The 125,975-nt window shown below is 39.4% G+C and overlaps 2 protein-coding genes across 10 annotated transcripts; one reads left to right on the top strand and one right to left on the bottom strand.

The window, feature by feature from the left end:
• Nucleotides 1-786: 786 nt before the first annotated feature.
• Nucleotides 787-36,119, bottom strand: CMPK1 (cytidine/uridine monophosphate kinase 1). Its single transcript, XM_047872694.1, has 6 exons — nt 35,850-36,119; nt 9,622-9,768; nt 5,529-5,681; nt 4,212-4,288; nt 3,873-3,969; nt 787-3,125 (listed from the first exon to the last, which is right to left on the bottom strand). Exons 1-6 carry the CDS (start codon nt 36,018-36,020, stop codon nt 3,084-3,086), a joined length of 687 nt encoding a protein of 228 aa, XP_047728650.1. The 5' UTR covers nt 36,021-36,119; the 3' UTR covers nt 787-3,083.
• Nucleotides 36,120-49,585: 13,466 nt separating this feature from the next.
• On the top strand, nt 49,586-114,435 carry STIL (STIL centriolar assembly protein). Of its 9 annotated transcripts, XM_047873325.1 has the most exons (20): nt 49,586-49,741; nt 49,935-50,059; nt 50,150-50,279; nt 52,366-52,452; nt 56,715-56,822; nt 59,174-59,286; nt 59,604-59,791; nt 61,150-61,397; nt 64,191-64,274; nt 65,578-65,664; nt 68,967-69,117; nt 72,252-72,361; nt 76,631-76,745; nt 78,969-79,907; nt 85,200-85,365; nt 88,500-88,731; nt 91,154-91,225; nt 102,030-102,240; nt 103,935-104,185; nt 112,940-114,435. In XM_047873325.1, the coding sequence occupies exons 4-20, from the start codon at nt 52,409-52,411 to the stop codon at nt 113,724-113,726; spliced, it is 3,906 nt and encodes a 1,301-aa protein (XP_047729281.1). In that variant the 5' UTR covers nt 49,586-49,741; nt 49,935-50,059; nt 50,150-50,279; nt 52,366-52,408; the 3' UTR covers nt 113,727-114,435. The 9 variants fall into 9 exon arrangements, with proteins under 9 accessions (XP_047729281.1, XP_047729280.1, XP_047729283.1 ...); XM_047873324.1 differs by lacking the exon at nt 50,150-50,279; XM_047873327.1 differs by lacking the exon at nt 50,150-50,279 and having other exon boundaries at nt 76,631-76,733.
• Nucleotides 114,436-125,975: the final 11,540 nt, after the last annotated feature.

Consider the following 125,975-nt stretch of genomic DNA (forward strand, 5'->3'; position numbering starts at 1 on the left):
TTCAAAGGAAAGCAAACCTGGATCCAAGAGAATACTTAAACTGGGGTCAGGGGTGAGGAAATAAAGGGATAGGTGATTAGGACCATTTTTACCTTTTTCTTTGGTACACAACAAATGAGCTTACTTTCTTCATTAAAAGAAAAATGCTTAGGATTAAGGAGTACTTAATTTAGTTGAAACATGCAGGCAGGCTAGGGAGAAGTGAAATAAGCTATATGATAATGATCATTACCCATCAAAAGACATGTGAAGGTCTACCCACATCAGGATGTTAGTTTCAGATAGAAAACTCTTGGAAGGCAGAGTATGTGTTTGTAGCACCTACAGCTTGTGCCATTATTATGAGTTTGAAGAAGGACCAAACCTCCAGGGGAAAAAAAAAGCTGACCTACTCTGGCCAATACTTTGAGTCACTATTATCTCCAGAGTGTCAGGCAACTACTTAATTACATGACAAAGACACAAGCCCCCCAAGGCATTTTGAGACATTGCCTTGAGGCATCTTGAGACATAGCCTGATGCCAATTTCCCCCTCAAAGAGACAAGCAATTGCTGCTGTAGGTAGGTAATGAAATAGGCTATACTTGTGCCTCCATCCAGATTACTTCTTGAAGGAATGGGATAAAGTCATGCTTTCTACTTAATTCAAGATGTGCAAACATAATAACAGAGCAGAAAATTCTCCTGGATCCTGAACTCTGCTTTTGCTGTAAACCCACATGTTAAATACAGGGATATTTCTCAGTCTTCAATATGCTTGAGAGAATGGAAATCTGAAACAGCAAACGCCATAGCACAAAATTTATTAGGATTATTTACCAAGTAATTTCATATACATCCAACATCAGGAAATGTCAGTTAATTAAAAAAAAAAGAAAGAAAGAAAAGCAAAAAAAAAAGCAAAGCTTCCACTAAGGTCTTTCAAAACAGTGAAAACCTCCTTGGTGACTTTAACAAACGGAATGACTAAACTAATGAAGTCCGATGTATCTCAGTCAAATCCTAAACACAATATTGCCAACATGTTTTTCTACTCAAAAGCAAACTAGCAAAGGCTCATAATTTCGTAATTACGATGTTTCTTGATTTGTGTTCTCAAATGCCACAAAAGGCTGTGTGATGAAAGGAAGCGAAGTGCCTCGTCTCAGCAGTCTTCTTAAAAACCTCACGTTTGCTTCCCAAAATCAGTATAAACATTTAGATTCCCCCATCTGATGAATTTCTTCACTTATTTGAGCAGGAATGCTCTCAAAACCTTATAGTCTTTACTCTTGCTTCATACTGCAGCTTTTTGATTAAACCACCAGCAAAATCCCTCTGTATCTGCTGAACTAAATCACCAGACAAGAATTTGTTGTAGTCTCTTCCAGGAAACCAAGATAATCTCAATACAAATTTTGGTGGCTAATATGATCCATCCCTTATATTTTGTTTCCTAATGGCAAGTATGTTGAAAAATATATCATTAATAAGTGAATTTCATAACACACATAGAAATAAATGAACCTATTATAATGTAAGAACATCCACAAGTTGTCCTCACTATTCCCAATGACTTTATACTTCTAATTTTTCTTCTTCTTTTTTAAGTAAACTCTATGCCCAATGTGGGGCTTGAACTCAAACCATGAGATCAAAAATCACATACTTTACACCACTGAGTCAGCCAGGTGCTCCTATTCCCAATGACTTTAAATATAAAATCTAATTAAACAAAAACAAAATTCCTTACCCTATTTAACCCTGTATACCAAACAGTATAAGTGCTAAAAATGAGAAACATTTTAATAAATCTCACATTAAGAACCTTGGAAATAACTCTTCATTAGTAATGGCAGAAAAAGATAAGAAAGGGGAACACAAATTTCTCAGAGATTTTTTAAAGGAAGAATGGATTTAAGGGAAAATTCCTTTGGACTCGATAGCCTTTTTAAAATAGCCTTTTTAAAATTCTGTACCTTTCAATGCTTCAACATGATGCCAAAAAATAATTTACTAAATAAAAGTAGCCAGGAAGGAAATCAAACATTTATAAGATATATTTATTATTTTTCTGACCAAAGTGCAATGATTTTTAAATGTCCTTAAATAACTGAAAAAAAAAGTATTCAAGAAAATAAACACAAATGGGAAATTTAACCATTAGATTTTTTTTTTACTTCATACCAACCCTATATTTAATCTAGAAAACAAATAAAAACAAAAAACAAAAAACTCTGAATGAAATGTTATTAAAATGCTAACCAAATCATTTTACCATAAACCCAGTACATGCATTTCAAGGTTCCCCTGCTAGGAATTTTGTTAAGATCAGTTTAATCATTAATAATAATAACACTATATAATAGAGCACAGGAACACATGTCATTTGATGTGATCCTGCCCCTTACCCTCAGATTTATGTCAGAATAAAGCTGACAATTCTCCCAGGCTCTGAACCCCCAGCGACCCCATCCCAATCCCTGGAAGCAAAGAAGATGCCTTGTCATACAACTTTGTATAAGTTGTAATAAAACAAAGCCTTAAGTTTTCTTATCTTTCTGTAGGAAATGGTCAGTTATTTGATAAATACTAAAACACTTCTAGGAATTCATTTTATGAGTTTGTTTACCAAACACATTTTGCAAGAACTGACTACACAAAAAGTTCCTTTGGAATTTGGTCCACAAATTCGCTTAACAGGTTGGAAATGTAAAACCTACAAGAAAACAAGGAAGTAGGGAATCCCTAATCTTAACATGTTGTAATTACTAAAGGGATATACACACAGACTACAGAGTTTTGCTCACAGAAGGCACAAACTATAAAAGGGATATGCTTTTTGAGGAAAAACAAAGAACTAGCTGATATCCTTCTTTGTTTTGTGAGCACCATAGCTAAGATGAAGTTAGACCCGAATTCACTGTCTACTCCTGTAACCAGAAAAATTGAAGATAAAAAATTTAATTTGTCTTACTACATACTTTCCAGCCATTCATTGAGATGTAATTATGAAAGATTAAAATTGCCTTAAAAAGGGGTTGTAATAGCAGCTATCAAAGCAATATTCAAGCATGATTTCAAGGATGCTTTCAGGTTTAGAGTTAGCCTTCTTTGTCAAAAATCTTCACAACTTCATCAAAAACCTGTAAAGGACAAAGAGTAGTAATTTAAAAAGGAAGTATTATTAAAATACTATATGGCTAAGTTCCTGTTTAGAAGTCCATTTTTTTATTAATTTTCAAGATGTATCATTTAAAAAAATACATTAATTCCTTGGTTTCATCTATTTTCCTTTGGACCTCTCCCCAGCTCGTGCTTTGTCTGTCCGTCTGTCTCTCTCTCTCAAAAATAAAAAAAAACATTTAAAAAATAAAAAAATAAAGAGAGAGAGAGAGAGAGACACTAGAAAAGAGCTGCTAGGCACTGAGGGCTTGCACGGCAGTTTAGAGATCAGGATTTTTACAGAGTGGGAGGGAAGGGCTGGGCGCGGAAGCCCTGCGCCCCTGGGGCTCTGTGCTCTGTGACTAAGAGATGGAAGCTGCCTGGGGCCCTTGCTCTAGAGGACTCGCCATTCACATTAGAGATTTTAAAAGATGAATATGGTCCAAATCACAGTTCTCAAAATGCCAATTTTCTAGTGCTTGAGAAAAGAGGTTTGGAATTAATAAACCACCCACTTCTTATGAAGAACAAGTCTGAAGTTGTAAAATCTATTTTAGACTCTATTCAAAAAAGGAGAAAAAAAATCTCATTTTTCACTTAGTTTCCCAGGTCTTGAAAAGCAAACAAACTAATCTGTCATACTTCTTTTTCTCCTGCCTACCTACCCCTTGTCCCCCAAATCACATTTTTACTGGACTTTTCTTTTAAGTCAAGCTAGGGATACTCACTTCATCAACAGACTTAGAGGCATCTATTTTCTTGACTTTCCCCATTTCTTCATATAAGTCAATAATTGGCTTTGTTGACTGAAGATAGGTCTGAATTCTGCAAAAGCAGCACATATTGCAAGGTTCTAAGTATCCACCCGCTCTCCCCCACGTTATGGAACAGCTCAGAGCACAACCCAGACCCAACCCAACCGACTCCCTTACCATCTCCTTAGACCACACACTACATATTTAAGCATGCCAGTTTCTTTTTCTGGACCAAAATGAAGCAGGTATTTAATCTGTGACTCAAGTTCCAAAACGAGCCCAAGGTGGTGATGTGTAAAGTCTGCAAAGTACCTCTTTTCCAAGCTCTCTCTGTTGTCATCACTTCTACCACTACTCTTTCCCCTCTCAAGACACCGTTCAATACAGATCTAAAAAGAGAAATAGTACAAAAAAAAAAAAAAAGATGTGAATTTCACATTTGCCATTCTTTTAACCTGAATGAGAACAAAGTTTGAAGAGATCACAAAAAAACCCTACATTAAAACTAATTTGTCTAATTCATTAATCAACATGCAAAGTCCTTTTAAACTTAAACATGTGGTTCAATTTATATAAACTAGGTTAAATAAGCACAGAGCATAATAAGAATTCATTCATGACTCAGTTTTTCCTGTGTACTTTTTTTTAAACCGCAATAAAAAGAAGATCTGTATGTGTATGCTTCCATCCAGGATATATTATTAACTTATTAGGTATGAATTACATGCCTCAAACTTTGTTCCATTTTGCTTACTTTTTGATAATTCCATAAATATCCAAATATTTAAGAGTCAACATATTTGCATTTGAATAAAGTATCCCTTGTTAATCGTGAATAAACATTCCTTAGTTATAATGCTGTGGTAACATTCTAAAGTCAACTTTGAAGAATAAGTGAAAACATATTTTTGGGGGTTGGAAAAAGAGAGTTACATTTTAAAACAACTCAAAGGCTGCAGCAAGCCTCTCCACCAGAGGCACATTTGCAATTCAGCCCAAGAATAGCCAACTTCCTTCAAGGCAGTTCTTTAGATTCTTATTCTTCCAGGCTGTTGGCATTAATTTAATGAAGTTCTACTGCAGCTGTCAAACAGTCAGGCCTTTTAATTAAATGACTCTGAGAAATTTGGTTATTCAAAGGTATGTCTGGGTATGTTATTAGAAGTCCCAGAAAGAAAAAGAACGCTTTCCTGCTTTTTGCAAGATCATTTCACTCTTAGAAGACAAATCAAGCTATCTTGTATGTTTCTTTAAAAATAGAAAGTTTTCCCAACTTCCCAAAAATGTTGCCCTAACGTCCTAAGGCAAGATACTCTCTGATAAGAGTGCATACCTACGAGGTAACACTGCAGTTTCATTACCTAACATTATTGTAAAAGTCAATTCTTAAAACAAACACAGTACTGCTATTTTGAAAATAAAGCAAATTTTAGGTCCACAAGGTTGCTGATGCCAAATAGTTTCTAATAGTCCAACAGCAATACAGTGCTGTTCCATCCAACCAATTTACCAGTTCAAAGCAATACTGCTGCTGATATAAAAATATAAGTAAAAAATTACTTTGTTTTTCTCTAATAGTTGACCATCAGTTGGTTAAACCCCATGTGGGCAGATGAAGGTCTTCATTACCTCATTATTACAGTCAAAAAACAGAACAAAAGACACTTCTGCCTTCCCATCCATGGTCTTATTCCAACCTTGAAGGTTGTCTTGATTTCTTGGAAACCCATCAATCAAGAATTTATTCTTCTGAGCATTGGCAGCCATTGTCTGATCCATTTCCTAAAAGAAAAGGAAGATTTAGGTTCAATAAAACATTAACAAAATACAACTTCTTAAGGAAGGGGGGGATATATGAGTGTTTGCTTTGTTATTATTATTCTTCAAATCATGAGTAGAGTGGAGGGTGCATGGGGAAAAAAAACAACAACAAGACTTAAAGGAGATGATCAGGCAGGGCCCCTGGGTGGCTCAGTCGGTGAAGCGTCCGACTTTGGCTCCAGTCATAATCTGGCAGTTCATGAGTTTGAGCCCTGCATTGGGCTCTGTGCTGACAGCTCGGATTCTGTGTCTCCCTCACTCTCTGCCCCTTCCCCACTTGCATTCTTTCTCTCAAAAATAAATAAACATTAAAAAAATTTTGGAAGCGGGGGGTGGCGCCTGGGTGGCTCTGTCAGCTAAGCATCCGATTTCAGCTCAGGTCATGATCTCACAGCTTGTGGGTTCGAGCCCCACATCGGGCTCTGTGCTGACAGCTCAGAGCCTGGAGTGTGCTTTGCATTGTGTCTCCCTCTCTCTCTGACCTTCCCCCGCTCACGCTGTCTCTCTCTCTCTCTCTCTCTCTCTCAAAAATAAATGAAGTGTTAAAAAAATTTTCTTTAATTTTTTTAGGTTATAAATTAAAATTAAAAAAAAAAAAAAAAAAAGATGATCCAGTGTAGTAACACGGTCACCTCAAGTTGGTGGAGTTATGGTATATACCCCTTCCCCATTTATACATATTAATAGACATACACAGTTTCTTTTTCATGCAGTTTCTGAATTTTCTACAGTAAGCATATATTACTTTCACATATAGATTCACAAAGTTATAAACAGCAAAAAGAAAATAGGCATTAACCAGTATCTTTGCTCTAGCCACCAGAGACCCTATTCCTTCCTCTCCTCTCTCCCAAGTCATTTTTGCTGTGCTAAGAAGAATGCTACTTCTTGAGGTATTAAGATTCTCTGCAATAATTCAAGTCCAATTGCAAAAAATCCTTGGACAAATATAAAGAGATTGCCAGCATTAATTATTAGCATAAAGTTAATAGTTTTTTCAACTAAAGCTAATTAAGCTACCCAAAACACAGGTAGCAGAGGAAAGAACAGACTCAAGAAAGATAGCAAGAGCAGCACGTTTCACCATCCTGTGCCAGTGTGAATTTGGGCACAATGTGACAATATGTGACAGGAGATGCAGATCTCTAGTCTCCAAATCCTCACCACTGCCAGCCCCCATTGGGTACACACTGACACATGACTTTGACCAACTCCAGAGCAGCCTCTATTCCAGACACCAACATCTAGTCCCCTCAGTGCTCAAACTGTTTCCTAGTTCTTCAAAAAGAGCGAGGGCTGTCAGGCCCCCTAATTCCTTTCTTTGTCTGAGGGTTGGCTTTGTCCCATCATCTAGCTTTTCCAATATTCTCCAATAATACAAAACTATCACAGAATGTTTTTGGGCCCCTGCTATAGCATTTCTACCCCAATTATGGTAGTGGAAGATACCTGAAGAGGTGCATCAATATTCCACCATCACATACATTTACTCGAGGCCTATAACCAGGGAACATGAAGAGCAAAGTCATGGCTCCTGGGGGCTCATAGTTCAGCAGGTAACAAATATGTGTAAGTAAATGTGCTAAGTCCTATGATGAGGTATGAAAGGATGCTATGATAAAACAAAGAAATTAAGCACAAACTACCTGGGAAACTGCTAGAGAGAGCTTTACCAGGGAGGTGGCCATGGAGTCCTAAATAATGAAGTGGCAAGCAGACAGGGATCAAGGTACTCCAAAGAGTGTAAACTGGATAGATAAAGGCTCAGAAATGAGAAAGCATAACAGCTTTGCTGAATCTGAAGTAAGCTGAGACAGTTGAATATTAGGACACATGTAGAGAGTAGTGGGAGATAGGACTAGAAAGTAGGTAGGGGCAAGATTAATGAAGAACTTATTATGTCACACTAAGGAACTGGTTTTTATCCTGGAAGCAACAGAGGACCACTAAGGAATTTTAAGCAGAAGAATATGCTTACATCACCTTCTGGAAAAAAATCACCTTGACTGTACCGTGAAGGACGAGCTAGAAGGGGACAAGCATGGATTAAAGGCAAAAGACTCATGAGGAGGCTCCAATAATGGTCCAGGTAAGAAAAAGAGGATCTGAACTAAGGTGACAGTAGTAATACAGAAAACAGACTAAGTCAAAGAGGGTTAAGAGGAAGATAATCGGGGTGCCTGGATGGCTCAGTCAGTTAAGCATCTGACTCTTGGTTTCGGCTCAAGTCATGATTACGGTTCATGAGTTCAAGCCCCGCTTCAGGCCCTGCACTGATGGTGCAGCATGGAGCCTGTTTGGGATTCTGTATCTCCCTATCTCAGCTCCTTCACCACTTGCACTCTCTCTTGCTCTCTCAAAATAAATAAATAAACTTAAAAAAAGGAAAGTCACTGGAAGATCTGCTCACTGAATGGATTTGGGAAAGTGAAGAAGAGGTGGAAAATACAGGATGGCCCCAGGTTTCTGGCTTGGACAGCTGCACAGATGGCAGAACCATTGACCAGGACAAGAAATAAAAGGTGATCACATTCTAGAGGTTATGCTGATAACGCTGAGATACTTGTCAAATATTCAGATGGATGTCTAGTAGTCAGAAATATAGGTCTGGAGTTCAGAAAAAAAAGATGTGTGCCAGCGCTGTAGGTTTTAGCATTTATTAGCACAGTGAAAGCCTTGGGCATGGCTAAAACCATCCATCACGAAATATATAAAAGGAGAGGAGAACCAAGGATAAAACCCTGAGAAGCATCATGGTTTAGAAACTTGCAGAAGATGAGCTATCAAAGGAAACATAAGAAACAACAGCCACTGAAGTAGGAAAGAATAAAAAAAAATGGTATCACAGAGAACAAAGAAGGTTTGAGAAGATATGAATAGAGTTAACTGCTGTGAGAAAAATGACGACAAATATCCCCTAGATTTGATAAGGAAGAACATTGGTAACAACAGCAAGAATCGTTTCAATGAAGATGGAAATAGTACCTGATTCCAAAGGGTTGAAAAGCAGGAAGTAAAAAAGTGAAAAATGCAGACCACTTTTTCACAGTGCTTAGTGATAAAGTGGAGAAAAAGGCATTAAATCCAGAGAATAGGGGAGGATACACTCTGGAGTGGAAGCAGGTTACTCCCATCTCTGAAACAAAAGGTAAGAATGTGTGTAAATGAGCCACTACTCCTCATCCTCAAGGTTCTGTGGTTCTGTCCTGGTGCTCAGATACCTCTTTTCCATTGGGCTTCAACTATTTCTTACTGTTCTCACTCTTGCATTTCTCCTTCACTATTTCTTATATATGAAAAAACCTGTTAATAAATAGTCTTAGAAATATATAGTGGAGAGTTACCATGTAAATCCAAGATCTCTGTTTTTAAGATGGGACATATTATAATTTCATAGCTATTAATCTTGGCATTTCACACCGAAGATGGTGACACATTCACCAGAAAAGGAAACATCGAAATTGAGAGACCGGTAACAATGAGAGGGTCATGGGAAGCAGGAAAAAAAGGAAGGGGGAGAATGAAGGAAGGAAGAAAGAAGGCTTACAAGAAAACAGAAAAGGGAAAGGACGTGGGGAAGGAAGAAGAGGAGGGGAAGGAAAAAAGGAAGAAGACAGAAATGGAAGTGAGACAATTTCTGCACGTTGGGGAAGGATCAAGTACACACATATGGATGTTAAGTCATCCATAAGTCAGCTGTAGCTGATCCTAGTTCTAGGCAGAGAATGCTTGCTACTGTCCAATTTCTTCCCAGGTGAAAAGTAGAATTTCTCAAACACCGTGACCACCTACCACAAGCAAGAAATTTAGTACTCTCATTTTTTTTTCATTACTCAAAGGAAAGGTAGATTTACTTTCTCATTTCCTTGCTGGTTTGAACTGGTTGGCATTCACTCCTTACCCTCTTTAACAAACTGATGGTTATCTCAACTGGCACAATCTTTCCATCTTTAATGTACTTTTCAATGAGTTCACCATACTGTGAATCTGGGTTCTTCCTTTCATCACGAAGGAGTTCTCCTGCAGAAAGGTGTGTGTAGCCATATTTCTGAAAGGAACAACACATAGGGAAAAAAATTAGAATATATTCAACCCAATGATAGGACTATCAATTTTTTTCCTTCATGTTAATTTCTATATTCTAATTTTTCTACAATAAATAAGCTTTGCTTGTACATTAAACAAATAATTGTTAAAAATTTAAAGAGATTTCATACAATCAAATTTGCTTAAAAAATACTCTTAACCTGGTAGGGCATGGTGGCTACAATGTTCACACACCACAAAATCATCCAGGAATTTGTGTAACTATTCAAGGCATTAACATTTCATTATAATCCCTCACAAAACACAAAGTTTAAATGTCATTAATAATGTTCAAAAATGCATAACAAAAACCTATAGAATTCAAGGCAAAAAAAATAAAAATAAAAAATCCTACCAGTGTTGGCTGTATCCACCTTCTACAAAATCTCTACTTCCATTCCTTAAACTCAACACACCTAAACTGAACTCATCAGGATTTACACTAACCCCATTCTTCTGGTCTGTTCCCTTTCTCAGTAAATAGCACAAGTCCTACCTCCTACACAAAATTAGCTTCGAGAGTGGTCACATTAATCAAATAGAGCCTTCTCTACCTATCACTGTATCACTGTCTCTCTACCTAGACCAGTACCTTCCTTACCTTTCTTCAAAGTCCACTGCCTCTTCCTCCTCTAGTTGCAACTAGAGGTCTCATCTGTAAATTGGGAATACACATAGCTATTTTATAAGTTATGGCTAAATAAGATAATGTATATACATTGCCTACCAAAAAGCCTACACATAGCAGGGGATAAAAGTCACCAATTACTTCAATGCTATTATGAAGATACTTATCTTAAATAAGCTAGAAGCATTTTTTATATTATATATACACCATTTTATATGTGTGTACATAAACACCCACACATGCATATGTACTCATTTTGATGGTTTTTATAGAAAGACCAATCAAGAGGCTTAACTGAGGTAATAGCTATGAATAGCCAACGAAAAATCAGTAGTATAATTATGACTGTGATGATCATTATTATGTAGGACTTACAAATGATACACTAGGTGCAGGGTACAGGGTAGTAGTTGAATTAAGTCATATAAAATGCTACAGTATTGTGGGCGCCTGGGCGGTTCAGTCAGTTAAGTGTCCGACTCTTGGTTTCGGCTCAGGTCAGGTCATGACCTCACAGTTCATGAGTTCAAGCCCCGCATCAGGCTTCAGGCTCTGCCCTAACAGCACGGAGACTGCCTGGGATTCTCTCTCTGCCCCTCCTCTGCTCTGTCTCTCAAAATAAATACACAAAAAAAACAAAAAACAACAACAAAAAAGCTACAGTATTGCTCTGCCATTTCCCCATGACTGGAATGAGAAAACAATGCTGATCTAAGAGACCATTCTGAATAATGAAAAGCTTCTTCCCCTACATGAACATATACATTCCCTTTTATTAAATCAAAAGAACTATAGAATCTTTTTTAGTTTTTATTTATTTATTTTGAGAGAGAGAGAGAGACCATGTGAGTGGAAGGAGGGGCAGAGAGAGGAGGAGAGAGAATCCCAAGCAGGCTCCACAGTCAGCGCAGAGCCCAACACGGAGCTCCATCCAACAAACCCATGAGATCATAACCTGAGCAGAAATCAAGAGTCAGATGCTTACTGGGCCACCCAGGTACCCCTAAAATCTATTTTTACAACGTTTTTACTCTCAAATATCAGGGCATTCAGAACTATATTCAATTTTTGGTTACAAAAATCATCTCTCCCCAAATTCTTAAGACTCCCTAAATGAGACTTTATCTCATGCATACTTAAGTGTGCAATAAACGTTTAAGATCTTAAATTTATCTTTAATTCCAACATTAAGATTTGAGGAAGCCTACAATCCCACCTCCTACTTTTAAAGTACAATGTTTCAGGGCACCTAGGTGATTCAGTTGGTTAAGGTCTGACTTCAGCTCAGGTCATGATCTCGCTGGGTTTGTGAGTTCGAGCCCCGTGTCGGGCTCTGTGCTAACACCTCAGAGCCTGGAGCCTCCTTCAGATTCTGTGTCTCCTCCTCTCTCTGCCCCTCCCATGCTCATGCTCTGTCTCTATCTCTCAATAATAAATAAATGCTAAAAAAATAAAAAATAAAGTACAATGTTTCAATTGCACTCATAAAAACTCTCTCAATTACCCAGGTTATGGTGAGTCTTCTTTTTTTGGATTACAGAAGCCTTACATTCTTTACCCCTTTTCTATTTCCAAACATCGTTGGCTAAACTTACTCTTGCCGAACTAGTTCTAAGCTAGCAGTAAGGTAGTCAGCAAAGGAAAACAAACTCTAAATAGTTTATTTGCTGACTAAAATTGGGCATAAAGTTGGAGGAGAATAAACAAAACCGCAGCGTCACTCATGTCTCTTAGTCACACAGTCCCTACCATTAGAATTATCAAAAGTGTATTTAGTTGTTATAATAGGGTTTAAAGAAAAAAAAACCCTCCCATCGTTTACAGAAAATGGAAATACAAAATGTTTAATTATTTAAACTGTTATTTTAAAATTATTTCCACACACCATTTTTAAATGCCTACTTTGATCACCAAGCATAAGCAAACTTCTGAAAATGGGTGTTGTAGAAAAGGCCTTATAAAAAAAATGAGGCGTGACCCACTTTCCCACTCACTATTACAATTTTCAAAAAGCAGTTTGCAACTAGTGTCCATAAAATTTAATAGCAGTCCCATTTCCTACAGTTTACTTTGTTTTCTGCTTGGAAGTCTATGCTTGCTGGATGTTCTCATCTGGTCTAGAGATTATAGCATATGGTAATATTGAATAAATGCAGAGACAAACAGTACTAAACAATGGCAAATGCTTAGTGAAACACAAACCACACAGATCGCTCTGTACAGATTGCCTCTGCTGCATGAACAACATACATTTAGAAGCCCAGCTAGCAATTTAGAAATTAGTATATACAGTGTTTATTTCCTGACACTGGAGCACTCAAATTTGCAAGCTCTATATTGCATTAAAGTAGGTTTTGGCATATCACTTTTTTAAAAGAGAAACTAGTTGTAAACTGAAGTATACAAATGATATTTAAAAAAAAAAAAATCACACACAGTTGGTCAAAAAGAGAGAAAACAACCTTATCTGCAAAGTCTAAGGAAACAAGGAATTCAAATTAGAACGATGTCAAATCTATACATGTGTCTTCCTACTGTTCATTCACATTCCATCTTTAAAAATCCTCTATTTACCACTTTTTTATATTTTTCTTAAGGATTTTGCTGAAGCTTTCCTCTTACCACAGAGTTTCTACAACAAAAAGCAACTATCACTTACACACTAGCTATTATGGTATTTTAATAACAACTAGACTTTAAAGAGCATGTTTTTAAAGCATTCTGTTGTCATTAAGTAGTCACTGATGCCAATTCTGAGGAAAGCAAGAATGGCTTTTTCTCAGGCTTAACCAAAACTCTTTCACATTCTCTGAATTTCCTAGCAATTAAAACCTAGTGGGTCACTACTGCAGTCTTAAGAACAACATTCAAAACCACAGCAGGTTATAAATACTATAAACTACAATAAATACAATTACAAGCTACTATTCAACTAAAAATAGTTTTCTAGTGACAAATATATAAACTCAATTCATTTAGAGTAACGGTCTAAATTTTTTACTTTCATTTTCTCCTTTAAGAAACTGAAAACTCAATAAATTTTTATAAACCATATACTAAGACTTGGAAGGAGGGAAAAAAAAGCACCATGTTCTCAATAAGGACAGAATGGCACTCTGTGTAATTATAACTAGGTGAAGGTTGACAATTTATGGTATCAAATCTCCAATCATCTTGATGGACTTCTCTCCCTTCTTAGCAATCATCTTTCCTTCTTTCTAAATTTAGGTAATGTGGTGTTATGTGAACAAAGACAACGATAAAAACAATAAAAAAACAAAACCACAACGAAAAAAAGAGTTCAAGGTAAAAATGATGCATAAATGGCAAGTCCTTGGAAGCAAGAAGAGATCCAGATGCCAGACACCTCCTCCTGTTAGTGTGGCAATTAGAAAGTACCACAGACTGTGACTGAGCCTCACAAGAGAGGGAACATAGCACATATATTAGCTACAAATATACATATATGGATATATATATGGATATATATACATATACATATATATACATATATATACATATACATATATATCTTTTTAATTTTTTTAATATTTTTAATTTTTTTTAATATTTATTTTTGAGAAACAGAGTGAGACAAAGTGTGAGCAGGGGAGGGGCAGGGGAGGGGCAGGCTCCAGGCTCCAAGCAAGCAGTCAGCACTGTGAGATCATGACCTGAGTCGAAGTCGGACGCTCAACGGACTGAGCCACCCAGGTGCCCTGCTACAAATATATTTTTAATGCAACTGTGTGAGTTAAAATTACTGGGTATCCTTTAAATAGTGGATGCATCTTTAAAGCATTTAAGACTAAGTTTACTTTGCATTCCTTATAAGATTAGTGACCCTTAAAATCTAAATTTTGGTTCTGTACTGTCAACAATGTACCTTCAGCAGCACACCCAGAAATGCTACAAGGACTATCCCAAGCCATCCAGACTCACTAGTCTGGTGCCTGCTGCAAACAATAGCTTTAGAGCCTACAGCCTCCCAGCAACACTTTATGTAAGGCTCTCATTTATTTCAAAGGCATTTCCAATAGAACTTTTTCCAATTACTCTAAATGAGATGTCTGATAAGGACCTTCCAAGAACAGAATCTGCCAGTCTTGGGGAACTTACTTTACTTGGAATGTAAAAACTGCTGCACAGTGCCCAGATGCTTAAAACTGGTCAAACGTTTAAGGTTCCTTCCAGTTTTACCTATAGAGGGTTAGAGAAAAGGTCTTTCCTATAATCACCATTAAAGAAAGGTTAGCATTAAAAGAAAGGAAAAAAAACAACTGTTCAGTGCAAGAAACGCTGAGCGTAATAGTTGATTTAAATTGCTAGTAGATTTCCAATCTCATTTTTAGTCTGCCCTTGCTGTATTTCCAAATGCATGAATTGCACTTCACCATGCCTATTTAATTGCAAATCTACATATTAACTATAAACTACAGAAATTATAAACTGAGCTAAATCTTTTCTTAAACAAAAAGCTTTAGCAGACAGATTTTAAATTAACATGAAGCATACTTCTTTTTCTAATTAAAGAATGATATTTTAAAAGCTTGTACCCTGAAAAGAGGGATATAATCCATTCAACTGCACACAAATACAACACTATTCGTTTTCCTCAATGTTTTGCTCTTCCTAGAAGACAACCTTAATTCAGGCAATACTTGGAACTTAATTTAAATCCATAAATATGTATTGAGTGCCTATGAAGTGCCAGGCAATGTGCTGATTTCAGGGGAAGTAAACAGGATGCAATAGTGACTTGTACATTAAAGTGACTTGAGCTGTACGATTAACTAGTAAGACAATTCTTCATCTTGCATAGCTTTTCCTAAGGAATTCAGTCTTTACCAGCACTGTCTGCTGGGGGAAGAAGTTGATTCTTCAGAGGCAGTGCAAGAAGACAGAACAATAAACAAAACTCAGAGCAAAGGTGAGTTAGAAGCCACCCAATACTGTTTCCCCATTTCTGTAAGCCTGCATATTCCTCTAACAGTTTCCAAAAATCCTCAGATAACTGAGGATTTGGGTACCTGACTTATATACCAAATGGTCCCTATAGCAACTGTGAATTGGAATTTTCACACTCCAATTTCATTCCAGTTGGTCATTTCCAGTATTTTTCTTTTAATTCATCTCATTCATTCTGAATCAATCTGTCTTCCCTACATTAGAAGGGCATGGAAAATGGTCAAAGATGGAGACCAGGCCCAGAAACCTCATGGGATTCCAGGAGCTCAGGGGCAGTAATTTGAAAACTTCCAACATTAATGGATAGGTACAGATGTCTTGTTAATCTTAGAAAACACTCTCTGGGGGCGCCTGGGTGGCTCAGTCGGTTGGGCATACAACTTCGGCCCAGGTCATGATCTCACGGTTCGTGAGTTCGAGCCCCGCATCAGGCTCTGGGCTGACAGCTTAGAGCCTGGAGCCCACTTTGGATTCTGTGTCTCCCTCTGTCTGCCCCTCCGCTGCTTGCACTCTGTCTCCCACATTGTCTCAAAAATAAACCTTAAGAAGAAAAATTAAAAAAAAAAAAAAAAAGAAAACACTCTCTGAGCTTATTAACTGAATGATCAATTCTTATAGTCACTGTAGAGCCTACAAGCTACACACTCATATCACTAAAACCCAAATATTGTTGCAGGTGGCCTAAGAGCCTAGAGTTCAATTAATTCATTTCCTGTGAGAACACTTGGAGGACATAAATGAAACCACTTACATGAAGCCCTTGCCTCTCTATTTCACCTTAGGAAAGAGAGTTTTTAAAATATTAAGCAGGCCTAATTGTATTTCTTATTTTTAAAAAATAAATAACATTAAAATCAGAATATCATTTACCTGGGGAATACCAAAAGTAATAAAGCCACCCTAAGAGATACTTGAGAATGCGATTTGTAAAAAGACTCAAAATAACCACAACATTTTGGGGCACCTGAGTGCTCATGGTTAAGCGTCCAACTTCAGCTCAGGTCATGATCTCATGGCTCATGAGTTTGAGCCCCACGTTGGGCTCTGTGCTGACAGCTCAGAGCCTGGAGCCTGCTTCAGATTCTGTCTCTCTCTCTCTCTCTCTCTCTCTCTCTCTCTCTCTCCTCCTCCTCCTCCCCGGCTGACACTCTGTGTCTCTCTCTCTCAAAAATAAATAAAAAACATTATGGGGCACCTGAGTGGCTCAGTCGGTTAAGCATCTGACTTCAGCTCAGGTCATGATCTTGCAATTTGAGAGTTCGAGCCCTGCATCGGGCTCTGTGTTGACAGCTCAGAGCCTAGAGCCAGCTCCAGATTCTGTGCCTCCCTCTCTCTCTGCTCCTCTCCACCTTGCACTCTGTCTCTCACTCTCTCAAAAGTAAATAAACATTAAAAAATTAAAAATAAATAAATAAGTAACATTAAAAAAAGTTTTTAAATAACCACATTTTAATAGCTCAGGTTCTCCTTAAGGGTTAGAATTTATCTGGATTTACGAATCAACTTGAGTAAAATGTGCAAAGGATAACAAACTCTGAATTCAATAATATATGCAAACATAGCATTTGAGCATCTGCAAAATTACCATACTAATGGCAAAATGGAGCTACAGAAATACAGAATCCAGCAACAACCACAAGAAAAGAACCTTGCATGAAGTCATGTACTCAGAACACCGAACTGAAAGTTAAGGGATCAAGTCTTAAAATTAAACGCTCACAACCCTGTGTGACACTGGAAAATTTATGTAACCTTAGAGCTCAGTTTCTTCATCTGTAAAACAGAATTATTATTTACATTACCAGAAATAATACCTACACTACACTATCAGCTGCAGCATAGTATCATTAGCTATTACAACTAGAGGTGTCTCCTAAAGAACATACTCCTAAAAACATTGCTAGATGCAAGACCTACTATGAGAGCGCAAACTCCCAGATCCCATTCCAGTTATTCCAAAGTCCACAATAATCAGTGGCTACCCTAACAAATTACACACCAACAAAGGAAAAGTACTACCAAACTGGCTCAACAGCATACGAAATGTACACAGGAAAGGAACAAAAGCAATAATAACAACTAAGTATAGAACAAGTATAGTATGATAAATGACAGTCCAATCCACTATGCAAATAGCCTCAAATACAGAGTCTCCAACAAATGGCAACAGTGATATATTTGAATACATTTAAAAATTTATGAGAACCAACAAGAATTTATCTTGCTTACTATCTTCTTATAAACAAACAGATCAATTTCAAACCCACTAGCAATGACTAATTAGAAAATAGACATTTTAAAAAAGATCCTATTCAAAACAGCAATAGAAACATAAATTTAGGATTAAGCCTACAACTAACGTGTAAAAATTATATAAAGAAATTAGAAACCCTTGAAACTATTATTATTAAAAGATGGTATGGGGCGCTGCCTTGCTGGCTCAGCCAGAAGCAAAGAGCATGTGACCCTTGATCTTGGGGTTGTGAGTTTGAGCCTCATGTTGGGCAAAAAACTGACTTAAAAAAATAAATCTTTTTAATAAATAAATAAACAAGGCATTCTTTGCTTCTGTGTTCCTGAACAAAAAGATGCAATACTGTTAAGTATTTTAAAATTCCACAAATTAATCTATGAATTTATTGCAACCTCAATCAAAATTCAACTGGAATTGATTTTTTAATGAAACCTAATGAACGGATTCTCAAGTTTATCAGAGTAAATGTGAGAAGAGAATGGCCAAAACTGAAAATAATTTTAACAACTACAAGTGGGACTTGTCCCACCACGTGGCATAAAATATTATAAAACTACAGTAATTAAAACAGTATACTAGTATAAAAATAGGCAAAGAGAACAATGAAAGTGAACAGTCCAGAAACAGAGCCAAGTAAGTATAAATGGGTATTCAATAAATGACAGACTTAGCATCTAAAATTCAAGGAATGGGGGCGCCTGGCTGGCTCAGTTGGTACAGTGTGCAACTCTTGATCTTGGGGCTGTGAGTTTGAGCCCCATATTGGCATAGAGTAAAACTCAACACAGAAAAGAACTATTTGATAAATGATACTTGTGCAACTAGGTACCCTGGGAAAAAATTAAATTAGATACCCACATCATACCATATGCAAAATTAAAACAACACAAGCAAAAAAACTCTATGACAGTACTGGAGGAAAATAATCCTGAGAGAAAAAGGCATTCTAAAACAAGAACCAAGTCAGTTAAGGTTTATGTTTGACAACATAAATAATAAACACTTAATGAACAAAGAAAAATATCATAAATATAATCAAATAACAGGCTAGAGCATGGAAGAAAATGTTTTCACCATACAAAGGTGACAGGGTAACATACACTGTACATAAAGAGATATACTCAGGCACCTGGGTGGCTCAGTCAGTTAAGCATCTGAATCTTGATTTCGGCTCAGGTCATGATCTCATGGATTGTGAGATTGAACCCCAAGTCAGGGAGTCCTGACAGCGTGGAGCCTGCTTGGGATTCTCTCTCTCCCTCTCTTTCTCTGCCCCTCCCTAACTCGCGCACATGCACACATGTGTCTCTCTCAAGATAAATAAATAAACTTTAAAAAATCACACTAACAAATAAAGAAAAAAATACAGGAATGGGCAAAGGATAAGAATAAACAATTCACAGAAAAGAAGAAAAGAACAGATGTTCAACCTCACTGGTAATCACGAAAATTTAAATTAAAACAATGTGATTCATTTTCCACCCATCAGATTGGTTAAAATAAAAAGGCTGTTATATCTGGCTTTTGCAAGAATGGAGGTGGGGGTGGGGAGGAACCATACTTTGCAGAAGTGTAAACTAGTTCAGCCTTTTTTGAGAGCAATTTAGCAGAATCTATCAAAATTTAAGTCTGCATACCCTCTGGTCCATTTCTAGGAGTTGTGCTACTGAAATAGTTGTACATGTACACAAAGACATTACATAAATGAATGTTCACATAAGCATCATCTGTAAACAGAAAATCAAAATGTTCACCAATATATGAATATACCACTAAATATACCACTGTATATATTATGAATGAAGTAGAGCTATCTGTAAGTTCTGATATGGAAAGCTATCCAAGATACACTGTTAGGGAAAAAAATGCAAGTCAAAAACAATAGGCAATGTGTGTGCACGTATGTGCACATGCATTGTATCTGTGTATAGATACATCAAAAAAGGAAAAGAAAGGCACGCACAAAAAAATTGATGTGATTACATAATCTGAGGTTAAGGAGAACTTTCACTTTTACTTTACGTACTTTCAAATGTTTGACTCTTTTATAATGTACATATATATGTATAAACTTTTTAAAGTTTTAATTTAATATACATATACATATGCTTTTACATAAAGCATATATACTAACCACCCATTTCTAAATGGCAAATATCACAAAGAAAAATTCATAACTTAAATGTTTATTAATATAAAATCCTAACAAAACAGCAAAATGAAATTCAAAGTAGCCTCACATTAAAGATAAAAATCCCTATGTTAAAAAAAAAATCTAATTTCAAGAAAAAAGAGAAACAGGACTTGTGCAATCAAAAACTTACTTAAAATTTAAAACTAAATCATTGTAGAGAATAGCAAAAATCAATTCAAATGTTTGAACAAAAATTTCCCTGGAAAGGGACCCATTTCTTAAACAAAGGAGAAACAAAAGTATAATATAGCAACACAAAAACATACTGCATGGGCATGAAGTCAAGAGTTATAGGAGACAGAAAACAGTCCAGTTTTATAGCCTAGAAACAGATGGAAATTTAGAGACAACACTCAGTTAAGAATCCAAAAAGCACATCAGCAAAGGTTTAAAAGGAAACATTTTAATGAAGCCCTACTCTAGACACTAGGGTTCAAAACTATAAGCAAGTTGTTCTGGGAAGGACACCTTCATGGCAAAGACAACATACTCACACTACTTCTAGTCTCCAGGGCACTTTCAGACTGTTATTGTGCCAAGCAATATCTCTCAATTGATTCCTTATACATAATTAATCTTGCTTAGACAACAAAGAACCATCTTCATTTTGATATACCAATCTGTGTTAATAGAAGAAAGTGCAAGCAAAACCACTATTAGGCTTGAAAAGGTAGTGCATGTTTTTAAAATTCGGGGGTATAAAGTTCAGTTTATTACATTTTGCTCAATATTAAATTAAAGTCAGCAAAACAAATGAATAAACAAAGCAAAAGAAGAATCTGATCTCCAGATACAGAGAATAAACTGATGACTGCCAAAGGGAAGGAGGATGGGCAAAATGGGTAAAGGGAAGTAGGAGACACAGGCTTCCAGTTATGGAACAAATAAGTTATGAGAATAAAAGATAAAGCATAGGGAACATAGTCAATAATATTGTAATAGCACTGAATAGTGACAGATGGTGGCTATACTTGTGGTGAGCATAGCATAACCTATAGATGCTGAATCACTATGCTGGACACCTGAAACTAATGTAACATCATTGTGCACCAACAATCAATCAATTAATCAATAAAAGTCAGTCTAAGAATATACTTTTTTTAGTTTATTTAAGACAAAGAGAGGGCGCACGTGCACAGGCGGGAGTGGGGCAGACAGAGAGAGAGAGAGAATCCCAAGCAGGCTCCGCACTATCAGTGCTCAAACTCAAGAACCCTGAGATCATGACATGAGCCGAAATCAAGAGTCAGACACTTAACCGACTGAGCCACCCAGGCACCCCTAAGAATACACATTTTTTATGGCATAGCCATCAAATCTTAGCCCAGCCTGGAATTTAATGCTGGCCACAGATACCTGTATCCATTTTATAATATAGAGCAGAATATAAAAGACCCTCCGTTCTTGATCAGAGACTAACTTCTTCATAGAAGGGGAACAGTAGTAAGCCTATGGGAAATTTTATGGCAAATTTTCTTTCCTGCCATCACTATACAACAGGAAGAAAGCTGGAAACCATTCTATAGAATGAGCAACTTCTCTCACCCACCCCACTAGTCTGACTTAACTTGGACACAATCATGCCTAGAATCAGTCAAGGAAGTAATAACAATCTGTTATTCCCACTCTTCTTTTCCATCTACTACTATCCCTTCTTCTCCTTCATCCCCAACTCTCAGTCCCAGGTACAAGACATACACTTACCAGTTATCTTCTTTTTTAGTTCTTAACTTACTTATCAGTCTTTTGATCTCTGCATCATAGGCAATAGAAAGCAGACTGTATGTTCTAATGTGCAGGGTGTAAGGCCTCATCAAAATTAAGAACTACTGTGCTTCCAAGGATACAATCAAGAAAATTAAAAGACAACCCATAGGATGGGAGAAATATCTGCAAATTATTTATCTGGGTAAGGGATTTCTATCTAAAATGCATAAGCAACTTTATAACTCAATAATAAAAAGATGGGGCACCTGGGTGGCTCAGCTGGCTGAGCACCCGACTCTTGATTTGGGCACTGGTTGTGATCCCAGGGCCGTGGTATCAAGCCCCATGATGAGCATGGAGCCAGCTTAAGATTCTCTCTCCCTCTCTCTGCCCCTACCTGCACCTTAAATGCACACTCTCTTTCTCTCTCTCAAAATAATAAAATAAACTTTTCAGGTGCCTGGATGGCTCAGTTGGTTTAGTTTCCAACTGGTGATTTTGGCTCAGGTCATGATCCCGGGGTCGTGGGACTGAGCCCCAAGTCAGGCTCTGCTCCGGGTGTGCAGCCTGCTTGGGATTCATTCTCTCTCTCTCTCTCCCCCTCTCTCTGCCCCTCTCCCCTGCTCATGCTCTCTCTTTCTAAAAAAAAAAAAAAAAAAAAAAAAAAAAAAAAAAAAAAAATTCAATAAATAAATAAACTTAAAAAAAATAAAATTAACTAAAAATGGGTCAAGGACTTGAATAGACATTTCTCCAAAAATATACAAATAACCAAAAAGTCCATGAAAGATGCCCACGTTAGTCATTAGGGAAATGCAAATCAAAACCACAATGAGATACCACTTCACACCAGTAGGATAGTTATAATTAAACAAACAAAAAATGATTAAGTGTTGCTAAGGGTATAAAGAAACTAGAACCCTTATACATTGCTAATGGGAATATAAAATGGTACAGCCACTGGGGAAAACAGTTTGGCAGTTCCTCAACAAGTTAAACAGAATTATCATATGACCCAGCAATTACACTCCTAACTATATGCCCAAAAAAACTAAAAACAGAGACTCAAACAGATGTTTGTATGCCAATGTTCACTGCAGCATTATTCACAAGGACCAAAAGTCGGAAGCAGCCCTTGTCCCACAATAGCTAAATGGATAAATAAAATATGACATATACATACTATGAAACATTAGCATAAAAAGGAATAAAATTCTGACACATGCTAATATGGACGAACCTTGAAAACATTACAATAAGTGAAAAAGCCAGACACAAAATGACAAATAATATGATTCCTCTTGTATGAAGAACCTAAAATAGGGAAATTCATAAAGGGAGGAGAAAGCAGATTAGAGGTAAAGGGAGGAATGGGGAATTACGACTAAGTGGTACAATATCTGTTCGGTGTATCAAAAAAGTTTTAGAAAAGTGATGACGGCTCCATGACATTGAAAATGCAATTAATGCCACTCAATTATACATTTTAAATGGCTAAAACGAGAAATTTTAGTTTATATTTTACCACAATTAAAAAAAATTAACAGGGGCGCCTGGGTGGCTCAGTCGGTTAAGCGTCCGACTTCGGCTCAGGTCATGATCTCACTCACGGTCTATGAGTTCGAGCCCCGCGTCGGGCTCTGTGCTGACAGCTCAGAGCCTGGAACCTGTTTCAGATTCTGTGTCTCCCTCTCTCTCTCTGCCCCTCCCCTGTTCATGCTCTGTCTCCCTCTGTCTCAAAAATAAATAAACATCAAAAAAAAATTTTTTTTTAAATTAACAATGTAATTACCAAAACCATTGAATTATACACTTTAAATGGGTGAATTGTTTGGTATGTAAATTATATCTCAATGAAGTTATTTTTTAAAAAACACAGAATTTCTGAAAAATCACAAAATTTCCAAAACAGGGAATTAATTAATTATGTAATGTATCTAATCTATACAGTATGATATAATTATATAGGTTATATGGTAAAAGTACATTCATTAAGATGGAAATATGTTTGTGATATGACAAGTGAAATGCCGGTTTCCAGATAGCATGAGGCTACTTAAAAAAAAAAAAAAAAAGTCTGGAAGAATACGCCCCAAAATATTGATTGATGGTAGCTTTCTCTGGATGGTAAGATTACTGGTAATTTTTATACTCTTCTTTTTATATACCTGTATTTTCTAAATTTTGTGTAATGTGTCTATACTACTTGTATAATAAAAAATTATCCAGAAAAAAAAAGGTAATCAAAATAAAAAGTGTGCTCATCCTTAATAAGACAGTTAAAGTATATATACAGTATTAGCTTACAATACTTAACCCATCATTTGGACATTTGCTCCATTTGGCAACTAGTATCCTATTTTGAATATAAACAGCATTTATGCTGTAAACTTCCTTAAATCTATGTGCCCTTTCTAGGGTTTTTCAATGTAAGCTAACTCTAAATATTTTCTCTAAGTACAAAAATAGTTCATATTCAATAGACTCTAAAATACCATACCAGATTTCCTAAAATCTATAAACTGATTAGTATTATCATTCCCTATGTTAGAGTAAACAATGAGAATATAATGCTTCCCCAAACCTTTTATCCAAATTACTCTTCGATCTCTTTCCTAAACATCTTTTTTAAAATAATGTTACCATTTACACATTGTCATGTACTGTGCTAAATACTGTAGAAGCATCATTTCATCTTTGTAACAACCCAGTTAAGTTGGCATTATCATCGTTTTACAAATGAAGATACAGAATCAGAAAAGTTAGCGAATGTAGCTATAGGTGGTAGGCTGAGATTCAAACTAACACCTGACCTCAAAGTCTACATTCTTTCTAATAGTATGCTAGAGTGTAAGAAAGTTAGTCCTAATATCCCATTTCTTACGTATTTTTAATTTTAAAAATGCATACAAAATTCTATTTCAGAAAGCTATTCTTTTTCCCAACTTCACACATTCTTTGTTACCAGTCTGAAGCTCTATGTAAACATGAAATCCAGCAGGAATTTATTAAATACAATTCCTTGGTGCTCACATTCATAAAGCACAGAATAGCAAAGAAGGTATACATATTTGTAGTCACTGGATAATTTGTCTCTGATTGTACTATACTGGATTACATGCTAACACTGAAGTCTCAGGATACAGGTTTTAGGGTTGGCAACTGCCTACTTCTACACTCCTCCTTTCACAGGAGGGAAAACTGAGATAAACAGACTTGCCAGTTAGTGGAGAGGAAACTGGCACTTGAACCCAAGTCTATCAATCCACAGTGGGCATCTGAAGCAATTCCTAGGTGACAGACACGGAGACAGTCTTTTGCCTTGAAGGTACTTACAGCCTTTAAATAACAGAATCTGCTGGCAGAAATTAAAAAGGAAACTCAAAGTTGATGTACTTTATAATTTTGTTGTATCCTAGCACGGAGATGAGATCAGAACTTCATCCATACCAAACAGCCAGGCATGTCTGACCTACCATCCAGCCAGGTTCTAACCATCTTTCCTTCATTCTTGTCTTTATGATCCCACTACCACTCTGACACCATTACCGTTTCCACTCTCCACTTGCCTCACCCAATAATCACTAAGTGGCAGATACAATTTTCCACTATTTAAAAACCTAAATTAGCTAATAAGTCAGTTCCCAATCACATAATCCAAACATCTGGGCTGTCTCTTTACTCCCTGTAGACACCAAGAAAATATTAATTCATGTTATTATCTACCTAAATCATACATAATTATAAAGGTAAGTCTTGTAGGGTAAACTAATGGCATACACCCATGACAAACACACTAGGGAAGTTCCAAACAGAAAGTGGGCAGGGAAGCAGTATTTTGTATAGCCCCAAGTTAAGCATATTTGTTTGTTGATACAACATATGTTCTAATGATGAATAAAACCAACTCATGGGTCTTCTGGAGAAGACTGATGGAAACCAGGCATGGAACATGATTCATGGGACCCAGTCCCTCAAAATGAAAGTTTCTGACAATGGTAGGTAACAACTGGTGCTTTTCCCTTTACCAAAGTAATGTTTTGTTAGATTTACCAGGCAGCATAAAAAATGTCAGCAAACAGTATGTACAATCACACCTGTTCTCTATTAAATTCTAAGTGCTCTTATCACATGTTTAGTCTGTAAAAATGTTCTTGATTTGCCAGGTTAAAGCAATAGAAATGTCAGAGTAAATACATTTTCATAGGCAACTGGGCTAAAAGTATTAGCTTTAAGGTTAACAAGAGTCAGTGTGATCAGGCCAACATGACACAAAGAATGAGACAGTTATCCCCCATCTCCACCCTTTCTTACCTGATCTAAAACTCCCACTACTAGGGGCATGTGGGTGGCTCAGTCAGTTAAGCGTCTGACTTCGGCTCAGGTCTTGATCTCATGGTTCCTGAGTTCGAACCGCATGGGGCTCTGTGCTGACAGCTCAGAGCCTGGAGCCTGCTTCACATTCTGTGTCTCCCTCTCTCTCTGGCCCTCCCCCACTCACTCTCTCTCTCTCTCTCTCTCTCTCTCTCACCCAAATAAATAAACGTTAAAAAATTAAAAATAAATAAATAAAACTCCCACTACTGGAGCAACTTCTCTGAAACTCTCTGAATTTAAATTCAGAAGGATAACTGTTGAAATTGTGACTGAGAGGTCTTCGGGGACTACAGTCCTCTCCCCATTGGTGTCTTAACTGAAACGTGGTGTTTAGATTAACCCATTATTGTCACTGACACTTTAACCCAAAGGGTACATACACATCAAGCAGACTTTAAAAGAGTAAGGATAAGGGAAAGAGATGCTTTGAGTTAAGACTTAGGTAGAGGAATCTAATTTTTGTGGGGGTGGACTATATACATACATTCAGAGAAATCCCCCCTACATAGAAAACCCATGTAGTTGGATATATGTATATGTGCGTGTACATACACATATACATATATCCAACTAGTTGGGTATACATATAATACATTTATATATATACACACCCATATATGTATATATATGCAACTACATGGGTATATAAACGTATATATGTATATATATTCTTTTATTTTTAAGATTTTATTTTTAAGTAATCTCTATACCCAACATGCGCCTCAAATTCATAACCCTGAGATCAAGAGCCCATGCTCCACCAATTAAGCCAGCCAAACATCCCAAATGGAGTATTTTTTAATAACATTTTTCCTTTATTTTCTTAAATAATCTCTACACCCAACATGGGGCTCGAACTCACGACCTCAAGGTCAAGAGTTGCATCCTCTACCAACTGAGCCAGCCAAGCAACATTCATATATTCTTTTTTTAATGTTTATTTATTTTTGAGAGAGAGAGAGAAAGAGCATGACCAGAAGAGGGGCAGAGAGAGAAGGAGACACAGAATCCAAAGCAGGCTCCAGGCTCTGAGCTGTCAGCCCAAAGTCCCACGCAGGGCTCGAACTCATGAGCCTCAAGATCATGACCTGAGCCAAAGTCAGACACTTAACCAAGACTAAGCCACCCAGACGCCCCACAAATTCTTTCTTTTTTTTTAATTTTTTTTTTTTCAACGTTTATTTATTTTTGGGACAGAGAGAGACAGAGCATGAACGGGGGAGGGGCAGAGAGAGAGGGAGACACAGAATCGGAAACAGGCTCCAGGCTCTGAGCCATCAGCCCAGAGCCCGACGCGGGGCTCGAACTCCCGGACCGCGAGATCGTGACCTGGCCGAAGTCGGACGCTTAACCGACTGCGCCACCCAGGCGCCCCCCCCACAAATTCTTTCTTAATGCATAACTGAGCTGGCAGAAAATTAAAGGAGTAACTCAGATTTAGAAAAATCAAGAAAGCACAAATCCAGAGTGAGTGAGTGAGTGCTGGAGTTGTGTCTGCCAGACACAATGGGATTTAAAGGCCCACAAACTGGTGAACAGAGAAAGAGACTGAGGCCTAAATAGGACTGGAGATCAGATCAAAGAGCTCCATGTAAAGAATGTCCTAAAGGATGACACCCTCAGTGGCTGAACTAGAAAAGAGAACCCACTATGCAGAGAAAACAGCAAAATTTCCTAACCATAAGCTCATATAAAGAAACTTTTAAAGGATATACTTTAAAAAGGAAAATTATCTCTGAAGGAAGTTCTGAGGTACAACAATAATTGGTGAATAGAGAAGCTGGTATACATGTGAGTTATTCTACACAAACATTACATCATTGCTATAAAATGTTAACAAGTCATTTGTAGGGATTAAAAAAATCAATATACAATTTGAATCCTGGAAAACAGAAGAGGATGGAAAATAGAGTTATGTATTCTAAGGTGTTTCTATTGTTTAGAGGGAGGAGAGTAAAAATATTAATCAATATTAGACTTAAGTTAAATAACATGTATGCCTAAAGTTTCTAGGGCAAACACTAAAAACAGACTGTATAGCTACAAAAGTAGGAGGGAATAAATGGGGCAGGAGGCAGGATCTCAATCAAGTTCAAGAAAGTAGATGGGGGGAGGCGGACAGGTAAAATTAACACATAAAAAGATGATAGTACAAACAGCTAACATTTATATATGATTTACCATGTGCCAGGCACTGCTCTAAGAACTTTACATATATTAGCTCATTACCTCCACAACACCCCTATGAGGTAGACACTATGTATCATTATTCCCATTTTACAGATGAGGAAATTTAAGCATAGAGAGATTAAATGACTTGGCTGAGGTCACACACACAGTAGGTGTTAGGTGAAAATCAAACCTGGGCAGTCTGACTCTAGAACCTAAGTGCTACATACTTCATAGGTATGACACTTTGATATATATTTTTTTAATGTTTATCTATTTTTGAGAAAGACAGAAACAGAGACACAGACACACACACACACACACACACACACACACACACACACACACACACACGGAGACACACGGAGACAGTGCCAGCACTAGCAGGGGAGAGGCAGAAAGAGAGGGAGACACAGAATCCAAAGCAGGCTTCAGACTCTGAGCTGTCAGCACAGAGCCCGATGCAGGGCTGGATCTTAGGAACCTTGAGATCATCACTTTGATACTTATTCATATCCTTTCAATTAAATTTTTCTTCAGTCTAAATGACTCAGAATGCCTCCCAAAATGTTGCTACTTACACTGCTCAAGACATTTGCTTCATTGACTATTTATGGATACAGAATAGGCAAAGAGGGAGGGGTGCTAACATATATGAAGTAAATATGTATTAGGCAGTCTGCCAGACATTACACAGGTTCTTTTGATTAATCTCCACAATCACCCTGAAAAGTAGATTAACATCCCATTTTTCAGTGGAAGAAACTTTTTAAAAAGCCAAAAATTTAAGTAACTCACCAAGGGGCAGGAACCCAGGTCTGAATGGCTTCAAGATTTACTTACATGTTCAATTTGTGCCAGATGTTGTGCTGGGCACTAAAGATATGAGAGTAAATCAGAAAGTCAGGGCTCTCACCCTTATGGAGTTTAATGGTCTAATGGGGGAGTCTGTGGGATTCCTGGACCCAATTCTAACTTAAGGAGTAGGTTCCCTTACACAACAAACAACACAGCAGAGTGTTCTCAATTCTCAAGTATGGCACTATCTACCCAGAGAATTGTCATCTTCCACAAGTTAAAGAGTCAGTCCGAGGCGGTTGCCCCCCAACCACCACTTCAGACACCAGCTGCAGTCAAAGGTATTGCCTGTACTTCTGACCAACTGACTATAAATTAGAGGGCCCACGGTCCCCTCTTTGGGCTTGGTTAATTTGCTAGAATAACTCACAAAACTCAGAGAAACACTTTACTTACTAGATCATCAGTTCACTGTAGAGGGAGCAACTCAGGAACAGCCAGAGAGATGCAGCACAAGGGCATAGAGCTTCCCTGCCCTCTCCAGGTGAATGTCTCCCCCTGGATCTCCACATGTTCACCAACCCAGAAGCTCTCTAAAACCAGACCTTGGGGTTTTTTTGGAAGCCTCTTGCATAGCCATGTTTGATTAAATCACTGGTGACTGGCAAGTGATTAAACATCCAGGCTCACTCCTCTCCCTGGAGGGGAGAGGGAGGGGCGAGACTGAACGTTCCAGCCCTCTGATGACTTGGTTGGTTTTCCTGGCAACCAGCTCCAGCCCTTAGGTGGGGTCCAAAAGTCACTTCATTAACACAACAAGAAACATTTCTGTAATGCTCAACACTTAGGAAATTCCAAGGGTTTGTGGGAGCCATGAGTCAGGAACTACAGACCACAAATTGTTAGAAAATACCTGAGTATTGTTCAGATCTAATTACTTAACAAATACAACTATTAGATATTTCTTTTGGACCAGGTTAGGTTTGAAAAAATTACTGAGACACTAAGGGCACCATGAACTGAGGACATCTGGGAATCTCTGTATAAGCTAAGATCTGAAGGATAAGCAGGCATTTCAAACACCTTGCAGGAGGAGTAAAAGACCAGGTCCCCACTGTTTAAAACATTACAATAACAGTTAAGGTAAAACTAAAAGATAAACAATTTTAAAACAATTTAATGTTAAACTTTAATATCTGCAAAAGTTTTTCATATCTTTTCTCATAAAATTCTGTTAGTGTGTGTCTATCTCCACTAAATTGAAAGCCCCTAGAAGCCTGTATCCCCATAGACAGAACACACAGTCTACATTCAGGAAATGTATTCTGGGTCAGTCTCATATAGGTTTACTCTCCTTAGGCTTTTCTCAAAAATGAAACCTCAAATTACCTTATTCAAGGGCTTTAAGTACTCTCTACTCCTCCACATCTCCTAGCTGCTTCTTTCCGATGGCCCTTCAGAATTGAGTTCAGAATGGAAACCAATTTGACAATAAATTTCAAAAAAAAAAAAAAAAGAAATGAGTTCAGAGCTATCACCTCTCCTGGGAAGACTTCCCTGACCCACTGGGAAGTCACTGGACTGAAATTGAAATGTCCCTTATTTAATGGTATATTTAGTTTATTTCTATCATAGGACTTACCACTCTATTCTGTAGTAGTCACCAATTAACTTCCTTGACTCCACTCTAAACTGTAAACTTCCCTCAACAGCAGGATCTAAGCCTTATTCATTTCAGCAACAGAGTACCTACCTCTCAAAAAAAACACAAAAAAACAAAAAACTGTTTTTGGAATGAATGACAAGGGACATTTTTCAAATTATGTCTTTTCTTCTTTATGGACATCTTGAAAAAAATAAGGAATTTACTCAGAAAAACTTTAGAAAGGAGATTTACAAATTTGCAAAAATTAAATTGATAACTATCCAGTGGTAATAAAGAATCATACACTGCTAATGGAATTGTAATAACTATGTTTTTGAAAAGAATTCTGATAATGAATTATCAATTAAAATTAAAAATGCATATATCCTCTGACTCAGCAATCCTTTTAGGGACCTAACTTACAAAAATAATAGTATCCATATGCAATGTTATATTTACAAGGAAGTTTGTTTTTGCTGTTGTTTTTACAAGGAAGTTTTCTGAAGTACTGTTTGCAATAGTAAAACAATTCCTGCAGACTATCCTGAATGTCCATCAGTAGGGGAATGGTACAATTATGCTATAGAACATGTATTTTACGGAATATTCTACAGCTACTAGTAAGAATGGGTTAAATCTATATGTAAAGACCTGAAAGGTATGTAAAGACCTGAAATGTATCCATGATACATTCAGCAGAAAATACAAAAATCCCATCTAGAGGTAAAAAACATATATTGGCATTTTTATTTCTAAGAATATTGAGAGAGATGGGGAAGCAGTTAATACTAGACAGCTAATATGAGTGACATCAGAATTAGAGGAGATTTAACTCTTCCCATCCAAGTAAGTATTGTTTTTATAACTGAAAACCAAAGCAGGAGGAAAAAAGGAAGTTTTGAAAAGTAATGACAGTAATAACTCAATATATTCTCCCCTCCTCCAAGTTCTTATTAAAAAAAAAAAAATTCTAAGTTACAACCACCTTTAATAAAAAGGTGGTACTTCAGAAGAGTCAAGAATACTGTGGACTATGTCTTTTATAGATAATTTAAACTTTCTTTAAAAAAAAAACAGAAAAACAAAAAACCTATCTCTTACGCTACCCTATCCCACCAAAAGGAGAGAAAGGCCTATTCTTAAACAAGCTTAATGTCCAGTGGATCATCCTATCATCATTCTTCTATGAGAGGTAATCTTTGGGGATTTGGAATTAGGAGCTTGGATATTTTACAATACTCAGCAGATTTTCACAACCATACCATTTATTCACTGACAGTAAGCAGAAGTGTTACATAAGATATATTTATATGACAGGGTTAGGTCTCACTCAAGCACTTCTGACCTGAAATTGGGAGAGCTAACTGCTACTTGGGCGCCCCCTAAAGACCAAATTCTTAAAACTTTTTACATCTTAGGACAAATTAGTGTCCTCTAAAACAGATTCAAAAAACATTCCCCCCGCCCCCCACCAAATACTTATTAAGCCCTTACTAAGTGCCAAGCACAATGTTCCACACTGGAAACACAAAGATAAATAAAATCGACTTTCTGATTTCTACATGTTTAAATTTAATACCGTCCATACAAAGTATAAGTTCCCCCATACAGGTCAGGAGAAAGTTATAAAACAGAAAATGATAAGAATCCTTTTAGGGTACTAGAGAAAGCAATTTGGCATGGAGATAAGCTTTAGCATAATTTGTTTATGTAAGCAAAATGTCCACCACCTTTAAAAGAGAGGTTAAAATATCCCTTCTGGCTAACACATGCAAAATTGGGGTTATTTTGAAAGACAAATTTAGGTTATGGCATCATAATTTTTCTTGGGTCAAAGCAATATAAGTAAAGCTTAATTTTAAAAATTAAAAAAGGAGAAGTATCCCTGAAAGGATTGCATGATTTAGAAAACAGCCAATTTTCAAAAACAAATAGAGTACAAGAGGACACAGAGTTAGAAACAATTAGAAAATCAAACAGGGGTGCCTGGATGGCTCAGTCAGTTAAGTGTCAGCACAACACAAAACCTGCTTGGGATTCTCTCTCTCTCCCTGCCCCTCCCCTTCTCACACATGCTCGCTCTCTCGCTCTCTCTCTCTCTCTCTCTCTCTCAAAAATAAATAAACTTAAATAAAAAACAAACAAATAAATAAATAAAACTGACGAAGACCAGTACAAATAAATGGGCAAAGTCAACCCCTAAATCTCCCTCAGATCATTCCTTCTCAGTTCAGAACACTTTCAGATGATACTGTATCAGATTTGCCTTTTCTTCCCTCAAGGTCTGGGAGCATAAGTAGTAGAGATAGAATTCACCTCAAGGAAGGAAGGAAGGAAGTTTGGAAAAAAGGAAGGAAAGAAGAGAAGAAAGGAAGAGGGGGAGGAAAGGAGGTAGAAAAGAAAGAGACAGGTAATAAATAAATTATACATACATACATACATATATACCAGCTTCCCTCCAGTTACAGCCTTGATCACTAATTGTGATGCCCCAGGACACTGGAGGGCCAGATATTCTGATTCTGCAGCCAGACCTAAAAAGGTACTTCTGGCAGCCTGAGTTGGAAATCAACATAATTACTCACCCCCTCAAACTGTATTTCAGCCACATTTCAGGTACCCTGTGAACTAAATTAGCACTGGCATCACAGATAGAGAATTTAACCTTGACTTGTATAATCTTTCCTTACAGAAAAAACTTAGTCCCCAAAATTACAATTGTTTAGGTTTCAGCTTATGTTTGCCTATGAAATAAAATATTGGGTCAAAATACAAAAGACAAAGAGGAAAAGAAAAGCCCTCTGCCTTAATTGCTCATTAGACATTCCATTGTTTAATTTAGTCAGCTAGGAGACAGCAATTGCTAAATTATAAACTATTTGGAATTTGCAGAAATCAGCTTAATTGTTAACGGCAACTGGAATCAATGGCAACTATTTTCATGAAAGAAGATGACAGTTTAAAACAATTTAAGGTCATATAATTGCCAAAATATTAAAAAATAATATATTATGAAACATTTAATTATGGAAATTTATAGTTGATAATTAATAGGTTTAAAATATTATTAGCCATTACTGAACAGAGTAAAGAATAAATACCAGTTACAGAATGTGTAGATTATTTTTAAAACAGTGGAGTAATTTGACTATTATTAGCTTGGATGTGGATGTTTAAAGCCACGTTATGATTCAGAAACAAAATATTTAAACGCATTCAAATACAGCAGCCGTAAGCCAATTTTTAAAGTAATACTATTTCAAAGTAAAAATAACCAATCTCATAAATTACAAACAGGAAGTCAAAATGTAGAAAAAAATTATTTGCATCTATGTGTGCCAGATATTTTACCTCATTTAATATCTGGAAATACCATACCAGATATGTATTATTCCTCTCTCTTCACAAAGGAGGGCCAGCCAAAAGTAACAACTTCCGGGGGGGGGGGGGGGAGGGGGGAGGGGGGGACACCTGGCTGCTGACTCAGTTGGTAAAGCAGACAGAGCAGGCAACTCCTGATCTCTGGGTTGTGAGAGTTCGAGTTCCGAGTGGGGTGTAGACAGTACTTAAAAATCTTGAAAGAGAAGAGAAGAAATAGTAAATGACAAAGGGTTTGAAACCATATGTGTCTGGTTCTGAAGTCTTTTCTCCTTCCCCTATCATGCTATATACACGTAAGAATCATTTCATATATTTAAAAAACAAAAAACCCAAACCCGAAATCATCCAATCCCCACTAGTCTTAAAAAGTTAAAACAACCAACAAAAATAGGGAGGGAGCACTTAGGTGGCTCAGTCCATTAAGCATGGGACAGGATTTCAGCTCAGGTCATGATTTCATGATTTGTGGGATCAGGCCCTGCCTGAGGCTCTGTGCTCACAGCACCAAAACTGCTTGGAAGTCTCTCTCTGCCCCTCCCCCACTCACGTGTTTTCTCTCCCTCTCAAAAAAAAAATCTTAAAAAAAAAAGGAGAAAATATGTTTTTGGTTGAAATAGTTCCACCTTTATTTCTAAAAATGATCAATAATTATAAAGACAGCTGTAAAACATAATGAAGTAGATGTTACCATTCGATCTTCTTTAGAGATGTTCTTTAGAGAATAAAATATAGGACAGGAGTGGATTGTATGAACACAGAGGAGAGAAGTGAACGCCCAAAGCTAACATAAGCCATATTCTGGAAAAGAGGAGGGAAATATTTTAGAAGTTCTGGGTCAAAACTTTTGTGGTCACCGAGTTTCACAGGGACTGTTTGGGTGTTTTACAGCTCTGCCGGTCGTCTCTTGTTTCTAGATACCCTCTGTTTTTCTTCACTCCCAACATCATTCCCCAGATTCTTCAATAAGCCTTACCCTCACAGTGTCACTAACCACGTTATCTATTCGAAAATTAACAGAACTGAACCGATAACCTTAACACGCCGTGAAGCAACAACAAAAAGAGTAACAGAATTTTAGAGTTGGGAGGTATTTTACATTGGGTTTAAATCTGGGTGCACAGCCTCCTATGGTCTAGGGCGCAACTGAGACTCGGAGAGAGGAAGTGACTTGGCCAAGGACAAAGCCTGAGTTGGCAGCGAGACCAGACGTTGAAGCTTGAACTCAGACTCGGCTCCTCGGCTTTTCCGACCACACGAATCTGGGCTGAGCCTCAGAGCCGGTACTGCCATTGACAGAGCGGGAAAGTGCTCCGGGCAGATCACAGATTATTACCTCAAACAACACCCTGTCCCCCGAGGTTCCTTTCCAGGGTTAAGACCACGGTAAGGTTAGTTGAGATGTTGGCGTTTCTAGAGGGCTTGCGGGAAGGGGCCAAGTAGACAAACCGGTCTCCCTTCCACACAGCTGCGAGCGCACACCGCCTCTAACCTAAATCCACGCTCCCGCTGCCTTCACCCACCCCATAACCGGTGACACACTGAACTCGGCGCGCCGGAGGTCCCCGAAGGCTGATCCTCCCGGATCCCCTCCCAGCCCACTCTCCGGATGAAACTGGTCCCCAAAACGTTAAGGAGAGAGGGGTGCAGGAACAAAGCGACCCCAAGCGGTCCCCCTCCCTTCTGGGCACCCCCCCCCCCGCGGCGAGGGGACGTGGACTACGAGTCCCGACAGGCAGCGCACCGCAGAACCCTCGATCACCGCCACGCGGACGACGCGATGGTCGCCGGGACTAGTAGTCCGCTGAGTCCGCGGCTGCGGGGGGGCGGGGGGGGGGAAGGCGCGCGGACCGCCCGACGCTGCGGGACAAGCCGACCCGGCGTCCGGTCAAGCCCAGGGAGCGCGCTAGCTACCCGGGCCTCACCTCGACGATGCGGGCGCACTGGGTCCCCTTGCCGGCCCCGGGACCGCCGAGGACGAACACGACCAGCGGTTTCATGAGGCGGTGAGGCCAGAGGAAAAGCGGCCGGCAGGTCAGCAGCGGGAAGCTAAGGCCCACGACGTGCAGCAGCCTCCGGCCGCAGCGACTCAGCATACACCGCGTCTCAGCCGCGTCTTGGCCGTCTTGGTCGCTGAGGGAGCTGACAGCGGCCGGGCCGGCGGCGGCGGCGCGGGGCGGGGCGGGGGGAAGGGGGCGGGCCGAGTCGGCGCCCGCCGCGGCCCCGCCGCCGTGGCTGCCGAGGCGTCCGCGCCGCGGCCGGAAGGGGCGGTGCCTCTGCTGCGTTCTAGGCGGCTGCGCTCCGGCGCCGCCCGTGCGGGCCCGCGCCCCTACTAGTCCCCGCCCCTCAGCCGGCTCATTCTTCCCTCCGCAGGCAGTTCGTCCAGGGCGCAGGTCCCCATCGCGCGCCTTGTCTGACAGGCCTGTGCTGGAGTGTGCGACGCGACACACGACAGAGAAAACCTATTGTCTGTTTGCGAGGAGTTTAAGCTGCAGTGGGGAGGCAGCCGACCTGAACAAGCCAAGGGAAGAATAGATAGATGACAGAAAAGAAGGGAGAAAGAAATAGCGATACAGGCTTTGAAGGAAAAAAGCGGAAGAATAACAAAGGATGGATACAATTTGGAGGCGGTGGTCAGGTAACATTTAAGGCAAGACATAGGGCATAGGAAAGAGCGAAAGCAGGTAAAGACTGGGATAGGTCCCACAAGAAGAAGAACATGTGCAAAAAACCCTAAAATGGCTTGTGTTGGAAAAAGCCAGAGAGACCTGAGTTGTAGGAATGAGGCACAGGATGGAAAGTGGGGGGGTCAGGCCCAGGCAGGTCGTTCAGGCCCTTTGGTTATGGAAAGGAGTTGGGGTTACATTCTAACTGCAGTAGGAAGCCCTTTAACTGTAACTCCAGTTCTCGCCTGCCTGCGTGAGAGAAAAACCTTAAGGGAGAAGAAAAGGCGTCCAAGGAATGAACCACATGTGGCGATTTAAATTAATTATATTAAAAACAAAATTCAGTTTTTCGTTCACACTAAATTTCAAGTGCTCAAAGGTCACATGGGGTAGTGGCAATTGAATTGGACAGTGAACATACAGAATGTAGCCACTACAAAAGGTTCTAGGGGTGCCTGGGTGGCTCAGTCTGTCAAATGCCTGACTCTTGATTTCAGTTCAGGTCACGATCTCACAGTTGGTGAGTTGGAGCGCTTCATCCGGCTCTGCGCCAACAATGTGGAGCCTGCTTGGGATTCTCTCCCTCGCGGTCTCTGCCCTCCTTTGTTCTCTCTCTGTCTCTCTCTCTCTCTCTCTCTCTCTCTCTCTCTCTCTCCTCTGTCTCTCCAAAGTAAATAAGGGGCACGTGGGTGCCTCTGTTGGTTGAGTGCCCGACTTCAGACTTCGGCTCAGTTCATGATCTCACATTTTGTGAGTTCGAGCCCCACACCGGACTCACTGCCGTCACCTCTCTCTCTCTTTGCCACCCCCTCAAAAAATTAAATGAAACATTTAAATATATAATAGGGACGCCTGGGGGCTCAGTTGGTTAAGCATCCGACTTTGGCTCAGGTCATGCATGGTTCATGAGTTCAAGCCCCATATCGGGCTCTGTGTTGACAGCTCAGAATCTGGAACCTGCTTCAGATTCTGTGTCTCCCTCTTCCTCTGCCCCTCCCCTGCTCGTGCTCTGGCTCTCTCAAAAATAAATAAACATTTTAAAAAATTAAAATAAATAAACTTTAAAAGAAAAAAAGGTTCTATTGGGCAGTGCTATACTAGACCTTGTATTTAAGTTCCTGGGAATGGTTTGATAGAAAGGGAGAGAGGTAACCCCTTGAGAAGAAAAATCAGATGGGTTCCAAGGGGCACATGGAGGGCCTTAGATGTCTTAGAAGATCTTAAGAAACAAACACATAAATTGGCAATAGGAATTGCAAGAAGGGCACAGTTTCAGGAAAGTTTGAAGGTAGGAAGAGTTCCTGTCTGAAAATTTTATTTTCTCAGTAAAGAAAAGGCAACATTAGATGAAGGTAAAGATTTTGAAGTAGGATGTTTGAGGAGAGAAGATATGAAATAGACACTTTTTTGAGAATGGAAAAGTTGGTTTTCTAAAGAAAACCAATCAGTATGACTTCTGAGCGATATTAAAAGCTCACTTGGGGGGCGCCTGGGTGGCGCAGTCGGTTAAGCGTCCGACTTCAGCCAGGTCACGATCTCGCGGTCCGTGAGTTCGAGCCCCGCGTCAGGCTCTGGGCTGATGGCTCGGAGCCTGGAGCCTGTTTCCGATTCTGTGTCTCCCTCTCTCTCTGCCCCTCCCCGGTTCATGCTCTGTCTCTCTCTGTCCCAAAAATAAATAAATGTTGAAAAAAAAAAAAAAAAAATTTAAAAAAAGCTCACTTGGTATTTGAGATCATGGATTTTATTATTTTTTTAAGTTTATTTATTTTTGAGAGAGAGACACACACACAGAGCATGAGTGGGGAGGGGCAGCGTGAGAGGGAGACGCAGAATCTGAAGCAGGCTCCAGGCTCTGAGCTGTCAGCACAGAGCCTGATGTAGGGCTCAAACCCACAAGCCGTGAGATCATGACCTGAGCTGAAGTCAGATGCTTAACAGACTGAGCCACCCAGAGGCCCTGGTTTATTTATTTATTTATTTATTTTGAAAAAGAGACAGAGAGAAAGAGAGAGCATCCCAAGCAGGCTCCGCACTGTTGGTGCGGAGCCTGACACGGGGCTCGAAACCCACAAACCGTGAGATCCCGACCTGAGCAGAAACTGAGAGTCAGGCACTCAACTGACTGAGCCACCCAGGCGCCCCGAGATCATGGATTTTTTTTTTTTTTAATTTTTTTTTAATTCCATTCATAGTCCAAGATAGATCAATGAGATTTTTTTTTTTTAATTTTTTTTTTTTCAACGTTTATTTTATTTTTGGGACAGAGAGAGACAGAGCATGAACAGGGGAGGGGCAGAGAGAGAGGGAGACACAGAATCGGAAACAGGCTCCAGGCTCTGAGCCATCAGCCCAGAGCCCGACGCGGGGCTCGAACTCACGGACCGCGAGATCGTGACCTGGCTGAAGTCGGACGCTTAACCGACTGCGCCACCCAGGCGCCCCAGATCATGGATTTTAAATCATTGAAGGTGTTTGTTCAGGTGCAGGCAGAGAGAAGACAGATTCTTGAGGTCATCCAGGGTTGGATTTTTGCCAAGCAAGTACAACAGAGGGAGAGAGGACCAAGATGGTATTTTCAAGAGAATGTTTGTGATGATGTATATGGAATCAAAAACATACAGAAAGCCAATTATGGCATATTAGGGCTGCTAGTGGGGACGTGGAGGGGAGTGAGGAGGGGGCCAAGGCATTAGAAGCACTGATGTTGAAGAATGGCTGCAGCGGGGTACTTGAGCAAGTGAACAGGCAGTACAGATGCTGGTGGTCTGAGTGGGATATTTGGAATTGGCCAAGTTGATATTTGGATTGGAAATTGTAAGTTTTTGATGATGTTGAAATCCAGGATGAGCCCAAACAAGGTGAGACCATGAGAATGGAAGGCTGAAGCAGAAAGCATGCCCTGTGGTTAGAACTGGGTGGCCAAAGTGTTAGATTTGTCATCCAAGCAGTCTGCATGAATTAGCATTAGAGTAAACAGAGAAACTATGAAAGAGGAACTAAGTTGTTGAAGACAGAATGACCAGAGGGTTGGAAAATGATAGCAAACAGGAGGGAAAGAAGGTGGTATAGCCTCTGTTTGGCTGCCCCCCAGCCTCTTTCCTCTCTACTGCTCCTTTCCTCTTCCCTCACCCAGTATTTCCAGCCTCTTCCCCATCTCATTCTACCTTCACTCCCTCCTCTCTCACCTTTTTTTTTCAACTTATTCCTATCTCTCTTCCCCTTCTTTCCCCATTTCTAATTTCCTACCATTCTCCCCAATTATTTCTGTTTTTCTGTCCTTCTCCCCACTCTGTTCTTTTTCTTTTGCTCTCTGATCCCATCTCCTTTTGGTTCCTACTTCCTTCTTTGCCATGATTTCTTTTTTTTTAATTTTTAATTTTATTATTATTATTTTTTACATTTACATCCAAATTATTTAGCATATAGTGCAACACTGATTTCAGGAGTAGATTCCTTAGTGCCCTTTACCCATTTAGCCCATCCCCCCTCCCACACCCCCTCCCATAACCCTCAGTTTGTTCTCCATATTTAAGAGTCTCTTATGTTTTGTCCCCCTCCTTGTTTTTATATTATTTTTGTTTCCCTTCCCTTATGTTCATCTGTTTGGTCTCTTAAAGTCCTCATATGAGTGAAGTCATATGATTTTTGGCTTTTTCTGACTGACTAATTTCACTTAGCATAATACCCTCCAGTTCCATCCACGTAGTTGCAAATGGCAAGATTTCATTCTTTTTGATTGCCGAGTAATACTCCAGTGTGTGTGTGTATATATATATATATATATATATATATACCACATCTTCTTTACCCATTCATCCATCGATGGACGTTTGGGCTCTTTCCATACTTTGGCGATTGTTGATAGTGCTGCTATAAACATTGGGTGCATGTGTCCTTCGAAACAGCACACCTGTATCCCTTGGATAAATACCTGGTAATGCAATTGCTGGGTCATAGGGTAGTTCTATTTTTAGTTTTTTGAGGAACCTCCATACTGTTTTCCAGAGTGGCTGCACCAGCTTGCATTCCCACCTTGCCATCATTTCTACCTTTTCCTTCCCACCATGGAAGAGGGAATGGGATATCTCAGATTATCGCAGCTAAAGAAACGTTATGATTAATAGCTTACTCATATGCCTTCACAATATTCCTTTTTTTGTTTGTTTGAGCCCCTCCACCCCCTGGGGAAGAGGAGCTAGGAGATAAGTCTGCTGAAAATAAGAACACTTGGTCATAATACTGAGAGTAGGAGTACAAAAAGGGCCATACTGTAAGCAAATGTGCCTTCTTTTCCTTGGTGCGTGTTCTCTTAAGTGTCTTTTCTGTATCTCTCCTGGCAATTAAAGTTGAAAGATGTTCAAGATATGGGGTCTGTGGGAAAGGGATTAGGAAGCTATTCACAAGCTTTTAGTGAAGGCGTTAGGCCATAGACAAAAAAGTAGCCTTTCTTGATTCCAAGAGAGAGTCCACCAGAATAAGGAATCCACACAGGAGTTTGGGTCCAAAATGTCATTGAATACCTATATATAGCAAGATGTGGTGACTTTTCTCTCTAAGTCGCCCTGGAGAACTATAACCACCATAGATTGAGTACTTATTGTCTTGTACCTTGCCCAGTTCTTTGTGCCAACCATGCAAGGCAACTAAGGAAAATACTGGTGTGGAAATAAATAAAAAAGTGAAACCCATATACCTATCTCTGCCAAAGGTTTTCCAGGGAATTATTTTCAGGAAGAACAAGCCTAGGCCGAAGAACAATTTCTTATTTGTTGGCACTTTAGGCCTGTTCTGGTTATCTATTGCTACATAACAAACCTACCCCAAAACTTAATGGCTCACAACATAAAATGCTTAGTGTGGGAACCCCGCCCTCTCTTCTCCCTTTCCCCCTTTCCCCCACATCGTCGACCTGGAGTGTTCAGTGTGAGTAGTGCTATGAGTAGAAAGAGGACAAACATGGAGGAGTTTTTCCAAACATGGATGTTACCACACCAGGAAGTCCCATGGAGCCAAGCCAAGGATTCATAAAAGACACCTTGCTACTCTAACAATTTAACATTTAACCCTTCTACTTGTTCACTGTGAAAGGTCTAACTCTTAGCACCTTGGTCCTAATTTGTCCCCAAAGAAATCTTTTTTTTTTTTTTTTTTTTTTAGCCTTAGATCAGTGTTCCCACTCCTTGGAGGTGGCAGAGAAAAGAATGAATTCCACCTACATGCAAACAACCAGATATTCAATGAAAATATGCCTTAGTAATTATATACTGAATAAAAGGATGTCACCCAGTAGAGGGTCATTTCCTAGCTAAACACATAGATTGAACTCATAGATTAAATAAATTTGATGAATATCTATTGAATATCCACTAAGTACCAGGCATTTGACTTACATTGCCTATTTTTTGGATGATATTCAAACTTTCAATAATCAGTACAATCAGGATATCTGTAGGTATTTTTGTGCCAAGATTGCTCTGCTAGGCATCAGCCCTCTAATTGCTGGATCATGGGGAGGTCCTTGGTGTTCCAGGAGAAGGATGGAGGGCTCTCAAAGTGCTCAAGGGAGTAGTTATATACCAACTCATATGAAAATAATGCACTATTTTAACCACCAATACGGTCTTACCAGTTGTGTGTTGGTTACATATCAGCCTTGCCTTGTAGAATCATCATAATGCTGTGACATTAACACTCATTTTGCAGCTGGAGAAACAGCCAGGAAGTGGAAGTAGTTTGTTCAAGACCACGTAAGAAGTAGATAGCAAAGTTAAATACAAACTCCATGTGGATGGCTTTAAATCTGCATTCTTTCTATACAGTAGAAACCCCTTTATAAGATAAAAAGTTCCATACTCATAAAATCCCTTCCAACTTAGTTCTCATTACAGATGAGAAGACTGATCTCAGAAAAATGTATAATAAGAGGTGTCCTCAAAACTAATTCCAACCCATATGTGTTTATTTATCAAGTACATTAGGTCTTTTGGGCATATATTCAGTGCATGCCTACTATTTCCAGGGTATGGCTATGTTCTAGGGAATTCTATAGGATCTTAAGAAATAGAGTCTTGTCACCATATATCTGTCCTATTTATCATAATTGCCCTTTAGAGAGAAATCATCTATTCCCATACTTTTGTTTTCCCATTCTTGACCATGCCTCTTTGCTGGTACGTACCATTCATTTTTCAGGATTCCCCTCAGACTTTATTTCCTCCAGGAAGCTCTCCAAATTCCCAAGACTGGGTTGGGTGCCCCACTTTTGTGCTTCTACACACACCACCACCAGCAGCACCCATACACACCTATTCCTTCCCTCCTTTACTTCTGTTGTAGTATATTGTGTATCTCCATACTAGATTTAAAACTCCTGGAAGGAGGGGCACCTGGGTGGCTCAGTCAGTTAAGCGTCTGACTTTGGCTCAGGTCATGATCTCACAGTCTGTGAGTTTGAGCCCTACATCAGGCTCTGTGCTGGCAGCTTGGAGCCTGCTTCAGATTCTGTGTTCCCTCTCTCTGTCCCTCCCCCACTCATGCTCTCTCTCTCTAAAAAAAATAAACATTAAAAAAAAAAAAAAAAACTCCTGGAAGGAAGAGACCATGTCTGATTACTCTTTGTGCAGCATGACAACCTGCTCTTTTTACCATATGATTCACTCTCTTAAGGGTACTACTCCGAGGTCCTTGGAACATTTTGACTAATTTGGTTGCTGCCACTCAAGTTCTACTTGTGATGGCCTTTGGCAGCTACTTCCCTGTAATTCCAAAAACACCTTTCTTGCCTATATGTAGGAACTGGTTTGTAGGATCAGGTTGGGTAATGAAACGAAGACCTGGTGTGTGGAGGCATAGAAGGGTGAATGACAGGCCATATGTTTTGCATTCAGGCCTTCATTGCCACCTATTATATTGTAATCTATTTCCTGGCTGACACTTAGTGTGTTACATAACCCGATGCTTCATGGAGTTTCTAAAATGAAGATTCCTGTTACTTAGATTTGCATTTTTTGCAGATATGCTTCTTGCTGTAATGCTTTCTCAAAGGACCTTTTTATCAAAGATTCTGAGAACATTAGTTAAAGGAAATATGGCCTTTAAAAAGCTGATGTGTCAAACCTAACAACAGACAGTATGCCTAACCTCTCAGGAGTGTGTCAGCTGAGCTCAGTCAGGTCTATACTGTAAAATGGCAGGCTGAGCAGTGAAGGGGGATTGTCTTGGCAGGTCCTACAGTGTCTTTGCTTATTAACTCTGAAACTATAGGTAGGGTGATTACACCTATAGTTTCCTTGCCTGCAAAATCAGGATGATTTTACATTGACTCAGTCAAGGAAATAATTTTAGAGAGGTTAACCGTGTGTGTTGTTTGATCATTTCTGTCTTCATTCCAAGCAATCCAAGTTAAAAAAAAAAAAGTAAAATAAGGTGCACTTGGCTGGCTCAGTCAGCAGAACATGTGACTCTTGATCTCGGGGTCATTAGTTCGAGCCCCAAGTTGAGTGTAGAGATTATTATTTTTTTATAAATTTTTAAATGTTTTATTTATATTTGAGAGAGAAAGACAGTGCATGAATTGGGTAGGGGCAGAGAAAGAGGGACACACAGAATCCAAAGCAGACTCCAGGCTCCCAGCTGTCAGCACAGAGCATGACGCGGGACTCGAACTCATGAGCCGTGTGATCATAACCTGAGCCAAAGGTGGACACTCAATCAACTGGGCCACCCAGATGCCCCACACAAAGATTATTTTTTATTTTTATTTATTTTTTAAATTAAAAAAAATTAACGTTTATTCATTTTGAGAGACAGAACAGAGCATGAGCGGGGGAGGGGCAGCAAGAGGGGGAGACAGAATCCAGAGTAGGCTCCAGGCTCTGAGCTGTCAGCACAGAGCCCCGAGGAGGGGCTTGAACTCACAGACCACGTGATCATGACCTGAGCTGAAGTCAGACACTCAACCGACTGAGCCACCCAGGTGCCCCTATTTTTAAAAAAATAAGTAAAATAAGTCAACTTGGGTCTTGATCTCAAGATCATGAGACAAGCCTGGCATTGGGCTCCACACTGCACATTAAAAAAAAAAAAAAAAAAAAAAAAAAAAAAAAAGCAAAGCTATAGTTATTTTTAAAGAGCAGTAGTCTAGCTTGGCTCAGAAGTGTAAATAGCGAAAGGGAAAATTGGTGTTTGGAGAAATTGAGTAACAGAACTGATAACTGATTCCAACTTCCCTGTTCCTGGTGATAACAATTGCTCTTTAATTCTCTCAGACTTCTAGCAGGCATGCCAGGGTTTATGACACTGAATATGTACCCAATGTAATCATAAAGACTATGTCATGTGGACAGTGACTGAAAGGGAATAAGGTAAAGTAAAAACAACTGATGTGTTAGGATGTAGAATTTTGGATGAACTTTTCCCTTTACAATTTTTTTTCCTGTTTTAGCATTGTCAACAAACTCATACATTTTTTTAAAAAGTATGACATACTAGAAATGATTCTCTGTGAAGCAAATTAAAGCACTTGCAAATTTGAAAATTATGGCCTGTAGCTTTTCTCTGTGGGGACCTATAACCAGAGCAATTCCATACAGTCTTGAAATGGCATAAATATATAAAAATGGAGATTAAAGAATAGCATAGTATATATTCAGTCTATTCAAACTGGCCTGAAATCTAATAATAATTTATATTTGCTTTGGATAATTACCTCTTATTACCCCACCTTTAAAATTGTGCCTTCCTTGGGGGGCCTTGGTGGCTCAGTTGGTTAAGTGTCCAACTTTGGCTCGGGTCATCATCTCATGATTCATGAGTTCAAGCCCCATGTTGGGGTCTCCATTGTCAGGATAGAGCCAGCTTTGGATCCTCTGTCTCCCTCTCTCTCTGCCCATCCCCTGCTTGCTCTCTCTCTCTCTCTCATTCTCTCTCAAAAATAAATAAACATTAACAAAAATAGAATTGTGCCTTCCTTGTTCTATGTTTGTCATATCCTTCCAATTCCCTATGCCATTGCATAGTAGATCCTTGGAATGGCATTTGTAGATTTTATTTCCCTAAGCTTATTCTCTAATTTACAATTACAAATTTGTAATTCTCTAATTTACAAATACAAATCAATTCCCTTAATCTCTATGAATGTGTTGCTCATTTATTAACACTGTCCGTGGTGAATATAACTGGACAAATAATAATATATGGGTATTCTTTTAATTAACTTTAATTAACTTTCACACTCATTAACTCTTTTTTATGATGATGTACAATGTGCAAATGAGGAAAGTCAATCTTAGAGAGATTAAATGGCAGAATTGAGGCTAGATCCCCAAAGCCAGTGCTTGTTACATTATAACAAAACTCAAAAAAATTTTTTTAATATCTGGGGCAGTAGGTCCTTTAGGCAGGCACCTCTAAGCTGTCCTAAATATAAGGCTGAGTCATTCCAATCCTAAAATAAATAATTACTTTTCTCATCATTTAATTTGAAAAATATCTATTTTATGTATATCATTAAATGTATATCCTGCTTAAAAATCCAGTGGTAATAAAATGTTTAGTTGAAGTTTTATTAGTATTTGAGTTCTTAAGCAAAAAATACTTTTTATTTTATTGTTGTTGCTCAAAAAATTAGCATATGCTTCAACTCTCCTATTGCCCCTTCCTTTTATATTTTTCTTTTAATTTTTTTTAAAGTTTATTTCTTTATTTTGAGAGAGAGAGAGAGCAGGGGAGGGGCAGAGAGAGGGGGAGAGAGAGAATCCCAAGCAGGCCCTGCACTGTCAGTGCAGAGCCCGATGTGGGGCTCAAACTCACAAACTGCAAGATCATGACCTGAGCCGAGATCAAGAATCAGATGCTTAACCGACTGAGCCACCCAGGTGTCCCTTCCTTTTTTCTTTTTAGTAGACTTTATTTCCTAGAACAGTTTTAGATTTACAGCAAAATTAAGAATATAGTACAGAGTTCTCATATACGCCACACACAGTTTCCCCTTATTATTAACATCTTATATTTAGTATGGTACATTTGTTACAATTAATGAATCAATATTGGTACATTATTATGAATTAAAGTCCACATTTCATCCAGATTTTCATAGTTTTTAACTTCGTGTCATTTTTCTGTTCCACGATTCCATCCATGAGACTACATTACATTTAGTTGTCATATCTCTTTAGGCTCCTCTTGGCTGGTTTCTCAGACTTTCCCTATTTTTGACAACCTTGATGGTTTTGAAAAGTACAGGTCAGGTATTTTATAGGATTCCCCACTATTAGAATTTGTCCAGTGTTTTTCTCAGAATACGACTGGGTCTATAGGTTACTGAAAGGAGGACCACAAAGGTAAAGAGCTGTTTTCAACACAGTGTATCCCGTGGACATACTATCAACATGACGTATGACAATTAATGTTGGCGTTAATCACCTGGCTGAAGTAGCTTTGGTTGTTTATCCACTGTAAAGTTACTCTTTCCTTCCATCCTTTCTATACTGTACACTTTGGAAGGATTTCACTATGCCAAGCACACACCTAAGGAGTAGGGAATTATGTGTTACACTCATCCTTTCCTTTTTGTCTGATTCATATCAGCTCATCTTACATTTCTCTTTCAGATATCTTAAAGTAGTTCTAAAGAAAACCATAGATCATGAGGGCCCCACACAAAGTCCCTTTCTTTTACCTCCTAAATTCAATCTGTAATCAAATCCTGTTGATTTTACCTTCAAACCATATCCAGAATCCAACAACCTCTCACCACCGCCAATGCTACCGTTCTGGTTCAAGCCACCATCATTGTCTCCCCTTGGTCATTCCAACAGCTTTCTAACTGGTCTCCTTGCTTCCCCTTGCTCCCTACAGTTTATTCTCAAAGTAGCAACCACAGTAGTCCTTCCAAAACCTAAAATCAGATCATGTCAGCCCCCATTCTAAAATATTCCAGTAGGGGTACCTGGGTGGTTCAGTCAGTTAAGTGCCCAACTCTTGATCTAGGCTCAGGTCATGATCTCATGGTTCATGGGATCGAGCCCTGCGTCAGGTTCTGCGCTGACACTGCTGAGCCTGCTTGGGATTCTCTCTTGCCCTCTCTCTGGCCCTCCCCCTTTTCTTTCTCAAAATAAATAAACTTTAAAAAATAAAACAAAATACTCCAGAGGCTTCCTATCTAACTCAAAAGTGCAGCCAAATCCTTGTCATGGCCTCTAAGGCCCTGTGTGGTTTACCAACACCGTCTCCCCCTTCAACCCTTAATATTCTTCTCCTCAGTCACTTTGCTAAGGACATACTAGCCTACTTGGCCTTCCTTGAAAGATGCCAGGAAGATCCCACCCCAGGGACTTTGCACTTAACATAACTCATGACAGCCATCAAGGCGTGTTACTTGGACTTCTCTCCAGAAAGAGCATGCCAATCACATGCAGAGTATACACTTAGCTATCAGCCTCTTGCTGTGCCCTTCTGAATCTGCCTTAGTGCTTGCTTTCTCTGGGAAGGCCCAGGCAATGACTGAACGCAGCAAGGATTCTAGCCATTTATGCCTAATCTGGGGCTCCTCTAATGGACAATCTTTGCTCCAAAGTTCCCTATTGGGTTTGCCAACACTTTGTCAGACATGCATCACTGGCTCTTCGTACTCTCACACTGAGGAACTCACCATCGTTTCTCTTAAAATGTATGTCTTAGATTCTAGGAATTTTTCCGGGAAAGCAGAGAATGACATTCTATATAGCATATATTTCTTGGCTAGTTTGATACATTTTTCAGGAGAGTGTCTTCACTCCCTCAAAAGGGTGAGCTCCTTCAGAACAATATAGCTTACAAACACATCTCGACTTTGACGCTCCCATATTGCTCAGGAAACTAACAGAAATGGAATGTGGAAGAAAGTTAAGTGGCATTTGGAATCCTGACTCTGCACTAATTAGCTGTGTCATCTTTTACATTTCTTCGTTTGTTGAGTAGGGATACTAATACCTACTTCGGTTGTTGCAGGACAACCATATAAAAAATGACAGAAAAGGCCCAATTACCAACATTAGTTGTAGACACTAAATATAAATGGTTTATAAATTTAAGTCACGTTATTTTTTTCCTCAATAGTAAGGAATTTATTTATTTACTGGCGCGGGGTGGGGGGAGAGGGGGAGACGATGCACACAGGCACAGGCACGTTTGAGGGAGAAGCAGAGGGAGGGGGAGGGAGAGAACCTCAAGCAGGCTCCACACTCAGGGCAGAGCCCGACAAGGGGTTCCACCTCAATATCTGAGATCATGACCTGAGCCGAAATCAAGAATTGGACACTCAATCAACTGAGCCATCCAGGAGCCCCTCAACGGTAAGACATTTAAAAGAAAATTTTTGTTGTTATTCAGAGAGGATTCTTCTTAGGAAAGAAACTAGAGGGGCGCCTAGGTGGCTCAGTCATTTGAGCATCTGACTCTTGACTTCGGCTCAGGTCATGATCTCACCATTCAGGAGATGGAGCCCGGGCTCCGTGCTAACAGTGCAGAGCCTGCTCGGGACTCTCTCTCCCTGTCTCTTTACCCTCCTCCCCCACTCGCAAGCACGCTCTCTCAAAATAAAATTAACATTAAAAAAAAAAAGAGGAAAGAAACGAAAAGAAATCTAACTCCTCTCTTTTGTTCCTTCAAGCAAACGGTTTGATTCGCTTCTAACCTCCCACAAACAATCTGCACAACAAGCACTTCCGGCTTCCTCTGCCACCCTCCCTACACCGGGTTAAGTTCTTCATTGCGCCTGCGCAATGTCCCCCTGCCCGGAACTTAACCGTTGACCAAAATGAAGTGTTTAAATCCTCCGGATCCTGATCGTGGAGAGCCCATGGCACCCCTATTTCTCCAGAGAGGCTTGGGATTGGCCAAGCACCGGAACGGCGCAGAGAGCTGATTGGTTAGCGTACTAGCACGCCTCGGCGACCTTGCGCGTTGCCTCTAGCCCCGCCCCTGTCCCTGAAGGGTTGGGTTTCTGACCAGTCAGTAGGCGCGGCGCGGATTTCGGTTTACCGAGCTTGTGTTTGCCGCCTTGGTTCCCGCGACCCCAACGTCCTAGAGGCGGGGCGGAGGCGGCAGCGGCGCTCCTTGGAGCCGACCTCTGTTCCGGCCCAACAAACAGACCCCGCTGGGCGGCGGTGGCGGTGAGTGGGGCGTTGTGTCGCGGATTGTCCCGAAGGGCGGCAGTGGAGCACGGAGAAGGACGGTGGGCTACATTCAGGGCCTTGTGGTGGCTTCTCAGTGCTCCTGGAGCCTGGGGCTGATGACGTGAAGGGGAACTAGTGAAAGAAATAAACTAAGCGGACCGTGAATTTCCTATGAATCGTTTGTCCTTAGGTATGTGAAAGAGGTTTGCAGTCGATAACGTGCCATTTAAAGGTGTTTTTACTGTGAAAATTTGTGGACTGAAGCCCTGCATCTTCGTTCCTGTGTTTCTCACATCTAATTCAGATGGCTTCTTGGTAAGGGATCAGTTAGTGTTTGCAGTTCGCGGTCTACTGGGAGTAATGTGTGAACAGTAAAGTGTGAAAATGCTATGTGTGTGAACACAGGCGGTGTTTAGGAGATGGTTTTCCAGAGGAAGTGACATTCGATTTGGATTGTGGAGGATGAGGGGGATTTACCAAGACGTTTCAAGTTAAAGGGACAGCCTGTGCAAAAGACACCCAAACTCGGGGGATTGTAAGTAGTTCAATTCGATTGGAATGTAGGATGAGTGGATGAGGGATAAGATTGGAATAATAGAGTGGGGCCAGATCGTGGAGGTGTTTTGTTCTGTATTTAAACAAGAGCCATCAGCTTTTTTTTTTTTTTTTTTTTTTTCAACGTTTATTTATTTTTGGGACAGAGAGAGACAGAGCATGAACGGGGGAGGGGCAGAGAGAGAGGGAGACACAGAATCGGAAACAGGCTCCAGGCTCTGAGCCATCAGCCCAGAGCCCGACGCGGGGCTCGAACTCACGGACCGCGAGATCGTGACCTGGCTGAAGTCGGACGCTTAACCGACTGCGCCACCCAGGCGCCCCAAGAGCCATCAGCTTTTAAAGCAGGGGCAGTAATTTGGTCAGATATGCATAAATACCCTTCTAGGAGCACTGTGGGGACTTTTCAGTAAATCTGGTGAGAGTTGATGTAGTCAGGAACTAACGTGGTAGAGATGGAAAGACAGAATTTATATGGGAAAGAGGGAGGAAGAAGAGGTAAGGATGACTTCAGGGTTTCCATTTTGATAAACCATGATGCATGCCATTATCCAAGGAGAATATATTTTGCTAGGTATAGGTATTGTGTGGTTTCAGTTTCACTAGCTTTCACTGCTTACGTGATACTGTAAAAATAAACTCATGTATTGTTTTAATATGAGAAATAGGTCAACATTATTTTTTTATCCTAATACATAAAGGAAGAAGAGACAAGTTTAAGATTCTTGTTTATTGAAGATGGCACTTTATATATTTCCTACAGTTATCTATCTGAATACTGTTATCCGTAACAACCAAGTGGTGTAGAAGGGCTTTCAAGTTTAAAGCCTTCATTCTATAGAAGACACATGAAGTCCAGATGTCTCCAAGAGGGACTTTTTATCAACCTTACAAGAGCACTTTGAATAAGATTTTATTATAGTAAATAATTTCAGCCTCTGGCTTTGTCTGAAAAATCTCTTCTGCACCTGCATTTATAACTCTCCTCTCTTATCTTGCTTCAGACGATTCCTTCTTGCTAAAATTGAAGTGAAGTGTACAGAGCCTAAAGAACTCTAAGGCCTAATAAAAGAGTATAGGAAATACTGAACTGTAAAGAAAGGACTAGCCCTGTATTTTGCTTTGATAATATTTAAATGAAGATACCCAGTGGGCAATTAGAAATACGGTTTTGAAACTTAGAAGAGAGATGGAAGCTGAAAGTTTGCTATGTACAGGTGGGTGTGGAAGCAACGGCAGTGGAAAAGAAGTACCCAGAGAGGGCATGTGCAGCCAAACAAAGACCACTGATTTTTCACGGGAACAAGTCAGTTTGTGGGGATGTAATATTTGTCTTCCATCTCCATGAGATTTAACATTTGTTAACCTCATTACAGATCCAGTAAATATCTAGTTCAAGTTGTTCCTATGTCCTGTTTTGTGGTTTTCTGAATATTATGACACTTTTGGTCAAAATTTCATATATTAAGTATTGCCTGCCCTACTATACCTAGCTTACTAAATGGTTATGAGGATCTTGTTAACAGAATCTGTGCTTTTCTTTCATTCTTTTTTCTTCTTTTTTTTTTAAGAATCTGTGCTTTTCTTTATTTTTTTTATAATGTTTATGTATCATTGAGAGAATGTGAGTGGGCAAGGGGCGGGGGGGGGGGGGGCGGCTGCCGAGGGGACAGAGGATCTGAAGCAGGCTCTGCACTGACAGCAGAGAGCCTGATGCAGGGCTCGAACTCACAGACCTTGAGATCATGACCTGAGCTGAAGTTGGGCACTTAACTGACTGAGCCACCCAGGCAACCCAGAATCTGTGCTTTCCTTAATGAATAGATACATTGGTAGGTATTGCTGCCTAGAATAAATGTTAATATTAATTTATAGGCAAAATGACTGTAAAGTATGAAAATGTTCAGAATCCATGAGCATTTTATCTTACTATTCTATAGACGAAAGTACTTAATATAAGTTACCTAATTTTGCCTACACTTCTGTTAATATGTGGTTAAATCGTATTTCTTTTCTTTTTTTTTTTTTTTTGTCACTCATTAGTAACATTCTCTTTACTTCTTTAGGATACTGAGCATTTGATATTGAATACATCATTCACCAACTATCATGGAGCCTAGATATCCTCTTACAGGGCCCCAGATGAATACCAGGTATAGAAATTGTTTCACAAAATGTTTTTTTAACTGCTTCTGATAAGTTGGAAAGATAGGTTGGAATAGGAAAAAAAACCAAACTTTCCAATTGGGAAAATCTGGTTCCATATCCTAGCTCTACCACTTGGTAGGTGGGTGACCTTGATCAAGTAAATTAATTCTCTAAGCCTCAATTTCCTCATCTGTAAGTGGGGGATAGTAATCTCTATGTAACAGAAGATTATTGTGAAGGATTAAATAAGAACACTAAAATAAAGGGTCTGGTACATAGTAGGCACTTAGTAAATATCAGTTTCATTCCTACCTCCTTTTTTTTTGGTTTCACAGAGCATCTTTATTGATGGGAAACAGAACCTGAGTTCTTGGGGCTACATCCTAGACAAATGAGAAAGTGGTTAGGTTCCTTCCCTTGTTTAAACCCTAATCCTTGATGGAAAAAATTGCACATTGGATGTCCCAAGTTTCTTTAAATGTTCCTAAGCCTTTCCCCACTCATGTGGAATAGAAAGGAGGAGCTTGCCACCTGTCCCCTAATTTTCACAGTCTGTCAATACTATGGGGACAAGGCAAATTGGCTTGTGTTATGCGGCTGTTTGGATCATTCATTATTCTTTTTTTCCCCCAGGGAGGAACAATTAACGGTGACATGTGAATTTTTTTCTTCTAAACTATAACTACATCCATGAGTTACCTTCATTCTCAGTATTTTTCTTTTGTACCAGGTGTTTTTGAAGACAATGGGAAACATAACCCAAAGAGGCTATCATAATCCTTTTGCTTAATTTTGACCCTTCTGTTTTATCCTACTGCCACCTGTTATTTGAAAATCTGTCAACTTCTATTCTTTGGAAGAACTTGTGCTTGCAACAAGTCAATACGTTCCCTTTTTTATTTATTATTGAGTCAAATTCATTTCTTATATTCCAGGTAAGATAATATTATTGAGTCAGATTCATGCCTTACATTCTAGGTAACTACACATTTTGCCTGGGGCACCTGACTGGCTCAATCTGTAGGTTATGCAACTCTTGATGTTGCGGTCATGAGTTTGAGCCCCACACATAGTGTAGGGATTACTTAAAAAAATTTTTTAAAATAAACTGATTATTCCTAAAATACTCAACTCTTGTTTTTTTTAACTTAATGACCTCTGATTTTCAGTAATCTCTGGGCTTTAAAGCAGCATTTCTGAGTTAATTTGGGGTTACAGACTCCTTTGAATATCTGATAACATGAATCCCCTTCCCTAAGAAAAAACTCTTATATGCATACATGTAAAATGTTGTACCACAAAATTTTGTGCCTCTAAAGTCTACCTGCATACCTTAGATTAAGAAAAGGACTAATAGCAGCATTTCTTGAAATTTTGCTATGTGCCAGGTACTGTGTTAAGCACCCTGCACTATTCTTATTTAATCCTCACAACAAATCTATGAGGTGTAGGTACTGTTATTATCCAATCCGCCCCCCCCCCCCGCCTTTTTTTTAAATGAGGAAACTATAGTGTAGAGAGATTAACCAACCCAAAGTTATCCAGTTGGTAAGTGTTATAGCCAGGATTTAAACCTTATGTGACTTCTACTCTAAACCCTTTACATATATTGACTCATTTAATATTCAGTGTAACTACCAGGAGATACCAGTATTATTCTGTTCAGCAGATGAGGAAACTGAGGCACGGAGACATTAAGTAATGTGATCGAGGTCACACAGCTAGCAGATTTTGGAACAAGTTTTCAGACCTAAACAATTGACTTCCACCACATTTTGCTTTCACCCACCACTTCATACTGCCTCTCAATTGATTAGTGATAAATATATTAGATATAGAAACATAGATAAACTGTTACTTACTAGCTTTGTGACCTTGAACAGATTTCTCAATTTCAGACTATGGCCTCATTTCAAAAAAAGGAGATTAAAAATCCTTCTCACAGATATTATGAATTCAAATTAGATGTGGATTTGAAAACATACAGCTAGCAATGTGGTAGAGCGAGAATTTGAACCCAGGTTCTAAAGCACTATACCATTCAGCTTTTAGAAGTATAAACTCCAAATTAGCCACACTTAGATTCAGATCCCAGCTTTGCTACTTAATTGTTGTATGAAGTTAGGAAAGTTACAGTTTTTTATCTATAAAATGGATAATAAAGTGTTTCTAGAATAGTTTTAGTGAGACATACTGTGTACGTAAAGTGCTCAGTAGGATGCCTGTGTACATAGTGCTCAGTAGTAGGTAATCAGTAAAATGAGGCTAGTATTTTAGTTGAGAAGCTTCATCAGTTGATAATGTAAGGTCTAGAGTCTAGAATAAGGTATCCTTAATACATGAAACACTGTCAGAACTTTTCTGATTTTTTTTTACTTCTTTTTAAAGATTTTATTAATTTTTTAAATAAAACAAAAAAAATTTTTTGAGAGAGTGCACTTGGGTGGGAAAGGGGCAGGGTGGGGGGGAGAGAGGGAGGAGACAGAGAGAAAGAGAGAGAGAGAGGGAGGGAGAAAACGAACCTTAAGCAGGCTCCATGCTGGGCATGGATGCCAACGTGGGGCTCAGTCTCAGAACTGAAACCATGACCTGAGCCAAAGTCAAGTCAGATGCCTCACTGACTGAGCTACCCAGGCGCCCCTTAAAGATTTTATTTTTAAGTAATCTCTACACCTATGTGGGGCTTGAACTTATGACTCCCAAGATCAAGAATCACATGCTCTTCTGACTGAGCCTGGCAAGTGTCCCTTTCTTGCTTTAATTATGTGTGACTGGCTATTTTTTCCCCAGTCCTTTCTTTCCATTGTTTTTTCTTATTGTGGTATTCTCATGTCACTCACTTATGTAAAATAAACTTTGTGATGGCACTCTGTATGATTTAACATTGAAGCCTTGCTTTACACTGCCTCTAGAGTCTTTGCTAAGGAATTATAATGATGTCCTTTTGATGCTTCAGTAATTAAACTTAAGTGATAGGACCCAAGATACCAAGTTTGGAACCACTGAAAAATAAAGACTGTATTAAGTTTTTGTGCTTTTCATAATTTTATTAGATACTATCTAGAAATTAATTCAGAAGGATAGCATTTTAATTTTAAATTTAATTTTTTTTAATGTTTATTTATTTTTGAGAGAGAGAGAGAGAGACAGGGCACAAGCAGGGGAGGGACAGAGAGTGAGGGAGACACAGAATCCGAAGTAGGCTCCAGGCTCTAAGCTGTCAGCACAGAGCCTGACTCAGGGCACTAACCCACGAGCTGTGAGATCATCACCTGAGCCAAAGTTGGACGCCCAACTGACTGAGCCACCCAGGTGCCTCTAATTTTAAATTTAAATGTAAATTCATGGTTTATACTTATTTCTCTGTTATTTAAAAAGGATATATAGAATGGATGCTACCAATTGCTTTTTTTTTTTTTTTTTTTTTTTAAGTAGGCACCATGCCCAATGTGGGGCTTGAACTCTGACACTGAGATCAAGGGGTGCATGCTCTACTAACAACCAGCCAGGCACCCCTCCTGGCTTTTTTTTTTTTTAAACATGTGTACGTAAATTTCTGTATGCATAGGAAAAAAAGGATAGGGAAAAGCTATACCTAAATTTTGAATACTTATTCTCTTGACATAAAGTTTTGTTTTTTTTTTTGTTTTTTTTTTTTTTTTTTACTTTTAAAAAATATTTTTAAGCTCTTTTAAAATTATAAAAATGGTCACCTGGGTGGCTCAGTCGGTTAAGCATCTGACTTTGGCTCGGGTCATGGTCTCACGGTCTGCTAGTTCGAGCCCCTCTGTGCTGTGCTCTGTGCTGACAGCTTGGAGCTCGGAGCCTGGAGCTTGCTTCGGATTCTGTGTCTGCCTCTCTCTCTGCCCTCCCCCCATTCATACTCTGTCTCTGTCTGTCTCAAAAATAAATAAACATTAAAAAAAATTTAAATTACAAAAGTAGTTTGATAAGCCTCATCATTTAACTCTGTTTTTTTTTGTTTGTTTTTTTTTTAGTGTTTATTTATTTTGAGAGAGTGAGTGCATATGAGCACACTGGGTGAGCAGGGGAGAGTCAGAGAGAGAGAATCCCAAGCAGACCCCATGCTCAGCACAGAGTGCAATATGGGACTTGATCTCACGACCATGAGATCATGACCTAGCCAGAATCAGGAGTCAGACACTTAACCCAGGTGCCCCCTCATCATTTAACTTTAAACTCTTTCTTATAAAATTTCTGCCAAGTTTGCTTTTTATTGTGCTTTGATTTAAATTTCTTTTTAAAGGTTTCCTACAAGCAGGATGGTACCTTTCTACTTTCCTCCATCAAAATGTGCACTTTGGAACCCGATGCCAATAGGAGATTTCATCTATTTACACCTCAATTACTACAGGTATAAGATGTGTCTCTTTTCAGATCAAACCAGTATAAACAGGAGTCGAAAGGATGTGTAAGGCGAAGTTGATTACTATGACTAATTCATTTTTTTTTAACTTCCATTCAAAAGCTCCTCTCAAACAAATTATCCCTTCTGCTACTTAAATCCGTTTCTTTTCTTTAAAAAAAAAATTTTTTTTTAATGTTGGTTCATTCTTTGAGAGAGAGAGATTGAGAGAGATTGAGATAGCATGAGCAGGGGAGGGGTAGAGAGTGAGGGAGACACAGAATCTGAAGTAGGCTCCAGGCTCTGAGTTGTCAGCACAGAGCCCAACGCGGGGCTCAAACTCATGAATCACAAGATCATGACCTGAGCCAAAGTCCGTTTCTTAACCCACTGAGCCACCCAGGGCCCCTAAATCTATTTCTTATGCTTTTGAGGAGTAATATTAATTTCACAGTTAAAATATTCGCAGATCTAAAGTTCTAAGTCTTATAGGAATTCAAAAGACAAAATATGATAAATACCTTTGTAGAGCATTGAGAAGATTGAACTGATTTTGAGTGGATAGATCATGTTAGAAGGACTGTAAAATATGGTTATAACCAGGATCTTGAAAGAAAGACATAACAGCTTAGGCTTAAACTAATAGAAGATAGAGATTCACTGCGATTTTGTATGTAAGGGAGTTATTTGTTAATAGCAAGATTCTAAGAGGATGGGTCATAGTGGGGAGAGCCTAGAGTTAGCCTGGCTGTGAGATGATTTTTTGTAATCTAAGCAACATAGATTTATGCCACAGTGGTTTGTTTAAGGTGCTGTAACTGGAGTCAGACTGCCTAGAGGGTCAAATCCTGATTCTACCACTTATGAATGCAACCTCAGTAAAGTAGGCAAGGATCAGTTTCCTTATTTATAAAATGGGAATAATGATACCTGTTTCATAGCACTCTTGTAAGGATTAAATGAGACAGACTCTGTAAAGCAGCAGTTGGCATGGTGCCTGGAACATAGGAAGTATTCAATAAACAGGAGCTATTATAAGGGTTTAGAGCAGTGTAGCAGTACTGAGATCAAAAGGAAAGAATGAAACCGGTATTTTGAGAAAATAGCTTGTAGCATTTGATGATGGATTCAGTCGAATAAAGGAGAGATACAAGTCACAAAGTATTTAAGTTCTAGACCAGATGGCACAGAAGGATAGTATCATTGATAAAAAAACAATCTTGTGAAAGTTCACTTAAATATTTCTTAGACTTGTTCATTCTTAATGTCTCTTGACCTATCTTTTATATTTTTTGTTATTTGTCTTTACTACAATGTTTTTTTCTTCAACTGCTAATTTTCTCTTTAAGTGTACTTTGTTACCATTTAACCTGTTCATTTAGGTTTTTTAAATGTGGAAGTATACTATATATATGATTGTTTATAATACTTATGCAGAGTTTATAAAATAATAATAAAAATTCATGTACCTATCCCTAGTTCATTATATTGAGTCTTTAATTGATTATATTTTCATTTCTGCAGGTCCTTTGTGGTTCTTTTTTAAATTTGCCTAGTTTTGTTTATTGGTTTGTTTGTTTGTTTTTGAGTAGGCTTTATGACCATAGATCCCAATGTGGGGCTTGAACTCAAGACCCTGAGATCAAGACTTGAGCTAAAATTTGAAAGCTTAACCAATTGAGCCATCCAGGTGCCCCTGCCTAGTCTTTTTTGATAGTATCTTCTTTCTTGACCGTATTTTAGAGTCCCTTTTATATGCTTTTACACATTTGAATTGTATTTTTGTATATCTTGGATTCAATAATGCTAGTATCTGAAGTCCATAGACAATATGTAAACAAATGGATGTGATATTTTAATCAAACCTTATTTCTAAAAACAGGAGCCTGGCCTCATAGTTTCTTTATCCTTGCTCTGGTTCATAAAATTCAGCAAAGACTCAGAGAACAACGATATCTTCAGTGTCTGTTTGTTACAATCCTGGTTTCCAGGCAGCTCTCTCTACCCACTCCCCACCTCCTGCCCATTTTTGACCCTAGGATTTCTCAACAATGATTTTTCTTTTTTTTTTTTTTTTTTAAGTTTATGTATTTTGAGAGAGAGAGGGAAAGAGAGAATGCCAAACAAGCTCTGTGCTGAAGCATGGAGCCCCATGTGGGACCCAATCTCACAGTGAGATCGTGACCTGAGCAGAAATCAAGAGTTGGATGCTTAACTGACTGATCCACCCAGGCACCCCAACAATGATTTTTCTATACATATTAAAAGATGTGTGTTATATTTTAGGCATTATCATGGCAGGAGGGTTTTCTAGGATATCAGATCTATCACATTCATAAAAGACTTCTGTTATTTTTCAGAAATCCAAAGCTTGTGGTAACTGAAAAGACCATCCGACTTGCTTATCGTCATGCTAAGCAGAATAAAAAAAACCTGCCATGCTTTTTACTTGGTTCTCTCATAGTAGATGAAGGTAATATATTTAAAAAAATATTTTTATAACTATAATAGAATTTGTCTTTTGAATTCAGCCAATTATTGTAATATTCTTTGTGCTTATTTTCTTTGCTGTATACCAAGGTTACAAAGGTAAGTAAAACTTGACACTACCCATCACAGACTTCATAGTCTGTGAACGTGGAAGAATGTATATGCAAGTCATTTTTTAAAATAAGAGTTTAGTGTACTATTGCTATGAACAAAATGCTTTGCTGTAGTTGTAGGCTGGCTTGGTTGATTTCAAATTTTTATTGTCATGCTATAATAATAACTGCTATTTTTGTTCTTCAGATGAAGAAAGTGTGACATTGGCAGTAGATCGTTTTGATCCTGGTCGAGAAGTACCTGAATATTTAGAAAGAACCCCTACTGCTGTTCTTCCTGGGGACTTTGTGATTCCTTGCAAAATTTATACTCATGGACTTTGTTCAAAAGAAGTAATAGTTCATGATGCAGATGACTTCAGTTCAGCTTTTAAGGTGGGATTTGTTGATAACTTGATTATTCTTAGTTCAACACAAGTATCAAATTATATGTCCTGTGTTGTATTTCAATAAACCCATATTTAACAAGTATTCATAATAATTTCTGATTGAATGTTGTTAAAATACAGTTAAATGTGGTTTCTGAGGGTAGAAATTCTGGGGAGGTAATATGGGTAGCATTCCAGAAGGGGAAGCAATATGGCCAAGGTAACAAAGTGCAGGATGTGCTCAGGGTCATATTAAGGATGTAGATTTTTGCTGTGTTTGTGGGCAATCAGATAGGACTATGAGCTTGGCCAGATTATAGAGAGCCTTATCTGCCAGGCTGAGGAATTTGACGTTTGTTATATGGGCCATGTAGAGTCATTGAAAGTTTCTGAAAAGAGGAGATAATATGAAATCAAGGATAGTTTATTTGATACGGCAGCCTGACTGAAGTCAGAGAGAGTAGGTCAGCCATTGCAATAGTCAGATGTGTATTAGGGTGTAATTAGCCTCTAGAGTGGCGGCCAAGTCTAGGAAGGACACAGTGGGCATGAGCAACTATGCAGGAAGAACTGACCTGACACTTTAGGGCAATAAGAAAATAATCAAAGAATGGACTTTAGGTTTTCTAAATTGAGTCAGAGTTAGTTTAACATTCATTTTTTTCATGTGATGAATGTTTATTGGAAGTGACATTCTCTGATAAGAATTTGAAATGCTGCTGGCACATCTGGCAATAGATGATGGAGCTTGGTACAGTAATTCTTACTTGCTTTGACATAATTATGCATGTAGCTTTTTGGTCACATGGAAGAAATGAGAGAATTGAAATATCACAAATCAGAAATTGTTTAATTTTGTTAATCCAAGGTATATATGTGTATACATGCACCAGTATGAAATAAAACCTTTAGAGATGTGGACAAATTTCAAAGTTATATTTTTTTATTTTTTTAATTAAAAAAAGTTTTTTTAATGTTTATTTTTGAGAGAGTGTGAGTTGGGGAGGGGCAGAGAGAGGGAGATAGAGGATCTGAAGTGGGCTCTGTGCTGTCCTCAGCGAGCCAGACGTGGGGCTCAAACTCACGAACCACGAGATCATAACTTGAGCTGAAGTCGGGTGCTCAGCCAACTAAACCCCCCAGGTGCCCCTCAAAGTTTTATTTTTTAATGGAGCACCTGGGTGGCTTAGTTGGTTAAGCGTCCAACTCTTGATCTCAGCTCAGGTCTTGATGTCAAGGTGGTGAGTTCAAGCCCTGTGTTGGGCTCCATACTGGGTGTGGAGCCTACTTAAAAAAAAAAAAGTTTTATTTTTTATTTCCCTCCCCTCACAGTTTTAAAATAATTGTATAATATTGATTCTTCAGGCTCTGCAGCACCATGTATGTAGCAAAGATTCCTTGGATTGTGGTAAACTGCTTTCCCTAAGAGCTCATATCACTTCCAGGGAAAGTTTGGACAATGTGGATTTGGACTTGCATTGGGCAGCAGTAACTCTAGCGCATACTTTTAAATGCACACCTGTGAAGCCCATCCCCATTATTCCAACAGCCCTGGCAAGAAACTTGAGCAGTAATCTGAATATTTCTCAAGTTCAAGGTACCTATAAATATGGGTAAGTAAGAGAGAAATTAATTTTAAATATTGGTCACATTAGTATATTTTCATGTGAAATATTTGTGCATTCAGTTTACATGTCAGAGATCTGTGGTGGCTAGATAAATAAGCAAAGAAGGTTAAAATGTGATGTTAAATTTTGTTGAATGTAGTTCAGAGTTGTGCCTATCACCCCAAGAAAAATTACCGGTAAAATTTATATTAAAAATTGGTTGTATTTTGTAATTTAAAAATAGGAGAGATTATCCTCTATGTCATTTTACCCTTTGTATTTTCCCAAGTTTTGGGTTATCATCTTTTTGTCTTTGTCTTTTTCTTTTTTAAGCTATAATCTGACTATGAGCCTAATAGAGGCTGAATTTTTTTAATAACTTGCAGTATTAATTGTGAATAATAGTGAGCACTGCAGAGAGAGAAAGGAGATTGCTAAATCAAACTTCGTAGTACTCTTGCTTGCCAAATTGTCAGCCACTGGAGGGTGAAGTTTCCCCACAGAGCTAGAGCAGCATTCTCTCCAGCTTCCTATCACCACTCTTAGTTTTTGAGGGACGGAAAGCCAAATTGCATGCTTTCTGACCCTCAGCAGGGATACTTCCCTGGATCCTCATCCACTTTCTTTATCCGTTGTTTCCTGAGTTAGGTTAGACAATGTAAGCACCGTCTGCTTTAAAGTCTAAGCAGTTCGCTTCTGGCTTCCTTTGCCAGTGACTCCACCCTAGTTCCTGTTAGGTCTCTAGAGCCAAAAGTGTTTGCCAAGATACACTCCACTCTAAGTCCAATCTAAAAATGCCTCTTCAAAAGAGGAAAAGAAAAAGAGAGGGTTTTCTTTTCAGAGGGTCCCTGGAATAGCAAGAAAAGTCCTATATTTGAGTCCCAAAGTCTGACCAGAGCGCCTTTCTGGCTGGAGCGGTACAAAAGAAAAAGTGTGTGTTCCAAAGTCATGGTATGGTCAGAGGTGATAGTGATAAAAGGTGTATGAATTTAGTGAAACATTTGATTCTCTTGGAATAATAAAGTGCTTCTCGGGATATGGGAATTTGTGCTAAAATTAGTCAGAAAAATGAACTTGTTTTTCATAGTCTCCATGACCATCTACTAGTGAAGCATGAATTTCTGTTTCTTTGAATTTTCTTTCTGTGACCCCTTGACATGCTAGTAGTAACGCAGGATATTCACTATTCTGTCTAGTCACCTAGTTCCCTTAGCCCCTTCCTACTTAGATTTATTTAATTTGTGACGTTTGTCCTTTCCCTTGACCACATTCATTTATTTACCCTGATATTTATGAGGATCCATTATGGAATAAGTATTGTGTTAGACACTAGAATTAAGTAGGTAAAAACCATATTTATTGTCTGTTAAGTATATTCTTGCATAAACATGATGCAGGTAAACATAATAGGGGCTTATATATAGTGCAGGGAAAGCAGGAATGTGTGTCCAAACTAAAGAATAGAAAGTTATCAGATGGTGAAGGCAGAAGAGCTTTCAAAGCAGGTTTAAGTGTCATTTTTTTATTTAAGATTTTATTTTTAAATAATCTCTTTGCCCATCATGGGGCTTGCACCTACAACCCCAAGATCGAGAGTCACATGCTCCACTGACTGTGCCAGCCAGGCACTCCTAAGTGTCATTATTGATCCATAAATCTCCCTGCCAACTCAGGCTTAATCATCTTGTCACATGGCCCGATAAAACTCATTATCTTTGTGTTTTAAGGTTATTGTAGCAATAAAATATGTCCTCAGTGGTACTAGCAAGACTAATGGTATTTTTATTTTTGTGTTTTAAAGCCATAATGATAGGGGTACCTGGGTGGCTCAGTTGGTTGAGCGTCCAACTTGTGATTTCGGCTCATGATCCCAGGGTCCTGGGATCGAGCCCCGCGTTGGGCTCTGCACTGAGTTTGGAGCCTGCTTACGATTCTTTTCTCTCTGCCTCTGCCCCTTTCCCCGGCTTGAATGCACACACATTCGTGCTCGCTCTGTCTCTCAAATTAAAAAAAAAAACATAACGATAAAATTAATTCTTGACAATTCTATTGTTATTCATGCCCTTAAAATTTACTGTCAGTAATAGGAGCACCTGGCTGGCTTGGTTGTTGGAGCATGTGACTTTAGATCTTGGGGTCTTGAGTTCAAGCCCCACATTGGGTGTAGAGATTACTGTAAAAAAAAAAACCTTACTGTAAATAATAAAACAATAACAGAGTAAAATGTGGTATAATGTCCTTTTAGGAAAAAGTGAATTTTGAGGTTCTATCATGTTGGTTCTAATGTTCTCTGATAATGGTTGGAGGAATGTAGTGCATGGAAGGTTGAGCATAACTCACCTAATTCAGCTACCTTCAGTGAGAAGTCACATCTGCTGCATTCTTGTGAAGTCACCTGGATGCTTGAGCACTTCTAGTAATAGGAAATCCACTTCTCCTTGGGAAACCTCTTTGAATCTGAAATTGTCAGCCTTGATTTTACTACTCCAATTAAAATAAGCGGATACTTTTAGAGCACAGTTTTTTAAAAAGAGCGGACACTTTTAGAGCACAATTTTTTAAAAAAATGTGTGATCTTCAATGACCATTTGAATAGAAATTTAAGATGTTAAATCTCTTTCATCTCTATTACTGAATTCTTTTTTCTACATTTTGAACTATTTTCTGTGTGGGGTGGGGGGGACATTCATTTGAATCATCTTCTCTGCCTAAAATATGCTTCTTCAAGTATTTAGGTTATCTCTTTTAGGTAGAAAGTACAAACTCTTAATTGTTTTTACATGAATTTCTTCTGTTTAGATATCTTACCATGGATGAAACACGCAAATTATTACTTTTGCTGGAATCAGATCCCAAGATTTGCTCTCTACCATTAGTGGGAATGTAAGTGTTGTATTATTATGACAGCCTTTTTAGCCACATATGTATTCAAATGTATATGATAAGCATGTTCATCTGTTGTACTATGAATATAAACTTAATACGTAAGTCACCTTATAAAGCCACAGAGGCCAATGATTCTTAAGTTTTCTTATTTTCATAGCAGAATCAGTTAAAACCATATTTTGCCCAATCTTAGGAAGAACTCCAATAAATAAAGCACATAAAGTCAAATTCTTCTGGTTGAAGTTGAAGCCTTCGAACCCTGCTTCTTTAATCTTCATTACTACCCCCTTTCCTTCAAGGCACCTTGAAGAACCCAGGGCTCAGAATAACACTTTAAAATTCACTGCCAGGCAGTTTTTGCAGAAATTCCATTTAGTATGAATGGCGTTTTCTTTAGAGTTTGTGGTTAATAACATTTAGACAGATTATTCAGTCAGAAATGTATGTTCTTTGAGTATTTATTGAGTGCTTACCCTATGCATAGTACTATTAGTACTATGTTGGGATTTAAAGCTCTCCAAGGAATTTTATAATAAAGGGCAATAAAATATACAAGTAGAAATAGAAAAATAATAAGGAAGTATATGATTTATTATGAAATGAGCAATCTAGACAGTGCGTGTTATTAGTATTTATTAGAGAGATGACAGGGACATTTTCTTAAAGAAGGCAAATTTGAGCTGGACCTTGAAGAGTTTGGATAATAGAAGGGAGGACTATTGGTATGTGCACAGTTAAAAAATGAGAAGGCACAAATGTTCTGTAGACTACGAAATGTACAGTGTTTGCTGTGGATTATTGATACCAAGTGAATGCCTAGTAAGAGCCTTGGGTGTATTGGGCAATTTATATATGTTACAGCATTTAATCCTCTCAATACCTAAAGTTTGCTAACTATATTCTCCTGCTCACTTCATTCTCCCCTAATTCAGCCCATTCTTTCTAGTCCAGGCTAATTGATTCTAATTGATTCCTACTTTCTATTGTTAACCATTTTGTCTCCCACCATTTTCTTGTCCTCTCAGGGAGAAGAGGGCAGAGAGGAAACTCTTTTTGTCTATGTCTATACCTATGTCTACGTCTATATCTATACCTATACCTATATCTATATCTCTGTATTCCTTTTAATTATTAGTGAGATCTAGTGTTTATAGATTTCATATTTATGAGCCATTAAATGTACTGCTGCTGAATACCAAGAATTTCTGCCATATTATTACCTTGAGAAGAAGGTAATCTAAAGCACACTAAGTGTTAATTTGGAAGTTACTAAGCTTTTAATTTCTATTTTTTCTTTTAGTTGGCTGTCTGGAATTATACATATTTATAGTCCTCAGGTGTGGGCTTGCTGCTTACGATACATGTTCAGTTCTTCTATTCAAGAAAGGCAAGTGATATTTTATTTTGTAGTTATTTTATTTTGACCCCCTGTTCATATTTTACTGGTCTCATTTAAAATTCATGCAGTGCCTTAATACTTTTATAACGTTTACATACCAGAAGACTTTTATAATACTTAAAAACTGTAAGACTAAGAAAGCGCACTAAAAAAAAACAAATCTTACATCAAATGGGAATAAAACCAGACCAAAAAAGGTGAGGTTGCAGGATACTTAGAAATGTGAAGGAATTCACTTGTCTCACCACAGGACTGTAACATAGACGATACATTTTTTAGGTGTGGGGAAAAAACCCTAGAAATCCTCTCTTCTAGCATCTTATTTTAAAAATAAAGAGATCAGTTTTCAATGAAATGATTGAAAATGAGTTTGAGTTTGTTGCCTTATTGTGTTTTATTAAATTACACAGTGCTACTACTAGTACCCTAAGAAATATTTGAGATGAAATGTTTAGTTTTCTTCTGGAGCTGAAGCACAAGCATTGGAACTAACAAAGAAATTTTCTAACCTCAACTCCTCATTTAATTTTTTAATGTTTTTTTTAATTTATTTTTGAGAGAGTGCAAGTTGGGGAGGGGCAGAAAGAGAGAGGGGGACAGAGGATCCAAAGCAGGCTCCTCGCTGAGAGCACCAAGCCCAATGTAGGGCTCGAACTCACAAACCATGAGATCATGGTCAGACACTCAACCAACTGAGCCACCCAGGAGCCCCTCAATTCCTCATTTAATTTTTTATTTTGTATGTGATACCACATTTGCCTCTTAGCTTTCTCGTCTATTAAAAATTTCCAGGTCGGTTAGTGTCTACCTTGAGTAGCTATAATATACTTTTAAAAATATTTTATTTCTTTATTTTGAGAGAGAAAGAGAGAGAGCATGAGTGGGGTAGGGGTAGAGAGAGAGGGAGAGAGAATTCCAAGCAGGCTCCAAGCTGACACGATGCAAAGCCCAACACGGGGCTTGAACTCCCAAATCATGAGATCATGACCTGAGCTGAAATCAAGGGTCCAAGAGTCAGGTGCTTAACCATCTGAGCCACCCAGGCGCCCCAGGCAATTTCTTTGATACCTGAACTCCTTAATTTCTGCCAGCCCTTTGAACCAGAGAAGAGTTAGCACTGCTTAGCATAGCTTAGGTTGGTACTTTACAACATTCTGAACAGTGGTCTTGTCGGACCCAAGAGAGAGGAATTGAGCAGAATACACATTCTGCCTCTACAGCACTCACTTCTTGTTTTTAAATTAAGGGTGTAATGTATCCCCACTTATTTTTCATTCAGTGTTTTACCAAGGAGAGACAACTACTTAAAAGTGTTTTTATTCGTTTATTATTTTCTAAAAGTATTTTTAACTATAGGCTGTCATCCCATTCCCGCCCTCCCACCCCCCACCATTTGAAAGAGCAGAGCATTCTATGAAACCTTGCTTAAGTTGAAATGATGTAAAGCAAAGATTACCATTAATATATATGGGAAAATTTTTGAGCGTTCCCAGACCTAGAAAATAAATAACCTCTCTGGCTTTTCTGACACCTTAGGTCATGTCTTGCTAATGGATGCACAAAATAAATTGAGATAAAACACGATTCTCACAGATAGAGTTCAAAGCTATGACTGCTCGATACTGAGCTACTGAGTGTGGTTCCTGGGGAAGGAGCCTGGTGGGGCCCCTCTCATGCAGTGTGTGCTGTCTCTGTAATGGCTCATGCAAAACAGATGCTGCACGTTATTTTCGGTTTTGCTTTTGTATTGTAAAAGCAAAAATCTTCAGATTTCTTTTGGTTAGTAAAAACAGGTTCTCCTAATGTTGTCTCTTATAAAAGTGAAGTGGCCTAATGTGAACTTTTGAAAAGAGGGGATATCTGCACTGGTTTTAAGGATTCATGATGACTTCATAAATATTTTTGTTGAGTCATAGAGTGAATAATAAAATGAATGTTTTTTATCAAGTGTTTATAATCATGAAATGTTTAATTAAAATACCCACTTAGAAGTTAAAAATGATACAACTATAAATTGTAATACTGGCTAGTCACTAAAAAAGAATAAAGAGGTCTGAGGTATAATATAGAATAGTGACATGGGAAGAAATCCAAGATAGTCAAATAAAAAAATAGCAATTGCAGGGGTGCCTGGGTGGCTCAGTCTGTTAAGTGACTGACTTCGGCTCGGGTCACGATCTCGTGGTTCACAGGTTCGAGCACTCTGTCAGGTTCTGTGCTGACAGCTCAGAGCCTGGAGCCTGCTTCAGGTTCTGTGCCTCTCTCTCTGTCTCTCCCCCACTTGTGCTCTGTCTCTCAAAAATAAATAAACACTAAAAAAAAAAGTTTTAAAAATAGCAATTGCGAATACAATTGACCTTTGAACAATGCAGGTTCAAAGATCTGCATATAGGGGCGCCTGGCTGGCTCAGTCAGTAGAGCATGTGACTCTTGATTTCTGGGTCATAAGTTCAAGCCCCACATTAGGTGTAGAGTTTATTTAAAAAAAGAAAACAAAAAACAAAAAAACAAAACTGGGGGCACCTAGGTGGCTTAGTCGGTTAAGCCTCTGACTTTTGATCTCAGCTTAGGTCTTGATCTCAGGGTCGTGAGTTCAAGCCCTGCATTGGGCTCTGCGCTGGGTGTGAAGCCTACTTAAAAACAACAACAACAAAAAACTGCATAAAACTTGATTCCCCAGAAACTTATACTAATAGCTAGCTCACCGTTGACCAGAAGCTTTATAGATAACCTAGTTAGTTATCACATATATTCTTGTGTTCTATGTATTATATACTTTACGTGTTCTGACAGTATTATAAGTATTTTTCAATACAGCAATCTGGAGGAAAGTTCTTAAGAAAATCATAAGAGTAAGTACATTTATAGTACTGTGCTATATTGGCAAAAATTCATATTTAAGTGGGTCTGTGCAGTTCAAACCTATGTTCAAGGGTCAACTGTAGTATGTATGGTATGGTCTATTTTTGTTAGATTGTATAAGATGTTTTTGCATGCCTGGGAGAAAATTATATACATTAAACCATAAAGTGAATTGGTTTTCTATTTTATATATCCCTATTTTGCTTAAAGTTTTTACAAGGAATATGTACTTTATAATAAAGTGTATTTTAAAAATTAAAAATCAGTAACACTAAAAAAGTAAGCATAAATTTGCTCCCAGTTTTCTTCCCAAAATTGGACTGTTTAAGTAGTTTATTAATTAGGTTGAGAGACTCTTGTAGGAGTTCTTAAAAGTGTACTTTCATTATCCTCAGTAAATTTTAATTTAATGGCATTTTTTTGTCCAGGGTTTTTTCAGAATCTGGAAATTTCATTATAGTTCTCTATTCTGTGACACATAAGGATCCTGAGTTTTATGAATGCCTCCCCTGTGATGGCAGGTCATCTGACCTTCAGTTCCAGCTACTAACCAGCAAGGAAACATTACATCTTTTCAAAGTAAGTGATTTGATTACCTAGCACTTTTTTTTTTTTTTTTTTTTTGAGACAGTGAGAAACAGCAAGCGGGGGAAGGGCAGAGAGAGAGAGAGAGAGAGAGAGAGAGAGAGAGGGAATCCCAAGCAGGCTCTGTGCTGTAAATGCGGAGCCTGACGCGGGGCTCAATCGCACGAACTGTGAGATCATGACCTGAACTGAAACCAAGAGTCGGACACTTAACCAACTGAGCCACCCAGGTGCCCCTGATTCCTAACATGTAATCACTAGTTAGGGTTGCCTGTTGGCAGTTTAAACCCAATGATTTTTACCCTTTAAAATAAATAGTAACTCAGACTATTAGGCTTTGTTTATAATTATTCTTATTAAATATTAACTTCATTTATGGTTAATATCGTTTTATAAATTTTAGACCATGTCTCCAGAACCAAACTGTAATACAGGATCAGAGCTTTTCCGCAGAATAACTTACCCAATTTTTTCTGAAACCTTTGAAGAGTATCAAGAAATTTATATATCATTTTATGATATTGAGAGTTAGTTTGTGATCTTTGCATTTTGTGTGCCCTGTTATTTTTTAAATGTGTAGATGTAACAAATGGTTTCTCACATTTGAAAGTCAGTGTTTAGGGGCACCTGAGTAGCTCAGTCATTTGAGCATCCAACTCTTGGTTTCAGCTCAGGTCATGATCCCAGGGTCATGGGATTGACCCCCACACTGGGCTCTGCACGGATTACGGAGCCTGCTTAAGATTCTCTCTCCCCCTCCCTCTGCCCCTCTCCCTGACTTGTGTGCTGTTGCTTTCTGTCTTCCTCTCTCTGTCTCTAAAATTAAAGAAAGTCAGTGTTTATATATAATCCTAGGAATCAGAATAGATTGTTGCTATAGCTCATAAAACACATAAAAATACATCTAGGTGATGGTCACAGAAAAAGTAGATCTTTGAAACCCTAAGTGTCATGATGTAAAAACATTCAAAGACCACTTTTCAGTAAAATGATTGATCGTCCTAGGTCAAACCAATAATAAAAAAAATTCTGGGAGCACCTGTCTGGCTTAGTCAGAAGAGCATGCAACTCTTGATCTTGGGGTTGTGAGCTCAAGCCCCATGTTGGATGTAGAGATTACTTAAATAAAACTTTTTTTTTTAATTCTGTATTTTATTACAAAAATATTGAATATATTTAAATAATCATGTGTTTTCACTCTGATATTATTTTGTGCCTTATTTATTTTTTTAAATGTTTATTTATTTATTTTTGAGAGAGGGAGGGTTAGAGAGGAGGAGACAGAGAATCCAAGCAGGCTCTCTGCTGTCAGTGCAGAACCCACGAACCATGAGATCATGACCTGAGCCAAAATCAAGAGTCAGATGCTTAACTGACTGAGTCACCCAGGCACCCTTTGTGCCTTCTTTAATTTCATTTATAGTCAGTTCATGAATCAAGTTTTTGTATTTTAATTATAAATATAATTATTTTAAGTGAGGTCTAATAATTTACTTCCATTTTAGAGACATATATCATTTACTCATTCTTTATGTTATATCCTCAGTTCAGTTATTTTCACTGAGTCCCTGATTATTGAGTAAGTTACATAATACAGGTAATTAAGTTCTCGCTTAATTGGTTTCATTTATGTAGCAGGGAAATGGACAATTTAAAAAGGTTACATAAAAATAGAACTAACATGTTTAAGGAATTACACTTCTGGATATTTATCCAAAGGAAATGAAAACACAAACTTGAAAAGGTATTTGCACCCCCATATTCAGTGCAATACTATTTTATAGTAGCCAAGACATGGAAGCAACCTAAGTATCATATCCATTGATGGATGAATGGATAAAGAAAATGTGTGTATGCACACACACACACACACACACACACACACACACACGGTGGAATGTTATTCAGCCATAAAAAAGAAATACTGTCATTTGTGACAACATGGTATTATGCTAAGTGAAAAAAAATGATCAAACTGTACTCATAGATACAGAAAACATATTGTTGCAGTGTGGTTTGGGGTGGGCGTAATGGGTGGAGGGAGTCAAAAGGTACAAACTTTCGGGGTGCCTGGGTGGCTTGTCAGTTAAGCATCCGGCTTTGGCTCCGGTCATGATCTCACGGTCCGTGAGTTCAAGCCCCGCGTCGGGCTCTGTGCTGACTGCTCAGAGCCTGGAGCCTGTTTCAGATTCTATGTCTCCCTCTCTCTCTGCCCTCCCCTGTTCATGCTCTGTCTCTCTCTCTGTCTCAAAAATAAATTAAAAAAAGTTAAAAAAAAAAAAAAAGGTACAAACTTTCAGTTCTAAAATAAGACATGAGGATCTAACATACAGCATGTTGACTATATTTAATAATATATATTTGAGAGTTGCTAAGACAGTAGATCTTAAAAGTTCTCAGCAAAAGCGGGACACCTGGGTGGCTCAGTTGGTTAAGCGTCCGACTTTGGCTCAGGTCATGATCTCACAGTTTGTGAGTTTGAACCCTTCACTAGACTCTGTGCTGTCAGCACAGAGCCTGCTTCAGATCCTTTGTCTCCCTCTCTGCCCCTTGCACACACTCTCTTTCTCTCTCTCTCAAAAATAAACACTTAAAAAAAAGAAAGTTCTCAGCACAAGGAAAAAGAATTATAACTTTGTACGGTAATGGATGTTAACTAGACTTATTGTGAGCATTTTGCAGTATATACAAATATCAAATCATTATGTTGTATGCCTGAAACTAATGTGACGTGTCTGTTATATCTCAATTTTAAAAACAATTTTTTAAAAAAGGTTACAGTAATAGAAATAAGTCTCCTACTTCCTGTTGTTTCAGAGCTACTTTTCATTCATTCATTCATTCATTCATTCATTTTGGGAGAGTGAGTGAGCATAAGAGTAGGAGTGGGGGAGGGGCAGAGAGAGAGAGAGAGAGAGAGAGAGAGAGAGAATCCCAAGCAGGCTCTGTGCCATCAGCACAGAGCCTGACTTAGGGCTTGAACCCACGAACCATGACCTGAGCTGAAATCAAGTCAGAGGCTTAGCCGACAGCCACCCAGGTGCCCCTCAGAGTACTTTTCATCTAAATAGAATTCTCTGTTGTTTCTATTTAAGTCAGCTCTCCAAGTATGCCCTTCTTTATTTCAGAATGTTGAACCTTCTGATAAAAAGTCAATCCATTTTGAACTGACTGCTGAAAGCCAAAATGCAGAAACAGAGTTTTTCAACAAAGTTTCCAAGAATCTTTCAATTAAAAGGTAAAAGGTACTATTTTCATGTGTACTTTTTTTTTTATTATATTCATTAGCTTTAATGAGTAATGAAAGTAACTCCCTAATCTGATGAAACTGATTGTATTATCTTATATCATAAGATGTCCATGCATTACTTCATACTCGGATGAAGTGACAACTTTAATGTAGTTGTCATTTGAGTTGCTTTATTACATAGGGGCAGGAAGTGTCAAGAAATTATCTTGCTTAGGAAGAAGCTCCTGTTTTTGTTTAGTTTGCCTTCTGTTTGTTCTTCTTTGACTTGTAGTTTTAAACTTGGGTCTATCCGAGAAACTGTGGTAAAAAAACTTCTCTACCTAAAAAAGAAAATGCTCTTGGGGAGTATTAAGTGAATACTGGCTGTGATTTTTTGGGTCAGTATATACTTGTCCTGGTAAAAAAAAAAGATACTCCATTGTATTAGGGTTCTCCAGAAAAACAAAACCAACAGGATGGAGAGAGAGAGAGAGAGAGAGAGAGAGGGAGGGAGAGAGGGAGGGAGAGAGAGAGAGAGAAAGCTTTGTCTTATGGAATTGGTTCCTGCAGTTGTGGAGGCTGAGAAGAGTTGCATTTAGAGTCCAAATGTTATCTGCCAGCAGAATTCCCTCTTCTTGCAGGGGGTCGTTCTTTGTTCTATTAAAGCCATCAGCTGACTGGATGAGGCCTGTCTACATTTTGGAGGATCATTTGCTTTACTTGGAGTCTACTGACTAATGTTAATCTCGTCTAAAAATAACTTCACACAAACATCTATAATAACGATTGACCAAATATCTGGTTATTGTGGCCTAGCCAAGTTGACACATAAAATTAACCCTTCATATCCCTATCCCAGCTTTCTTATGTATTCTCCTGTATGCCAGGTAATGTGCTAAAGACTAGAGATATGGTGGTATTAAAAACAGATACAGACATGATTTCTTCCCTCGTGAAATTTATAGTCCAGTGATGAAGTGTTGAATGTTCTCCATATTACTGGAGTCACATGCTCTACTGACTGAGCCAGCCAGATACTCCTACAAATGTTATTTTAACTTGCCCTAGTGGTTAATTTGTCCTTTTCTCAACGTTTTGAATATAACCTTAACCTGTCTTTGGGTCCCTTTATAATACTGTTTAGTATCTTGCATGCAAAACAGGTGTAAGGTTCATTATAGGTTATTGCGGTGATTGAGAAAATGGCTTGACTTTTTTTATAGGATTCATTTATCACTTGATTCTGTAGTGGAAATTAACTATGATACGATTTTAAAATAAATGCCAACTATACCAATTATTTATAGAGGTCACAACATAATAGTTGTGAGCTCAGTTTATGGTATAAGACATCTACATTCAAGTCCTGGTTCTATACATCATTATTCCATCTGTAAAATGGGAATTATGACTGAATCTGTATTAGTTTCTGGTTGCTGCTCTAAGAAATTACCACAAACTTCCAACTTAAAAACAATACAGATTTATTATTTTCCAGTTTGGAAGGTCAGAAGTCTGAACTGGTCTTTGAGGCTAAAGTCAAAGTGGTGAGAGGGCTGCATTCCTTCTGGAAGCTTTAGTAGAGAATCCATCTTATTCCCTTTTCCACCTTCTAGAGGCCATGTGCATCACTTGTCTGGTGGCCCCTTACTCTGTCTTCAAAGTTAGCAGTATAGTATCTTCAGATCTCTGTCTGACTTCTTCTATCCTCACATATTCTTCTCTGACTCTGAGCCATTTGCCTCCATTGTATAAGGGCCCTTGTGATTACATTGGGCCTACCTGGGTAATCTAGGATAATCTCCATATCTCAAGATCCTTAACTTAATCACATCTGCAAACTTCCTTTTCCCAAGTGCGGTAAACATAGTTACAGGTTTTGAAGATTAGACAGATACCCGAGGTGTGCTCTCTCCGTCTTTGGGCATTTTAACTTATCCTGGGAATAGGTTAGATCACCGGAAACCTATGTTCCTACAGGTTTTCAGGAATACCATCACTGTCTTTTGAAGTCTTTATTCAAGATTTTATGGATTATTTATGGAAGAAAAAGCCAAATTTAGGAGACACTTATAATTACTTTTTTTTCTTCATTTTTTTCTTAAAGTTATTTACTTACTTTTGAAAGAGAGATTGAGAGCATAAGTGGGGGAGGGACACACAGAGAAGGGGAGACAGAATCTGAAGCAGGCTTCAGGGTCTGAGCTGTCTTAGCAGAGCCCCATGCGGGGCTCAAATTCACAAACCATGAGATTGTGACTGGAGCTGAAGTCGGACACTTAACAGACTGAGCCACCCCAGTGCCCTAATTTCTTTAACATTGTTTTTGAAAATTTTGCCAGTTTTCAACTCTGATCAGAGCTTTAGGAATGATCATTTTTAGATTTTAGGAAAATGTTCATCTCACCTAAAGAACTGATGTTATAGTTGTACAACATAAAGTTTTTTCTTTTTGCCTTTGGTCCTACAAAAGCTCAGAAATGGATTTTATTGCTGAATGTCAGAAATTTTATGTGTGTTTACATGTTTGTGTTACCACAAGTAAATATGTAGCAAATATTAATTCCTTGCCACAAACTCAGGTGTTCAAAAAATGTTAACTTTTTTCTTTTTAAAAGTAATTGAACTTAATTTCTAATTTGACCACCCAATTGGTTATAGAAACCAAATTTCAGTAATTCAAGTTCTGTTTGTCTTCTTTCCTCTGAGGTTATATGCAATTTGGAGGAATTAATGCTGTGCCAGTAGTAGTGTCCTGGGGTGACATGATTATCATCCATCCAAGCTGCCATCTGCTGAGATGTTTTCATTTGCGTCTGGTCTTTGGCAGTAGGTTTGTGCAGGCTTCTGCTGTGACCTCCTTACTCTAGTCAGGTCGTTGGTTCTCTGTCATGTCTGTGCTACCCTGAGGCACAGGGGATACAATAATATTCTCCATGTCATTCTTGGGTGTAGGGGGAGAACTTTATGGGACTGAGTGCAGACCCTACTGTTTAAACACACCATGCAGACATTCGGATTGTTTCATTGCAGCACCTTGGTGCAGAAAGAACTCTGTTTGCTTCTCCAGACCACCAGGGTTTAGGCAAAGGTCTCTTCTGCTGTCACACCTCCTACCTGGGGGCTTCTTTGTGCTCCCTGACCAGAGAGACAGGATGTAGGACACTTTCTAGGGATTCCATCAATGTCTATGCTCTTTTAGCTTCCTTCTGGCTTTTCTCTTCCCTGAACTCATCCTATTGAGACTTTATCTAGGATGCAAAAAAATGTGATGCATATAGTCTTCCAAATTTAATTTTAAACTCTAATTTTGGCTTTTGAAACTCAGTACTCAAAATCTTGTCTGTGTTCTATTGGAGCAGGCGGCTGTGACCCAATGACTACAACTGACTCAGTAGGAGGAGGCACCTCAGTTAATGTCTCCAAGCTCTCCCATCACAGCTATCAGTGCACAGGAAAGTGTAGTAGTTCTATCTTAAGTTCCCTTTTTAACACAGTGTTTAATGCAGTGAATGCATAGCTCTGTCACCAGATTATAATTCTTTTTTTAATTTGAGAGAGAGACTGTGCACACATGCACAGGAGAAGGACAAAGAATTTCAAGCAGGTGCCACACTCAGCACCGAGCCTGACAAGGGGCTCAGTCCCACGACCCTGAGATCATGACCTGAATCAAAACCAAGAATCAGATGCTCAACCAATTGAGCCACCCAGGCGCCCCTAAAGTTTTGCTATGGCAAGCCCTATGCCTTATTTATAACTACATTCCTCAAAGTGTTAATCGGAAGATGCTCAGTAACTGTTGATACATATATATTTTTAAAAATTTTTTAATGTTTATTTATTTTTGAGAGAGACAGAGTGCCAGCAGGGGAGGGGCAGAGAGAGAGGGAGACACAGAATCCAAAGCAGGCTCCGGGCTCTGAGCTGTCCGCACAGAGCCTGACGCAGGGCTCAAACCCACGAACTGTAAGATTATGACCTGAGCTGAAGACGGATGTGTAACTGACTGAGCCACCCAGGTGCCCCTGATATTTTGTAAACTTCCCGCGATCAGGCAAAGAGAGGTAGTTTATTAAGCATGAATCTGACTGCACCAACTTTCCTAGGCAGCTAACACTGGCCCGAAAAAAAATAATTTGTGGTTGTCAAATATTAAATTAAATGATCCAGATACTACTCTGGTTTATTAAAGGACTTTATTCACTTTCAAAAAGAAAGAACAAATGAACAAATAAGATTACTGAAGACTTTTCTTTATTCCCTTCTATTTTTTAGGTCTTCCCAAAAGTTATCTCCAGGGAAAATGCCAATAAATGATCATGACTCTGGTGTTGAAGATGAAGATTTTTCTCCAAGACCAATTCCTAGTCCTCATCCTGTGAGTCAGAAGGTATCACTGATCTTATAAAGAACCCACCTCTTGTTTAGAAACCAAAAATCTCTTCATGTTAAAGCATTCAATAATATTACCTGAAACTTATTTAATTTTTATTCTAAGATGTATCTAGCTATATATCAATGTGGCTATATCTATATATATAGATACAGATATTTCTCACAAGTATATGTAATTATTATATGCGATATATATACATATGTGTGTACATATTGTAATAAGTACTTTTTATTACTACTTCCAGAGAATACTGAGGCACAGATTGGTTAAGTACCTGCCCAGTATTAAACAACTAGTAAGTAGTAAAATAGGAATTCAGTAAAGCTAGTAGTTCAGGAGGTTTGGTTTCAGAACCTGGTGCTTTTAAAAAACCCATGTAGACTCAACATTCTGTACTACCACCAGAACTTGACAGTGATTCTTATTAACCAAATCTGAGAAAACATGATACTTGATTTTGGAGATTGCTAATCTGTCATAATTTTTTGATTGTAGAATTGTTGTGCCTTAATTGGACTAATTACTTACTAGAAGAAAGTAGGTGAGGGACAGAAAGAAAGGGAGAGAGAGAATCCCAAGCAGGCCCTGCACTATCAGTGCAAAGCCCGATGTAGGGCTGGATCCCATGAACTCTGTGATCTTGACCTGAGGCGAAAAAAAGTCGGGAGCGCCGGGATGGGCTCAATCAGTTAAGACACTGACTTCGGCTCCGGTTATGATCTCATGGTTCGTTAGTTCAAGCCCCATGTGGGACTCTGTGTGGACAGCTCAGAACCTGGAGCCTGCTTTGGATTCTGTGTCTCCCTCTCTCCCTGCCCTCCCTGCTCATGCGTGCGCTCTCTCTCTCTCTCTCTCCCTCTCTTTATAAAAAATAAATAAACATTAGGGGCGCCTGGGTGGCTCAGTCAGTTAAACATCCGACTTTGGCTCGGATCATGATCTCATGGTTTGTGGGCTCGAGCCCCGCATCAGGCTCTGCCCTGACAGGTTGGAGCCTGGAGCCTGCTTCACATTCTGTGTCTCCCTCTCTCTCTGACCCTCTCCACCTTGTGCACTCTGTCTCTTTCTCTCAAGAACAAATAAATGAACATGATTTTAAGAATAATAGGGGCGCCTGGGTGGCGCAGTCGGTTGAGCGTCCGACTTCAGCCAGGTCACGATCTCGCAGTCCGTGGGTTCGAGCCCCGCATCAGGCTCTGGGCTGATGGCTCGGAGCCTGGAGCCTGTTTCCGATTCTGTGTCTCCCTCTCTCTCTGCCCCTCCCCCGTTCATGCTCTGTCTCTCTCTGTCCCCAAAAAAATAAATAAACGCTGAAAAAAAAAAAATTAAAAAAAAAAAAAAAAGAATAATAAATAGGGGCGCCTGGGTGGCTCAGTCGGTTAAGCGGCCAACTTCAGCTCAGGTCATGATCTTGCAGTCTGTGAGTTCGAGCCCCACGTCGGGCTCTGTGCTGACAGCTCAGAGCCTGGAACCTGTTTCAGATTCTGTGTCTCCCTCTCTCTGGCCCTTCCCCGTTCATGCTCTGTCTCTGTCTCAAAAATAAACATTAAAAAAAATCATTAAAAAATAATAATAATAAATAAATAAACATTCAAACATTAATAAAAAAGAGAGTTGGACACTTAACCAACAGCCATCCAGGTGCCCCAGGAATGGGAAAGATTTTTAAAAATTACTATCAAATTATAACCAAATTTACCACAGCAAGTATTGTTTACTTTTTTCTGCTCTTCCAATTACTAGTTGGTATTGATAAAAAGAAGAACAGTGAATAATTTTACTTAGTAGAAAAATATTCTGAGGTATTTATTGAAAGATCTTTTATTACCTAAGATACAGAAACATTATTTGCTACTAGATCTATTAAAGCATTCTGCCAGCGATAATTTTTTTTATGGGGAGAGGGTAAAAAAAAGTCTATTATAAAACAGTTTTCCATATTGTGTTATGTGATTTAAGCAACAATAATCAGTGTTCCAATAAAAGGAATTCCATTGTTAAGTAAGTTTGTTAGGGCAGGGACCTTGTTTATTTTCCTCACAGTTACATTCCTAGTGCTGGCACGTAGAAGATGCCCAGAAAATATGTGTCAACTGTCTAAATAAAGAATAAACACTTTTTAATAAGTAACTGGATATAATTTGGAAAATATTAGTGTGAAGAAAGTGAGGCATCCTAAAAAATACTTTCCCTCTTTCATTTTTTTCCCATTTATAGGTTTCTAAGATCCAACCATCAGTTCCTGAACTTTCGCTTGTGTTGGATGGCAATTTCTTAGAATCAAATCCTCTTCCTAAGCCATTGGAAATGGTGAATAATGAAAACCCTTCTTTGTTGATTAACCACTCTGAACACTTGGATCCATTGCAACCCCAGCTTTATGATGACGAACACAGCCTAGAAGCTAAAGCTGGAGAGCCTTCCTTGAGAGGGTTACCAAATCAGTTAACCCAGAGCACTGTTCCTTTAAGACATGGCAAAGTAAGACAATCATCTACCTGTAAAAAAGGGAACCCCCATAACAGGAACAGTGGTAAACCATCTTCTCTTAATGGGCCATCTCCTGATACAAATTTACACAAAGAAGAATATCTTATAGGATCCTCCACATGTAATTCCAAGCAGTCTTCTGTTGCCTCACAGTCCCACCCACACAATTTTGTTTTTTCATCCTGTAATTCAGGAAGACCAATGGAACTTCAGATACCTACTCCACCACCACCATCTTACTATTCTACAAATGTCTGCAGTTGTTGTCAGCATCATGGCCATATTCAGTATAGTCCAGTAAATTCTTGGCAAGGAATGAATACAGTAGGGTCCATTCAAGACCTCCAGTCTGAAGCCCTTCACAAACATTCGTTATTTCACCCAGGTGGATGTCCAGTTCTGTACTCTAATGCATTCTGTGCTTCAAGTAGTCCTATAGCCTTGAGACCCCAGGGAAGCACGGGTGGTTGCCCTCCCCACAGCACTGTAGAACCATCGCCTGTGGCAAGACTGCCTTCACACGTGGACGCATGTAACTCACGGCCCTGTGCAGTGTGCACACACACACCCAAGACCGGGCCAGATAATGGAATGATGGGACTGTCTCCGGATGCATATAGGTTCCTCACAGAACAGGACAGACAGCTGAGACTGCTTCAGGCACAGGTTTGCGAACTTTCTTACTTCTTCTAAGTTCTTGGTATTAATATGATTACTTAAAAATAACTGGCAATTCTTCAGTAATTACATTTTATGGAGTAAAACTAGAATATCAGGGGTGCCCAGGTGGCTCCATTGGTTGAGTGTCTGACTCTTGATTTCTGCTCAGGTCAGTCTCCTGATTCGTAACTAACTTAGAGCCCCCCATTGGGGTCTGTGCTGATGGCTCAGAGCCTGCTTGAAATTCTTTCTTCTCTCTCTTTGCCCCTCCCCTGCTTGCTCTCTCTGTTTTTCAAAATAAATAAACATTAAAAAAAAATTGTAGAATATCAGAACTAGAAGGAAACTTGGAAAGTGGATTCTAGTTCTTGTTGTTTTACAGATAAATGCAAAAGGGATTAGAGAGAGTATACTTTAGCCAATGACACATTGCTAGTTAGGAGTAGAACCAGGAGTAGAAAGCAGGCCTTTCTTCTCTGCCTGGTGTGTATCCTAACCTGCAGTATAACTGCATTTTTCTTTTCATTTGTTGCCTCTAACAGAAAGTCTATGTAATTTACTAGACCTTGGTATACCACTAGATATAAAGCCTGCATAATGGATTCTGATGCATCTCTAACTTGTCAACCCTGTAGTATGTTTAATAAGTTTCAGCCAGTGTACCTTTCAAGAGTAGTTCCGGAACATCTTCTGTGTATCTATACTAGATGGATTTCATTCATTATATTATGAAATGCTTCCTTTCTTCAGGCATTTATGGCAGTTTTTAGTCTTTTAATTATATTCTACACCATTCAGTCTTGTGCCGTTTTTTTTTTTTTTTTTTCCTTTCCTTACTGGCACCTTTCTTCCACATACGTACCCCAAATCCCCTACCATCTTCCTTCCCGTTCCCATGAATATGAATGAAAACAACCTGAAATATATTCTTCTATACTTCTTCCATCATCCTATAACTGTGCAAATATATGTATAATCGGCATTATATGCATGTATGATTTTTCAACATCTTTGTTTTGTAAAGTTGTTTTGCATTTTGCAAAAATAAAAAAAGGTAATGATATATAAAAAATTCTGCTTAAGGATACCTGGCTAACTCAGTCAGAAGAGCATGGGACTCTTGATTTCAGGGTCATGAGTTCATGCCCCACATTGGGTGTAGAGATTACTTAGATAAGTAAACTTAAAAATAAATATATAAATAGGGGTGTCTGGGTGGCTGAGCTGGTTAAAAGACTCTTGATTTTGGCTCAGTTCATGATCTTTCATTTCTGAGGCCAAGCCCTGTGTTGGGCTCCATTCTGGCAGTGTGGAGCCTGCTTGGGGTTCGTTCTCTCTCTCTCTCTCTCTCTCTCTCTCTCTCTCTCTCTGTCCTTTCCCCCCCTTGCATGCTTGTGCGTGTGCTCTCTCTCTCTCAAAGTAAACTTTTTAAAATAAATAAAATATAAATAAATAAAAATGCTGCTTAAAAATGGTTTAGATGAGACACTTGAGAAAAATGTAGTTTTGCTGTTTTTTAAACCTAGGTAAATTCTCTGAAATTGTAGAATATAAGCTTGATTTTTATAAACCCTTACAGATATTTGGCAGAAATTTTAATGTAGCTAAATGTTTCAGCTTGAGATTCTCCCTTTCTCTCTTTCTTTCTCTCTTTTCACCCCTTTCCCCTGCTCGCACGCTCTCTCTTAAATAAAAAATGAGTATCAGTCATAAGTAGAAATTGTTTTAATTTGCACTATATTATTATAATCAAGATTGATCATTTTATTATTTATTGGCTATTTTTTCTTTGTATAAAGTCTGTCATTTACCCATTTTAGGTTTTTTTCTAATTAAATTTTTAAGAGCTCATTGTATATTGAGGAAATTGATTTTTTATCATATGTATGTGATAAGCATTTCTTACAGTTTGTGTTAAATGTTTTGTGTTTTAACCATTTGTTTGTACAGAATATTCCAGTTTAGATATAATTAGATTTATCATTTTCTTTTTGGGTGTTAATTATGTTTAGAAAGCCCTTTTCTCTTCCAGATTGTAAAAACTATATTCTTCATCTTCTCTCCCCCTTCAGAATTATATTTTTTGCTTTATTTTGATATGTGAGATAAGAGGTTTTTCCCTTTTTAATAATCAGACAACTGGCCTCATATATTTATTGAATAATGGATCTTTTGTTAATGATTGGAGATATATTTTTTTATAATAGAAGTACCATGTATTTGTATCTATTTCTGTACCATATTCTCCATTGATTTGCCTGTCTATTCCAGCACCAGTACTATTTAGTTAATCACTATAGCTTTATTATCAAGTGTTTCTTGTGTGATTTCTCTAAACCTCACTCTTCTCATCTGTGAATTGGGAGCAGTGATTGCTATTACATGTAGATTTGATGGTTAAATGAGTTTATGTGTGTGTATGTGTGTATGTACATGTATCAAGTGGTTAGTGTAGGACCTGACTGTAGTCAGCAATCAAAAAGTTACAACTATTTTATTTGTCTCTTAATCCTTACGACTACTTTAGCTTTAGGTGATATTGAAGCTCATAGTGGTTAAATAGCTTATCCAAAAGGTAGCAGAGTAGGATTTAAACTTACATCATGACACCAAAGTCCATGCTACAAACCACTATAAGTACATAGGCTATTTTGTATTATTAATGCAGGCTGTATTTCTACCTATCTTGATAATTTGTGGATAACTTATATTTTCTTATATTAGTAAAGTTAATTTGCTGAAATAAGTGAGACTAATTAAACACATTAGTGTAATTTACAGGGAAGTAGAAAATCACAGTGTTTAAAAAGTGAGGCTCTTCCACTCCTAAGTATATACCCAAGAGAAATGAAAAAATATGAGCACATAAAATCTTATATACAAATGTTCATAGTAACATTATAATAGCTAAAAGTGAAAGCAACTCAATGCCCATCAACTGATGAATGGATAAACACACTGTGACATATCCACACACAGAATATTAGTCAGCCACAAAGTATTGGTAGATACAACATGGATGAACTTTGAAAATGTTATACTAAGTAACAGAAGCAAAATACAAGGCCACATATTATGTGGTTTCATTTATATCAAATGTTTAGAATAGGCAAATATGTGGAGACAGAAAGTAAATTAGTGGTTGCCAGAAGCTAGGGATGGGCAATAGAGAGTGACTGCTAATGGTTACAGAGTTTTTTTCAGGGGATTGATGAAAATGTTCTAGAATTAGATGGTGGTGATGGTTGCAAACTTGTGGTGGCTTTACTAAAAAATACTGAATTGTATACTTTAAAGGGATGAGTTTTAAATGGTATGTGAATTCTATTTCAGTTTTAAAAGGAGTAAAGAAAACTTGGTGTTTGAACCTTAGCATTGCTACTTATTAGTTACATGTTCTGGGCAAGTGACTTTATTTTTAATTTCTCAAGTTTTCTTATCTGTAAAGTGTGTTTAATAGTAGCACATTCTTGAGATGCATGGGTGGCTCAGTTAAGCATCCGACTCTTGGTTTCAGCCCAGGTTGTGATCTCACAGTTTTGTGGGTTTGAGCCCTGTGTCAGGCTTGTCTCTCTGCCTCTCCCCCACTTGTGCTGTCTTTGTCTCTCTCAAAATAAGTAAACTTAAAATAGTAGTACGTTCTTGGGGCACCTGGGTGGCTCAGTCAGTTAAGTGTCCAACTCTTGGTTTCAGCTCAAGTCATGATCTCATGGTTCGAGAATTCGAGCCCTGTGTTGGGTTCTGTGCTGACAGTGTGGAGCCTGCTTGGGATTCACTTTTTCCTTTTCTCTCTGCCCTTCCCCTACTCATGTGAGCACTCTCTCTCTCAAAATAAATAAACTTAAAAAAAAATGTCATTTAAAAAATAGTACATTCTTCATGGGATGGTTGTATTAATCGTACATAAACACTCTTCATACAGTATCTTGTAAACAGGAAACAGTAAGTGTTCACTACTGTTATTAATAATTTCAGTTGTGAGGTGCCTGAGTGGCTCAGTCTGTTGAGCATCCAACTTTGGCTTAGGTCGTGGTCTCGCAGTTCGTGGGTTCGAGCCCCGCGTTGGGCTTGCTGTTGGCAGTGCACAGCCTGCTTTGGATCCTCTGTCCCCTCTCTTTCTGCCTCTTCCCCCTTGCACTCTCTCAAAAATAAATAAACATTAAAAAAAACTAATAATTCCAGTTTAGCACAGCCAAACATGGGCTATCCTGGTTAACTTTTATAAGAAGAACCTTGTGTAAAAATGTTGAATATTTGGTTAAGTGTAGCTCTTATCTTACTTTTGATTTGTAGGTGGAATAGGAATGAAATTTTTATTATTTATTTATTTAAATGTTTATTTTTGAGATAGTGAAAGAGTGGGGGAGGGGCAGAGAGAGAGGGAGACCCAGAATCTGAAGCAGGCTCCAGGCTCCAAGCTGTCAGCACAGAGCCTGATGCAGGATTTGAACTCATGAACCATGAGATCACGACCTGAGCCAAAGCTGGACCCTCAATTGACTAAGCGAACCAGGCACTCTTGAAATATTTATTTGAAGTGCTAACATTTAGGCTTTTTTACACAAGTTTAAAGTTATGAATGTCAATCTAAATACCTTCATGTTTTTACTTTTTTTGGTTTATTAATTTTTTTTTTTTTTTTAAGTAATCTCTGCACCCAGCATGGGGCTTGAACTCACAACCCCGAGATCAAGAGACACATGCTCTTCCAACTGAGCCAGCCAGGTGCCCCTATGTTTCACTTTTAAATTTATGCTTAGCCTTGGGACACCTGGCTGGCTTGGTCAGTAGAGCATGCAACTCTTGATCTTGGGGTTATAAGTTTAAGCCCCACGTTGGGCCTGGAGTTTACTTTAAAAGAAATAATAAAAGTGTGCCTGAGTGGCTCAGTGGCTTGAGTGTCCAACCCTTGATTTTGGGTCAAGGCATGATCCTCACTCATGAGATCGAGCCCCATGTTGGGCTCCTCGCTAGGAGTGGAGCCTGCTTAAGATTCTCTCCTGTTCCTTCTGCCCCTGCCCTGCTTGCTCACACTTACTCTCAAAAACTAAAATAAATAAATAAATAGTAAAATAAAATAAAATTTACATTTAGCCCACTTAAGTGGGTCTTAATAATGAAGGATAGTGATTTCTGCATTGAATAAGTTTTATGGTATGATCTAACTGAAATGTGAAAAAAATCTAGTTAAAAGCCACTTATTTGTAATTGGGACACTTTGTAATTCATTTTTAAACTCCACTGCAATTTGGTGATTCCTTCCATAGCCAGTTTAAAATATGTTGTTAATTGATACAGATTCAGCGTTTACTGGAGGCACAGTCTCTGCAGCCCTGTTCCCCTAAGACAACCTCTGTTGAAAACACGGCACAAGCAGCAAGACAGATGGAGCTGGTTTCCATGGAAGCACAGTCTTCTCCTGGCTTGCACATGAGAAAAAGTGTGAGCATTGCTGTGAGCACAGGTAATTGTTTTTTTTATTTGGAAGGAATTTAAAAAAATGCTTTTCATATCTACTTTTAAAATTTTGATGTTGAAATTGGTGCATGGTACAAATAGAACCAAAACCAGGGTGATGAGAGTATCACTTGTTTAAGTCTTTGTGTAATTTTACTCTTCATGAAAGAGAACTGTATTTGAAAACAAATGTGAAACCATATGACATCATACATAGTATTTGATACATTCCTAGGCTGGACCCAATTCTTGTAAGAAAAATCAATTGTGGTTTGAGGGATCAGGGAAAGTTTTTTTCATCTATGCGGTGTTACTGACTCTGGGCCTTGAAGGGTATGTAGGATTTTAGTAGGTGGAATTGAGAGATGGCAGAATAGCGTGGGTAGAGAAAATAGTATGGGCACAGTGAGAAAACACAGGCTCTGAATTGTCTAGTACTGTAATATTTTAGGGAGAGCCTTTATTACATCTTTTAAAAAGGAAAGTCTCCTTTATTTGGTATGCATCACTGAAGGTCTTTTTAAAAAATCAATTAATAATGTAAATGATGTATATTTGTTTGCTTGCATGTTTGCTCATCACCAGACCCTTTGAGATCTTTAAGAATGTCTTCAAGAATGTCCCCAAGATCTAGCAAGATGCCTGTTAGTACATAGAGTGATGGTGACAATAATGAAGAGAAAGAGTTGTGCAGGGTGTTAATAAGATTTGGTAACTAGTTGGATGTGGCAGTTGGAGGAGGTGTAGGATTCAAAAGTACTCCTGCTAATTGCAGTGTCATACCCTGGTTTGGATCCTGGAACAGAAAAAGGACATTAGTGGAAAAATTGGTGAAATTCAAATAAAATCTGGAGATTTTTGTCATGCACCAACGTTGGTTTCTTGATTTTGAAAAGTGTGCCATAAGATGGCACAGGGGAAACTGGGTGAGGAGAGTGTACAGGAACTCTGTATTATCATCTCTATCAATCTAGACCTATTCTAATATTGAAAGTTTATTAAAGATGAAAATAAAAGTTATCCTAGGATTTTCAGCCTAGGTGACCTAGGGAAGCAGGGAAGAGAGGATGAGTTCAGTGTAAATATCTGTTGCATTTGAGCTGCTTTTGGAAATGAAGATGGTGATACTCAAACATCAGAAGAGTGGAGGTGGGCTGATGACCTAAGACTTGGAAAAGTAGCAGATGGAGATTTGAGCTGGAAAGTAAAGATTTGAGAGGGAGAAAAAAGAAAGAAGGCAGATTTCTGTATTCTATTTCTGAACCCATTTGTTAACTATCCACGTGGAGGGGAGCACGGAGGGAGGGGAGCAAGAACCTCATGTACAGTAAGTCAATTATTACTGAATATTAGTCAAGATTCTTTGGCTAAATTATTAGTCAAGATTCTTTGGCTAAATTATTTCTTTGAAATAATTTAAGCAAGGAAGGGGAATTTACTGGAAGGATATGAGGATGTTTCATGAAAACCAAGGCCAAGAATGGAGCTGGACTTCAGGAAAAAACTAGAACTGGAAACTGGAATACCATTAGGACTGTTCAACTATTGTGCGTGGCTGATTTACTCATTCTTTCTTCACTGCTTTGCATCTTAAAATACAGCTCACCCAAAGCTCCAAAGGGTATGTGTTACACAAACCAGGTTACTGTCTTCAGTCTTGTTTCAAATTGCAGAGAACCTGAATGGCCTAGTTTGGATTAGGGTTTAATTCCTGGTTCAGCGGTAAGGGGGGTGAGAAGCACATAATAGGAACATGTCTTTTGGAGTCCTACCTCTGTTAATTGCAGGGGTGGTAGTCCCCAGAGAAAGTATGTGTGTGTGTAATGTAGAGGGGTGGTGGACAAGGAGCTGCGGGTATCGTGAGCCAACCAAACGTACATAGATAGCAAACATCTATGTTTGCTCCTATAAAACTCTCTATTTACTATATTACAGTTGCTTCTCATCTGTAAGCTTTGGGGATCTGAAACACTACCTTATTCACTATTGTATCTCATTAGTTAACATGATGCCTGAATCATGTGTGCTGAATAAAAAGATCATTGAATGAAGTCATTTACATGTTTAAACTTACATTCTGAAATTATTTTGAAACTGCATAGATTCATATTCAGTAATTCAGCTTGGATGATCTAGGGTGGTTATTACTTATATGCAGAAAAATGCGTTATTAATTATCGTTAGAATAAGTGACTTTTAGAAACATGTTTCTTCTACAATGATACTTAGTTTCCTGAAGGTATATATTGATAAATATTCCAGAAGAGTAGCAGCACTCATGTAACTTTTTTATAATTGTCCTTTCTTAAGACAGGTTTTAATGTTTCATGAATACAAAATTAAATCATTCATTTATTAATTTATTTTTTTTAATCACCCAGGTTGACCCTCAAAGTAGAAACCATTTTGACTTGGATGTACTTGTTGATTTTAACTATTTCTTTAAGTCATTATGCGTAGCAATATTTCCCAAGTTGTGGAATGCATACCACTCAGATTCAAAAGATAATTTGGGATGGTTTAAAGATGAATGTTTTATATTTTGTAGATACGTTTATTCTTATGAGTATTGGAAAAATACAGCACATCAAATCTGTGGTTTCACAGAAATGGTGAAGCTAGGTAAAAATAAAGTGAGTTGATTTAAAGAAAAACAGTAAGCCAATAAGAGTAAATGTAAATAGTTCTGCAAATAATTGTGCAAATGGTCCATAAAGTTTGGGAAACATTTGATTCTTAATACTTGCCTGATATGCCCCTGAGTAGTCTCATAAATACCGTGTTTAAGGATAAAAATCACAGAGCCTAGGAATTTGTATTTATATTATTTTCCCTTGTTTTTCATAACAGCAGTTTTCAGTACACATACATACACCCCAAATCATATTCAGAACCGTAATATGTAAAACACATCATTTGAGAGCCACACATCTTGAAGAGAGGGCCCAGAATGTCCCCTTTACCTTTGTGCACCAGTTTTCTGTCTTTTCACCTAATCTCTTTATGGCATTTCTGAAAAAAATATAATCTGAAGACATTTCTAGGAAATAGTGTTAAAATAATAGTCTTAGAGGTTTGTCAGAGGTTTATTTTTATAGTAAAATATTTGTTTCAGTATCTGGCTCATCATTTAACCTCTAGGTGCCAGCTTGTTTTGGAATGCAGCAGGCGATGGTCAAGAGCCTGAATCTCAGCTGAGGCAAGATGATACAAAGATTTCCAGTGAGGACATGAATTTTTCTGTTGATATTAATAATGGAGTCACAAGTCCTCCAGGTAGTTCATCTTCATTAAAAGCAGTTGACATTCCCAGCTTTGAAGAGAGCAACATTGCTGCGGAAGAAGAATTTAATCAGCCACTTTCTGTATCCAAGTAAGGTGTCTTCGATTCAGTATTCATCCTCCCGTTTTTCTTTTTAAATTCTAATATTCTTTTGGTGTTCTAACTCAGAAACTTTGTTTTGTAAATGGTATTTTCAGCTGTAGTGACTCTCCTTAGATGGTTCTTATGTAATCAACAATTCTGACTCTTCTAGAACCATTCCCAGATGTCAATCTTTGGTTGTGTTACAGTCTAGCTGAATCAGAATATCTGAAGAAAATTTCAGGAATACATATGCCTAGGCCTCACTGTAGATTCTGATAGCTAGATCCCAGATGGAGATGGGCCCTGAATTTTGTGAATTTTTAAAGATTCTGCATATTGCAAAAATTTATATATCTATGAATTTATTTTTGTAAGATACAGACTGGGTGTTTATATATGAAATGTTATCTGAGATTTACTTCAAAATAATCTGGTGGGAGATGAAATGGCTAAGGGGATAATTGGAATAAGATTGGTTGCAAGTAGGTAATTTTTAAAACTGTATAATAGTTTGTTATACTATTTTCTTGTGTTTGAAATTTTTCATTATGAATTTTTTTTTTTTTATTAAACAAGGATTTCAAAGTAACTTAAGATCCTCAGGAAATTAAGAAACAAATTCAAATATCTTTGAGCTTCTGATATGTGCTGCCATAGAACAAAGCCCTAGAGATGAGCAGTAGGTCAGGAAAAGCTGCTAACTTAATGGAATTTTCATGACTTAAAAGAGACAAACAATAACCATATAAGTAACACATAATTTAATGTCATATAATGATTACTGCTCTTCAGAGAATACTACTCTCTTCAGAGAATAAACCAGGGAGGCGCCTGGGTGGCTCAGTTGGTTGAGCATCTGACTCCTGTTTTCTGCTCAAGTCATGATCTCACAGTTCATGAGATCAAGCCCTGCATCAGCCTTTGTGCTGACAGAGCAGAGCTTACTTAGGATTCTCTCTCCCCTCTCTCTCTGCCCCTCCCCCTGCTCATGCACATGCTCGCTCTCTCTCTCTCAAAATAAATAAATAAACATTAAAAAGAAAAAAAGAACCAGGGTTATTAAGTGGAGTGTGACTGGGATGGTGGCATGGGAGCGAGGGATATATTAAGTAGGGCATGGTGAAGGAAGCCTTCGCTGAGGGATAACATCTGAACAGTGACTAATATGATGAAAAGGAGCCAGCCATGAGAACATCTGAAGAGTATTCCAGGTGGAGGAAATAGCAAGTGTAGACCTTGAGGTATGCATGAGCTTGACCGTTCAAGAAACAATTAGGAAAGCCGTTGTGGCTATGATGGGGTTCTCGAGCAAATGGCTAAGAAAGAATTCTTGAGGCCTCTTTGGTGCAAAGGGGTGATTTAATTATAGCAGCAGGACAGAACCTGTGGGCAGAAAGAGCTGCACTGGGGTTGTGAGGAGCGACTGATTATATACTTTTAAGTTAGTGGGGTTAGGGATAGCGTAGTTTCTAAGGAATTTGAAACCAAGGCTTTCAGGACTTTGAGGGGCTAGCTACTGTTAAGACAAGGCTACTCTTATTTTTAGTCTTTAATAACACAAAAACATTAAGGAAGTAAGGCAGCCATGAGTTGCTTGAGGAAGGTCACACTCTGCAGGTTTCAGGTGTCTATCAGGGGGCTGCAAGCTGTAAAGAGATTTAACTTATGTTACATTTCTCTTGCCTTTGTTTCTCTCATCAGCAGATATGGTGACCGAGGGAGAGAGAGCTTAGGAACTGTGGTCAGAGATACAGGCAGGAACCAAATTATGTGGGGGCTTTGCATTATATAGAAAGGAGCTTTGAATTTACTCTATGCTTATTAAAGCCTGGGTGTATTTTAGACAATAGAGTAGTGTGATCTGATTTTTTTTTTTTTTTTTTTTACCATTTATTTATTTTTGAGAAATAGAGGGACAGAACATGAGCAGGAGAGGGGCAGAGAGAGAGAGGGAGACACAGAATCTGAAGCAGGCTCCAGGCTCTGAGCTGTCAGCACAGAGCCCCATGCAGGACTTGAACCCACAAACTGCAAGATCATGACCTGAGCCGAAGTCGGACGCTTAACTGACTGAGCCACCCAGGCGCCCCTGATTTTTCATTTTTTAAATAGCTGTTTAGTGTCAAATGAAATAAAGGGGTTTAGAATGGAAGTAGGGAAACCGGTTAGTATAGTCAAGGCCAGAGGAGGCGAAGGCACTTGGACTTGTGGAAGTGCCGGAAGGGATCAGGTGTAGAATACATAGAGTGCATCTTGACAGTAGAGGAATGATGTAGGTGTAACACACCACATGCACCAGCAGTTAAAAGAGGTGAATTTGGTGGTGGGATGGCGTGGGGCAGACAGTTGATTATTTTTTTAAATTATAAGCCTTGTGATAATATTTGACATTTTTAATTATTCTGATTACCATATTCTGTGTCTTTAGAACTCGACCTAGTGTATGGTTCCCCATGTTACCTACTTCATATGAGTTCTGTGATAGGAAGAGCAATTTAAGGTGAGCCCTGAGATAGATCCACATTTTATTTGGACTAATTATAGAAACAGAACAAAGGAATGAACTATGGTTATCCTTATTTCTCCTTCTGGACTTCTGTAAACTGCAGGCTTCTTTCTAGCATTATGGGTGTCTTCCCCCTGAAATAGTTTCTAAGTCCGAACTTTAAACATCTCCAATCCAATGTGGTTTTTAACTTTTGAAATATATCTCAGTTAATTGGTAGACTATTAGTTAATTGCTTTTTCAGGGCAGTTAATCAGCTCTATTGATTCCAACACATAGCTAGATATAAATCTGATCTTTGTTCAGCATAATGTATTGATTTGGATTAAATACTGTCTCCATTGTTGTCCATAGTGGCTTTGGTGCTTCTGTAGGATTCTCCCCAAACATGTGGTCTGATTCATGATGTGCTTCCCACTGCTAAGTGTTCATACATGGCACCTAGGCATCCGGGTTCCCTGTCCCCCTTGGATGTCTTCCTGGATCTCTCTTTCTGATGTTAAAGCAGTCTATGAGGGATAAATTTATTTGCCTTGAAGGAAAGTTGGTAATTAAAAGCTTTTTGCCACTGAAGAGTAGTGGTATTTATAGGCTTTCATGTGAAACAATCCTTATTTTTCTTTTAGAAGTTATACTTTGGGGGCACCTGAGTGACTCAGCCAGTGGCGCGTCCATCTTCAGCTCAGGTTGTAATCTCTCGGTTTGTGAGTTTGACCCTCACATCGGGCTCTGTGCTGTCAGTGCAGAGCCCACCTCGGATGTTCTGTCCCCCTCTCTCTGCCCTTCCCCCACTCGTACCCTCTCAAAAATAAATAGAACATTTTAAAAAACACTTTGGGTATACCACTTGCTGTATTATTAGAGTCATCTTTTATTTTTTATTTTTATTTTTGTGTTTTGGAGAGAGGACAAAAGTGAGCAAGGGGCAGAGAGAGAGAGAGGGAGAGAAACGGGGCTCACCTGGAGCTTGTGTTGTTGTGGTTTTTTTTTTTGTTTTTTTTTTTAACGTTTATTTATTAGAGGCAGAGAGAGACAGAGCATGAGCATGGGAGGGGCAGAGAGAGGAGGAGACACAGAATCTGAAGCAGGCTCCAGGCTCTGAGCTGTCAGCACGGAGCCTGACGGGCTCAAACCCATGAACCACAAGATTGTGACCCGAGCTGAAGCCAGACACTTAACCGACTGAGCCACCCAGGAGCCCCCTTTTTCAAAATTTGTTTTAATATTAATTTATTTTTGAGAGGGAGAGAGAGAGAGAATGTGTGTGTGTGTGCAAGTGGGGGAGAGACAGAGGGAGACACAGAATCCAAAGCAGGTTCCAGGCTCTGAGCTGTCAGCACAGAGCCTGATGCAGGTTTCGAACCCATAAACCATGAGGTCATGACCTAAGCTGAAGTCAGATGCTTAACCGACTGAGCCACCCAGGTGCTCTTTTTTTCCCCCCTAAACCTGGGGCTTCTGTTTTTACCAGAAGTGGGGCTTGTGCTCACCTGAAGCAGGGCTTGAGGTCACCCGATGTGGGGCTCAAGCTCACGAACTGTGAGATCGTGACCTGAGCTGAAGTCAGATGCTTAATGTCTGAGCCACCCAGGTGCCCTAGAGTCATCTTGTAAAATTTTGATTTGAGGTGCCTCGCTATCTCAGTCGGTAGAGCATGTGATCTTGATCTCGGGGTTGTAAGTTGAAGCCCCACTTTGGGTGTAGAGATTACTTAAAAATAAAATCTTTTAGGGGTGCCTGGAGGGCTCAGTCGGTTGAGCCTCCAACTCTTGATTTCGGCTCAGGTCATGATCCCAGGGTTGAGGGATTGAGCCCAGGGTTATGGGATCAAGCCTGGAGTTGGGCACCATGCTGAGCATGGAGCCTGCTTAAGACTCTCTCACCCTCTCTCTTTGCTCCTCTCTCCTGCTCTCTCTCTCCCTCTGCCTTTGCCCCTCTCCCCAACTTGTGCATGAGTGCTCTCTCTCTCTTAAAATTAAAAATTTTTTTTAATCTTTATTTTTAATTTTTTAGTTTCTTTACTTTGAGAGAGAGAAAGGGCACAAGTGGAGGAAAAACAGAGAGAGAGGGAGAGAGAATCCCAAGCAGGCTCTACACTGTCACCACAGAACCCAAGGTGGGGCTTGAACTCATGAACCATGTGATCATGACTTGAGTTGAAATCAAGTCGGCTGCTTAACTGACTGAGCCACCCAGGTGCCCCAAAAATAAAACCTTAAAAAAAAAAAAAGATAAATAAAATAAAATTTTGTTTTAATCTTAAATCTTTTGAGGTTAAAATCTTTAATGTTTTGGTTCTTTTCTTTTTCTTTTGTTTTTGCTTGCTATGTTAAACACTAAGATATGCATATGTATGTCTTTTTTTTTTTTTTAATTTTAGGGAGAGGATGAATGAAGGAGAAGGGCAGAGAGAGAGAGAGAGAGAGAGAGAGAGAGAGAGAGAGAGAGAATGAATCTCAAGCAGGCTTAGTGTGGAGCCCAACACAGGGCTTGATCCCATGACCCTGGGATCATGACCTGAGCTGAAATCAAGAGTCCGATGTTCAACCGACTGAGCCACCCAGGTGCCCCTAAACAGATATTTTAAGGTTCTTGAAAATGCAGTTTAGAAGAGTGATTATGATTAAGATCATGGGGTCAGGTGTCAGATTGCCTGGATTTGAATCACAGCAGTGTGACTGTAGGCAGGTTTCATAATTTATGGATGACTCAGTTTTCTCATCCGTAAATGGAGAGAATAAAAGCATCTATCTCATAGGGTTGTTGTAAGGATTAAATAAGTTAATATATGTAAAGCACTTAGAACAGTGCCTTAGTGCCTAATTACTTTTATCATCTAGCTAAAGATGGAGTAAGGCAAACTCAGTAACTGACATGGACTCTCCATAAAAATAAAGTGCTTTGCAACTGTTTGGATGATAAAAATCCTGCTCAGAACAAGTAATTTCCCAAAAAGCCACAAAATCTCTATAAAGACTAGATTTCTGCTTCTACATTTAAGAGGTTTGGTGTTTTCACTAAAGTGAAATTAGTTAACATGGTTGAAGAAAAAGGTTCAATCTGATGTTTGGGGAATAAGGGGAAAGCAGCAAGAGATAAAGAGAACTAACACTTATGATTCACCCACTATGATTGTCTGGTACTGTGTTAGGCACTTTGTATCTCCTTTAATCCTGTGTCATTTTTTTCAACCCAGGGAAGTGGATATCATTTTTCCCTTTTCATGGATGAGGAAACCGAGGCCCGGATTAAAAAATTTGCCCAAAGTATGATGAACACACAGATGACTGTATCATAAATGAGAATATATGTGACATAAAAGATAAAAGGAAGTGCTAATGGTGGCTAAAAGAAGCAAGAGAACATATCCAGTTAGGGATTGATTGATTGATTGATTGATTGATTGATTTTTGAGACAGAGAGAGAGAGAGCATGAACAGGGGAGGGTCAGAGAAAGAGGGAGACACAGAATCCGAAACAGGCTCCAGGCTCTGAGCTGTCAGCCCAGAGCCCGACGTGGGGCTTGAACCCACGGACTGTGAGATCATGACCTGAGCGAAGTCGGATGCTTAACCGACTGAGCCACCCAGGCGCCCCTCCAGTTAGGGTTTTAGAAGAAGCAGACTTTTAAAATGACCCTTCAAGAGTAGATAAGGGTTTGACAAGAGTGTGCCAACACAGATGCATTCAAGCACTAATTCTTGAGTCCGTGGCATTTGAAAGTACAGATAGATATCTGGGCCCTTCACCAGTTCAGCGTCTCTGAAGGGTGCGGGCCAAACAGTTGTGTTTTTTTAAAAACTTACTTATTTATTACTTAATACAAGTAATATTGCTGTGTTGCCAAGATTGAGAACTACTGTGCTGGGGGCTTAAAATGTATGGGCTGAATTTAGAGTATTACTAGTTATCCATTTTGTTTAGAAGTAAAACAGGGGACATTGTGAGAAATTGGCTGAAAAGCCAAATTGGCTACCAAATTTTGGAGAGCTTTGATTGGCAGAATAAGAAATTGTATTTGTTTTAAGAAATCATTTAAGGTATTTGTTTGTTGTTTTGCTAAAAAATACGTTTACATAAAATTTACCATCTTAATGTTTAAAGGTACACTTGGGCAGTATTACATATGTTTACATTGTTGTAAGACAGATCTCCAGACCTTTTTCGTCTTGTAAAGCCAAAACTCTATATCCGTTAAAGAACAACTCCCCTTTCTCCTCCTGCCTCAGCCCCTGGTAGTCATCATCATTCTACTTTCTATTTCTCTGAATTTGACTACTTTAGATCCTTGTATAGGTGGAATCATACAGCATCTGTCTTTTTATGAGTGCCTTATTTGAGTTAGCATAATGTCCTCAAGTTTCACTTATGTTGTAGCATGTGACAGGATTTCCTTCTTTCTAAAACTGAGTGATATTCCATTGTATGTATATACCACATTGTGTTTATCCATTCACACATCGATGAACATTTGGGTTACTTCTACCTTTTGGCTATTGTGAATAATGCTGTTGTGAACATAGGTATACAAATATCTCTTTGTGACCCTGTTTTCGATCGACTTGGATATATTCCCAAAAGTGAGATTGTCGGATCACAAGGTAGTTGTACTTTTAATTTTTTGAGGAACCTCCATACTGTTTTTCATTGTGGATGCAACCATTTTACAGACCTGTCAACAGTGCGAAGGGTTTTGTTGGCCAACACTTGCACTTGTTATTTTCTGGAGTTTTTTTTTATAGTGGTAGTCTTAATGGGTGTGAGGTAATATCTTGTTTTTGACTTGCACTTTTCTCTCATGATTACTGATGTTGAGCATCTCTTCATATACCTGTTGGCCATTTTATATCATCTTTGAGGAGAAATGCCCTTTGCCCATTTTAATTCGGTTGATTTTTTGTTGTTGAGTTAGAGTTCTTTATGTATTTTAGATATGAACCCCTCATCAGATCCATAATTTGCAAATAGTTCTCCCACGTAAGGTTTTTAAACATGTGCTTTTTTTCTGTGTATAAGATTTACCTGAAACTAATATACTGAAACTAATAATACATGAAACTAATATAACATTGTGTGTCAACTATACTAAAAAAAAATTTTTTTTTTAAGATTTAATTCTCGGTATTTAATTAATTACACCAGATTTGGATACTAAAGGAAATTATACAACATAATTACACCAAAGTTCTTTTAAGTTTAGGATAAATTCACTGGTGTCTTTACTGGTTTAAATGTACTTTCATCTTAAGGAAGGGATGGAGTGGGTGACTTGGAGAGCTCCTTCCTGGTTTTAAGAACAGTGTGTCTTTGTGTCTGAGAAGCCAAATGGTGATTATAATAATCTCTATTTGTAAATTTTATTATTTGTTAAAATATTTGTGTCTTGTATTTTTATTGTATTATTCCTTCTTTAGGATCTCAGACTTCTTAATCAAATTATATTTGAGAAAAACAAACCAAATGTAGAATTGTGTCTTTTTTTTTTTTTTTTAACGTTTATTTATTTTTGAGACAGAGACAGAGCATGAATGGGGGAGGGCCAGAGAGAGAGAGAGAGACACAGAATCTGAAACAGGCTCCAGGCTCTGAGCTGTCAGCACAGAGCCCAACGTGGGGCTCGAACTCACGGACCACGAGATCATGACCTGAGCCGAAGTCGGCCGCTTAACCGACTGAGCCACCCAGGCGCCCCGAATTGTGTCTTGCTTTAAACATTTTTATTTAAAAATCTTAGATTTATAGAAAAGTTGGAAAAATCATAGAGTTTACCCAGATTTCCATAATGTTTATACCTTATATCACCATAGTAAAATGATCGAAACCGGGAAATTAACATTGGTATAATACTATACTAAATTGCAAATTCTAACTGTACCAGTTTTTCCAGTAATGTCCTTTTCCAAGAAACCATATAGGATTTCACATTGGTGTATTAATTACATCTAGTTAATCCAATCTGTGACAGATCCTGAGTCTTACCTTGTGTTTCATGACCTTGACACTTTTGATGAGGACTGGTCAGTTATTTTGTAGAGTGTCTCTTAATTTGGGTTTGTCTGATACTTTCCCATGATCAAAATGAATTTTTGTATTTTTGGCAAGATTACCACAGAAGAGGTGTTATGGCCCTCTCGGTGCATCATATCAGCGGGTTACATGATGTCGCTTGGGTTATTAGCTTTGAACCCCCAGTTAAGGTGACGTATGCTAGTTTTTATTGTTACAAAGTTAAAATTTTTCCCTTTGTAGTTAATAAATACTTTAAGGAAAATACATTGAGACTCTAAATATTCACTTCTTGAGCTTTCTCCCTCTGATTTTAGCATCCATCTATGGATTTTGCCTGTAGCGATGATTACCATAGTATTTGCCTGCTGATGATTTTGTATTTTCCTCATTACATCTACATTTCTTTAAAATGTTTTTTAACTTTTATTCATTTTTGACAGAGAGAGGCAGAGTGCGAGCGGGGGAGGGGCAGAGAGAGAGGGAGACACAGAATCCAAAGCAGGCTCCAGGCTCCCGGCTCCCGGCTCCGGGCTCCGGGCTCCGGGCTCCAGGCTGTCAGCACAGAGCCCGAGGCGGGGCTTGAACTCAAGGACCTTGAGATCATGACCTGAGCCGAAGTCGGAAGCCCAACCAAATGAGCCACCCAGGCGCCCCATTCCTTCTACATTTGTAAATTGGATTTCTTCTGTAAGGAAAAGCTGTTTTCCTTCTCTTCTTATGTGTTTATTCATTTGTTTATGTGAGTGTGTACTCCTGGGCATTACTTTTATTCTAAGAGTTATAATTCAAACTATTATTATTTATTTTTGTTTGCTCAAATTGTTCCAGTTTAGGTTTTTGGAAACTCTTTTAGATGTTTTTTTTAAGTGTTTATTTTATTAATTTTGAGAGGGAGAGTGAGCATGCATGGCACAAGCAGGGAAGGGGCAGAGAGAGAGGGAGAGGGAATCCCAGGCAAGATATGGGGCTTGATCTCAACAAACTGTGGGAAATCATGACCTGAACTGAAATCAAGAGTCAGGTGCTCAACCGACTGAGACACCCAGGCGCCCTGGTCTTTGGAAATTCTTTTAGATTGGCTTCTGTTACCTCTGGAAAAGCCCCCATCCTTTTTCACGTACGTTCTTATTTTTTTTGGCACCACAGGATGTTCCAGGCCCACCTTGTATTTTCCCTGCCCCAACCCTGGATTCAAACACAGAAACCAGGAGCAGTGGTACCAGAGAACATATTTAGAAGTCAAGATCTGGGCACTAGGTGTACTCATTGCTACTTTGTATCTGTGCTTCTAGGCCCTCCTATCTAGGATACACCCCCCCCCCCATATTTATTTCTATATGTATCTATCTATATTTGAAAATCCTTGACTTCATACCAATCCTCTGATTCCAGTCCAACACATCCCTTTTTCTTATTTATACCTTCTTTTCCTAACAGTGAGAAACCTGGCTTTCATGTACACTATACTTATTTGTTTAGTTCTAGTGTACACATAAAGTAGTTTTGGAATTGCTTAAGAATTCTGAAATGGATTTACTAGAGTATGTTTCTTTATAATTCTTTTTACCTTTAACCCTACAGTATCCAATGAAAATACCTCTTTCCATAGTTATTTAGGTAGGTTATTTTCTTCCACACTTCCTTATGTGGTTATTTGTTTGTAATATCATTAGGTTGATTCGTTACTGTTTGTTCCACTTGGGGGTCCCTCCGTATTCTGGTTGATTTTATTTGTGGTTTTTTTGGTACCTGAAACTTACTGTAGTTTTAACAGACCAAACTACATAAAAAGGCATATGCTCAAAGGAGTGTTGCTCCCTTCTCATTCCTGCCACCCTGTTCCGAAATCTCCCTTTTTCCTACCCCCTTTCCCACTCATCTATCTCCTTTAGATAACCAATCTCTTTAGTTACTGGCTTACCTTTCCTGTATTTTTTTTTTTAAACGTTTATTTATTTTTGAGAGACATAAAGAGAGAGAGCGCAAGCAGGGGAGGGGCAGAGAGAGAGTGGGGGAGACACAGAATCTGAAGCAGGCTCTAGGCTCCGAGCTGTCAGCACAGAGCCCGACGTGGGCCTCGAACTCACAAATTGTGAGGTCATGACCTGAGCCTAAGTCGGACACTCAACCAACCGACTGAGCCACCCAGGTTTCCTGTATTTCTTTTGCACAAACGAGCATGTATGTCTATGTTTTCTTTTTCTCTTTTTACTTTTTTCAAAGAGAGAGAGCATGTGTGTGAGCAGGGGAGGGACAGAGGGAGAGGGAGAGAGAGAATCTTATGCAGGCAGGCTCCATGCTCAGTGCAGAGCCCAATATGGGACTCGATCTCATGACCCTGAGACCATGACCTGAGCCAAAACCAAGAGTCAGATGCTTAACCAGCTAAGCCACCCAAGGCTCCCTTGTGTCTTTATTTTCTTATTATACTTCTTTCTTATGTGAAGTGTAGAAAGGTAGCGTACCATAGGTATTTTTTGAGCTTTTTTTCCTCTTAGCAGTATATACTGGAAATTACTACAAATCAGTCCTAGTGATCTTCTTTTTTTATATAACTATATAGTACTCCACTATGTGGATGTACCATAGTTTAATAAACACCTACTTATGAACATTTTGACTGTTTCCAGTAATTTTTAGTTATAAGTATTGCTATAGTGATTACCTAGTGGTATGTGCATTTTTGAATTGTTTTAGAAGTGGGATTTCTGCATCCACAGTTAAGTGCATATGTAATTTTGTTAAATATTACCATGTTTCCCTGCAGAAAATTGTACCAGTTTGTGGTCTCAACAGCAGTGTATGAGACTACCTATTTTCCCAGAGCTGTGCCAACAAAATGTTGGCATATTTAAAACAAACTTTTTGCCAGTCTGATAGGTGATAAATGGTATATTGGTGGAGTTTTAATTTTCATTTTAAAAATTATGAATGAGTTGGATCACTTCTTCATGTCAAGATTTATTTTGATAACTTTGTGAATTGTAAGTTTACGTCTCTCACATATTTCTGCTAGAATCTCAGGTCCTTCACCCTTTACTTTTTAAGTGTTCTTCTACATTAGTGATGTTAGCTCTTTGTAGTATATGTTGTGCATGTTTTCTTCCAGTTTGTCAGTTGTCTTTTGATTTTGTTTGATGTTTTTTGCTATGTAAAAATTTTTATTTCATGTAGTCAAATTTATGGATTTTTTTCCTTAGAATTATGACTTAACTGGTATTTTACAAATATTCATTTCAGCTAATATTTACTGAACTTATTAAGTACCAAACGAGTACTAGGCACTTCATATCAAGTTAAAATTAAGTAATATGGGGAAAATTGGAAATAAGCTGAGTTTTAAAGAAGACTTATGGTTAGAAGAATTATACTATACCTATAAAATAAAATCCTGTGTAACAAAGCTTGTTTTCAAGAATATTTGGTGAAATGAAAAGATACTTATGTTGTTAAGTTTTAATTTTTTTTTTTAATGTTTGTTTATTTTTGTGAGAGAGAGAGATTGGGAGTGTGTGAGCAATATCAGGGGAGGGGCAGAGAGAGAGGGAAACACAGAATCCAAAGTGGGATCCAGGCTCTGAGCTGTCAGCACAGAGCCCGATGAGGGGCTCCAGCTCATAGACTGCAAGATCATGACCCAGGCCAAAGTTGGACACTTAGCTGACTGAGCCACCCAGGCGCCCCTAATGTTAGGTTTTAAAAAGCTGCCTCCAAACTACCTTTGGTATGGTACAGTTTTTCAGAGAAAATACTACTTGTAAAAAAATATATATATAAATGGAAGTACTCTAAAATGTGGTTATCTCTAGGCATTAAACTATGTATGAGTTTTATTTTCTTCATATTTGGTATAACTTTGGGCAGTTATCTAACCTCTCTGCCTTAATTTCCTCATCTTTCAAATGGGCATAATATGTAGTAACTATCTTATATGTGTTTTCGGTATATGGTAAGTATTTTACAAGATAATGCACTTGAAACAGTGCCTGGCCTACAGTAAGCTTTCTGCTAGCTGATATTTTATTATTTCTCTACTTTAGCCACAGATTATTGTTCTTACAAGAAATGTTTTTTTAACATTGTGTTCCATAATAAATGTAAAGATATGTGTTTATATGCTAAGTTTGAAAGTAATAAATGCTCATTGTAGAAAATTTGAAAAATATAGAACAGCATGAAGAAGAAAAGAAGTACTACCAAATATATAATGTGATTATAAATGGCAGCTTATGAACTCTCCATTTGCCAGGAATCTTAACTGTATTTTAATTCTTTTTTTAACGTTTGTTTTATTTTTGAGAGCACGAGCAGGGGATGGGCAGAGAGAGGGAGACACAGAATCTGAAGCAGGCTCCAGGCTTCTAGCTGTCAGCACAGAGCCTGACTCAGGGCTCAAACTCACAAACCATGAGAGCATGACCTGAGCCGAAGTCAGACTCTTGACCTATTGAGTCACCCAGGCACCCCTTAACTATATTTTAAAACTTGAAGTGAAGAAATGATACATTTATAATTTTTAGATACTCTGAAAATTTCCTTTGTATCAAGTTCGGGAGAAATCAGCAGGTTGTTTGCCTTTTTTTAAAAAATTGTCTAAATATAAATAACATGACTTAAAAAGGTGTCATGATCTGGTTTATATACAGCCTTATCAAGATGAGATCTGAAAATACAAGCCAGAATGCTGCTTGAGTCTTATCCCTTTCTTTCAAAGTTACTGCACTTCAAATATATGTTAAAGGTGTCTTGATAACTAACGCTTACATTACTTATATATCCTTCCAAGCAGCTCTTCTCCAGGTGTGAGAAAAGAACCTGATGTGCCCGTGTTCCTTGCAAATTCTGTGCCAGCAGAGAGTATAAGCATGTGCTTACAGAGTGGACCAACAGAGGGTGCTAGTAACAACCCTGTAACATCAGGTGAACCCAAAACTGAGCAAGTGATACAACCCTTGCCTCCTCAACCATCAGACAGGCAGAAAATATACCAGGATTTATTGGTAAGAAATGTAATGCATTTCATTTTTTCTGAGATGATTATTTAGTTTAAAGTAGACTAGTTAAGCCTTTCCTGTCTTTAAACTGATTGGGACTTTGATATAAAAAGATTTCCCCAAATTAATGATACATAATTTATTTCCTTTAGCTTTTTGTGATTATGATAACCTAAATTCAGTATAAGCATGCCAGTCATCAGATACTTAGATAGGTTGGGGGGGGGGGTGGAACCTGATTTTAAAACAGAAGTGTTGATATTATGCCAAATTCAAACTAAGCTAGTACCAGAAAAAACAAGCAACAATTTGCAGGAAGTTTGAAAGTTGAAAAGTAGGAGAATATTGATGATAATATTTACTGAGTTCAGGTAAGCAGATTTTTATAGAATATTTAGCTTAGTCTAAGAAATAAACTAAGTAAAGGGAATAATATAAAGATGAATATGGTAGTCTCTGCTCGTGAGAATCTAGGGGAAATAGCACATGGATACTAGTAGCAAGCAATTATAGGACAGGCCGAGAAGTGCTATAAACAAAGGCAGCATGGACTAAAAAGGGATAATTCTGGTTGGAGGAAATAGTCACCTAGTCGTCTTGGAAAAGTTGGAATATAAAGTGAGACTTGAAGGTTGAATGACCCTGGCTGTCACTTCCATCCAAACTGTAGACTTTGGAACACTGGATGTCTCCATGCTTCATAGGGCCCTAAGTACCCATCAATGAACACATAATTGTTATTTGCCTGCGGAGTCCTATACTGGTGCTAGCAGCTGTGGCTCAGCGAATGAAATGTACTCTAATGCCAGGAAGGCAGAGATAGTATCACAGGTCATTCTCATTCAAAGGGAGAAAGGAGAAGAGTCAGATTCTGAACATAAAGATCTAATTTATAACTCTGAAACATTACCATTTTCCTTTCTTGAGAGAGAGAGAGTGTGTGTGCACAAGTGAGCGAGGGGCATAGAGAGTGGGGGGGAGAGAGAAGCAGGGCTCACCCGAAGTGGGGCTCGTGTTCACCCAAAGTGGGGCTTGAGCTCACCCAATGCAGGACTTGAACTCACAAACCGTGAGATCATGACGTGAGCCAAAATCAGATGTTTAACCAGCTGAACCATCCAGGTGCCCGAAACATTACCATTTTTCAAACGAAAGCATGATTTAGAACTTTAATTTATAGCTACTATAAACCCTTGAAAACACTTGAAATATTACTGAAATGATTTTAAATTTGGTTTTAAAATGAACAAGTTCTGAACAGACGTTCTAAATTTCCTCAGAGCCTGATGAAATCATTTGTTAAGATGGGCTTCCTTTAGGGGCGCCTGGGTGGCGCAGTCGGTTAAGCGTCCGACTTCAGCCAGGTCACGATCTCACGGTCCGTGAGTTCGAGCCCCGCATCAGGCTCTGGGCTGATGGCTCAGAGCCTGGAGCCTGTTTCCAATTCTGTGTCTCCCTCTCTCTCTGCCCCTCCCCCATTCATGCTCTGTCTCTCTCTGTCCCAAAAATAAATAAACGTTGAAGATGGGCTTCCTTTATAAAAACCCCATAGTATAAAAAATTTCCAAATATATTTGCTTCTTTATAGAATTTGGCAAGATATTATTTCGCTTTTCCCTGGCCTTGCTTATGCTGCTATTTACACTTTTGTTTCCTAAGATTGTTAATAGTGATTTTTCAAATACATTTTTTTTCATCAGAGTCAAGTGAACCACCTACTGAATAGCTCCTCCAAAGAAACTGAGCAGCCGTCCACCAAAGCAGTAATTATCAGCCATGAATGTACCAGAACACAAAATGTTTACCATACAAAGAAAAAGAAACGTGATTCAGGGCCAGCAGACAAAGATTGTGTTCTTAATGCAACCCTTAAACAACTAAGAAACCTTGGAGTAAAAATTGATTCTCCCACTAAAGTGAATAAAAATGCACATAAAGTGGATCATGCCAGGTAACTTTAAAATTTGTTTTAAAAGATCAAACAAAATTGTAGATGTATTGCAGCAGTCTCATGAGAAAAAGTATAAGCTCGCCACTCCATTCAATTGATGCATCATGAATTCAGGGCCTACTATGTGTGTGATGACTAAGAGATCATCTCTACCCTTTAGGGTCTTCATTTTAGTAGGAGAGTAGGTTTTATATACATAAATCCCACCTGGGGGAAGATGCCAACAAAATGCTCTGGAAGGCTTGGAGAAAGAAATGGACTTTACTCATTGTTGGTGTCTAGAAGGCCTTCCTGGAGGTGCTAGGGTCTGCACCACCTATTGGACGTTCGGTTATGCAGTTGTGTCGACTAAAAGGCAAAAACATTCCTTTCCCTAGAAATGGGTTTTCAACAGTCTAGTCATACAAACCTTACTTCTTGCTTACCGATTACAATTGGCCATATTTTTCTGTTCAGATTCTTCTTCATCAAAGATGATCTTTATCACATACTTATTTTTAAAAGGATAAAAATCTGAAAATTGTATTATTAAGGTTAGCCTGTTTTCTGTTAATTATTTTTGTTTCATAGTTGCAAAAGTAGCATGGTCTCATGTTTTAAGAAAATATTAAATAAAAAAGAGAAAATATTAAATAATACAAAGAGTATCAGATAAAATGCAAAAGCTCCCACTCCCCAAATTCCTCAGTTTGACTCCTCTTAACTGTTTCTTTTGCGTTCTGCAAAAATGTTGTGCATATTCAGGTGTATATGTGTGTGAAGAGTGTTGCAATCTGCTTTTGTTTTGTTTGCTTAACATTATGTCTTAGATACTTTTCTTTATAGGTATATGTAGTTCTTTCTCATGCATTTAAACAGCTGCATAATACTCTGTTGTACACAGAATATAGTGAACCTGACCTCTGTTAATGGACTTAGACTGAATCTCTTATTTCTTATCTCAAACAATGCTAAGTAAACATCTTTCTACAGGAGCTGATACAAATATCTTTGTAGGATCAACTCTTAGAAGTAGGCAGGATCAGAGGATATATGCATTTAAAGTTTTGGTAGTTGTTGCCATTGCCCACCAAATGAGTTGTACCAGTTTATGTTCCTACCAACAGTATAAGAGAGTAAGGCTAGCATTTTTGAAGGTTTTATCTCAATACTGTGAGACAGAGGCTGTATAACGTCTGTTGGAATATACAAATTATCCTGCTATCTGTGGAACACTGTGTTTTGGTGTGGTGCCTTTGGGGAGTAGTTTTTAGGTAATTATTTCTTCGTAGTAGTTACCCAGTTTTAATGTCTTTACAGTAAAACAGTGGAATTAATAAATTTTCAGCATATAATGAACTTGATTTGTTTTTTAGATGCTTAGAATGAAATGGAAAGTAGAGCCTTTTGATTTACCATTGTGGGGTAGTCATTGTTTTATCAAGATTGTTCTGTTCTTCATTTACATAACAATTTACATTGGAAATCTATACTATGAAAATTATATATGCTCAGGGTTGGCATTTTAGAAAATGAAGAGAATGTCATTTGAACTAATAACATCCAAAGAAAATCAGTTTTTTAAGAAACAGTTTTAGGGGCACCTGGGTGGCCCAGCTGGTTGAGCATCTGACTCTTGATTTCAGCTCAGGTCATGATCCCAGGGTTCAGAAGGTCAAGCCCCGTATCGGGCCCCACGCTGAGCATGGAGCCTGCTTTAGATTCTCTCCCTCCCTCTCCTTCTGTTCCTCTCCTACTTGCACTCACTCACTCTCTTTCTCAAAAAATAAAAATTAGGGGGCTGGGAGGGAGGGGAGAGTGATGGGTATTGAGGAGGGCACCTTTCGGGATGAGCACTGGGTGTTGTATGGAAACCAATTTGACAATAAATGTCATATATTGATAAATAAATAAATAAATAAAGCATTTTCAGTATGATTCCAACGTTAAAAAAAAAAAATAAAAATTAAATTAAAAAAAGAAACAGTTGGGGCCCCTGGGTGGCACAGTCGGTTAAGCGTCCGACTTCAGCCAGGTCACGATCTTGTGGTCCGTGAGTTCGAGCCCCGCGTCAGGCTCTGGGCTGATGGCTCAGAGCCTGGAGCCTGTTTCCGATTCTGTGTCTCCCTCTCTCTCTGCCCCTCCCCCGTTCATGCTCTGTCTCTCTCTGTCCCCAAAATAAATAAACGTTGAAAAAAAAAATTAAAAAAAAAAAAAAAAAGAAACAGTTGCAATTTTACTATATATACAATTTTACCATTTTTCTTTATGAATTTTAATACTGTGGGCTATGCCCATTTTTAAAATTTGATTACCAGTTGAAAAACTCATAGATAAACGTTCATAGATAGGATTTTAATTTCATATAAGATAATTTTCTCAAGGAAGCGAAAGCCAATATGAAAAAAATTGTTTTTCGGTTCGAAACAATATGTTAAATTAGGTATTTCCATAGAGGGGTAAGTAACATAGTTATATCTTTATGTGAAAAAAATCTTTTAGATTTTATTATATGGTATAAGTTGTATAAAATATTGTAGAACTTTGGAAATAGAACTTGATATTTGTTTTCATTGTCAAAGTAATATAAACTTATTTTGTAAAATGTAGAAAAACCATATTCATCCCAATCAAACTCATTTATTATTAAAACTTTGCTTTTGTGTTTCCTTTTCTTTTTCTAAAATAATTTTTTAATTCTGGAGAATTTCTTTTTTTTTTTTAATTTTTTAAAAATGTTACTTATTTTTGAGAGAGAAGAGAGAGTGTGTAAGCTGGGGAGGGGCAGAGAGAGAGGGAGATAGAATCTGAAGTGGGCTCCGTGCTGTCAGGACAGAGCCCGATGCAGGGCTCGAACTCACGAACTGTGAGATCATGACCTGAGCCGAAGTTGGACGCTCAACTGACTGAAGTACCACTCTAATTTTTCCCCCCTCTAAAATAATTTTTAACAGCAACCATTTATTGAGCGTTCATAGTGTGTCAGGAACTGTGCTGAATTTTTATGCAGTATTTTTCATTTAACCCTTAGTAATCTATATAGTAGACACTATTATTATTCCTGTTTTATAGATAAGGAAATTAAGTACCAATTTGATCAAGGCCCCCATACCTGTGATTTTAAACCTACTCTCTCTAATTCCAAAGTCCATAGTTTGTTTTTTGTTTTGTTTTATTACTGTTTTGCTCTCTTGCTCATTTAATTTTTTGGTGAGGTCTGATGGTGGTGTATAGTTTGCTACTTTGTGTTTTGACCGTGTTGTGTCTACCAAAAAAAAACCAAATTCTTTTTGGCTTTACACTGGGAAATAAGCATGTTTTCCAAATTGTTGTAACTCTTACTAACCATCATCTTTAATGGGGATATATCCTAATCCATTAAGTGGGATATATAGCATTTGTTTACCTAACCCTTCCCTTTTGTCAGAACAGAAAAGAACTTGTCAGGTTGGCTTCAATTTCTATTTTATTTTTTTTAATTTTAATTTTTTTAAAAAAAGATTTTTATTTGGGGGGTGCCTGGGTGGCTGAGTCGGTTGAGTGTCCAACTTTGGCTCAGGTCATGATCTCGTGGTTCATGGGTTTGAGCCCCACATCGGGCTCTTCGCTGTCAGCGCAGCGCCCACTTCGGATCTTTTATCTTCCCCTGTCTATACCTCTCCCCTGCTTGCGCTCTCTCTCTAAAAAATAATCAGACATTTAACGAAAAAAGATTTTTAAGTAATCTTGACACCTGACGTGAGGCTTGAATTTACAACCCTGAGATGAAAAGTCACAAGCTCTTCCAGCTAGCCAGTCAGGTGCCCCAATTTCTTACTACTTAATTTTTTAATGTTTGTTTATTTTTGAGAGAGAGAGGAAGAGAGAGCTCAGGGAGGGGCAAAGAAAGGAAGACAGAGGATCCTAAGTGAGCTCCTGCTCAGCAGAGAGCCTGAGAGCCCAGTGCAGGGCTCAAACTCACAAACGGTGAGATCATGACCTGAGTCAAAGTCAGGCGCTTAACCGACTGAGCCACCCAGGTGCCCCTTTTGAAATGTTGCTGTAATGAAGATCTTGTTGCAAAGATTGCATTTTTTTTTTTTTTTTTTTTTTTTTTTTTTTTTTTTAGTTTTAGGATTCTTGCCTTACAGTCTCAGAAATGGAAAGACTAAGTCAAAAGGGTAGGAAAATTTTAAAGCTGTTGTGACATTGCTTTCTGAAAGAGAAGGTTTTATAGTCTTACCAGCTATATGTATTATTTCGCCAATACTTTCATTCATTTTACTTCAATAAATACGTATTGAGCTTCTATTTTGAGCCAGCTTTGAGAGACATCATGGTATACAAGATAACCTGTTGAAGACATCTTTGCCCCCACAGAGCCCATTGTGCAGTGGAAAAGACACATAAATAGTCAACTATGATATATTCTGTTACCACCTATGAAAAGGAAGGATATATATAGTATGTTGTAGAAACACATAGGAAAGGTACCTAACATTAGCAGTATTTTCATACTGTATTATAATTACCCTATATTAAAATTGTCCTTTTGAACATGTGTGCTAATTTAGACCAAAAATATATTAAACTATTCTTTTTTTTTTTTTTTAACGTTTATTTATTCTTGAGACAGAGAGACAGACTGTGAATGGGGGAGGGGCAGAGAGAGAGGGAGACACAGAATTGGAAGCAGGCTCCAGGCTCCGAGCCATCAGCCCAGAGCCTGACGCAGGGCTCGAACTCACGGACCGTGAGATCGTGACCTGAGTCGAAGTCGGACGCTTAACCGACTGAGCCACCCAGGCGCCCCTAAACTATTTAATTTATATTTTATTGATTATTAATGGCTTCTGCATATTATTATGATTAAAAATGAAACCACACTGAAACTGTTTCTCCAACACAAAGAAGTGAGATTTTGTTTGTCATTAATCTTAGGCTGAAAGAATCTAAAGCCTAATTAATTAATTCATACTGTTTTTTGTCTTAAACTGTTCTGTTTTTTTTAACAACTTTGTTGTTGTTTAATGTTTATTTTTGAGAGAGAGAGAGCACAAGTAGGGGAGGGGCAGAGAGAGAGGGAGACACAGAATCTGAAGCAGGCTCCAGGTTCCCAACTGTCAGTATAGACCCTGACTTGGGGTTCAAACTCCTGAACCATGAGATCATGATCTAAACCAAAGGACGCTTAACCGACTGAGCCACCCAGGTGCCCCAAACTAATTTTTTTTAGTATAATCTCCTACCACTGTCTGCCAGCCTTCCAGCTTACCCACCATTGGGATTTGCAAGGTTCCTCACTGTTACTTTCACCTGGGATATTCTTTTTCACCTTTCTGCCTGCCAGAATCCTCTTATCCTTCAAGGCTGAACTCAGATGGCAGCTCCTTTGTCAAGCTTTCCTGGGCCCCTCACCAGAATATTGATGTTTTTACTCAGACTACCTTGTTCCTAATATATCCTATTCTATACCCTATTCTTGTGATAGGTTTTCCAGCAAGATCATGAGTAGTATATATCTCTGAATCTTCATTGCTTCTATCACACTTGGTGGGTCTTCCATGAGTCATTTGCTGAATTAGTGAAATCCCATCTGTTTGGGTCATTATTGAAGGATACAGTGAATGCTTTATTTTTAGCACCTCTTTGGTACTTATTGTCCGTATTTGTGGCCTTGTTACCTTTTAACATCTATGAGTATAATATAACTGGTATGCTTAAAAGTTCATAAGACAGGCGTTTAGAATTTAAGGTACATTTTCCTATGGAAATAGTGTTACAAATTATAGTTTAGTAATCCAGGAAAGTACTCTTTATAATTCTTACAATCTACACTGTTCCCCTAGTTTATAAACCACCTATTCTTTGTCATTGTACCTATGTGAGAACTCATTTCATGTACAGACTTCGGAAGCAGATCCTCCCACCAGATGAGTAACTGAGACAAGGGAAGGAAGATTTCCTTTCTGCTTTCCAGGTTCAGAACTGCAGAGATTAGGAGGGTCCAAAGGCAGGAGAGCAATGAAAGAAGGTGCTAAACAAGTTTACCCCTAGAAATTGTAGGGAAGATGGAGATTGTGGTTTGAGGTCTGGCAGCAGCCTCTACAGGCATATTTCCAATTCCTTTCAAATTCAAAACAGATCTTAAGCAGTCTCTTTAGTCGCTTCCTTCCTTTCTACTTATTAGTTGAAAACCCAGTGTAGGATAAGTAGGAGTTTACTAATTGGTATTCAAACAGAACAATAAAGTCAAAGTTAGTTTTCATCTTTAAATAAGTTGGAATAATTTTTGTAATTTTGGAATAGTTGTTGGCCTGGGACTCTCCTATAGAAGCATAAATGGACTCTCATCATCCTTCTGAGACTGTCCATCTAATGAGATGCTAACATAGTATATTTGTGCTCAAGGCTGTTAGGATTTGATTAGTGAGTGGCCTCCTGTTGTTTCTCATCTTTAATTACCCTAGTGTTTATATGCATTCGTTTTGAGCCTTATTGATCTGTTTTGTTTTCAAAGTAGTGTTGTTTCCCCTAACCCCTAATTGAAATTAGCTAGCTGTGTTACACAACGAAACTTGAAGGACCTTCTAAACTGATAGTGACTGGTTTGTGGATGTATATAGATTCTTTAGCTATTCTATAATAAAAGAAGATGTAACTCAAATTAGACCTACTTTTTCTAAATATTTAGCATTTTGAATTAGAAGTTTTAATTTATTTACATTAATATTATCTCTAGAGATATATATTTTTAACATGTACAGGTCTTCTGATTTAATATGCAAATTGCTTATAATTTTGAAGAAATAGGCAAAGAAAGTAGAAAAGATTTTATATTTAGAAAATATTATCACTGTGAACATTTCATAAAAGAATAATGTCTAGATATATTGGTGTCTCTTCCATCATATTAAGTACCTAAGTACCAAGAAGATTAAGGGAAAATTATAAGGTGGTTTTAAAGACCAACATTATCGAGCACACTGTTTCATTGTTTGATGATGATATCATTGGTTTCAGGAATATTAACGGTTGAAAATAGCTTCTTCAAAATTTCAGATACTTCTCAGAATGAAAATACCTGCTCATTATTTGGGTTTTATGGGGGTAGAGATGCAGACAGTGGCTGGCACATATAAAACAACTGAATTTCTTCATCGAGTGATATGCAAAATTACAGTGTATTTGAGTAGAATATAATGTTTACCACAACAAACAGTACACAAAAGACTCTAATTTTTAGGGAACAGAAAAACTGATACCAAAATAATAGTGAAACACAGGGGTGGTAGAGCCCTAGAGAATAAGGCGACCTGGGCTCAGCTTTTCAATTCTTAGCTGTTCAGCTTAGGCAAATTAGTAAAAAAAAAAAAAAAATCCCTATTCCTTAGTGTTTTCAGCTATAAAATAAAGATAATAGTACTTATTTCTTTAATTCATACAGTAAATATTCAGTAAGTGCCTACTATGTGCCAGACACTGTTTAGGCACCAAGGATATTGACATGAGGTGGTGGATTTAAAAATACCTGCCCTCATGGGCTTTCATGAAGGAGCTGGATGATAAATAAGAAATGTGAATTAGGGGCACCTGGGTGGCTCAGTCCATTGAACATCCAGCTCAGCTCAGGACATGATCTCACAGTTTGTGAGTTCGAGCCCCTCATTGGGCTCTCTGCTGTCAGTGCAGAGCCCACTTCAGATCCTCTGTGCCCCACCCACCTCTGCACCTCTCCCTCTCGTGTTCTCTCTTTCTCTCCCAAAAATAAACATTAAAAAAAAAAAAAAAGAGGGGCACCTGGGTGGCTCAGTTGGTCGAGTGACCAACCTCAGCTCAGGTCATGATCTCAGTTCATGAGTTCAAGCCCCGCGTCAGGCTTTGGACTGATAGCACAGACTGCTTCCGATTCTCTGCCTCTCACCTGCTCACGCTTGTGCGCTCTCAAATAAATAAACATTAAAAAGTTAAGAGAAAAAAAAGAAATGTGAGTTAAAGATATGGAATGCCAATAAATGATGTAAATGTGAAATGTTGTATAGAGTGTACAATGAGGTTGGAATATTTGAAAGGCAAGATACCTCTGAGAAAGGTTTCTGTGAGGATTAAATGAGATACTGAGTGTGCCTGGCACATAATCAGGCATCAGTAAAAATTAGCAGCTATTTTTATTGTATTTATGATATAAAGGAAAAAGGCAAGTCAGTTAATATTAATGAGATGACACCAACCAAAAGTAAGTTGATGATTATATCTAATGAAAGAAAATTAGTGTATACAGAGATACATATAGTAGCCCATATCCAGAGACTGGTTGATGTTTTTCACTCATTACAAATGGAGTCTCTTCAACTACGGACAATTTCATATTCTGAGCTACTCACCAAAGCTTGTAAATGTTACATTATCAGATATTTGCTCTGTTTGATTTTATTTATTTATTTATTTATTTATTTATTTATTTATTTATTTATTTTTACCAAAATTGAATGGCTTTTACATTTGGGGGCATTGTATTTGTTCTTAAAATCATGACTGATGTATAAATTTAGGAGAACTAGTTTGTGGTCCACTTTTAGTCTTTGAATCATGGATTACCTTCTAGTTTACCATATTTATCTCTTGAATGTACCTGGATCATTAAGACTTAGATGTTTGCACACTCAGATAAAAAAGCACCGTGAATCTTGAAGCTGGAAACCTTTTGTTGCTTTCTTAGAATGGAACACATTTAGAATAACAGCATTTAGTACTCAAAATAAGATAAATGATGGCCTGCTCCATTGTGTCTTTCAGTGTGTTGGCATGCATCAGCCCCGAAGCAGTGATTTCTGGATTAAACTACATGTCATTTGCTAATGTTGGTATGAGTGGCTTAAGCCCCAACGGCGTGGATTTGAGCATGGAGGCGAATGCTATAGCTCTGAAATATTTAAATGAAAATCAGCTGTCACAACTATCCCTCAGTCGATCAAACCAAAATAACTGTGACTCATCTTTTAGTCTTCTACATATTAATACAGACAGAAGCACAGTGGGGCTTAGTTTAATTTCACCAAACAACATGTCATTTGCAACCAAAAAATATATGAAGAGATATGGACTCATTCAAAGCAGTGACAACAGTGAAGATGAAGAGGAGCCTCCAAACCATACAGAGGGCAAGAGTGAACATTTACTGAATCAAAACCTTACATCCACACCTGAGCAACTAGACTGTCAGACAGAGCCCTCTAGGAACACCTGTGAAATAATTAATTGTCACAACTGTGAACCCGTGAGCACCCACACAGATATGCCAGTACTGAGAAATATTACAAATGAAGTTGTGCGGCCAAAAGCAATGCAGCAATTGAATGAAAACCCAGCTTTCTTATTAAAAAACTTTAAACCAAGTCCTGCAGTGAACCTCCGAACTGGAAAAGCAGAGTTTACCCAACATCCTGAGAAAGAAAATGAAAGGGACTCTCCAATTCTTCCTGAAAGTTTCAAACCTGAAACTTTAAAGCAGATGAACAGTATGAATTCAGTAGGCACCTTCTTAGATGTAAAGCGGCTCAGACAGTTGCCAAAACTATTTTGAACCTTAAACTCCCCACCCTCCTGATGTGAGGATGGGGTGTCTCCCAAAGAGACTTAGGGAAGCCAGAGCTGCTTGGTGGTTTGGGGATCCCTAAGCATTCTCAGGGCCGCTCTGTTTCTTGGCAGCAGCTGATGGCAAAGAGCCGAACAAGCAACCTGATGGTCTGGGAGATGGCTGACTGGTGGGAGGTGAGGTTCTCTGTTCAAATAGAGCCATTCAGCATCACTGTGACTTTTTAAAAAAAATCCCAAGACCAGTCATTTAAACAAATTTACGTACACAGGTAGTATCCAGCTCTAAATCTGAACTGTTCTTTGTGAAAAGTAAGTCCATTTTCCTAGCATGTTGCATCTCTGCGTCCACCCACTATCACCTAAAAGAACATGAGATAGACTTATCATGACCCTCACTAAATTAACTAAACCCACCCTTATTGAATTTAAGGGAAAAGTTTTATTTTTAAAAATAACTTGAAGATCTTTTACACAACAAGTATATATGTTCTCTTAATTAGGATGCATATTTGTCGAATTCTGTGGAAGTAAAACTCTTGCAGTCTGGTAGGTTGATGTTATGTAACATTTTCAACATTATAGCACTAGCTATCACAAAATAAGAAAATTACTGAGTATGAGTGTGTTTTACAGACTTTGAGTATTTCACGTGTTTTAATATTTTTTAGTAGAACTTAATAAAAATGTTCAGATTTACTGTTTTCCTTTGTACTCTGCTATAACGTATCCTTCTTTCTACACTTGTTAAAAAAAAAAACTTTTTAGACTCCCCCAAAATTATAAAAATAATAGCAGAGAATTCTGGTGTACCCTTTAGCCAGTGACCCCCCAATGATAGTATCTTACATAGCCATAGCAAATGATCAAAACCAAGAAATTGACATTGGGTACAATATTAGTAACTAAACCACAGGCCTTTTGGGTTGCACAGGTTTCTACACGCACTCATTTATTTACTTTTTGGTGTATAACTCTATGAAATTTTGTCACTTGTTATAGATTTGATTCAGCACCACTACAATCAGCATACAAAACTGATTCATCACAGCAAAGAAACTCCATAGTGCTATGCTTTTAAAATATACCCGCCTCCAGCCCAAATCCTTGACAACCAGTGGTCTGTTCTCCATCACTCCAGTGTTGTCATTTTGAGGATGTTAATATAAATGTGGCATCACGGTGTGTAACTTGATGAAATTAGTCTTCACTCAGCTTAATGTCCTTGAGATCCATCCAAGTTGTTAGGGTTGCTTCTTTTTTTCTCCCACCTTCTTAAAAATTAAGTTTAAAATTCGTATTTCTAAATCTAAAAGGAAAAAGCCCTCATTCACTTGAGAGATCAAGCTCTTCTGCTGAAGTTAACTTAGATGTCACTTTCTTCTATCAAAGTTTGATATGGAAGCTGGAAAGAAGGGGACTTTGTATCTCTAAATACTTTCCAGCTCGTTTGGGGCCTTCTGAGGTAATAATCTGATAAAAACAGTTTTTAGTTAGTTAGCAGCCTGGTTGCTCTGTGCTCTTCCCCACTGGAGCCAGGACCAGTCGGTGTCTGTTTCCCTGCAGCGCTGCTATTTGGGGTTAAAATCAAGATGTAGAAATGGCCATAATGATTCTGTGTTTCCCTTTGTTTCCATAGGCTACATTTGGGACTTTAGTTATTTTAATAAATAGCCTAAAAACCCACTTAAAGTCTTCACTAGAGTCAACTTTTAAGGAACGGAATTGTCAATGCTACTTCAAGTGTGCTCCGTTTAACATTAGCCTGCAATGTCTCACCCAAGAAGCGAGTGTGGGTATAATTTAGATTGCACATTATTGAAAAAACTGAGAATGCTAGTGAATTAACTGACAGCCTCATTAACTATACCATTATCACTGGGAACCCTGTAATTTTCACACCAAACAAGAAGCTCTCTGTCTGAACAATAAAAACTGAACCTGAGGCTTTTTAGGCAAAATCTAATTCCGTCCCCTCTGTTACCACATCTAATTTAAGGCCTCTGATAAGACACTTAAGCAGTTTTGGAGACTGAATTTAGACTGCAGACTAATTCAACCAAACATGTCTCTTTCTACTAAACGCATGTCTAGAGAAGAGGGGCCGTCACTGAAGCCTCCTCTGGAAAGTTGTCTAAGAACGTTTTACTGTGGGAAGTTATTTGGTAAATTAGTTGCTAAGGTAGCTTTCAAGCATCTTTGGGGAAAGCATGAGTACTGGGAAAATTGGGTTAAAAGACTCTGGATATGATTGCCTCTCAAGTGACATTTGCCTGAAGTTTTCCCTTTCATCCAGTCCCACAGCATACCATTTATAGATACACGGGTGCTTCTTCAAATGGAATAAGGAAACGATGGAGCTTCCATTACCCAGCTTCTGGGAAACAAACCCATTCGTCTAGGTCCTGGCCAGTTGGCACCCCTGCCTTCACCAAATGTCCCCTCTTTCAGCCTCTGAACCCCTTGCTGGCTAGTCTGTGCTCACTTGTCCTCTGCCTTACCTTACTGTGCTAAGGGGCACGGAAGTGGATGTGGGCAAGTTAGACCTGAACCTTGCCTTTGCCAGCTGCAGAGACTCTAAGGAAAACAGATACACCCTGGAAACAGACCACAGTATGAGACAGTTGAAAAGTCAAAAGGAGTGATCCAGACTGCAAGGAGACACAGAAGCATAATCCTGATCGCTTCCATCATTTTAGCACGTGCCCGTGCTCACTTCACATGCAGCGGTTCATTTAAGCCTCCTTGCTGACCCGAGCTGGTTGGTGATTGTCATTCTCTTAGATGAGGGGACAGCCTGAGGGGAATAATGTACCCAAGCAAATTGCTAGCAGAGGTGCAAGCTCAAGTAGAATTCCAGAGCCCAAGCTCTTATTAAGCCCACCGAGAAATACAACTCCTCTTGAGGCCTGAGGAATCCTGGAAGAGCTTCCTACAACAAACATCTAGAGCTGAATGAATGATTCCGAATACTGTAGTCAGTGCGGTTTTGAGTAGGTGCTGTCTGTCCTCCAAGGGGCCGTGCCTTACTTGTGCCGAAGAAGGAGTCCGCTCGCCCTTTAGCCGACACCACAAGTTACCCTTTTCCCTTGTGTCCTGAAGTAGGCAGCCCCAGCTCTGTTAATGTTAAAGCGCTCACTTCAATGATTTTACATCCTGGGAATCTTCAACTGAGTCTACTGTAAGAGCTCCAGGAAATTAGAAGAACAAAAGTTTCTGTGCCTTTGTTTTCTAGATGTTACTAAGGGGGTGGGGGGGGGGGGCGGGCAGAACCTTTCCTAGCCTAGATTAACCGAGAGGGCTTTAAGCTCGCAAAATAAACTTATTGGCAGTGTTTTAGGTTAGCAGACTGCTTCACACTTGTCCAAGTGCTTTCCAACTACTTCCTCATGTAATCCTCCCATCCCGGACCAGACTGAAGTATGTGTGGCAGGCATCAGTAACCCCCTCTTAACACATAATGAGAAAGACAGATAAGGTACAACTGGGCCAAGGCCACACATCTATAGTTAACAACCAGGACATCAACCTTGTGTTCTTCCATAGCATCTAGCCCCAGCAAAGGCCTCTTCCTCTTTCTTCCTCTCCTCGCCAGCACCTGTTTTCCTCCTGATCATTCAACAGGTATCCCTTGCTGATTCTGCTGGGCACTCTAGATGCTGAGCATAAGGTGATTCATGGGACAAATGCCCTGTCGGATCTCAGTCTAACGGGGGAGAGACATGCAAACATTAGCAGGACAGTGAGGCCAGCCCTCATAGTAGAACTATATAGAATAGGGAAGGGGAAGAAGTGCCATTTCCAGCAGTGGGAACGGCTTGTTGGAAAGCAAGGAGAAATGAAGAGGCACAGCATTGGAGGATGGAGTTGGAGGCAGGAAACCAAAGATAGGGAGAAAATATGCTAGAAAGAACCCTGAGGGAGCAACTGTTGGGTCCCTCTTGTTGCTCTGCCCCGAATTCTGTCCCTTTGGGCAAGTCACCTCTTGTCACTAGGCTTTAGTTTCCCCATTTTTGAGGTGAAGGGCTAGCCTGTTGATCTCTGGCAGGCTGTGATTATGAAGCAGTGATGCAGAAATACGGGGTGTGAGGAGTGGTTTGTAAGTCCGGAGGAAGGAGAGGCTTCTGCAAGAGATAGCACTGGAGTTGGGCTGTGAAGGGTTTTGAAGGATTGCCACAGTCACAGGTGAGAAAAAAGAAATTTCCCCACTGTTTATAATGCTTAATGTATTTCACAACTTAAAAAAAAGGGGGTGCCTGGATGGCTCACTTGGTTAAGCATCAGACTTCAGCTCAGGTCATGATCTCACAGTTCGTGGGTTCAAGCTCCACGTTGGGCTCTGTACTGACAGCTCAGAGCAAGCCTGGAGCCTGCTTCGGATTCTGTGTGTCTCTCTCTGCCCCTCCCCCGCTCACATTCCATCTCTGCCTCTTTCTAAAAATAAATAAACATTAAAAAGAATTAAAAAGAAAAAGAATTCACTTTTCCCCCACCAAAATGTTGAGGAATATCTGTTCGAACCCATAGCAACATGCCTTTCTCCAGCTCTGAGTTATACATTCCCTGTTTTGAAGGAGCTCAAAGTCCAGTGTGGAAAGAAACCTCAAACCCACGAAAAGGGGTTTTTAGAGTTTGGAAGCATAGGTGATGTTCCCTATCTCCTCTCCATTCCCCAAACCGGAACTGTCGGTCACAGAGAACATCCTCAGAGGAAATCCTGTTTTCCACTTCCTGGTCAGAGGCTGAACTCCAGGAAAAGGATGGATTTAGGGAGAGCCCTGTGTCCTGCCTCTTCGTGGGTGGTCTGGGACCAGGAGGATGAGAGGGACTAATTAAAAACACAATGGAAAAGATGACATCAGGTACTCAAGGGTGTCAGAGCTTCAGGGTCCTCAGAAATCACTGGGTCCTCATTGTACAAATGAGGACATTGGGACCCCAAGAAGAGAAGGGACTTGTTCAAGTCTACACAGCTTAGTAAGCACAGAGCTGGGACTGGAATTGAGGACTCTAGACCGTCCTATCATAGGCCATGGTATCTGAGTAAGTTAGGTATCAAGCAATAACCTAGGCCCTTCCTTTTCTCCTTATACTATGAAGAAGAAAAAAAAAAGGCAGTGTCTGTGCGCACACACATACTTCCCAGCTCATTTGCCTCTAAACCCTCCATGAGTTCAAACCCTGTGTGTATCCTTCAAACCCCCGCTTAAATTCTACTCTGTCCCACATCCCCTCCCCATCCTGCAGAAAACCTTCCCAGAATCCTGTTGTGGAAGCGACATTTTTCTCCTTTGACTTTACATAATCCTCCCTCCGGTTCTCTTTTTGTCCTCTTCCGGATTTATTACAGCCAACTTGTGTGTTGGTTATGTGTACCCATGGCTGGGAACTCCTTGAAGTCAGGGACCATGTACGATCCCCTCGTCCAGTGAAGAGTCACAGGCACAAGGTTTGCCGAACGTCCCTGCTATATCTTGTGCTAGACCCTGGGGAGCATAACAGAGGAAGAAAAGGCACCGTTAGACCCTGCTGTTGTAGAAATGCACTTGCGCGTGCACAGACACACATGTGCAAAATCATATTCACCCATATTTATTCAAGTCCTACTCGAACCTCATTTAGACGTCACAATAGCCCTGTGAAGTGACAGAAGCAAACATGCGGGTTCACCTGCAAACACTCATAGAAGTTCTCGGTGAAGTAATAACAATAGTTCAGTGAGCACACCTGCTCTGTTCTAAGCCTGTTCTAACATTTGTTAACTTATTCTTCACAACAAATGTTAAGAGGTGGATACTTTTATTACCCCCATTATGGGCTAGAAAGTAGGAACAGAGAGGTTAAGTAACTTTCCCTGAGGTCACACAGCCACTAGGAAGAACAAGGATTCAAATCTGGACAGTCTGCCTCCAGAGCCATTGCTCTTAACCTGGGCATTATGTCAGGATTCCCCCTGAGAGGAAATGGAGACTCCATGGTAAAGGGATGTGCCCAAGGTCACACAGGTGAAGTCAGGATTTGAACTCAGGCCTGTCTGGCTTCAGAGCCCATGTTATCCTTTCCTTCTTTTTCTCCTCCTCCTTTCCCCTCGGCAGCAGCAGGGGCTTGAAGTAAGCATGTGTGTCAGTTTCATAAAGCTCAGTTCCTACCTTGATAAGATGCTGGTTGGAAGGGGGCAGATACAGGGACCATAGCGGAGTCACTCCTGGTAAGTGACTTGCTCCAAACCCCCAGAATCACCCGGAGGAGCCTGCACTGTGACTCTTGAAGCCCCCACCTGTGCTCTCCTCTCCACCCAGCACAGAGAGTATCTGTGGAGACCAGGTGTCCAGCAGCCCTACCCCCGCGAGAGCCTGCACTTCCTGGGCTGCCCCGGGAAGGGGCTGCGACTCACAGCTTGTGTGCTTGTGGAACCATTCCTCTCTCCTGGTGAGGGCCACACAGGGTGCCCTTGCACCTTCTTGGTGGCTGGTTTCTAGGACCAGGAGGGCTGGCAGTTTGGGCTTCCTCCAAGTTCACGGCCCAGGTTACTGCTGGGTGGTGTCCCTCTCGCTCGATTTCTTTCTCCAGTTCCATCACTCTTATTCCTTCAACATACCATTGCGGTGCTGCTACTCTGTCTCTATGATATGCTGGGGCATAGATAAACCAGACCTGTCTCCGAGAAGCTCTTTGGGGTACACAATCCCCCTGATATAGTGGTTGGTACCATATTGGAGGGATGTTTAAGGGACACAGGAGAAAAAGCTGGAGGCAGGAACTTCTGCTCTCCTGGAAGTCCTAGGGCAGCCAAAGCCCTTGGCTCCCTCTGCTTAGAGGAGATTTACTTGGTGTGCATCCCGCCCTCTCCTCCCCCTGCCACCCAGTGCAACAGGGCCCCAGTGTATGGTCCTGGGAAACAAGACCAGGGTGGGACTGACCTGGGAGGAGCACAGTACCCAGCCCATGTATATTTTAATCCACTCGGCAACTCTGTATTCTCCCAAGCCTCGCAGGCACAAGCCTCGGCGCCTTGGCAGGCAGCCCAGATGGGCTCTGAGTCCTGTCACATCCCCAGCAGCCAGCACAGGGCCCAGAATTACTGTTCAAAAGTGTTTGTTTAAAATGAATGCATAAGCAGGGGCCATGCCCACTGTACAGATGAGGAAACTGAGTTCCAGAGAGGGTGGATGACTGCTCTCCCACAACAGCTTTTAGGAATAGAACGAGAAGGAAGCCAGATTTCTTAACCTAGCGCAAAGCATGCTGTCCAAGCGAGGGGGGCATGTCACCCCCGCACCCAGGATATTGTCTGGCACAAGCTAGACCCTTAGCAAGTGTGGAATAAAGGAATGAGTGAAGCTGGGTGGGCATGCATTTTGGATAGCCCTGGCCCACCATGCTCGCCTCATCTACCGCTTTGTGTAGCCCCTTTGTATAACAGTGACAGTCACACTGAACTTCTCACCATCCCCACATGTACTCTTCCCTTCCCACCACTAGGCCTTTGCACCTGCTATCGCACTTCCCCATCATCTGACCCTGCTACTCCCAGTCCAAGACAGACAACACCAGTTTTGCAAAGTCTAGTCTGATCCTTCCCAGCAAGAATACCCAACACACACACAAGCGCGCGCGCGCACACACACACACACACACACACACACACACAGTCTCTCCTGGGTCTCCAAAGCATTTTTCATACCCCTGTCTGGCAGAACATGTAATCCTTGCTACTGTATCTCTCTCTTCCATCTCAGTATCTGTAGGCCTGAATACGGGGTGGGGTAGAGGCTCATAAGAAAATTACAGTTTCTATTTATGAGACGGCGCTCAGCTCTGTGCTCAGCTTTTTATATATGTGTCATAGGTTCCCAGCAACCCTGTGAATCATGTGTTCTTTTTACCTCCATTTCAGAGATGAGGAAACTGAGGCAGGGAAAAGTGCAGTAACTTGCTTAGGGCCACCAGCCACGAAGTAGTTGAGGAGGAACTCAAGCCTGGTGGGGCAGACAGTTAATCGAGTATTCTCTTCTACTCCATTAGGGCCCTGTCCTGTGGAATGGGTTCCGGGCTGGACATGCAGAACCCAGGCCACGCAGGGGCGTGCAGATGAGAGGTTTTCCTGGCGACTCATGGTTGTGTGACAGAGCCCGGTAGGCCCATGTGTCTCCTTAATGGTGCCTTTAAAACAACTCTCCCCTTCCCTTCCCACCCTCCTTTTCATTGCCCTCTCACTGTCACCCCATAGGAGCTGGCAGACCGGCTATGATTCTGTCGGGCCTGACTTGTTAGGATGTGACAAGGAAGTGGGCTCCTTGTTTTTCCGGGTACCTGTGGGGTGTGGGAGCTCTCACTAAGAACCTGAGCGGAGACCCAGAAAGAGGAAGGAGGCACAGATGAGAGCCAGATTAAAGACAGAAAGAAGAGCAGACCCAAAGAGTGAGAGCTGGAGATAGAGACGGCACACTGAAAGAGATGATAAGAGATAAAAGGGAGAGAGATCCTGTGGTCCCCTCGCCCCATCCCTATTAGAGATGGGGAAACTGAGGGTCAGAGGAAGTGACCCTACTTCCTGGCAGATGTGTCTGTCACTTTTGCAAACACCATCAATCCACTTCCTCTCATGTCCCCAGATAGCTACTGCTGTTCGTGTGCCTGGCCCTAAGCAGCGTGCGTCAGACTGCCGCCGGGGGCTCTGGGGCCTGCTCGGGAGGACAGCGAGAGTGAGGGGTATCAGTGCAGGATTGATCAGCGATGGCATCCTGGACAGGATAAGACCGAAGCCAGGCCACACACAAAAATGTTTGCAATCAACCTTACTGAGGCATGATTTATACACAATGAAATGCACCCATTTGAAGGGTACAGGTTATTGACTTTTGACACACATACGCTCGTGTAAGCAGCACCATGAATCGAGACAGAGAATATTTTCATCCCCAGAGACGTCCCTTGTACCTCTTTGCTGTCATCTCTCCTCTACCACCAACCCTGACTTGAATTCTGCCATTATAGATTAGCTTTGCCTTTTCTGGAGTTTTCTATAGATGGAATCATACACAAGTATACTCTTTTGTGCCTGTCCTCTTTCACCGAGCATAATGTTTTTGAGATGATTTCGTATTCTTGCATGTATCAATAGGTTGGTTCTTTCTTTACTGTTGAGTAGTATTCTGTTGCGTGAATGTACCACAATTTATCTGTTCACCTGTTGATGGGCATTTGGATTGTTTCTGGGTTTTAGCTGTTATGAATAAAGCGGCTATATGAATATTGCGTCCCAGAGTTCTTGGGGATATATGTTTTTCAATTCTCCCAAATAAGTATATGTCTATCAACTATTTTTTTTGAGAGAGAGAGAGAGAGAGAGAGAGAGAGAGGGAGAGAGAGAGAGAGCCCTAGCAGGGTAGGGGCAGAGGGAGAGGGACAGAATCTTAAGCAGGATCCATGCTCAGCGCAGAGCTGAGACCCGGGGCTCGATCTCACAAACTGTGAGATCATGACCTGAACCAAAATCGAGAGTCTGACGCTTAACTGACTGAGCCACCCAGGCGTCCCTATGAACTGTATATTTATAAGGAACTGTCAAAGAGTTCTTCAAAGTGCTTGAGTCATTTTTGCGTTTCCCTTCAACTATGAGAATTCCAGTTTCTCCACATCCTCACCGTTAGTTGCTAGTGTCAGTCTTTTAAATTTTAGCCATGTTAGTCAGTGTGTCACAGGTATCTCATTGCAGTTTGAATTCACATTTCCCTAATGTAAACTTGAGCACCTCTTCATGAGTTTTTGGCTATTTGTTTTTATTTTTTAGGGTCACAAGGGATTTACGTAGGGACATATCACAGTGCCATCCAAAGTGTCCACGATTTTAAAGTTCTCTCGATGTAGCAAATGAGTCATTACAGCCAGAAGGCATGAAGAGGACATTGGGCCCAAGGCGACATGGCTGCAGACCAGCTGAGTGACCTCGGGAGAGCTGAGCCGGTTTCCTCATCTTGAAAGCTCGGGTCACACTAGCAGCCTGGCAGGGTTATTGTAGAGGGTGTCGTGGCAGAGAAGAGCCAGACACAGGGAGCTGTGCAGGTGTATGCGGAAGGTGCTCAGGACATAGAGCCCCCTTCAGCGGTCTAGCAGTCCTGCCCACAAGTATTTATGTGTACCCAAGGCCCAGGGCCTGTCTGAGTGACCACCAGCAACTGTTTGTTCACTGCCCAGAGGGCTGGGGGCAGCACCAGTTCCTCTCCTTTTCTGACAGCTCTGGGAGCACGACCACTGAGGGCAGAGCTGGCTGGGCGGCTCCCTCGTGAGGACAGATGAGTTTAGGCACTAACCATTCCAGGTCTGGGGAGCAGCCTTGGTCTTCCGCATGCTCCTGTCAGAGGCATGGGGCAGGGACAGGGACATGGCTTCAAAGCACTAGGAAGCACAGTGCTTTCTTAACAGATTCAACTATTTTATGGTGGGCCTTGCAGAGGACAGCGGTAACTAGGGCAGAGTTTCTCAGGGTTTGGTGAACATCAGAATCCCCTGGACGTCCTGTGGACATGCAGGCTTCTGGGCCTCACCCCCGGAGTTTCTGATGCATCAGGCCGAGGGCCTGGGACTTGGCATTTCTAATGAGTTCCCAGGTGGTGCTGATGGCCCACTCCGAGAAGCGGAATTCTGGGCTGAAGCCCTTTCCGTCCGTGGGAGCTGTGGTGTCCGCGCTTGGGCAGCATACAGATGGCGCTCCCCACGCTTCAGCTTGGAATTCTCTCTCAGCCCCACTTATGGGCAGGGGGCGGGTTCTTTCAGGGCAGGGAATGGAGGCCAAAATGGAGACAGTGGTCCCATGGACGTGGAGGGGGAAAACAATGTCACCTCCTCAAGTCGGAGTTTGGTTTTATTTTTAAATTTGTTTAGTGTTTATTTATTTATTTATTTTTGAGAGAGAGAGAGAGAGAGAGAGAGAGAGAGAGAGAGAGACAGAGCATGAGTGGGGGAGGGGCAGAGAGACAGAGGGAGATACAGAATCAGAAGCAGAAGCAGGCTCTGAGCTGTCAGCACAGAGCCCGATTCCACGGGGGGGGCTCGAAGTCATGAACCCTGAGATCACGACCTGAGCCGAAGTCAGACCCTTAACCGACTGAGCCACCCTGGCGCCCCCAGAGTTTTTACCACTACAAATAACCCTGTGATGAGAACACTATGATGTATGGACAACAATCACCCCCTCTTCTACAGATGAGGAAAGTGGAGCACAGAGACTGAGACACTTTCCTACAAAGCTACTACTGACAAGTGAGAGAGCAGGGATGGGAACTCAGGACTGCCCTTGGAAGCCGCACAGCCTGGAGCCTGACTGCCTTGGGCCGGGATTCTGGCTCCACCACTTACCAGCTGGGTGTTCTCCACAAAGTTGCTCAACCTTTCTGTGCCTCAGTTGCTTACCTGCAAAATGCAGGTGAGGGCAGCCCCGACTTCACTGGGTTGTTGGAAGGATTAACTGAATTAATACTTATGAAGTGCTTAGGGCAGTACCTGGCACATTGTGCCTCCACATAAATGCACTGAAAGTAAACCTGGCTGTCCACCAGAGCGCACACACCCTGCATTCCTCCAGAGGACAAGCTCAGGGGAGAAAGCTCAGAGATCAGCTAGTACCCAGAGACAGAGTGGGCTGAAACGCTTGAAAAAATTAAGACCTCAAATTTGGGGGTTAGGAAGAGCCCAGCCTTTGGTAGGGGTAGGGGTGGAGGCAGGGGACAGGTCGGAGAGTGGCCACCGCGGCCTCAGGCCCCAAACCTGGCGAGGCTGTTCTCTCCAGGATGCTCCCTTCCAGGACCAGACTCCAGACTGACCTGTCTGGGTCCCAACCTCCCCTCCACCCTACCCTGCTCCCCACCCTAGCCCGGGCGCTCTGGGTTTCCTGCCCGCCCGAGGCCCCTGCTCCAGGCACGCGGAGGAGGGGTGGCATTTCCTGGCGGGGCCGCGGGCCGCGTCACTCGCTCCTGGACGCTCGGACAGTGCTGACCGACAGGCACCAGATGCTATTTCAGGCGGCGCCCTGCTCAGTGCGCAGTTTCCGTTTTTCCACCGACCGTCGGAAACAGGGCAGGGGAGGAGGGTGTAGACGTCACGAGCCCCCCCTCCTCGCTTCAGGCGGGGGTGTTGGGGGCGGGGGTTGGGGCAGGTCCGCGATGGCTGCCAGACTGTCAGAATCTCGAGCTTTGCGAGCTTTGCGAACAGAGGGGGTGGTGAGCGTCACCTCCGCGCC

This window comes from Prionailurus viverrinus, chromosome C1 (genome assembly GCF_022837055.1).
Source record: "Prionailurus viverrinus isolate Anna chromosome C1, UM_Priviv_1.0, whole genome shotgun sequence".
Lineage (NCBI taxonomy): Eukaryota > Metazoa > Chordata > Mammalia > Carnivora > Felidae > Prionailurus > Prionailurus viverrinus.

Bases quoted from the DNA above. Each gene is read 5' to 3' on its own strand.
- STIL (XM_047873325.1), top strand. From the start codon at position 52,409: ATGGAGCCTAGATATCCTCTTACAGGGCCCCAGATGAATACCAG. The intron at 59,287-59,603 runs GTAATATATTTA...TTTGTTCTTCAG, and splicing joins TTCTCTCATAGTAGATGAAG to ATGAAGAAAGTGTGACATTG. The intron at 59,792-61,149 runs GTGGGATTTGTT...TTGATTCTTCAG, and splicing joins ACTTCAGTTCAGCTTTTAAG to GCTCTGCAGCACCATGTATG.
- CMPK1 (XM_047872694.1), bottom strand. From the start codon at position 36,020: ATGCTGAGTCGCTGCGGCCGGAGGCTGCTGCACGTCGTGGGCCTTAGC. The intron at 5,682-9,621 runs GTAAGGAGTGAA...CTTTTCTTTTAG, and splicing joins CCATCAGTTTGTTAAAGAGG to GAAATGGATCAGACAATGGC. The intron at 3,970-4,211 runs GTACTTTGCAGA...CTGCTTTTGCAG, and splicing joins AGAGAGAGCTTGGAAAAGAG to AATTCAGACCTATCTTCAGT.